Genomic DNA, 144,179 nt, shown 5'->3' with positions numbered 1-144,179 from the left:
GAAGTGATTTCTTTTCCGAAGAAAACATCGAAATATTTCACTAGAACTGACCGCTCCCGTCGGAACTGTTCTCAAGCTGGTGTTTATTAGTAAATCACAATAGAAGTATATCGCTGGGTGTATAATAACACGTACCTTCTTGAAATGAACAATATTTTATTGTTCTATTAACTGATTTCCTTCCATATACACTTATATTTTACAATGTGAATCAAAAACTCGCAATGGCGTCGATTTTTACTCTTAAAAAGAACAAAAGCTCTATCTCCTAAGAATAATTATGTGAGCGCTGACCGCCACAGAGTAATAAACAATATCTTTGTCTCTCTCTCTCTCTCTCTCTCTCTCTCGCACTGTCACAGCAAGTTACGCTGCATGATACATCATAATCTGAACAGTTTAAAAACTTAGACCTTTTAGAAATACGTGTTTTCCACATCCCCTCTACGTGCTTTATGTACCCTCCATTGCTAGTGCTGCCTCATGCCGTCTGCACGTTGATGCTGAACGGGTTAACTGAACGTAGGTAACGTAGACATATAGTTTTTTTCAGTGACTGTAAAATTTTACCATGAACGAAAAGAGTGAGCACTGTCGTAGGTTTGTGAGTAGTGGGTTAGGGTGCGGGAATTTGTTCAAAGTATTTTCACTGGGGGGAAGGCAGTGGGAAAGCCAGTGGGCATTCTAGCGAGATCCTCTCCTGCCATTGTAGAATCTGTAGTAGAAATAAGTTGATACAGGAGCAGGAGCGTAAGAATTGAGACCTTCAGGTGCAGTTACAACACGCAAAGGTGGAACTAAATAGGTTAAGGAGGGTGAAGGGTGCTGGGGAGTGGGAACTGACAGATGACAAGAAGGCAACTAGGAGGAGGAGGTACTCAGACAGTTATAATTTGCGTAAATGCAATTGATTTGACCATCTGTCAGAGTTGAGTTGTTGGGAGAGGCCTCTAGTAGCTGTCGGTGTAGGGAACATGCTGCACTCCTCAGAAGTTACGAGGCCTACGTCAGTTGTAAAGTATAACAGAATGAAGAAGGTTCTGCTGGTAGGCAGTTCGCACGCTTGAGGTGTGGGCCAGCAGTTGCAGGAAATGTTGGGGAGTGAATACCAAGTCACCAGCACTGTGAAGCCTAGTGTAGGGTTGGCTCATGTGACTGACAGCAAAGGTGAGTTATGTAGGAGTTTTGTGAAGGAGGATCAGGTATAGTAGGTGGAGCAGGGAACAGTCTTGATAGGGATGGGGAATATGATGTAGGTGGTGATCTGGTAAAGATGGCTACTCAAACTTGTGGCACTAATGTGCATTTCGTGCAACTGTTTCAGCGTAATGATCGGCCTCATCTCAATGCGACTGTTAGGCATGTTACCGCAGGCCTGGAGAAGGCGCTGATGGCAGAGGGCATGGGTGACATTTCAGTGGTGCCGAGTCTGTCAGTAGATTGGGCTTCACTGGGCATGGACTGCACCTCAATAGTTATGGGAAGGGGAGGCTGGCTAAGCTTATAGGTGACAAAGTAGTGGGTGGTGGTGGGATCACTCATGGAAAAATTCCTGTAGCAGTTGGTGTTAGAACTGCACATCTTTTAGATTGAAGTCAGCAGCTTAAAGGAAGTTCCTCTAAGTGCTCACCTTCAGAGGACATCATGTTACAAGTAGAGAAGGAATTAGCATATTTCATTAAAATATAAGAGGTATTACAGACACAGTTAGTGAACTGCTTATAGATGTTGACTCTGAAATTGTTGGTATAACGGAGCGCGACTTAAATAATTTGACAATTCAGAGACTTCCTTTACCAGGATACAGACTATCTGGCTGTTTTTCAAGGAGTTCTTTGTGGGATTGGGGAGTGGCCATGAATGTAAAAAACATTATTCCGTTTGGGTCGATACATGTATCACGGCACTGCACTAAGCAGATATCTGAACGTTGTGCAGGGGCAGTTGAATTTAGTGAAACTAAACTTCTAATTGTTGTTGTTTATAGGTCCCCTAACACTGACTGCAGAGCATTTCTGCTCCAGCTAGAGAGGGTTCTTAATTCATTTTATAGGAAGTACCAGAAATTAGTTATATGTCGTGACTTCAATATAAATGTTGTGTATGATGGTGCAATAAAAAGAATCTTGGAAGATCTCCTAAATTCATATGATTTGATACAGACTGTGTTCCTCCCAACTAAGGTGCAGGGGAACAGTAGCACAGCCATAAACAATATTTTTCTTCATTCTTCATTACTAGATGGGCATTCTGTTAGTAAAAGGGAGACTGGCCTATGAGGCACAAATTTTAACACTATAAGGCTTTTATACTCAAACAAATGTCACATATAATTACAAACTATTTAGGAAAGTTAATCCAACAGGGTAGAGAGTTTTTAAACCTCATCAAGGAACAAGAGTGGCTGGATGTTTATAGCGCTGATAACATAGATGATAAATATGATGCTTTCCTTAACATATTTCTCATACTCTTTGAGAGATGCTTTCCACTAGAACGCTCTAAACGGGGTACTAGCAGTAAAAGGCAGTCCGGGTGGCTGACTAGTGGGTCAAGGATATCATGTAGAACAAAGTGGGAATTATATAAAAATGTTAGAAATAGTCAAAATCAAGCTACAGTAGCACATTACAAAAAGTACCGCAAAGTGCTTAAAAATGTTATTAGGAAATCAATGAGTATGTGGTATGCAAATAGAATAGCTAATTCACAGGATAAAACTAAAACCTTATGGTCAGTTGTGAAGGAAGTGTCTGGTCAGCAGCACAAGGTCGATGATTTAAAGTCAGTTCGCAGTTATGATGGAGTACCTAGCAGAATATTAAAGTACTGTGCTGCACATGTTTGCCCTGTATTTAGCCACATTTGTAATTTTTCCTTTAGGAATGGTTAGATACCTGAATTGTTAGGATACTCAGTGGTAAAGTCGCTTTATAAAAAGAGAGAAATGGATAATGTAGACAATTTTAGACTTATTTCTGTGCCATCAGTGTTCGCTAAAGTTATTGAACAGGCTGTGTTTATAAGGATAATTGATCATTTTATATCATGCTATTTGTTATCAAATGTACAGTTCAGCTTTAGAAGTCGTTTAACAACTGAAAATGCTATATTGTCTTTTCTCTGTGAGGTACTGGATGGGTTTAACAAAAGGTTTCGAACACAGGCATATTTTTTTAATTAACTAAGGCATTTGATTGCGTTGATCACAAAATATTGCACCAGAAGTTGGACCATAAAGGAATATGGGGAGAAGCTCACAGTTGTTCAAATGGCTCTGAGCACTATGGGACTCAACTGCTGAGGTCATTAGTCCCCGCTCACAGTTGTTGGTTCACCTCTTACTTCAGTAAGAGACAGCAAAAGGTCGTTATTCACAGTGTTGAGAATGGCTGTGATGTGGGGTCTGAGTGAGGTATGGTCAAGTAGGGATGCCCCAGGGATCAGTGTTGGGGCCACTCCTGTTCCTTATTTATATAAATGATATGCCCTCTATTATTATGGGTAACCCTAAAATATTTCTGTTTGCTGATGACACTAGCTTGGTAATAAAGGATGTTGTGTGCAACATTGGCTCTATTTCAAATACTGCACTTCATGACATAAGTTCATGGTTTGTAGAAAATAAACTAACGCTAAATCACAGTAAGACTCAGCTTTTACAGTTTCTAACAAACAATTGAACAGGACCTGACGTCTTAATTTCACGGAATGGGCATGTGATTAGTGAAACTGAACTGTTCAAATTTCTGGGTGTTCAGATAGATAGTAAACTGTCGTGGAAAGCCCACATTCAGGATCTTGTTCAAAGACTTATACTATTTGAAAGGTATCTGAAGTGAGTGATTAAAAGTGGTTTTACTTTATCACAACACAATAACTTAAATACATAAATTGTTACCTAACTTTAGCTGAGATGAGCAAGTAGGTGCGGAGCCGTACATCACTCAAATCTAACATCGCCTAGAAGTTAGGAAGACAAAACTCTAGTGGCTCGCCCACTATGAAGTAGAAACAATGTTGCTTGGTCGTCTACTCGGAATCAAATGGGCTGAATCTGGAGCGGCGCTCGTAGAGCTGCACAGCGCCGGCTAGAAGGCGCTGTCTTCGATGTCGGTGTCGTAGTGCCAACCTAAGAACTTTTACCTACGCCGTGGTATCGTAGCTATCGATACCACACTTTGTTTATTTTCATTCGCTTATGTCCTATGGTATTATATTTTGGGGTAACTCTTCCCATTCTAAAAGGATATTTTTGGCTCAGAAAGGGGCGGTTCGGGCAATAAGTGGTTTAATTTCCCAAACAACATCTACTGGAGACATGTTCCCGAGTCTGGGTATTTTGACATTAACATCTCCATATATATACTTCTTACTTATTTCGAAGAAAAAGGAGCTTTCATTCGGTTAATACTCGGCATAAATCAAATCTGCATTTTTATTGGACTTCCTTAATTCTTGTGCAGAAAGGCGTGCAGTATACTGCTGCATCCATTTTCAATAACTACCACTGGAATTCAAAAATCTTAGCAGTAATCCACGCGCTTGAAAATCGAAACGGAAGAGTTTCCTCATGGGTCATTCCTTCTATGCTGTCGAGGAGTTCCCTGAAAAATTTTGCTGATTTTGTTGTATTGTTGACTGCGTTTGCTTAAACGTATGGCTTGACTTTTGTCGTGTTTATAAACGTTTTATATTTATCTGGTATTACTTTTACGTTGTAATTCCATGACCTTGGAGATTTGCTCCTTAATTTGGCCCTACGGTCGTTGACGTGTAAATAAATAAATAAATAAATAAATAAATAACATTGGTGATCGTCACATTAATGTGACCAGACTGTGTGTGTGTGTCAGTGTGTGAGAAACAGCATGGTGTTGTCAGTTTTCTATCAATAAGGAACGTGCCTCCAATTGATATCCGTAGAAGAATAAAGCTTAAGTGCGGCGATGATTGCTTCGACACCAGTTACGTGCGACGTTGGATTGTTGGTGCTCGTAATGAGGGAAACGGTGGTGCTAATCTCAAAGTTTATGACAGACCTCAGGGTCGCTGACAACATAGAGCAACTGGGGACACTCACCAAAAACAGGTCGATGAACTAGCTGGAGAAAATCGTCAGATAACACAGTCGGAGCTCTCAGGTGTGTGTGGCATATTACGAGAGCGTGTACAGGCCATCACTTCAGAACTGCATTGGTGGGTGCCTCCAATGGTTACCCGTGGCATAAAACACACAAGATCGGACATATGTAAAAAGTTTGTTTTGCGTTTTTATTGTGAGGGTGACGTGTTCGTTAATAGCATTGGGATAGGTGATGATACTTGGGCTCACCATTAACCCCTAAAACAAGAGAGCATCAATGGAGTTCCACTGCAAAGGATCTTCGACGCCAAAAAAGATTAAACCCATGCCATCACCAGGCAAAGTCAAGCTCACAGTGTTGTTGGATATTCAAGGTGCTGCGCGTTTGGAATTCATACCTAAAGATACCACCATGAACTCTAAAAGGCACAGCGAGACCCTTAGAAAACTAAAAGCTAGAGTTCCAAGAATTCATCCACACCTGGAGAACACTCTCACCGAACGAGGTGGCGCAGTGGTTAGCCCACTGGACTCAAACACTAAACTCCTCCTCTTCCTCCTCGTCCTCCAGAACGTTCTCCTCCAGCATGACACTGCCATATCACACACAAGCACTGCGACACCTTGGGCTCACTGCCATCGACCCTCCTCTGTAAAGTCCGGACTAGACACAATCCGATTTTCATCTGCTTGCAACATCTTGCAGGACTTCACTTTGGTAGTGGTGAAGCGTTGCAAGCAGAGGTGAAGGTGTGTGGCTTCACCAAAACATCAAACGTTCGAGAAATTGATACCCTGTTGGGAGAAATTTATTCGTCGCCAAGGTGACTACGATGAGAAATAAATATGTAGACATAAAGAATGAAGATGTAAAACGTTAGCAAAGTTTGTTTTATTTCAAAAGCTTCAAGAGTATTCACTTTAAAAATTCAGAGGCTTTATTTTTCAGTACTTCATCGAACAATGTCGGCAGTAAACGGCGAAGTTCTTAGTTAGTCTCACTGAACTTTACTCCCCTCTCCAGTTTCTATTTTATTTTCTTGCAGCTTCCTCAATCTACCCATTAAATAACATCGGGAAGACGCTAGAAATCTGCGTCACTAACTTCCGAACTTCTGAATGCCTTTCACGTCCTTAGAGTCTTTTAACGGGATTCTGATTTTTATACAAGTTGCAAATAAGTTTTCACTCCCTTTATTTTACACTTTATATCTCCATAATTTCAAAGAGTGTATTCCAATCAACGTTCTCAAAAGCCTAATCTAATTCGACAGAAGCTATAAACGTTGCTTTGCCTTTCTTTAGTTTATCTTTTAATATAAGTCGTAGAAACAGTATTGCCTCGCGTGTTCCCACATTTCTCTGGAATCCGAACCGATCTTAAGTGAGGTCATTTTCAATCTATTTTCCCTGTCTTCTGTAAGTAATTTATCTTTGTTTTGTTGTGGTCTTCAGTCCTGAGATTGGTTTGATGCACCTCTCCATGCTACTCTATCCTGTGCAAGCTTCTTCATCTCCCAGTACCTACTGCAACCTACATCCTTCTGAATCTGCTTAGTGTATTCATCTCTTGGTCTCCCCCTAGGATTTTTACCCTCCACGATGCCCTCCAATACTAAATTGGTGATCCCTTGATGCCTCAGAACATGTCCTACCAACCGATCCCTTCTTCTGGTCAAGTTGTGCCTCAAACTCCTCTTCTCCCCAATCCTATTCAGTACCTCCTCATTAGTTATGTGATCTACCCATCTAGTCTTCAGCATTCTTCTGTAGCACCACATTTCGAAAGCTTCTATTCTCTTCTTGTCCAAACTATTTACCGTCCATGTTTCACTTCCATACATGGCTACACTCCATACAAATACTTTCAGGAATGACTTCCTGACACTTAAATCTATACTCGATGTTAACAAATTTCTCTTCTTCAGAAACGCTTTCCTTGCCATTGCCAGTCTACATTTTATATCCTCTCTACTTCGACCATCATCGGTTATTTTGCTCCCCAAATAGCAAAACTCCTTTACTACTTTAAGTGTCTCATTTCCTAATCTAATACCCTCAACATCACACGACTTAATTCGACTACATTCCATTATCCTCGTTTTCCTTTTGTTGGTGTTCATCTTATATCCTCCCTTCAAGACACCATCCATTCCGTTCAACTGCTCTTCCAAGTCCTTTGCTGTCTCTGACAGAATTACAATGTCATCGGCGAACCTCAAAGTTTTTATTTCTTCTCCATGGATTTGAATACTTACTCCGAAATTTTCTTTTGTTTCCTTTACTGCTTGCGCAATATACAGATTGAATAACATCGGGGAGAGGCTACAACCCTGTCTTACTCCCTTCCCAACCGCTGGTTCCCTTTCATGTCCCTCGACTCTTATAACTGCCATCTGGTTTCTGTACAAATTGTAAATAGCCTTTCGCTCCCTGTATTTTACCCCTGCCACCTTTAGAATTTGAAAGAGAGTATTCCAGTCAACATTGTCAAAAGCTTTCTCTAAGTCTACAAATGCTAGAAACGTAGGTTTGTCTTTCCTTAATCTTTCTTCTAAGATAAGTCGTAAGGTCAGTATTGCCTCACGTGTTCCAGTATTTCTACGGAATCCAAACTGATCTTCCCCGAGGTCGGCTTCTACTAGTTTTTCCATTCGTCTGTAAAGAATTCGCGTTAGTATTTTGCAGCTATGACTTATTAAACTGATAGTTCGGTAATTTTCACATCTGTCAACACCTGCTTTCTTTGGGATTGGAATTATTATATTCTTCTTGAAGTCTGAGGGTATTTCACCTGTCTCATACATCTTGCTCACCAGATGGTCGAGTTTTGTCAGGACTGGCTCTCCCAAGGCCGTCAGTAGTTCCAATGGAATGTTGTCTACTCCGGGGGCCTTGTTTCGACGCAGGTCTTTCAGTGCTCTGTCAAACTCTTCACGCAGTATCGTATCTCCCATTTCATCTTCATCTACATCCTCTTCCATTTCCATAATATTGTCCTCAAGTACATCGCCCTTGTATAGACCCTCTATATACTCCTTCCACCTTTCTGCTTTCCCTTCTTTGCTTAGACCTGGGTTTCCATCTGAGCTCTTGATGTTCATACAAGTAGTTCTCTTATCTCCAAAGGTCTCTTTAATTTTCCTGTAGGCAGTATCTATCTTACCCCTAGTGAGAAAAGCCTCTACATCCTTACATTTGTCCTCTAGCCATCCCTGCTTAGCCATTTTGCACTTCCTGTCGATCTCATTTTTGAGACGTTTGTATTCCTTTTTGCCTGCTTCATTTACTGCTTTTTTATATTTTCTCCTTTCATCAATTAAATTCAATATTTCTTCTGTTACCCAAGGATTTCTACTAGCCCTCGTCTTTTTACCTATTTGATCCTCTGCTGCCTTCACTACTTCATCCCTCAAAGCTACCCATTCTTCTTCTACTGTCCTTCTTTCCCCCATTCCTGTCAATTGTTCCCTTATGCTCTCCCTGAAACTCTGTACAACCTCTGGTTCTTTCAGTTTATCCAGGTCCCATCTCCTTAAATTCCCACCTTTTTGCAGTTTCTTCAGTTTTAATCTACAGCTCATAACCAATAGATTGTGGTCAGAGTCCACATCTGCCCCTGGAAATGTCTTACAATTTAAAACCTGGTTCTGTCTTACCATTATATAATCTATCTGATACCTTTTAGTATCTCCAGTGTTCTTCCATGAATACAACCTTCTTTCATGATTCTTAAACCAAGTGTTAGCTATGATTAAGTTGTGCTCTGGGCATCATGTTAACTAGCTTCTAAGCTATCTAACCATTCCTAAAGGAAAAATTACAAATGTGGCTAAATACAGGGCTAACATGTGCAGCACAGTACTATAATATTCTGCTAGGTACTCCATCATTACTGCGAACTGACTTCAAATCATCGACCTTGTGCTGCTGACCAGACACTTCCTTCACAACTGTCCATAAGGTTTTAATTTTATCCTGTGAATTAGCTATTCTATTTGCATACTACATACTCATTGATTTCCTAATAACATTTTTAAGCACATTGCGGTACTTTTTGTAATGTGCTACTGTAGCTTGATTTTGACTATTTCTAACATTTTTATATAATTCCCACTTTGTTCTACATGATATTTGATTGCGTTGATCACAAAATATTGCACCAGAAGTTGGACCATAAAGGAATATAGGGAGTAGCTCACAGTTGTTGGTTCACCTCTTACTTCGGTAAGAGACAGCAAAAGGTCGTTATTCACAGTGTTGAGAATGGCAGTGATGTGGGGTCTGAGTGAGGTATGGTCAAGTAGGGATGCCCCAGGGATCAGTGTTGGGGCCACTCCTGTTCCTTATTTATATAAATGATATGCCCTCTATTATTATGGGTAACCCTAAAATATTTCTGTTTGCTGATGACACTAGCTTGACTTAGTAAATTGCAACTATGTCTTTCTAAACTTGTAAATCGGTAATTTTCACACTTGTCAGCAACAGATTTCTTTGAAATTCGCATTATTATGTTGTTCTTACAGTCTGAGGATATTTTGCCCGCCTCGTGTCTTGCACACCAAGTGGAATAGTTTTTTCAGGGCTTGTCCACCAAAAGATGTCAATAATTCGATGCCATCTACTTCATGGCCCTTGATAGTTCTAAATACTCCCAATCTTATGAGGGTTTACCTAAATATTATTTATAACTTTACTGGACTTAGAATATGTATTTATTCTGACACACTAAATTTCACAGAAGCAGGCTTTGAAATTGGTATGTGATGCCTATAAACTTATACCGGTTATATATACATACACCTCGACATACCCTCTCCATAATTACTGCACAGTGGTTGTTAGAGGTATCATTAAGCCATTATCATTCATTCCAGTTCCTGTTCCACTATCAACAATGCTTTTCAGAACTTGCAGCTGTTGCCATTCTTTTGTCGCTTAACTAAACAGTGAAGCATAACTCCCTGTTGTTGTAGCATTTATGCAATATCAGTTTTAAAAGAATACGTGGGAACTGTTGGTTTCCTTGTCTTGTGCAAACTATTATTGCCAGAGGTATGTGCCAGTAGCCATACCCCAAAATTGACCAAAGGAGGACAGAGATAGTATTGCTGTTTGCCGCTATGTTGCCCCCCATGAACCATGGACCTTGCCTTTGGTGGGGAGGCTTGCGTGCCTCAGCGATACAGATGGCCGTACCGTAGGTGCAACCACATTGGAGGGGTATCTGTTGCGAGGCCAGACAAACGTGTGGTTCCTGTAGAGGGGCTGCAGCCTTTTCAGTAGTTGCAGGGGCAACAGTCTGGATGATTGACTGATCTGGCCTTGTAACAATAACCAAAACGGCCTAGCTGTGCTGGTACTGCGAACGGCTGAAAGCAAGGGGAAACTACAGCCGTAATTTTTCCCGAGAGCATGCAGCTTTACTGTATGGTTAAATGATGATGGCGTCCTCTTGGGTAAAATATTCCGGAGGTAAAATAGTCCCCCATTCGGATCTCCGGGCGGGTACTACTCAAGAGGACGTCGTTATCAGGAGAAAGAAAACTGGCGTTCTGCGGATCGGAGCGTGGAATGTCAGATCTCTTAATCGGGCAGGTAGGTTAGAAAACTTAAAAAGGGAAATGGATAGGTTAAAGTTAGATATAGTGGGAATTAGTGAAGTTCGGTGACACGAGGAACAAGACTTTTGGTCAGGTGAATACAGGGTTATAAATACAAAATCAAATACGGGTAATGCAGGAGTAGGTTTAATAACAGCAAAGTGAACGCATTATTGTGGCCAAGATAGACACGAAGCCCACACCTACTACAATAGTACAAGTTTATATGCCAACTAGCTCTGCAGATGATGAAGAAATGGAAGAAATGTATGATGAGATAAAAGAAATTATTCAGGTAGTAAAGGGAGACGAAAATTTAATAGTCATGGGTGACTGGAATTCGAGAGTAGGAAAAGGGAGAGAAGGAAACATAGCAGGTGAAAATGGATTGGGGGAAAGAAATGAAAGAGGAAGCCGTCTGGTAGAATTTTGCACAGAGCATAACTTAATCATAGCTAACACTAGGTTCAAGAATCATAAAAGAAGGTTGTACACATGGAAGAATCCTGGAAATACTAGAAGGTATCGGATTGTTGTGGTCTTCAGTCCTGAGTCTGGTTTGATGCAGCTCTCCATGCTACTCTATCCTGTGCAAACTTCTTCATCTCCCAGTACTTACTGCAAACTACATCCTTCTGTATCTGTTTGGTGTATTCACCTCTTGGTCTCCCTCTACGATTTTTATCCTCCACGCTACCCTCCAATACCAAATTGGTGATTCCTTGATGCCTCAGAACATGTCCTACTAACCGATCCCTTCTTCTAGTCAAGTTGTGCCACAAACTTCTCTTCTCCCCAATCCTATTCAGTACTTCCTCATTAGTTATGTGATCTACCCATCTAATCTTCAGCATTCTTCTGTAGCACCACATTTCGAAAGCTTCTATTCTCTTCTTGTCCAAACTATTTATCGTCCATGTTTCACTTCCATACATGGCTACACTCCATACAAATACTTTCAGAAATGACTTCCTGACACTTAAATCTACACTCGATGTAGACAAATTTCTCTTCTTCAGAAACGCTTTCCTTGCCATTGACAGACTACATTTTATATCCTCTCTACTTCGACCATCATCAGTTATTTTGCTCCCCAAATAGCAAAACTCCTTTACTACTTTAAGTGTCTCATTTCCTAATCTAATTCCTTCAGCATCACCCACTTAATTCGACTACATTCCATTATCCTCGTTTTGCTTTTGTTGATGTTCATCTTATATCCTCCTTTCAAGACACCATCCATTCCGTCCAACTGCTCTTCCAAGTCCTTTGCTGTCTCTGACAGAATTACAATGTCATCGGCGAACCTCAAAGTTTTTATTTCTTCTCCATGGATTTTAATACCTACTCCGAATTTTTCTTTTGTTTCCTTTACTGCTTGCGCAATATACAGATTGAATAACATCGGGGAGAGGCTACAACTCTGTCTCACTCCCTTCCCAACCACTGCTTCCCTTTCATGTCCCTCGACTCTTATAACTGCCATCTGGTTTCTGTACAAATTGTAAATAGCCTTTCGCTAACTGTATTTTACCCCTGCCACCTTTAGAATTTGAAAGAGAGTATTCCAGTCAACATTGTCAAAAGCTTTCTCTAAGTCTACAAATGCTAGAAACGTAGGTTTGTCTTTCCTTAATCTTTCTTCTAAGATAAGTCGTAAGGTCAGTATTGCCTCACGTGTTCCAGTATTTCTACGGAATCCAAACTGATCTTCCCCGAGGTCGGCTTCTACTAGTTTTTCCATTCGTCTGTAAAGAATTCGTGTTAGTATTTTGCAGCTGTGGCTTATTAAACTGATAGTTCGGTAATTTTCACATCTGTCAACACCTGCTTTCTTTGGGATTGGAATTATTATATTCTTCTTGAAGTCTGAGGGTATTTCGCCTGTTTCATACATCTTGCTCACCAGATGGTAGAGTTTTGTCAGGACTGGCTCTGCCAAGGCCGTCAGTAGTTCCAATGATGTTGTCTACTCCGGAGGCCTTGTTTCGACTCAGGTCTTTCAGTGCTCTGTCAAACTCTTCATGCAGTAACGTACCTCCCATTTCATCTTCATCTACATCCTCTTCCATTTCCATAAAATTGTCCTCAAGTACATCGCCCTTGTATAGACCCTCTATATACTCCTTCCACCTTTCTGATTTCCCTTCTTTGCTTAGAACTGGGATTCCATCTGAGCTCTTGATGTTCATGCAAGTAGTTCTCTTATCTCCAAATGTCTCTTTAATTTTCCTGTAGGCGGTATCTATCTTACCCCTAGTGAGATAAGCCTCTACCTCCTTACATTTGTCCTCTAGCCATCCCTGCTTAGCCATTTTGCACTTCCTGTCGATCTCATTTTTGAGACGTTTGTATTCCTTTTTGCCTGCTTCATTTACTGCATTTTTATATTTTCTCCTTTCATCAATTCAATATTTCTTCTGTTACCCAAGGATTTCTATTAGCCCTCGTCTTTTTACCTACTTGATCCTCTGCTGCCCTCACTACTTCATCCCTCAAAGCTACCCATTCTTCTTCTAACGTATTTCTGTCCCCCATTCCTGTCAATTTTTCCCTTATGCTCTCCCTGAAACTCTGTACAACCTGTGTTCTTTCAGTTTATCCAGGTCCCATCTCCTTAAATTCCCACCTTTTTGCAGTTTCTTCAGTTTTAATCTACTGGTCATTACCAATGGATTGTGGTCAGAGTCCACATCTGCCCCTGGAAATGTCTTACAATTTAAAACCTGGTCCCTAAATCTCTGTCTTACCATTATATAATCTATCTGATACCTTTTAGTATCTCCAGGGTTCTTCCATGAATACAACCTTCTTTCACGATTTTTAAACCAAGTGTTAGCTATGATTAAGTTGTGCTCTGTGCAAAATTCTACCAGGCGGCTACCTCTTTCATTTCTTAGCCCCAATCCATATTCACCTACTACGTTTCCTTCTCTCCCTTTTCCTACTACCGAATTCCAGTCACCCATGACTATTAAATTTTCATCACCCTTCACTATCTGAATAATTTCTTTTATTTCATCACACATTTCTTCAATTTCTTCGTCATCTGCAGAGCTAGTTGGCATACAAACTTGTACTACTGTAATAGGTGTGGGCTTCGCATCTATGTTGGCCACAATAATGCGTTCACTATGCTGTTTGTGGTAGCTTACTCGCATTCCTATTTTCCTATTCATTATTAAACATACTCCTGCATGACCCCTATTTGATTTTGTGTTTATAACCCTGTAGTCACCTGACCAGAAGTCTTGTTCCTCCTGCCACCGAACTTCACTAACTCCCACTATATCTAACTTTAACCTATCCATTTCCCTTTTTAAATTTTCTAACCTACCTGCCCGATTAAGGGATCTGACATCCCACGCTCCGATCCGTAGAACGCCGGTTTTCTTTCTCCTGATAACGACATCCTCTTGAATAGTCCCCGCACGGAGATCCGAATGGGGGACTATTTTACCTCCGGAATATTTTACCCAAGAGGACGCCATCATCATTTAATCATACTGTAAAGCTGCATGCCCTCGGGAAAAATTACGGCCGTAGTTTCCCCTTGCTTTCAGCCGTTCGCAGTACCAGCACAGCAAGGCTATTTTGGTTATTGTTACAAGGCCAGATCAGTCAATCATCCAGACTGTTGCCCTTGTAACTACTGAAAAGGCTGCTGCCCCTCTTCAGGAACCACACGTTGACGGATTGATTATATAATGGTAAGACAGAACCAGGGATTAAATTGTAAGACATTTCCAGGGGCTGATGTGGGCTCTGACCACAGTCTATTGGTTATGAGCTGTAGATTAAAACTGAAGTAACTGCAAAAAGTTGGGAATTTAAGGAGATGGGATCTGGACATACTGATTAAACCAGAGGTTGTACAGAGTTTCAGGGAGAGCATAAGGGAACAATTGACAGGAATGGGGGAAAGAAGGACAGTAGAAGAAGAATGGGTAGCTTTGAGGGATGAAGTAGTGAAGGCAACAGAGGATCAAGTAGGTAAAAAGACGAGGGCTAGTAGAAATCGTTGGGTAACAGAAGATATATTGAATTAAATTGATGAAAGGAGAAAATACAGAAATGCAGTAAATAAAACAAGCAAAAAGGAATACAAACGTCTCAAAAATGAGATCGACAGGAGGTGCAAAATGGCTAAGCAGGGATGGCTAGAGGACAAATGTAATGAGGTAGAGGCTTATCTCACTAGGGGTAAGATAGATACTGCCTACAGGAAAATTAAAGAGACCTTTGGAGATAAGAGAACCACTTGCATGAACATAAAGAGCTCAGATGGAATCCCAGTTCTAAGCAAAGAAGGGAAAGCAGAAAGGTGGAAGGAGTATATATAGGGTCTATACAAGGGCGATGTACTTGAGGACAATACTATGGAAATGGAAGAGGATATAAATGAAGATGAAATGGGAGATTCGTTACTGCGTGAAGAGTTTGACAGAGCACTGAAAGACCTGAGTCGAAACAAGGCCCCCGTAGTAGACAACATTCCATTGGAACTACTGACGGCCTTGGCAAAGCCAGTCCTGACAAAACTCGACCATCTGGTGAGCAAGATGTATGAGACAGGTGAAATACCCTCAGACTTCAAGAAGAATATAATAATTCCAATCCCAAAGAAAGCAGGTGTTGACAGATGTGAAAATTACCGAACTATCAGTTTAATAAGTCATAGCTGCAAAATACTAAATGGCTCTGAGCACTATGCGACTTAACTTCTGAGGTCATCAGTCGCGTAGAACTTAGAACTAATTAAACCTAACTAACCTAAGGACATCACACACATCCATGCCCGAGGCAGGATTCGAACCTGCGACCGTAGCGGTCGCTCGGCTCCAGACTGTAGTGCAAAATACTAACGCGAATTCTTAACAGACGAATGGAAAAACTAGTAGAAGCCAACCTTGTGGAAGATCAGTTTGGATTCCGTAGAAATATTTGAACACGTGAGGCAATACTGACCTTACGACTTATCTTAGAAGAAAGATTAAGGAAAGACAAACCTACGTTTCTAGCATACTCTCTTTCAAATTCTAAAGGTGGCAGGGGTAAAATACAGGGAGCGAAAGGCTATTTACAATTTATACAGAGAGCAGATGGCAGTTATAAGAGTCGAGGGACATGAAAGGGAAGCAGCGGTTGGGAAGGGAGTGAGACAGGGTTGTAGGCTCTCCCAGATGTTATTCAATCTGTATATTGAGCAAGCAGTAAAGGAAACAAAAGAAAAATTCGGAGTAGGTATTAAAATCCATGGAGAAGAAATAAAAACTTTGAGGTTCGCCGATGACATAGTAAGTCTGTCAGAGACAGCAAAGGACTTGGAAGTGCAGTTGAATGGAATGGACAGTGTCTTGAGAGGAGGATATAAGATGAACATCAACGAAAGCAAAACGAGGATAATGGAATGGTCTCGCGGTTCTAGGCGCGCAGTCCGGAACCGTACGACTGCTACGGTCGCAGGTTCGAATCCTGCCTCGGGCATGGATGTGTGTGATGTCCTTAGGTTAGTTAGGTTTAAGTAGTTCTAAGTTCTAGGGGACTGATGACCACTGCAGTTGAGTCCCATAGTGCTCAGAGCCATTTGAACCATTTGATAATGGAATGTAGTCGAATTAAGTCTGGTGATGCTGAGGGAATTAGATTAGAAAATGAGACACTTAAAGTAGCAACGGAGTTTTGCTATTTGGGGAGCAAAATAACCGATGATGGTCGAAGTAGAGAGGATATAAAATGTAGTCTGGCAATGGCAAGAAAAGCGTTTCTGAAGAAGAGAAATTTGTTAACATCGAGTATAGATTTAAGTGTCAGGAAGTCGTTTCTGAAAGTATTTGTGTGGAGTGTAGCCATGTATGGAAGTGAAACATGGACGATAAATAGTTTGGACAAGAAGAGAATAGAAGCTTTCGAAATGTGGTACTGCAGAAGAATGTTGAAGATTAGATGGGCAGATCACATAACTAATGAGGAGGTACTGAATAGAATTGGGGAGAAGAGGAGATGTGGCACAACTTGACAAGAAGAGCGGACCGGTTGGTAGGACATGTTATGAGGCATCAAGGGATCACAAATTTAGCATTGGAGGGCTGTGTGGAGGGTAAAAATCATAGAGGGAGACCAAGAGATGAATACACTAAGCAGATTCAGAAGGACGCAGGTTGCAGTAAGTACTGGGAGATGAAGAAGCTTGCACAGGATAGAGTAGCATGGAGAGCTGCATCAAACCAATCTCAGGTCTGAAGACCACAACAACAACAACGCTATGTTGACTATTTTGTGCTCTCCCTACAATACTCGCTGACGCCGGACCAGGAGAAAATCTAGTGTATTCAAAATATTCGGAGTAAGCACCAACAGCCAAGGCTATGTTTAATTGGTAGCAGCTTTCCACACCCTTACACCAATGGTCACATGTCCTAGAGGGATATTGCCATGGCCTTACTGTTTCTGATGTCACAAATTGTCTGGAAACACTGCCAGTTAGACTAACGTCTGGCGCCACAGCTTGGGATAAGAAGACGACTGTTTCTTACAGGGTATTTAAGTGATTTCAATAGTGATACATATGTAGCAACACACATTGGTTAACAGAATGTGAAGGGTGTGGGTTGGTGCAAATGGCTCTGAGCACTATGCGACTTAACTTCTGAGGTCATCAGTCGCCTAGAACTTAGAACTAATTAAACCTAACTAACCTAAGAACATCGCACACATCCATGCCCGAGGCAGGATTCGAACCTGCGACCATAGCGGTTGCTCGGTTCCAGAGTATAGCGCCTAGAACCGCACGGCTAAAGTGTGTGGGGAAGAGAGCAAAACAGTCTGTACTCCAATGCCAAGGGCTTTGAACACACAAATCTAAGGTGATTCTGAAAGATAATGATCATTAGTAAAGCGATTCTTGGAAGGAGAAGCACAGTTTTGTTTACAATTCTTGTGCCGGCGTAAGCTGTCGCCAGCACTCCGATCAGCAAAGAGGCTGGAAGAAGATCTATAGTAGTCGAAAGTAGGCACCGGAGCAAGCTCGGCTATCAGGCCAACGACAGACTCGCTAGTAAGTAGGTCGCCGCCGCGGACCAGGTGGCCCAGTAAGGCAGACATCCAGTGAGTCAACAAATAGAGTCATCAGTCGCAGCCCAGTGGGAGTCGCAGTCGCAGTTAGTTGACCCGTAGCTCAGAGTCAGACAGCACATAGCGACCTCAGTAGTGTGCATAGCGGGACTTCCTACTTAACAGCAGTGGGGCTAACGGGGACTATTATGGCGAGCTTGTACTACAACACCTGGACTATCTTGAGTTAAGCAGCTTCCTCTTTAAGTTAATAAAGAACCATGTTAACACATGCGTGCAGCTCTGTTACGGAAAGTGGATACCGGCCACCAAACAACATCCTCTTCTCGCTTCCCATGGTACAAGCCTACACTGACAACGAGATGGCACAAAAAACTGGCAATAAATATAATTCAGTGCCGCGCGGAATTAGCCGAGCGGTCTGAAGCGCTGCAGTCATGGGCTATGCGGCTGGTCCCGGCGGAGGTTCGAGTCCTCTCTCGGGCATGGGTGTGTGTGTTTGTCCTTAGGATGATTTAGATTAAGTAGTGTGTAAGCTTAGGGACTGATGACCTTAGCAGTTACGTCCCGTAAGATTTCACACATATTTGAACATTTTTATAATTCAGTGCAGATTTTATTTCCTTCACTTGCGTTTTAGCTTTCAGGGATTTCTCACTGCCAACTTCTTGTTGTCTTCTTGCATGTATTCCTGGAGGGGAGTCGCAGAACTAATCAGATTTCTCTTTTCCGAGACTTTGCTTGCTTTTTGATATAAGATATTTGTGTAAACAATGGCTACCCCACCCCTCCACCCCCTGCCCAGCGCCACAGCTGCAGACGGCCATTGTGACGGATCTAACACAAGCTTGCTGATGACACTACAACTACTGTCTGCATAAGCCGGGTCGGACGCACAACAGACAAATCGACAAACCCACTACGTGCCGCCGACCACCATACCACCGTTCCGACAATTTAACGAAACCGAAGAGGAATGTGCCGAATTCCTGACACGGTTCCAAGCACATTGTGAAGTTCATCGAGTTCAAGGTACTGTTAAGCTACATTATTTTCTTTCTATTGCCCCGTCCCTAGTGTTCACGTTAATACAAAAAACTATTCCCAACTGCGACTCCCGACGCACACGGCTCTGAATGTTCAAACGTCTGTGGATTCCTAAGGAACCAAACTGCTGAGGTCATCGGTCCCTGGACTTACACACTACTTAAACTAACTTATGCAAAGAACAACACACACACCCATGCCCGAGGGAGGACTCGAACCTCCGGCGGGAGGGGCAGCGTAGTCCGTGACATAGCGCCTTAAACCGCGCGGCCACTCCGCAGCTTTGACAAAGTACTATGACCAGCAAGTTCAAGAAGCTGCAGCCAGGTATCAGTTCTTTCGCTTGCAGGACAAACCAGAACAGACGTACCGTCGGTGATACACAGACCTAACCGGCATGGCTATGAAGTGAAATCGAAGTGTACTTGCGGCAATTTTACAGTGAGTTAATGATTAAGGATGCTATAACATTCCATGTCCCAGATAGTAGAATACAGGAACATTTCCTAAAGTACTCTGATCCATCCCTTCCCCAATAGTTGCAAACCTTAGAGCAATATGATTCGGGTGCCACAGCGGCCGATAATTCTGACCATGCCCAGATTTGTAGGGTCGAGTCGGCCCTTGCTTGCGACCGCCCCAAGAAGCCACATAACGGGCCCGTACACAGCCGCGCTGACAGCCACGTGGACAGCTAAACAGACCTGTGAACTCCGTCAAGTCTTGCCCTAGATGTTTTGCTCGCCATAAAAGACAGGACTGCCCATCTCTTAACGTAAAGTGTTACACGTGTGGAAAAAAGAGGCCATATTCAAGCAGTTTGTTTGCAACGGCACAAAAACGCCAAGTATGCCAGCTCTCAGGAAAAACTGGCTCGTGCACATGCAGTGGACGCTGTGCTTTCTAAACCTATAACAGGTACTGACATAACCATGATTAAGGTTGTGCCTCCTTCTCGCCCTACCGCTGAGCAATGATGTTCGAACAAACTATTTGTCTCACTACTAATTGCTGGCTATCGTGTGAACTTTCAGTTAGACACAGGTGGCTCTGTAGCTTTGCTAAATCGTGCCACATACGAACAGTTAGGTTTACCACCCCTTTATAAATCTAGCAACTCCCTGCTTACAACGGACAGGAAATTCCCGTACTTGGGCAGTGCAGTTCGCTTGCTACTTAGAAATCTCCTTAGAAATCTGACACTAGGACAATGAATTTTACTGTGTTGAAATCAAGAGACAGTGAGAACATTTCCGTTTTAGATGCCTTTGACTTGCTTGACCTTAGCTTCCAAGACAATTTGCATTCCATATCAGCATTTGCACCGAAAGACTGTGTCGCTAACTTGCTTAAAGAATTTCGTAAAAAACTTTCAGAAGCAATGAATGGGAAAAGATAATAACTTTGCTGCGCTTGTTACACTAAAAGGCAAAGTTTTTCCAGGCGTACCCCGTTACAGTTGCTTTAAGAGACAAAGCAGCCATTGTATTGAAAGAATTGCAAGATGATACTGCAATTGCTCCCACTGAAACTAGTCAGTGAGCAAGTCTTCTCATTTTGTTGCCCGAACCTTCTGTTCACATTCGCATTTGTGTTGACTTCAAGTGTACAGTCAACCCACAGACAGTGGTTGACAACTTATCCGTTACCTCGTCCTGAGAAAATCACGGACAGGCTTGGAGCAGGGCGTTACTTTTATAACATCGATTTGCGTGATGCATACTTGCAAATTCCATTGGATGAAGAGTCACAGAGAGTGTTTGTTGTAAATACACACTTAGGACTGTTCAAGTATTTGCGCTTGCTCTTCGACAGTGCTTCCGCAAACGCCATTTTTCAACTTTACTTGGAACAGCTGGCTGCTAAAGTGCCATTTTTTTCAAACTGCCTTGACGATATTGTCTCATACGTACACGTGACTTTTTTTCAAACTAAACTACAGTAATTAGGTCATGTAATAAACAGTGAAGGTGTTCACCTTCTCCAGTCTCGGTGAGCTGCTTGTTTCTCTCAATGTGTCTGAATGCAGGATGCGCGCAGGTTCCAGTGATCCCTCGGCCATGGGTGTGTGTGTTGTCCACAGCATAAGTTAGTTTAAGTTAAATTAAGTAGTGTGTCGGCTTAGGGACCGATGACCTCAGCAGTTTGGTCCCGTAAGACCTTACCACAAACTTCCAAAGAACTGAACATCAGTCAGCAGTAGGCAAGATGACATACAACAGTCAGTTCATACCCAATGCCACTCAGCGGCCACATTGCATTGCTTGCATCACGGAAATGTACATTTTGTGTATACTAAAGACTGTCAAGACACATTTCAGAAACCCAAAAATGCTTTGCTTGGTGACAGACGTTTAGTGCATTTTCACCCTGCCAAGCCGGTAGTTTTGCAAGTCCATGCTTCTTCCTACGGCATCGGCGCTGTGCTTTCACACAGAGCTGGTGCACGAGACAAACCTATTGCTTCTGCCTCAGTGTAGTTAACTCAATCTCTGTGCAATTATTCTGAGTAGCTCTTACTATTGTGTATGGTGTGGCAAAATTGCATCACTATTTGTATGGTCGCAAGTTCCATTTAGTGACAGATCTCAAGCCATTGCAGTCCTTGTTTGATCTTTCAAATCCAGGTCCTACATGCACTGCTCAAAAATTTCATCGTCGGGCTTTGTTGCTTTTGCAGTGTCGGTATGAAATTGTGTACGGATCTACAGCAAAGCGTGGCAATGCAGAGGCCCTATCTCGCATTCTGATTGGTTCAGACACTGATATTGATTCATCTGCAGCATCTTGTTGCCAAATCGATACGCAGGCCAGGGAAGCAGAGCTACATCTCAAGATTTAATTGAATTATCTTCGCACGGCTTGGCCCCGTTCATTGAACAGTGTCCAGAACCCAGTTGTCCGCTGATACTTTGCATGTCGGCATAGTCTTTCAGTTCTACATCTACATCTACATCTACATTTATACTCCGCAAGCCACCCAACGGTGTGTGGCGGAGGGCACTTTACTTGCCACTGTCATTACCTCCCTTTCCTGTTCCAGTCGCGTATGGTTCGCGGGAAGAACGACTGTCTGAAAGCCTCCGTGCGCGCTCTAATCTCTCTAATTTTACATTCGTGATCTCCTCGGGAGGTATAAGTAGGGGGAAGCAATATATTCGATACCTCATCCAGAAACGCACCCTCTCGAAACCTGGCGAGCAAGCTACACCGCGATGCAGAGCGCCTCTCTTGCAGAGTCTGCCACTTGAGTTAATTAAACATCTCCGTAACGCTATCACGGTTACCAAATAACCCTGTGACGAAACGCGCCGCTCTTCTTTGGATCTTCTCTATCTCTTCCGCCAACCCGATCTGGTACGGATCCCACACTGATGAGCAATACTCAAGTATAGGTCGAACGAGTGTTTTGTAAGCCACCTCCTTTGTTGATGGACTACATTTTCTAAGCACTCTCCCAATGAATCTCAACCTGGTACCCGCCTTACCAACAATTAATTTTAAATGATCATTCCACTTCAAATCGTTCCGCACGCATACTCCCAGATATTTTACAGAAGTAACTGCTACCAGTGTTTGTTCCGCTATCATATAATCATACAATAAAGGAACCTTCTTTCTATATATTCGCAATACATTACATTTGTCTATGTTAAGGGTCAGTTGCCACTCCCTGCACCAAGTGCGTATCCGCTGCAGATCTTCCTGCATTTCGCTACAATTTTCTAATGCTGCAACTTCTCTGTATACTACAGCATCATCCGCGAAATGCCGCATGGAACTTCCGACACTATCTACTAGGTCATTTATATATATTGTGAAAAGCAATGGTCCCATAACACTCCCCTGTGGCACGCCAGAGGTTACTTTAACGTTTGTAGACGTCTCTCCATTGATAACAACATGCCGTGTTCTGTTTGCTAAAAACTCTTCAATCCAGCCACACAGCTGGTCTGATATTCCGTAGGCTCTTACTTTGTTTATCAGGCGACAGTGCGGAACTGTATCGAACGCCTTCCGGAAGTCAAGAAAAATAGCATCTACCTGGGAGCCTGCATCTAATATTTTCTGGGTCTCATGAACAAATAACGCGAGTTGGGTCTCACACGATCGCTGTTTCCGGAATCCATGTTGATTCCTACATAGTAGATTCTGGGTTTCCAAAAACGACATGATACTCGAGCAAAAAACATGTTCTAAAATTCTACAACAGATCGACGTCAGAGATATATGTCTATAGTTTTGCGCCTCTTCTCGACGACCCTTCTTGAAGATTGGGACTACCTGTTCTCTTTTCCAATCATTTGGAACCCTCCGTTCCTCTAGAGACTTGCGGTACACGGCTGTTAGAAGGGGGGCAAGTTCTTTCGCGTACTCTGTGTAGAATCGAATTGGTATCCCGTCAGGTCCAGTGGACTTTCCTCTGTTCAGTGATTCCAGTTGCTTTTCTATTCCTTGGACACTTATTTCGATGTCAGCCATTTTTCCGTTTGTGCGAGGATTTAGAGAAGGAACTGCAGTGCGGTCTTCCTCTGTGAAACAGCTTTGGAAAAAGGTGTTTAGTATTTCAGCTCTACGCGTGTCATCCTCTGTTTCAATGCCATCATCATCCCGGAGTGTCTGGATATGCTGTTTCGAGCCACTTACTGATTTAACGTAAGACCAGAACTTCCTAGGATTTTCTGTCAAGTCGGTACATAGAATTTTACTTTCGAATTCACTGAACGCTTCTCGCATAGCCCTCCTTACGCTAACTTTGACATCGTTTAGCTTCTGTTTGTCTGAGAAGTTTTGGCTGCGTTTACACTTGGAGTGAAGCTCTCTTTGCTTTCGCAGTAAAAGGGTGTGGCTCTAGTTCAGAATAACAGTGGACAATCGAGTGTTCTTATTCCCAAAGTGTTTCAGGTGAGTGTGCTGCGATTGCTCCACCAAGGATATTGGGGAATCGTTTGAACTTAACAGTTAGAGAGCCGGCACTGTACTTGTCATGAACAGGTGACGTCACAGTCTCGCGCATGCGCGGAGTACCAATCTGCTCCGACACAAACCTTCTCGGCTAGACCTAAGACTCATTCGCTATGGCAACGTGTACTCATAGACTTTACAGTATAATTTTGGAACACTCTTTGGCTCATAGTGGTAGACTCTTTTAGCAAGTTCCTATTTGTTGTGTCTATGGCTTTTATCACATCACATAGCACCAATCGAGCATTGTCCTCCATATTTTGCGTAGAAGCTTTGCCGGAGGTACTTGTGTCGGACAACAGACAACGGTTCACTTCACGTGATTTTGAAGAGTTTTGTGAACGAAATGGCATTAGTCACCTAACAAGTCCTCCGTTTCACCCACAGTCCAATAGAGAAGCAGAACGCTTCGTACGCACTTTCAAGCAACAGATGGCTAGGATTCGCAGCACCACACACGGGAATAGGAGCTGCAACTCTTTCTCGCCTCCTGTCACTCCTACCCACCAGACGGACCATCACCAGCGACAATTCTGCGTGACCGCCAGCATCGGACGCTACTGCACTTGCTACACCCACCACTGTGGCTCCGAGCACTATGGGACTCAACTTCCGAGGTCATTAGTCCCCTAGATCTAACTAACCTAAGGACATCACACACATCCGTGCGCGAGGCAGGATTCGAACCTGCGACCGTAGCGGTCTCGCGGTTCCAGACTGCAGCGGCTAGAACCGCACGGCCACTTCGGCCGGCCTCACCACAGTATCTGGCGGCGGCAATGGTCTGAAACTATCGCTTTGCGCCGCGAGATCTTGTTCTTTTCAGGATTAATGGCAACCGTGAGTGCTGGAAAAGAGTCGTAATCCAGGAACGCATTGGGTTTTCTATGTACTCGATTGCAGGTCCCGCCACCAGCGCCGCCACCAGAACGAAATTGGCGGATGTCATTTGCCCGTGATTCTGCTGCTCTTCTCCCCCCCCCCCCCCTCCCCACATTCACGGAACCGTGCAGCCTGCGCTACGGTCCACTGGTTCCACCAGCCCACCCCAGGAGGAGCGGATGCGCCCCCGCCGCCCCCTCTCGCAGACCTCGTGAACCTGGCTGGACCTGCCATCTCCGTCGTCGTCGTCGCCCCAGGACACGTCCTCCGGCTGGACATGTGGCCCGGCGGCAGTTTTCCGGAGGATGTTCCTGTCGCTTCAGAAGCCAGATGGCGGGGTAAGGTCGGGTGTACGCCGTCCTCCACGGCTGCGGCCCCCAGCTCAGTCTACGTACAGCGTCCGGCCTTGCTCCCCATTGTCGTTCGGAGCCTCACTGCACGACCCACGTTGCGCATTTCAGGTGGGAGAAACGTGCTGGCGTAAGCTGTCGCCACCATTCCGATCGGCAAAGAGGCTGTAAGAAGGTCGATTGTGGGCACTGGGAGAGGCGAGCCTCTCGGACGGAGGCCGACGACGGACTCGCAAACAACGCGCCGCCAGCGCACTCTCAGCCACCGGTATTTGGGTCGCCGCCGCCGACCGGAGGGCCCAGCCAGCCAGCCGGTCATACAGTGAGTCAGCGAGTCGAGTCATCAGTCGCGGCCCAGTGGGAGTCGCAGTTAGCTCAGCCTCTGGCTCAGAGTCAGACAGCACGTAGCGGCGAGGGTGGTGTACATAGCGGGACTTTGTACTTCACCACCTGTGAGGCTGACGTGGGCTGTTGTGGAGAGCTTTAGTTAAGTAGTTTCCTGTTTTAGTTAGTAACGAAAGCTATTAATACATGCATTTAGTCGTGTTATACAAATAGGATACTGGCCACCTAACAACATCCTCTCCTTGCTTCCTATAGTACAAGCCTTCAGTGACAACGAAACGACACAAAAATTCTGGTGATGAACAAGACGAAAAACGATGTCGATAAATAAAGTAGACGCATACAGATTTATTCTATGTAAACCACGTTACTATTTGAGCACTCGGAAAATAATTTTAGGCAGCGTGCTGGATGACATCGAATTTGTCCGTATTTATCTTAATTTCGCGAATGAATTAAAATACAATGTTCTCTGACCTTGAACGTACGCTCTCAGATGTTTAACACATAACCTTAGTGATGCACAACACCTCGCTTGCAGAACCTGCCACTGTGTATGGGTGACTATCTAAAAGTCGTTATCTTGGTTGCTAAAGGAATTTGCGTAAAAATGTGCTGTTCTTCGCTGGATCTACTCTAGCTGTCTGTTTCTGTTAATCCCACCTCTTGAAGATCAAAGACAGTTGACAGCTGTCCCTGAATCGGCCGAAGTAGGGTCCTACCGTTTACTATACCTACAACTGCTTTTACGCTCTCAGTACACTTTAGGTTGCCTCGAACGAATACTACTAGCATTTGTAATTGTTACTGTTTCTCAGAGACAGAGACTTAAACGTCTAATCGAAATACAAAGGATCTCTTCACAGTTTTTGTGGTTAACATGTAGCATTTGTTTATACTTCAAATAACTGGCTGTTTTGGAAACAAAGTCGGTCCTCTCAGCATAAGCTAGACTAATAAGAAAAAAATTGAAAGTTAAGACGGTAGTTTTAATGCTTCACATGTTCTACATACTCTGTCCTCACTTTAGTACAACGCGCAGAACGTTCGTACCACGATGTAATACTGTCTGAGAAGTCCTTCTTTGGGCTATTCTTCAACTCGCGCATAACAGAGCCTTGAATGTCGATTACGTCATGAAAGCGTTGACCATTTACGTGAATTTCTGTACTTCTTCGTTCGTCCGTAGGTTAGCATAGATTACGCCAAGTGTCGTGACCCGTGGTGACTTCCTAGAGAAATAATAGTCCACCGCGGGGCGGGCGTCCACGTGTCGTTGTTTTTGCTCAGGAAATGTCTTGAACACTTGATGTAGAAATATTGCTCCGCTGCAGTTTGTGACACAACAGTGTCGACACGCTATGGTCGCACGTACACTACTTAACTCTGCTTGATAACGACTGCTGGAATGCACATATGTTGTTTACATTTCTTAATTCAAGCCGCCAAACTAGCTACTGCGCTGGCGTCACTTGTTGTTGTTGTTGTGGTCTTCAGTCCTGAGACTGGTTTGATGCAGCTCTCCATGCTACTCTATCCTGTGCAAGCTTCTTCATCTCCCAGTACCAGGCGTCACTTATACAGCACAAATAACGTCAGTGTTGGAACTTATTGGACGGACGATGGATGTTGCGACTGTGCCCTATGTAGCAGCATCAGCCACTGTCTGCCTTGCGGAGCATCAGGTGTTACCAATCAGTTCATTAATAAAACCTACTCTGAGAAGTGCTGCACCGCTAGCACGACTGCGGACATGTGTAGGCTTAGATTCAAAAGCAGCAGGGAATTAAGGAATAAGTTTGTTGGATCTAAAACTATAACTTTAATGTGGAGTAGAAACAAAACAAAAATAAAATACTGTCTGTCCATTCAAAATGCCACATCTTGGAGTATTCAATTTCTGTTGGTCCGTTATGGACAGGGGACTTAGGCTGGCTAAGTAATTTTCAATGTCAACAAAATTCACCAATAACCGTGTAACTTAAGATATTATTTTATTTTGTTGTGAAGGCTATGAATTTCAGCATTTTATCGTGCACTCTTATGGGGCTTAAGTATGACATAACGAAATGGTGCAACTGATAGCCTTCACAATAAAATAAAGTAATATCTTAAGTTACACAGTTGTTGGTGAATTTTACTGACATTGACAATTCTTTGGGATTTGTATAATCAAAGTCTTTTGCTACGTGGGGCTGTTGATGAAAACATATCCCAGTATATCGATATTTTCTCGATTATATATCGATATACATCGGCGACACTTTTGGCGATGATATATCGATATACCGATATCAAAACGGCAATACCTAGAGCCGTTAGTTTTATTTTATATTACCCTTTTTTCACAATTTTCGGTAAATATTTGAAATTGTGTTCCAGTGTAAAGTAAAGTCAAGCGCCGGCACGCCAGACGGGAACGTCACAGCAGAGGGGGCTGTGAAGAAGACGTGTAGCCAATAGTACGCCGACTGACCCCTTCCTATGACGACAGCGCCCCCTAAGCGAACATAAGCGCTGCAGTTGAAGACTGGCCAGTTCTGCGACTTCTACAGCAGTGAGATCGAGAACAGCATAGAGACTAGTCACTTCGTTTCTACTGTGTAGCATTGTCTACACTGAAGAGATTCCTTATCTTGCCTGTCACCATTTGCTTGCGACACATCTGTATTTCACAAAGTAAGTATTATAATAATTTCCCTTTGCAATATATTTCATTAATACTATTTGCTTGAATTGTAGTCTAGCGATCAGAGAAAGAAGTTTTCCTAGGCACTCCGTATTTGACGAGTAGGCAGGGTACAACCAGACGTCTTACTACTTTTTGAGATTTCATCACTTTCAGTCTTTCTCTCTGACTGTGTGAAGCAAGTATAGATGACACCAAAGAAGAAGTCCGACTGTGGGGGGTGGTGGGTGGTGGAGTGAGTGGATTGGATTGGATTGTTTGGGGGAAGAGACCAAATAGCGAAGTCATCGGTCTCATCGGATTAGTGAAGGACGGGGAAGGAAGTCGGTCGTGCCCTTTCAAAGGAAACATCCCGGCATTTGTTGGTGTGAATGGGACAACAATATTCCCGACGTGAGGAAATAGCACACCAGTTGAGTTAAAAAACTACTTTTAACCCAGCTAGTGTGCTGCTTCTTCACATCGGCATTTTACAAAAACAGTTGTTGAAAATGATGAACAAAAATATAAACGACAAGACTGGTTTGGTTGGACGGAGACGTGTGAGAGGAAATGTTGACGTAGTCTGTGCTTGCAACAGCAACTACAACGTTTGACTACACCACGCAATTTTGACACTACATATGTTAGGTCGCTGCCGTTGGCAGAAATGAGAAAACTGGGAAGTCTATACGAAGTATTCTAGACAAATCTGATACGCGACGAAACCGAACAACGGACTCATCGACCACCTTTTATGGTGCCCCTTACACGCAGTTACCATTACTAGCAAAGAGGTTATCGCTAAGCGTGAACGTGCATCGTTTTCCTTTCAATTATTGCTCTAAAGCCGTCGGCACACGGACCGTGCTGTCGAACGTGAACGTTGAGCGTGCCAAGTTCAACGTGCTGCTGAACGCTCAGGAACGATGCGACATGTGCATACGGTACGTGGGCCCCAACGTGGTATACGCGATCGCAACGCGCTCCAGCGGCAGTCGAGGGATGTTTCTAGTTCGTAAATCACACTGTTTACTCAATGGGCGCGCATAAAATTCCCACGTTAGCTCTATTAAAACGCACGTTTCCTCCATCGTCCACGAAAAGGAAAGTACCACGTCCGATCAGTAAGGACAGAGACATATAAAAGTTCCATTACAAACAGTGCGCTACCAATTTGGAATACTTCTCCGCATAAGATAAACATTATTTTATCATTCCCACATTTTAGTAAAACCCCAAGGTCAGTCTTAGTTAATCACTGTTCCTACCCAGTAGCAGAATCTTTGCAACATGTGAATTACGAAGCGTAAAAGAAAAAGGAGCAAAATATCTTTATACAAGTAGAGCAAGCTGTCCTGTAGATTAATCCAATCGGACAAAGTATATACTTGTATTAAACTAATGATAAATTATCATAACCTAATAAAAACACGAATGTTAGGATATAAAATATAGTAGTGTCAAGACGCGAACCTCCGCCCACCAATCAAATCAGTAGAAGACTGTGACGCTACTCACTACGCTAAACTAACAACACACGAAATGTTAGAAATCAAAGTATGTTACCCGTTGCAGAAAACCTTATCGTAGATATGTTACTAATTGAAATTTAATTATAACAAATTGTACCAAGAACAATGCGTTTTGGGTGGATCTTCCGTGTGTCGCTGCCTTCAAGTAGTCTACTCTCATAATACGCAAGTTACAGTAAATCTTTTGCCATAATTATGATGTTTCTTGTTATTTTATTGGAACGAATCACACAGTTAACAACGGGTTTTCCAGTGATTCTGAATTTGCTGGTGCTCAGAAACGGCATATATACATATAATCTTGAAATGAATGCCAATATGGCGCCTCACAACTCTGTACTGAAGGGAGACGGCGTGCGTGTGACGTGGTGGTGTTGTGCCCTCTCATTGGTCAACGCTCCGACGCACGCTCAGAATATCTGACATGCAAGATACTGCTCTGCACGTTCGGAAAGACCCCCGAACGTGCTATTCCACGCTATGACGTCAGAAAGTCGGCACGCTCAACGCTCAACGTTCGGATGCACGGTCCGTTTGCCGACGGCTTAAGGGGAATAGGCAGACTGCTAGCTTCTTGATGTACAGGATATCTAATAATAAATCACTACTTACATATACAGCTCTGAAACCTGCTATATACTCACAATGTGCGGCCGATATTTTTGTAGGCCGGTACGTTGATATTTTATCCGCCCTTATGTCGATATTTTTTTCGTTGTATCGAAGCCGACAATGATATTTCCTTAAATACAGATATATCGGAATCCCCATACTTTTAGAAAACACCAGTTGTCTTACTACCACGTAAAGTTCAGTACCGTGTTGATACACCTGTGAAACTGTAACATGCTTCCTCAGGATGCGGTCCATAACCTGGTTGAGAGCGTTCTTCTAATCTGCCCCATTCTTCGATGGCGGGCCTGCAGAGGTCATTATGTGTGTGTGAAGGGTTCCTTCGACGAAGCGTTGCGTGTTTCAACTCATCGGTGCAGCACCAATTGGATTAATTCCGACAGATACTCCAGGACACTCCTTTCAGTTGTTTCCTGGTTCTTGGATGAAGGTGTTCACGATATTCTTGTGTACTGACGTCCTGAAAGACTAGCTGTTGATTGTAGGGTTGGACGATAGACTGTAGGATCCTGGAGGCATTGTACAAAACTCAGCATCGTCTATGACGGTGAGAGACGTAAGCTCTGTCCACGATAGTCGACCAAAACTTGATTCCCCCGTCTCCCTGCCTCTGAATCAGAGTCTTACAGGTACCTCATGTTGCCCTCATACTGTTTAGCGATTTTCATGAGATCCCTGTTTGTGGAGCAACTCATGATTTTTACAAATCGATGTCATCTGTTTTCGAAACACAATGCACGAAGCGGGTTACATAATTCATCAGCTTTGTGATGATGCTCTCTTCACTTTTATAGTGACTTTCTGGCATCGGTGTGGAATCCGGTGGATCTTTCCCGCCCTTCACAAAGTCTTTCGGCGCAAACCTGTCTACAGTACAGTGTAGAAATCTCTTGCAATTCGTTAAGATCATACAATCACCCATAGAAATGAATATGTGAAGTTGGCTGCTCAAATAATAAGTACTATCTGTCTTCTCATACTAAGCAGAAATATTTGCCTTTCCGTAGATTTCATTTAAGTAGCTGTAATATAATATTCCTATGGTTACCCATTCCTCTGGATACAAACTGAATTGATAAGTAAAACTTTGATGACCTTCCGGGTATTTAAGATTCTGGTCTTTGGAATTGGTTTCCTTACTAATCAAGATAACATTCAGATAGGATATTTACTACTGATAACACGAATCTCTGTCCATGTAATTTGTTCTAATCACTTGAGCATCCAAAACTATTGCTAGCAATCTTACACGTCCCCACATTACCAAAGTATAATCAGAAAAGTTACGTGTGATGTTTTTCAAATTTTTGATGAAGGCCTCTGTCAGTATTGCTTCTGAGGCGATGAATGTATAAAAGTATTAGTGTACCAGTTTCCTAAATAGTCTGATAGAGGTTTCCCTTTGTGATTAATGTTACTAAAACGCTCCTTTTTGCGAGTACACCAAGTATTTCACTGTCGGGCAGCTGGACGTGAGAGGAGTGTTCCTCTGATACAAAAATAATAATGATCAATGAAAATAATAATGATCAGTGAAAGTAATAATGATCAATGAATCCTCGTAAAGTTAAGGTAATTTCAAAATGTGTGCCTTAACTCTAGTGATAAACAAAGTGCTGGTAGTATTTCACCAATGAACACTTAGAATATTAACATTGGTACCCGATCGCATGGAGTATTTGCTACCTTTAGGAATGGTATTAAAGTTTATTAGGGATTCTGTTATAATAATTATTATTCCACGTAGCTTCATAAGGTGTCTCATGTCTCTTAATTTGACTCCACTTCAGGGACTTAAGCTTTCCTTTGCAGCGTGCCGTTCATGGTGAATCTTTACAGAAATGAGAAGTGTAGGCTAGAGTGAAAGCAGACTGAAATATTGGGTGGTCCGTTCGGATTTCCATCCAGCTATCTAACGTTTCTAGGAACGCACATCTATCACTAGACCACCAGCACTGACAGCCCTTCCCTTGCAATATCCCATCTTGTTAAATGATAGTTTGAATGACATTTGAATTCTGATTTCACACAGAAAGCCTGACATGTTTGTCAGTTTAGTTCGGACGCGTTACACACGTTTCAGTTTTCTAAAACAGATTTTATTTTTATTACCTTATCTTTTGACTATCCTCTCAAAGCCCTATGTGAGTGCATTTTCTTATACAACTTTTAAAATTAGATTTTGTTTATGAGAACGTGTATAGAGTCTCTTTCGCTAAGAGGATTAAGTTGCTGTCGACTACACTGTAATAATCCATTTTGTTCATATTTTTCTTGCAGCTTGAACGGAGCATTACTAAAGAAATGTAATGACTTTTAAACAAAAAACAGTTTGACAGCTAATCACTGTGTGGTACCTCATGTGAAGAGCTTAAAATAAAACAAATATTAAAAGAATATATTTCTGATTAATGGGATTTCATGACATTACGAAGATTTTATTCTTTTTTTGACCCTTTCTCTGTTGATTTCCTTGAGTCTGATAGATTTTCTCGATAAAGAATTGAATTTCTTTTCCTAATATGCGACAGTTAGTGCGATGGATCAAATTACGTAAAATGTTGTGCGAAATTTTAAAGATTTTGCAGAGGTAAAAACGTGTAAGTTTTGCGTATGGTTGATTTAAGCTTACACATTGCAGTGCAGAAAACGCACGTCCACACGACCACAGCGCCGGCTGAATGGCGAAGCAGGGCGTGTATGCACACCCACAGCAGCCAAAGGTGGCGCAGTGCTTAGCACACTGGACTCACATTCGGGAGGACGACGTCTCAAACCAGCGTGATTTACATTTTCCGTGATTTCCCCTAAATCGCTACAGGCAGATGCAGGGATGGTTTCCTTGCAAGGGCCCGGCCGACTTCCTTCCCCATCATTCCCTAGGGTGATGGGACCGATGACCTCGCTGTTTGCTTCCCTCCTCCAAATCAACCAACCACCCAACAATTCCGTGCCTCTTGCAACTCTTCATTTTCGCTTTGTTTTCTGTACGATCAAAAATTTACGTTCTAAACGATTTTATTGTAGATACCAACAAAACATTCATTAGCTATAGGTCATCAAGAACCTGCTGTTCGAATTATTGCCACTTTGGTACCTTGCACTTAGTCTTTGTGAGGAATCAAAAGGAAACTGTATTATCTGGTCGTCACAGTAGTCTCTTTCTTTTGTTGACATATTGGCGCAGTGGCCGGATACACATAAGGTGTATTAAATATGTACTTTGTGTTATTGTTGTATGTTGATTGTATGTGTCCTTTGGAACCGTATCTCACAGTGCACTGTTGCTGATGCATGCTCGAAATTCAGATTTGAGAGGCAAAGATTCTGTTTACAGTGTGCTGACAATGCTAGGAATGGAAAAGATGACACTGACAGCAGCTGGCCATGAAATGAGTCGAAAGCGGTGTAAAAACTTAATAAACTGTTCAAAACAATGGTATCGCTGTTTACTGGTTTTACATGGGATTGAGTCAGTCGTGGTTAACTATTTTTGAGGTAGAGTCAACTGGCTGAACTGCGTATTTTCAGTAAAAGTGATGCGCGAACAGCCATTGGGAGCTATATTGGTGCTAACCGCAGCGGTGTATTAGCACTTGCGTTGCATAGTGAATTAGATTCTTCTTCGTACTTGGTTGATTTGAAATAGTCGAAGGACATTTACTGCACGGTTCCGTTTGTGAACTCTTAGTAAATGGTGGACGTGGAGAACAGTTAAGTAACGACGGAGATCTGGCTATTTGTTAGTGAGAGGAGCGGATAAAATATTTTATTGGAAGCCAGAGTTCTAGCAAAGATGATGAATCAACGGTGCACGTGGGCGCACTTTATGATTCCCATAACTTAAGAAGGTCTTTTTTAATAGGAAGATAGATTATAATGAGGAAATTTATTGAGTTTCATAAATTCTTTAGATACTTACAAACATTTGCTGTGAGATTTACGGCAGTACCGAATGTGTAGTGCGTGTAGCCTTATTCACTATACGGAAAGAACTCAGTTTAAATTGTGGTTACTATAAGGGTGTACAACAGGTGTGTTAAATAAAAACAGAAGCGTATACATTGATGTGCTAGCTTTTACTATAGCGTTAGCATCGATTCCAAACTTGCAAATTTACACGTACGAACGAAATGGGCTAGAATACTGGTATATCTGATAATTGTCGATTCAGATGCGTGGACTGAGATAATAGTCTGTATGGCTTTAATAAATTAATAAGTAAAATCACCTTTAGCTGGAACTGAGAAATCTTATACGAATAATTTGGGCAATGGCACACATTTGTAATGTTGTCGTGTGCAACAATTATTAGTCCATTGTGTCACAATGTAGCATTTGAGATATAGAATGAGATTTTCAATCTGCAGCGGAGTGTGCGCTGATATGAAACTTCCTGGCAGATTAAAACCGTGTGCCATACCGAGACTCGAACTCGGGACCTTTGCCTTTCGCGGGCAAGTGCTCTACCATCTGAGCTACCGAAGCACGACTCACGCCCGGTACTCACAGCTTTACTTCTGCCAGTATCTCGTCTCCTACCTTCCACACTTTACAGAAGCTCTCCTGCGAATCTTGCAGAACTAGCACTCCTGAAAGAAAGGATATTGCGGAGACATGGCTTAGCCACAGCCTGGGGGATGTTTCCAGAATGAGATTTTCACTCTGCAGCGGAGTGTGCGCTGATATGAAACTTCCTGGCAGATTAAAACTGTGTGCCATACCGAGACTCGAACTCGGGACCTTTGCCTTTCGCGGGCAAGTGCTCTACCATGTACCAGGAAGTTTCATATCAGCGCACACTCCGCTGCAGAGTGAAAATCTCATTCTGGAAACATCCCCCAGGCTGTGGCTAAGCCATGTCTCCGCAATATCCTTTCTTTCAGGAGTGCTAGTTCTGCAAGATTCGCAAGAGAGCTTCTGTAAAGTTTGGAAGGTAGGAGACGAGATACTGGCAGAAGTAAAGCTGTGAGTACCGGGCGTGAGTCGTGCTTCGGTAGCTCAGATGGTAGAGCACTTGCTCGCGAAAGGCAAAGGTCCCGAGTTCGAGTCTCGGTCGGGCACACAGTTTTAATCTGCCAGGAAGTTTCATTTGAGATATAGTTTGCTACTTAAGTTATAGATGATATTTGTTGTAAGAAGCTTATACTGGTAAAAGGTTTGGTACATTAACAACTGTTTAAAGTTAACAGCTGCCCGAATTCCGCTCCAACTAAAACAGTATATGAAGTGGCTTAGCGACTCAGACCTGCTCCTTGTTACGACACATGAAGTGTAAGTAGAGCATGAGTACGTTTGTCGGATATGATTGTCACTTCTGCATATCAGTAATTACCAGCGACAGTTTACTAGACAAAAGCATAACAGTTGTTCCGTCCCAGTACACCGTGCAGTTTCCAATGCTGATACCGCATGTAAAAAACCGTACTACTTAACCAGTGGTACTGAAAGAAGTTACGGGGTTAAATTCATATTCACTACCAGACATCACTTTCACACTTGACGGTTTGGTAGAGTTCTCTTCACCTGAAATGCTGTTCATTCATAGGCTTTTTGTCGAGTATGATCATGTTATTTAGTAACACACATGATTTTAAATCGTGTTGCCAGATGACCTATTGTATCAGCTACACATGTATCTGTACATAGAAGTAAAAGGAAATGTGATAAATGCAACATATCCAAAACATGGTGATATTTGCCATCGTGGATTTTTCTTGATCCCACAGTCTCTACTTGAAAATGGCCCAAGGCTGAAATTGTAAGATATTACAGAAAATAAACACTTATAAAATAAATAATAGTGACCGACTGCCTGCATATCACTAGACAGAGGTGACTGACAATGAACACTCATGAACTGTTACCTCAAAAACTGCTACTGTATCCCTAAAATAGGTCAGTACTACACTAAGCAGCACGTGTGTAAAATTATGAGTATTTTACAGTTGTCGGCAAAAACTGTAAAACGTGATGTGAACCGAAAGGTTACTGCTACAGTATATGGAAACATATCAGCCAAATTCAGTTCCGTTAAAATATAATGACAGATCATTTAGCGACAGAAATTTTATATGAGGTTGAAACAAATAATATTTTGCATTATTGCTTGCTATCAAGGATGTAGGATCTCATTGCTATTCTTAAATAGCTGGATAAAAATGTAATTGTAAGAAGGTTCCGTTTGAAAGTGTGAACTAAAATATATTTGGATTTATTGTTATTGTCTTAAGATAACTGATTTGGTTTTAACGATGTTTACTATCATGTATCTTGACGTGAAGTCTGCCACATTAAGTTTCGTTCCGATGCAAATAGTCACTGATACTTTTGAAATAACGGCTGCTACCAGGGATGTATGAAAGCTTCCTCAGCTGGGAAGTATCTTCTGCAGCAGGTGACTGTTGCAGGATCTATAGATCATGAAATATTCTGCTGTCCACAGATAGCTGCTAAGATGTCAATGAGTCTTTGCGATAATGACCAAGTTGGTTTAAAAATAGTGTTAATTCCCACTGTTGCTCAGATACATCATGTTGTTGTGTAAACTTTAGTGATAAAACCTTTTAAAACTGTTCATAAGGGAACCTGGAATGGGATGAACTGGACTAATATATAGACGCAGTTTTAAGCATACCAATGGACACCAACGTACAATACGCTGATTGGCCTGGACGTTGTGTTCTTGTGCCTAATAGCCGGTATGTCCACTTTTGGCACGGACAGCAGCGGCGACGCGTCACTGCATGGAAGCCGTGAGGCCTTGGTAGGTTGCTGGAGGGAGTTGGCACCATACCTACGCACACGAGTCACCTAGTTACCGTAAATTTCGGGAAGGGTGGCGACGAGCTCTGACGCCATGTTAAATCACATCCGAGATGTGTTCGATCGGATTCAGATCTCACGAGTTGGAAGGCGAGCACATCAATTGGAACTGGTCATTGCTTTCCTCGTATCACTCCTTCACACTCATAGCCTTGTTGAAAAATGCTACTGCTGTCGGGAAGCACGATTGTCATGAAAGGGTGCAGTGGTCTGCGACCAGAGTACGATACTGCTGGGCCGTCGTGGTGCCTCGCACGAGCTCCATGGACCCACGTACGCCCACGTAAACGTTCCGCAGAGCATAATGGAGCGGCCGCCAGCTTGTCGCCGTCCCGCAGTACAGCCGTCAAGGGGCTGTTGCCCTGGAAGACGACGGATTCGCGCACTCCCATCCGCGTGATGAAGTAGGTATCTGGAGTCATCAGACCGTGCAACAGTCTGCCACTGCACCAACGGCCAGTGCAGTGCCGACGGCCACGCATCCTTTTCGTTCACAGTTGCCGGTGTCGTGGTGCTAACATTGGCACGTGCATGGGCCGTCGGCAGCGGAGACCCATCGTTAGGGTTGTTCGGTGCACTGAGTGTCGAGACTCACTTGCACTGTGCGCAGCATTAAAGCCTGATGTCAGTTCCGACACAGTTCGCCGTATGTCCCGTTTTACCAGTCTGTCCAGCCCACGATGTCCGACGCCTGTAACGAGAGGTGGGCGCCCAACCCCAGGAACCTGGACACGGTTTCATCTTGGTTTCGCCATGTAGTGAAACCACTCGTCACATTACTCCTTGAACGCCCGACAACTCTTGCAGTTTCCCAAATGCTCGCAGCGAGCCTCTGGGCCATCAAAATCTGCCTACGGTCAAACTCAGACAGATAGCACGCCTTCCCCTTTCTGCACACAGACAGCACGCTTACTGATACTAGATGCACCGTGCGTGTGTCTAACTAGCAGCCATTCCTCACCAGGTGACGCTGCTATCGCCTGTACGGCTTTAGGCTTTATACCGACAATAGGTCAGTGTCATAATGTTCTGTCTGATGAATGTGTAAGGTGGCAGAACAAATGGTCAGATTCGCACCTTACATAAGACCTTTACAAATCGCAATGAGAAGGTGAAGATGACGCCTAACGTATATCGACAGTTATGAGAATATTTGCCTATCAATAAGTAATGGAAAAAGGGATGACAGTAAATCGACAGTAATTAACACACCATTCCTATACAATGCATGTCTTTCAGCAGAAGGTGGTACAGGGAACGCGACTCGAGTCGCTTTCAGTTATGAAAAGCCACCTCCACAACGGCGTAGCGAAGCCGCGCTGCGGGAGGTACGCCGGCGACCACCTAGGACGGGTGGCAGGAAAGAGGACAGCGACCCCACGCCAGGTAATCCAAGCTGGAGGGCCGCCTGTAGTGAGGGAATAGGTACAAGAGCAGAGAAGAAGCTTTACAAAACTACGTTTCGAAATTCCAATGGGATACGAACAAAAGCAAGTGACGCATTTTCGTCCAGCAAGTGCGACACACGGAAGGTCAATTACTTTAAGCGTCTAGAATGGGCGCAAAACGTCCGATTGTCGGAAACTCACTAGGAAGGATAAAACTACTGAAGTTTCGAGGCAGTTTGATAGAAGAGACATTGCGATTGGTAGAGTGTGCTTCTACAAAATGAGAGGAACGTTCCTATTGGTCGAAAAAAGCCGTGACGTAAAAAAGGAACCCAAGTGGAGGGAGGCAGTTCTGCCACGAGTAGGACAAGAGAGAAATTTTGTAGGGGACTCTTCTCTGAACTGGCGTCAACTGCAGAACGGAGCGCTTAACGCTCCGTACGATGCAGAGAAGAAGTTGGTGTGGACACTGCGATCACAGTGGCTGCACTCCAGCTAAAATTAGCTGTAGCAACGTTTAGCTCCAACTGTGGAGAAACGAACCAGCCAACTTAGTTAATTGTTCTTGCGAGAACTGAGAGGACACTATAACATGCATGCTGCTCCACTCTGAGCGTGTATATCGCCACATAATAAGACTAGGGCTGAGTACGTGTTTTCTCGCATAAGGAAAAACATAGGGAAAGTTCAGCAAAGGCCAGATTAGTTTTGTAGGAATTTCAGTGGGAGAGAGCGGCCTTGCAGACAGCAGCACGTCGCAGCTTCGGGTAAATGCCACGTGCAGTGGCGTAAACGTTGTTGGTTCACCAGCTTGCGTCCACTGTAACCTCGAGCAGCCTTGGGTCACTTGACTAACCATCCACCGTAGACTTGATTGTCATACTAAATAGTACCGAACTACATCATAACGTATCTGTAGGAGCAATTTTCTAATGAAACATCCAATTAAACTTTCATATTATTGTGCTTAGGATTAATGTAAAGAAATTTCCAATTAAACTTTCATAATATTGTGCTTAAGATTAATGTTCTTTCAGAGATTTAATATTTAACATTGTTGTGTATAAACTTATTTCACTTTCTGATGTTGGCAAGATGCGTTATCCATTGCGCTGTTTTTATGTTGGAGAGTTGAAAACTGTGTGAAAAGTTGTAATGTGGTGAGAAATATTGCGACATTAAACTTGTCATTTCATCTCACACAGTTGTTCTCAATTCACGAATAAGCAAGCAAAAACAAAAGAACCCCTGCAACCTTAGAAGTGTAATTTGAGAGCAGTGACAGTGTTCACAGTCCGTTTTCTCAAATGTTTAAATCAACAAACAGTCACTTGTTATAGACATGGTCCGCACTATTTCTGTAACTCAGTCTCCTTTCTTTCTAGTTAAAAGAAATCCATCATTCATTTCGTACACACTCTCAGTACGATGTATACTCGCGTTTTGGTCTTGAAAAGTTTTGTCTCCTTCTTCGATTGTCTAATGAATTTTTCTGTCTCTGAATTTGTCTCTTCTGTCTTCCTTCTCTTCCGGCTTCCCTTCTGCGTTGATAATTTCAAGAAGTCATCGTCTGGTCTAAAATTTTGGTATTTCTCTGCAAAATCACTGGAATGATAAGTCGTTGATCAGTTCTTCGTTTTTCCCGTCTCTGCACGCTCAACGGCTTCCACTGCATCCGTCCTCGACTTCTCTCTCTACATTACACCTTCCAACTGTTACTGCAAAGCAAATTCCCTCTTTTCCACAAAATTGTGTCTACATTCCACTGACAGAACAACATCTCCTTTCCGTCCAACTGTACAATGCCATGCCGCAGCCTCAGCTGTTCACTGATCATTATTTCGATTCTCATTCCAAATTTCTCCGTCCATTGTGTACCAAGAAAAAATCTTCTTTTCGGAAAGCAGTACTGATTTTTCCGTTAATAATCCGCCATATCCCTTCGATCCATGTTTACGTCTCAGAATCCTATCATCAACTTTCCATTGTCACTTCTCAGTGCTCTCCTAATGAAACTTCGCACAGTTTACATTTTTCCAAGTCCAAGCATTCTCTTTTGCATATCATATACAATCGAAGTAACATAGAACATAAGAAGAAGTTGAAACATTTCCTACTATCATCCTCATAACGTTCTCTACAAAATTAATGTACAAGTCCAATCCTCTCATCTGTCAAATAGCAAAGTTAGCGTCTCCTGTCTTGCTCCTGAGATGCCTTCCTCTTCATCTATCTCTATTAGCCGCGCAATCTTCTATTCCTTTATATTTCCTTAATTCTGTTTCATCATGTCTCTATTCTTCTCCTCCTTTCACCATCAGTCTCCCTCATACACCCTGCCGCTAGCACTCATATCTAAACTCTGTCTATTCAATAATGTCTAATTATAACAGTACTTATGATCTACGAATATAAACTGTATATGTATGTATTTTTCCAGCTGTCCCTTTGTAATTGTTTGTTTCACTTTTTGTACTGGATGTAGTTTAACATGCCTACTAAAACATATGAATGTAAAATAAGTAGAATGCCTGGTTACATGTGAGAGACGGCCTGATGGCCCTAATCTTGCGAGGTTAAATAAATAAATAAATAAATAAATATTTACAGAATACACTTAATTCGTTCACATTTACTTTAGAAACAAAGGCCCATGAGGTACAAATTATCTTGAACAGTGGATAGATATATCGTTTATCATTGAAAACTCGCTGTGTTGGTTTGTGATGAAGAAAATCTCGCTCGAGAGAGATGATTAGAGAGCTAAGTGACATGTTGAGTTGGTCATGGCTCCTTGGAAACATTCCAGAACTTCATATTGATTGCAGTGACTCCTTTTAAATCAGAATTACAGGATGTGAATTCGCAGGTGACTTCATTTCATCCACGGAAGTCACGGAGCGGCTGCGATTTTTTTTTTTTTTTTCTGACAGGGAGAACGTTCGTTTTGATGGTGCCAACAAAACATTTCCAGCGCAGAGCCGAGGGGTACAACGGCACGGACACCTGTCGCCCTTGACCTACTTCGGTATTGACGAGGTCGCAACCCGGCCGTGTTATATGAAACGAAGTCGCCGTGGCAACGGGGCCCGGCGCGGCGCGGCGCCGGCCGTTAAGCCTTTTGTGTGGCTGACGGCCAGTCACGCACGGGTCGGCGACCACGCGGGCTGCCCGTCCAGCGCGGCTTCTGCACGGCGTAGCCTCGCAGGCAGAGACACGGGGAAGCGCTCTCTGCAGGCAGCTGGCGCACTCGCAGTGAGTCTACTGGGCACTTCCACTGTGTATTCTGCACGAGTCCCCAACTAACGGATGGAGTAGAAGTGTTTCTAACAGGTCCCTCAGGTGTCAAATGAAACAGACCAGAAACTAAGTGTCCACTAAGATTTGTTCTTTTGCACTGTCAGACTGGTATAAGGTGTCGTCAATATCGTCTGCAGGGCACTGTCTGAACCGAGACCTTCCTGTTCTGCAGTGGAGCATCAACTTGTTGTAGTCACAAACGCGAAACCGTGCGGATACGTTAGGGGGCAGCAGGAGACTGTTCATTCACATGACTTGGCTTATTTTTTATTCTTACGTCCATCCGGGAGGAGGTACACTTCTGTCAATTTTTGTGCTTACTGCTGTATACTAACGTATTCTAATTTTTTTGTGTAAACTTAAGCACATTTGCATTTTGTAAGCCTAGTGTCACCATAGTAACACAGAAGTACTTAGATTGCACGTGGTGACTGCTTCGGTTAGGGTTATATTCTTCGTGGTTACGAAAACAACGATGGTGTGGAACACAGCTCGCTCTGTACCTGTCCGGCGACCAGTCTTACATCGTGTTGCTTCACTTTCTGGAGACGTTCGATGCAGCTCCACACTGCCACCTAATAAGCAAAATACGAGCGTACGGAATATCAGATTAATTGTGCCGTTGGATTTTAGAGTTTGTGTCAAAAACTCTGCATATTATGAACGGAGTGTTCAGACGTAAAATTAGCTTTGGATGTGTCCGGGGGAGTGTTACAGGGCCATTACTTTTAGCAATGTGTATAAATGACCTACTAGACAACGTTGGAAGATTCGTGAGGCTTTTCGAGATTGGTATTACATGCAGAGAACCTAAAACCGACTCATTATTTTTGAAAAACTCGTGTGTATTTGCAATTATTATTTGTTCTGCTGAAGGACGTACGGAAACATGTGACGTTGCATCTATGGCAACAATATAATTATGGTTGAGAACAAAAACAAATTAATTACTCTTCCTACAAATTATAAAGAAATCAATTCCCAAGTATCTGACTACAAGTTTTAAAAATTCCCTAACAACTCCTGACAACCGTTCTGCACTACCCCTGCGCACAACAGACAAATTACCTCGTCTTGCCACTGCAGCTTCGTGAACAGGAACATGCTGAACTATTTCAAAAGCAATACTGCAATCCATGCAAAGTTCAGTGCGTGGTCAAAATAACTGCTATAACTACTCCCATATTTTGTTTCCAGAGAAATTGAATGAGCAGGAGGGATTTGGTCGACCAGCCTTAAAACGTCGTAAAAGAATGAAAGAAACCAATAAAGACTTTACTTTACTGTACTCGCAATATAGATTATTTAAACGCTTACAATGCTTACAGATTCAACTATTCCACAATGTCTATAATCAATAAACACGTCTCTGGGCACAACAAAGATACGAATATATGTATGGATTCCCATATCCCAGAAAATCCCTCCAGTGCGCAAGCGAGCAACAACTACTTGCAGCAAAAAGGTATATTACTAAAAATCTTCAGTTGATACCCAAGTCTCCCCCGGCGTTACCAGCACGAGCACAGCAGGCTGCGACTTGTCATGTCGCGCCGCTTCTCTTCACTTCAGGCTGCGTCCAACCACTGCCAACTCCTCTCAACAACTGTTCGCTCGTTGCTACTCGCGATAATAATATCTCAGAGTTTGTGTATGCACACCACAGCAGAATCATTGGTCCACTTTGCAAAGAAGTTTTAACATACAACTTTCATGATCCCCGCTCACCATTTTTAAGAATTTTGTGGGATGATCCTCGTCTAATATGTTTGAAAGGAGCAAATGCATAATTCTTATATAACAAAATTGAGAAAAAAAATCAGATGTTTTACAAAATTGGTCGAATACGTAAATTAAGCATAAGATTACAAAAGTCATGTACATAATAGGAAACTGATTAGCTGTACAATGCAGTCAGTAATAAATTATAAACAAGCATCCTCTTGTGCATCTAAGCACGCATCTCCACCTGACACCGATAGTTATTTGTTTGACAGGATAACAAAATGCTACTTATAATTCACCAAAAGTGTAAAAAAGTTTTTCAGTTGTGTAGCTTTTCGACTGAACTGCAAAGGCAAGCAGTCGTATCTGCATAACTTGGGCGGTAGTTCATTTGACACGATAAGAAAATGTTATTTACAGTTCTTCAAGATAGTAAAATTCATCTGAGAATAGTAAACTGGGTAAAGAAACACATATTTTTGGCTCAGCTGACCCAGGGAGACCCCACACTTTGTCCACTGACAACCACAGCGAAATATTAATATATTCGTTTGACGACACACAACTTTGTTGTGTAAGCAGACTCAGAGACTCAGTACATATATTATATCCTCTGACAACCAAACCAAAATATTTTAGTGTGGCAATCCTTTTCATATTCATGTAAAGATACTGTACAGAATCAGTAGTAATACTATAAGGCATTACTATACCATGTTATGTACCAAACAATTCATGAAGATCATAAAAGCACTGGTGTTGTATACCTTTGAGAAAACAGGTTCTCATAACTGACACAGAAGATCAGAAGTGTCGTATTTGACACAATAACAGGAACGAATCATAGTGATTAAATGAATAACAGTACGTTATATACACTTGAATATAAAAGTCAACATTATGTGAATAGGAACATAAAATCAGTGCTCAGTTAATGACACAAAACATGAATGACCACAGATAATTACATAAGTTTGACAGGATTCTTGAAGTACAGTTGTAAACATGAAGTTGAGGACGACCACACAGTGGCAAACTTGTTCTATATAAATTCATTTTCTGGTGCTACAGTACACAACATACAGTAAAGTACAAGTTTTTATCCAGAACATGCGAAATGTGTGACATATAGCATCACTGAATGACATACAGATTTGACCAAAGACATCAGTGGTGTCATATTTAAACAATACTACAATTAATCATGGATCCCAGCGTTGATATATACATAGTAATTACAATTGATTTAAATTTTCACAGTCAGAATTACGGGTCACCAAAAAAGGTATTAGTTCATGCTATCCAATTTCTATATTACATACATAAGAAATATATGTGTGTGAGCATACATGCAACTCCTTCATATAGGTTATAAGGGATTTGAGCTCAAGGTATCACCCTCAGTTCAGATTTCATAAACACTTTCTCTTACTAATTTAACCATTCAGTAGGGGGAAGTGATAATTACAAGTAAATCCTTATTATTACAGCACAGTTATTTCATTTTTCAAAAATCATAGTAATGTTCGTACGATGATTATCGAATATAAAACTGCAAGTAGCATCACAAGATCAGTATCGTCAGATGTTAAATGTCAACTTGTCTGCGTGTATAGAGTCAGGATTGTATAGAGTTATAATCTTATGGAATCAGAATCGTATGGTGTCATTATCTTATAGAGTCACAATGGAGCCATAGTCTTCTGGAGTCAGAATCGTATGGAGTCATAATCTTATGGAGTCAGAATCGTATGGCCATTAATCACAACAGCAAAATAAACACAACATTCAAAAGACATATCTTATAAAGCAACTCATGATGACATAATTTACTCTAAGATGCAACAGAAAAATGATGTATCCTCAAACTGTACAGTAGTAACTGAAAGAAATGATTTATTAACGGAAAATGAAGCAAATAACTGCTCTTGAGCTTCAGTATTGATAGTAATAAGAGAGAAAAAAATCTTCGTCTTACAGTCATTAACATGATAGAATCAGCACTGTATCACTGCTGTAGCAGAACCAAAACAAAAAGTCCGAAATCAAGTTGTTTAAATAGAAAGACACTAAAGTATTGAAGTAACTTATTTTACAAAATTACGTGCAATAGCCATGAAAGGTAGCTGACCAGCTTGCATCAAGGCGTAAAAATACAACAAACTGAAAAGAAAAAATTCCAAAATGCGTAACATATTTTTATATACAAATCACAGATCAATGTTTTTAACTCGACGGACCACTGCAACATGTGTATTGTTAGAATGTAACTCGTTCGCTAAGGTGGCGCAGTGGTTAGCACACTGGACTCACATTCGGGAGGACGACGGTTCAATCCCGTCTCCGGCCATCCTGATTTAGGTTTTCCGTGATTTCCCTAAATCGTTTCAGGCAAATGCCGGGATGGTTCCTTTGAAAGGGCACGTCCGATTTCCTTCCCAATCCTCCCCTAATCCGAGCTTGCGCTCCGTCTCTAATGGCCTCGTTGTCGACGGGACGTTAAACACTAACCACCACCACCACTCGTTCGCTACGTACGTTATCCTCCGATATGGAAATATTGTTTACTTCATACAAATGCACAGAGTTCTGTGTTCTTCTTTATTACTTCTGCAATAGGGGAAATTCACTTACGACCATGTCGTGCACAACAGAAATACCTTTCTCAATTCAGACCCACTCATACACAGTATCTCATATAAAATGAAGTCAGCAGTTACACCAGTATAATTCATGACCTACTTCACAAAATATGTACCTACAGAAAAAGTCACCTCATGTAATAACCTCAAAAATAACACAGGGCTCTGTCTGGTAGAAGTAAAGCAAAATGAGCATCATAAACTACCACGTGGCACAAGAAACTTCATTGTATGTGCAAATTGCCTTATTATCTTAGATTTTCAAAGCTAAGTCTACTCTTCTATACCAAGATCTCAAAAGAGACGTTCCAAACTAATGAGATAAGATAATAGTATTGCATTTCAATCAGATACTTCACCAGTAAACTCAGAATAATACCAGTGGACCATAAATTGTTCACAGATGGTTTACCATTCCATATTGTTATAGCGCAAATATAGATGCAGAAAAATTGCCTACTTTCACTGTGTTATCACCTTGTCAGACTATGCTAAGCAAATTCAAAGTCCTTTTCCAGAGACAACACAAATCATAGATAGCCGCTATTTATAAGAATTCCCTATTAAGCTGTTTGACAGAAAGAGATACATTAACAGATATACAGATTAGTCAAAGAGTATGAGACGGTGCTGAAAGCTACAGTAAGAAAATGTACAGCTACAGCTGGGGCATCTATGCTCGCCACTGCACATGTTTCCCAAAGTACAGTGAACCCCCTAGGGTACTCTTCTTTGTACAGTATCCAAATAAGAGTGTTAGGACATCTACGTCTGGATAAAATGTTGTTACGTACAAGGTGAAATGTTTTATCGCAGTATTTGATTTGTTTTGCCATTTCTCCTTTATGTCTTTACAGACTGGATCCTTCTCCTGTTCATGAGCAATATCACATAACGAAGATGAAAAAAAGTTTTCAAAGGCCATTTTTTTTCCATTTATAACAACTAAAATTATTTTCTTTGCATTCTTCCTCATTACTCTGGTCTAAACCAACAGCTGCACGCGAAAGTGCATGAGGAATAATGCTTTCTGAACCTGGAATGTATATCACAGTGAAACTGAATTCCTGAAGGCACAAAGTCCAACGCCTTAAACGATCATGATTTAGTTTAGCTGTCATCAGAAACTGGAGTGCCCGACGATCGTTATGTACCCTAGTGTATTCATCTTGTAGAAAGTAACGAAATTTATCAAATGCCCGAACTTCGAGCTCAGTGACAGAATAGTTCCGTTCGTCTTTTGTTATGACTGGACTGACAGAAGCTATACTTTTCTGTATAAGAATTCTATTTTTACACCAAGACCGGATTTTTAACTGTCTGTGGAAAGGCAAAAATCAAGAGACAAAGTGTGACAAATCAAGAGTGTGATAATACGGGTGCATTAAGCAATACAGTTTACAGAGCATCATATTCGTTCTAGACGACGTCATCCCAGTCCCAAAGTGTATTTTTAACTGTGAGTTGACCTGTGAGGTGTAGATAAGTTCTTTAAGCAGATGAAACTTGTATAAAAATTGACGAGACCTAAGAGTCCTCTAAGTTCTCCTTTGTTTATAGGTACATGCATTTCGTAAATTGCATTCAGTTTTTCTGGATCTCTTGATATACCTGTTGTAGAAACAATGTCGTCAAGAAATTTAATTTGGTTTTACCAAATTATGATTTTTTTCCAAAGTGACTGTAATGCCATGCTCAAGGAGTGTCGGTAATAGTTCGCTCAGTACCTGGTTGTTCTGTCCACGAATTTTCCGCAACCAAAATGTCGTTAACATATGTGCTGATCCTGTCTTTTAAATGATTAGGTAAGATAATATTCAGACCTCGTATAAATGCAGAAGATGATACATTGAAACCAGACAGTACTTTCCAAAACTGGTAGTAATTTCTAAAATGGGGAAAGGACGTATATTCCCTACATTCAGGATGTAATTCGATTTGCCAAAAGCACGATCGTAAATCAAGGGAAGACATTACGTTCCTACCATGAAATTTCTGTAATAATTCGTTCAGTGTTTGTGGTCGACCTGTTTCTTCTTGTAATATAGTGTTGATCAGTCTGTAATCGACAAATGGCTCTGAGCACTATGGGACTCAACTGCTGAGGTCATTAGTCCCCTAGAACTTAGAACTAGTTAAACCTAACTAACCTAAGGACATCACAAACATCCATGCCCGAGGCAGGATTCGAACCTGCGACCGTAGCGGTCTTGCGGTTCCAGACCGCAGCGCCTTTAACCGCACGGCCACTTCGGCCGGCCTGTAATCGACAACAAGTGTAACAGAATCGTCGTTCTTTTAACAACAGGTTATTGTATGAACTCATAGCGTGCTCAGTTATTCCCTAATCTAGCATCGACTACATTTCCTGCTAACCTTTTCTCTATATGTTAACAGAATAACATAAGGCGGTATAAAAAATTTATTATGTTCTTTAATCTTGCAATTCATAAAGAAAATTTCATATAGTTCCTGTATTGTGAGAAAAAATTCAGAATGTCACTGTAAAATTTCTAATAATTCATGTGCGTTTGCCACAGAATCTACTTCATTTCTGAATACTTTCCTTTTAACTAACTGTTGTGTGGTAATAGATTGTTCAGCTTCACAACGAAATGTTGTTATGTCAGTCATGCAATCGTCAGACAAATGCAATGAGTGTTGAGCATCGAGCCGATAGGGAAAATACAAACAGTTCATGTCTTCATCTTCCTTTGTCAACCATCCTTGAAATTTAAGAGTTACGGGTACCATATTTTCTTCTAACGTTACTTCAGCATCGCAAAAAATTTGACATCGCTTTATATTCATGCAGAAACTCTACACCCAAAATTGCTTATTTTGACAAAAGAGAAACTAAAAATTTTCAGAAAACTTGTGGCCCTGACACATGAAAACTAACGAAGTTTGATTACGTATATCTACAGTCTTTCCTTGAATCACACCCTTCAGATTAGTTCTTAATAGAGGCAAAGTTGGACAAACAGATGACTGAGCACGTTTACTAAACACTAGCTCACTAACCATATCAACTAGGCTACTAGAATCAAATGCAGGAGGAAGCGAAACGTTTCCTATTGAAATTTTTACGATAGAATGGACAAGTGTATTTTCACGCTCGTCATTTTCTCCTAACAAAGTGTCTCTAATGTCATAAAAACCGACAAAATTAATATGGTTCGTGTGCACACTGTCGGAACTGCAAACGGTTCGTTTGCAGGCGTGGCTGCTGGTCCTTCTTGCGTCAGATCGTTTTGCCTGAAGTTGTTGCATGGGTTGGGAGGTCTGATTTCTACAGTTGCACCACACACAGATTCTGAAGTCCTACAATCACGTATATTTTGGTTTGATATGTCAGCATAATTACTTCATCTTCCGTAACTGTTATTAAAATTAGTGTTCCGTGGGCTCGTTGCCCTGATTTCTACAACCTGAGCACCATGTTCGGAATTAAAATTTGTGCGATAACGCCAGTTTCAATTTACTCTGTCATTGCCATTACGTTTGACATTGTCCTTACTGCCATAACGTATACGTTCATACGATCCACGAATTGTATTCCTGTACCTGCAATTCCGACGGTCACGAGAGTCGTTTGTGGTGCACCTGTAATCTGTACGGTAGGGTCTAGGTGTCACATTGTGCCTATTTTCGTCGCGTTTCTCATCGTATCTTTCACGCAAATTGCATCTACGTGTTCGGTTGCACTGCTGATGGAATTTTTCCGGTATTCTTTATTATTGGCCGGCCGTTGTGGCCGAGCGGTTCTAGGCGCTTCAGTCCGGAACCGCGCGACCGCTACGGTCGCAGGTTCGAATCCTGCCTCGGGCATGGATGTGTGATGTCCTTAGGTTAGTTAGGTTTAAGTAGTTCTAAGTTCTAGGGGACTGATGACTGCAGATGTTAAGTCCCATAGTGTTCAGAGCCATTTGAACCATTTTTGATTATTATTGTCTCTTTTGTGTTTTGTCATTATTGTCAAATCCAAGCTCTTGGAAAAGAGCTCGAAAAGCTTCCAAGTCATCCTTACAGCGTCTGCCAAAACTATGTGGCGGAATCTGATAGGTAATTTAGTCAGACAAATGCGGATTAACTCCGACGGCCTGTACGGATTAGCTAAATGTCTGTTTATGCACATAAAAATACTGCGCAGGAGTTGAGAAATTCGATTGTTCGTAATTTTGCATCATGATATGTTTTGTTTCCCGCGATCTAGATTTCTTTCAGACCAGTTAGCTTCCAAGAATGCATGATAAAAATCACCGTACGTATGACATTCACGTGCAGTCGATCTCATTCTTTTTGCAGGTTCTCCTTCGAGATAACTGCTGATGAATTCAAGTTTGTGGCCAACTGGCCATGCTGGGTGGTAAACAATAGTCAAATCACTCCATAGGGTGTATTCCATTGCTAGCATTGCGAAAAATCTGTGAGAAAATGTTTGTAATCAAGCTGTGAGGACGGGGCGTGAGTCGTGCTTGGGTAGCTCAGTTGGTAGAGCACTTGCCCGCGAAAGGCAAAGGTCCCGAGTTCGAGTCTCGGTCCAGCACACAGTTTTAATCTGCCAGGAAGTTTCAAAAACATCAGTTTTCTGAACTGATGACACTTTTCTCATTCCGTAACTCGCATTCCAGTCAGTGTGACGTGCAAACATATCACGTCCACGAGAGAAGTGATTAGCATTTCAAAAGTAGTGCGTGCGCTGTGATTTCCAATGTGATAATCACTGAACCTACGTGTATCGTTATCACGACCGATATTTTCTTCGGTATTGGTTAAGCTGTTACTGTATCTTTCTTACGTCACGTTTATTTTGCTGATTAATCGTCGTCTGACTTTCTTTGAAACGTTGCAGATATTGAAGTTCTTCGGTACAAGCAAACGGCTCCGACTGAGTATGCTGTGACCTTTCGTCTGAATCGTTGTTCTTTGCGTCACTCTCACGGGTAATTCTTCGACACGCTTTGCAAAAGTCATCAACTGATTTTGCGTCTTTGAAACTTCAGTGTTAATCTGTAATTGTAATGACTTCATCTTTTGTACTAATTCCTCTATTTGCAATTATTGTTGTATCGTCTGTTGTCTCAACTCCTCAACATCAACAGACCATACACGGTTAAGTCTGGACTCAAGATTACTAATATCAGACTCGAGTTAATCGCATACCTGAGTTTTTAACTGTTCTGATTTCTTCGAATTTACGATTTAAATTGTCACTAATCTCATCTCGAAACAAATTGAAGTTCTATTCCTGTTTCCTACTAGATTCCTTGATCTTGTCATTTATCTCGTCACGAAAAAATTTGAACTTCTCTTCCTGTACTTGAAATTTTGTTCCTGGTTGCTACTAGAGTCTTAGACTTCACTACGAAATTCGTAGTTAAATTTGTTAATCTCATTATTAAATTCTCTAATTTCTTTACTGGATTTTCTAAACCATTTATTATTGGATTTTCTCATGTCATCAAGTTGAGGTAGTATTAATTATGTAGCATGATTATTGAAAGAGGGTACGATAATATTATTTTGCTCTGTAGAAGTAGAAGCAATACCTGAATCTGTCATAACAAAATCGGAATGTGTTACCGTGTTTTGACTGCATGAATTCAGTGTTGTTCCCTGCAGTTCGTCACCCATCACCGGCAAATAATTAATATAAATTCTGATTATTGACAATATTGTTCGTATGTTCCCTGAGGTCATCATGCCAGGAAGAAGTTTCTACATTGTGCCCCAAAATTTCCAACACTTCATTTGAAGCTACCTCTACAGCCGTGTCCATTGCTGCCTACGCTCTAGTATTCTTTGTCGTTGTAGCAATAAAGAAAATACAAAATGCAAAACAACTACCTTACACAAAACCGTTAACTTCACTGTTATAAAGTAAATCCTGAACTAGGAACATTGCTGAAATCGTTTTGAATTAATGTGAAGCAGTGCGCAAGCAACAAAAATGCTATGCAGCAACTACTGTCTAATTAGTATTGCATAAAATGAAAATGTAGCAGCAACAAGAAGCATCTCTAACTGTGAAATCGTACAACGAATCGAAATCCTGTCAGGGTTGCCAGGTGAAACTCATTCTTAATTGTTTTTAAGAACTTGTATATGTTTGTAATTATTCTTTGTTATGCTGAAAGACGTACAGAAATATGTGATGTTACATCTCTGACAATAATACAATTATGATTGAGAACAAAAAGTAACAGAAATTAATTACTCTTCCTCAAGTATCTGACTGCGATTTTTAAAATATTTTCTAACTGCTACCAACCGTTGTGCAATTCTCCTGAACGCAACGATCAACCTCCTTCATCTTGCCGCTGCAGCTACATGATCAGCAAAATGCTAGAAATATTTCAACAGCAATACTGCAGTCCATGCAGAGTGCAATGCATGGTCATAATAACTGCAACAACAACGTCGATATTTTTTTATAGGGAAATTAAATGATCGGGTGAAGTGTGATCAACTAGCTTCAAACAGTGTAAGGAAGTTAAAGAAATGAGTAAAGACTTTAATTCATTATATTCGCAAAATAGATTATTCAAACTCTGGCAAACTTTATAGAGACTGTAATTATTCCACAATGTCTATACACAAGTCTGCTCCGGCGTCACCAGCACGACGATGGCAGCCTGCGACTGCTCATGTCGCGCGGCTTCTTTTCATCGCAGGCTCCGTCCGACCACTTCCGTCTCCTCTCAACAGCTGTTCGCTCGCCACTACTCACGATGGTCATACTGAAACTCAGAGTGCACACCACAGCAGAATCGTTGGTAAACCTTTCAAAGGCGTATTAACGTCCATCTTGCAAACTCGCAGTGTCAGCAAATTATATCGAACGTAGGAAATCTGCAGAGGATCGAGGAGTTGTGCAAGGATTGGCAGTTTTGTCTCAACATAAAGAAATATTACATAGTGCACACAAATTGGCTGGAAGTCCCATTACTCTGTGATTACACGATAGCAGAACAATTACTGGAAGCAGTCCCACCCATAAAATATCCAGTAGTATCCGTACGGAGTGATTCAAGATGGAATGACCACATAAAACCAATAGGACGTAATGTAGGTGCCGAATTGAGATTCACTGAAGAATCCTCAGGAAGTGTGGTCCAAAAACGAGGTAGATTAAAAAACCATCGTTCGACCAAAAGTTATATATTGACTGTCAGTCTGGGATCCGTACTGGATAAGAATGGCAGAGGAAACAGAAAAGGGCCAAAGAAGAGCTGTGCGTTTCGCTCCGGGTTCAAATAAGGAAGCATGGAAGCGTCACGGAGTTGGCAACTTCAGTGGCAGACGATGCAAGAGAGGCCTCCTGAACCACGGCGTGACTCGCAGTTGAAGTTCCGAGCGAGTGCGATTCTAGAAGTGTGGACCACTATATTGTTACCTCCTGTGTACATAACAAGAAAAGAACCGGAACATAAAGGCAGTGCGATTCGAGCTGGCACGAAGATTTGCAAACAGTCCCTCTTGCCGATTCTCTACTCGATCAGAAAAGGGGCAACTGGCAGTGGCAAGGAAAGTGCACTCCGCTACACACCGTAAGGTGGCTTGTGGAGTATGGATGTAGATGTAGATGTACATGGGTATGCAGGAGCTTAGAATTTGAAATGTAACAGAAGTTTAAAAATATTGTCTGTGGGGAGCGCTTCGTTCTGAACAGAAAACATCGATGCAGTCATTTTTAAATTTATTTTTAGTCAGAAACCTTTTCAGAAACCCTCGTCTGTTGTCAGCGACAGATTCCAGTTTTTTCTCACCTTTCGTACCAGGTTACACTTTGCTGTATATGTAGAAGATGCAAATTATTTTTCAACTGCCATTCTGAACAGATAATTACATTGTGAAACTGGCGCTATAGACTATAACTTCGGGCAGGGGTCGATCATACGAGGCCCGCCCACGGCGTTTCCAACACCACCAACCACTCGGCAGTCGACAAGAGGGGACAGTCAACGGAAGAGTTACTTAACTGTAATAACCATGAAATTTCATCGTGTGACGCAGAAGTGGTAGGGGAGACGGGAATGAAGAACAAGGACAGTGCGGTATCAGGCGCTGCGCCAGCCGTCGGCTTGAAATGACGTGACAGGGAGTTAGCAGCGCACCTCGACACCAGCCACATTCCAGTTGAGCGAGGGATCGCGCAAAACCCTCCGGAGGTAACTGGCGAAATATGCGCGATAGTGTGGGCGTCGTTCAGCCACCGAGCGTTCATTCTGTAGGAGGGACCAAAGACCGAGCCGCCATTTGTCCCCGTCTCCATCCTTTGACACTGACTATCGCACGAGTGTTGGCTGTGGGGAAAGACAGGTCCTTTGGGAGAATGAAAGCGTGCGGTTCGACCACGGATGGAGGGGCGCGGAGGAAAGAGGCGTCCATTTGCCGCCAGAGTCCAGACTTTACGAACACCGGCGCAGCTCAGCGATGGGCGTCATCGTCCACTGAGTGCCAGGTGGAGCATAAAGGAGCGTCCCTTAAATCAATCACATGTAAACGCTGGTTAGTGACGAACTTTTCAAAGGTGACGTCATACAGTGTCGCTCGGACTGATATCGGGGGTGACAGCTGATGGAGACAGCGCCGCACCGTCGTCCACCTCGTTAACGGATACCTGGTCTCAGCGTCGTTGCAAGGAGGTAGCCACGCAGTAATTGAAGGTACAAACCCTTTCGAGGTGTGGGGGGGGGGGGGGGGAAGAGGGGAGTGCGTACATACATAGCTAAGGTCCACAAAAAAGACAGAAGACCACCGCAGGACACCCGAGGTTGGTGAGTCTAACTAAGCCACCCGACTTTCCGGGGAAGGCCGAGTGTACCATTTCACGTTAAAAATGTTACAGCCGTCAGGAGGTAGCCCAAGGCTTCGAGCACGACTCACGACCACAGCTAAACATCCGTATGTCGTCCACCATGGTTCTATCATCTGTGCTCGTACATCCATTATGTATATTCCCGTACAGGAGAGACATGTCACTTGAAAATCACTTGCCCAGTGTAGGCAGGTAAATACGATAATGCAGTGCCTGTGTTATTCCGAACTGCAGTGTAATGTCCGAAGGAACTTTGCATCGTTATTCGCAATAACAAAGGTAGCGCGATATCGTATATTATAAATACGTCCACCAAAGTTTGTAAGAGCGACGTGAAGGTTTCAGCTACTCTAGCCAGACTACTACCACTCACGTTGTTTCTTTACACAGAATGCTACTAAACCAGATTTTTGTTTTTACGACATTACTGATACGCCCTTACTGTAACGGCATAATGGCCTTAGGAGCCACCCTATGTGCAATGCATAACAGAACACCACTGGTGGCTTGAAATGCCTTCCGTTTATATTGCTGTTGTTGTAGGAATCCCTCGAACTTCTCGTTCTCAAGTTGTTGTGGACATTACATATTACGGATTACTTCATTTACAATACAGGCTGTTTCAAAACGAACATACCGGATTTAAGGAGTTGTAGCATTCATTACGTTCATCTTACAGTGGTAGATATAACATCAAATTGAAAAGCAACTCAAACAGTTTTGTTTGTATACCTGTGCGTAATAGGAAGAGTATGGAATGACAAAGAGTGACAGAGACACGTGTTGAACGAGTGCGAGTCTTTCACGCTTAGCCCCAAGAAATATTCCCGCAGGAAGTTTATGGGCCTTTCTTTTTCGGTGAATCAAATGGAACTGATGTTTCTCATCTTGATGTGCTGCAGCTATGGCCCAAGCGTCAATGGGAAGGAACTGAACAACACATCTTCATTTGGGAGCAAGATGGTGCGCCGCCTCACTCGCAGAACTCAGTACGCGGTTAAACGACGTTGTGTCCACCGGCCGCTGTGGCCGAGCGGTTCTAGGAGCTTCAGTCCGGAACAACGCGACTGCTACGGTCGTAGGTTCGAATCCTGCCTCGGGCATGGATGTGTGTGACGTCCTTAGGTTAATTAGGTTTAAGTAGTTGTAAGTCTAGGGGACTGATGACCTCAGATGTTAAGTCCCATAGTGCTCAGAGCCATTTTATTGACGTTGTATCCGACCGGTGGATCGGGCGCAAGGGGCCGGTTGATACAGCATTTTATGCATGACCTCCACGTTCGCACACGATCTGACGCGATCTTGTGCTTGTGCCTCCGATACCAGCTGATCTATCCGGCTGTGGAAACAGTGTTATTACAACAGTTACTTCCGACATACTGATCAAGGTTTCGGAAGAACTAGCCTATCGACTCAATGTGTAATCGGTGTTCACACTGAATAATTACAGGAAAAACTGTGTGTGTTTCTCTTTCATTTGGTTGGTTCAAATGGCTCTGAACACTATGGGACTTAACATCTGAGGTCATCAGTCCCCTACAACTTAGAACTACTTAAACCTAACTAACCTATGGACATCACACACATCCATGCCCGAGGCAGGATTCGAACCTGCGACCGTAGCAGTCGCGCGGTTCCGGACTTTGCGCCTAGAACCGATCGGCAACCGCGCCCGGCCTTTCATTTGGTGTATTATCTATAATTGTAAGGTGAATGTAATATATGCTACAAAGCCTTAAAATCCGTACATTCATTTTTAAACACCCTGTATTTCTGAAACAGAAATCGAGGACGATTTTGACGCTGCAGACTGAAATTCGTTTACAATGATAGTTTTCAGTTACAGTTATTCACTCTTCAATCAACATTCAGAAAATGCTGATGTGTCGTGTTTTACTTTACTCTATGTGTTCTGTGGCAGGGTTCCTCAAATTTTTCCGTTAGCGTTTTTGTTTTCGACCATACGCAGCTAGAAGCGACCCCCACTCGGTGTTATACATGTTGTTAGTATAAGCAACGTATTCAAACAATCAATTTACTTGTCTCCATCCCGAAGACCCTCTTTCTTGAAACCCTGAGCGATTAAATTCGTCCGCAGAACATTTCACAAAAAGTTACTTTAGCTAAATACTTAGTTAATACTTTATGATAAAAACAGCAAATTAAAATACCAACAACTGAAATGAAGAGTAAGGGGTGGGTAGCAAAATTAAAAAAAGAATATGCTATTAAATAATTTGTAATATACTATTTGACCACAACTAATGATAGTTCATTGATAGGTGGGACAAGGTAAATTTGATTTTAATGCGATGGATGTGGCTGCCTGTTCTCTCACGGACGAATGATCGTCCCTATAGGTATCACGTGACTTTGTGTCTGAAGACGTGAGCAAGGCTTTCATTCAAAGGCTTCCGTTTTCGAAAGTGACAACTAAGTGACTGGAAACGTCAGAACGGTCGCTCCTAATTCCAGCACTAAGAGAGTTCTGTCGTAACGTCAAACCAAAAAGTGTCCAACATTTCCCTGCGAATTCATGTTTGGCTTGAGTAACAGTAACATTCCGTAAACGTTCCCTGAGACGGTAGCGGGAGATGTTTAACATGTTGCATTACTTTGGAAAAATGATTCTGAATCCAATGTAAGATTCTGGTACCACATACTTCAGGAAATTATTTTCCATACATAACAAAGGTACATGAAAACATTTCATACTACTCATTTAGTTTAGTTTCGTTTTATGAGCAAGGACGTTGTATTTCTGCTTAGAGACGTTCATGTTCATACCCCGAAGAGACGTACATTCTTGTTGTGTTCTCGAAATAATTCCGATAGATAACATAATTTTAATAGTAAATTTACTTTACGAAAGAAACGACATTTTCAGATTTATTTTGGAAGAAAATTTTTTTTGTGCTACTTTTAATTCTAATAGCCGTTGCAGGGCTCATGTTGTTGACAGCCGTCGCACTTCCTTATGCAGAAAAGTGTGGCAGAATGGCATTCTATTTCGTCACTTAAATTTGAAAAGAAAAGCCACAAATCTAAGTCCACGGTTTTTAGTATGACTGATAACCAACTCCGTTTAGAACTAAAACATCCAGATCTGCAGAAATTTTATCAGCCACTGACGCTCATCAGTGTCACCTACAATGTGAAAAACAAAGGACCATTGCTTCGAGATACATCTTCAGCATGAAATCCAGCTATTCCTCCTGTCATTGCTGCTACTCCCGTGGCGCACACTACGAGGTATTTAGTTTCCAGCCCCTATCAGTCAATATTTACATCGTTTTTTAAATACCTTTACCTGTAACGGGCATCATTTGTGGCCCAGAAACAGCGAATCTTGCTGCGCACTCTCTGTATAATACAGTCTGACACGTGTCAACAGCTAAGGAAAGTGATTGCTAATATCCAAAATACGTCTACTTTCTGTATAATTTGATTTCGATTTTTTTTCCATTCGTCTGTTAGATGAAGACCTCGGTTAAGGTCATACGTTCTTACTGAAGCTGGTAGCTTGATATTTTCGCCTACAGTAGAAAGTCTTCAAAGTTTAACACTGAATGTTTATGAAAAATTCTGAACGTGTCTTGTCATTAAAATTACCCCGAAATTATTCTCCATAGTCCGCTGAAACTATCGTCCGAATCAGATATTAATAATTTGGATGTAGCGGCACTTCTGCGCGCCAACAAGGGGCTATGCTAGAAAGATTCTGAAAGATTTACGTTTAGAAACTGATAACTAACACTACATAATTAACTACCGTGGTGTCTTGAGCCTTCAATTACAGACTCAGCTCCTGCAGGGCAAATGTTCTTACCATCTGTATGTAGCCTTCAGTGCATCGATAATCTGACAATTCAGGAGCTGGAATGGCGGAAATACTGAATTTTGGTGATGCAGTTTCTGAAAATGTATGTTGGGGGAAGCAGATCTCGTTGCCTTACCCATAATCGTGTGAATTCTAAAGAAGACAGTAGCTAAGGTGCTGTACAATTAAATGCTGCTGCCCACAAAAATAAACCATTGTGGAAAAGTGAGATATGTTTCCATGAAGCAACTCTGACATGATTGTGAACAGGTGAGGAACACATTGCCGGAAGAATATACAAAGACAAGTATGTAGAGTAATGAATTTATGGACACCGAAAGTGCTGAATAAGCATTATAATGATCCCAATGGTAGTACAGAATTAGTTACCATCGTGGGCGAGTAGAATGCATCTGAGGCGTGATGTTCAACATCCCAAATTTACAGGGTGAGAGTGACTGAACTCAATAAAATCAAATCGTCATAACTTCTGAACGGTTTGCGTTATGAAGTTCGAACTGCACAGTTGGCCGGGGGGCATGATGGGAACCAGCATGCGCATGCGTACGTGAAGCTCACTTTCATTTGGAACGGTTCGTCAATTAGCAAAATTGGCGCATTTGGAGGTTCGCGATCGAGAAGTCTCTTCACCCTCAACATGTAGCTGTGTGGTGTGCAATGTCCAGTCACAGAACAATCTGTGCAATATTCTTGATGGCACTGTAATTACCGAACGGTACTTGATGGTTTTGGTAGATGATTTCATCCTCATTATGCAGAGTGCCCGCGATTTCGATAAGAAGTGGTTCATGCAAGACGGAGCTCGACCCCGTCGCAGCATGAGAATGATGTCCTGGAGGAGCACTTTGGGGACTGCATTCTGGGTCTGGGGCACCCAGAGGCCACTGGCAAGATTCTCGATTGGCCGCCACATTCTCTGGATCTGAACACATGCAACTCCTTTTAGTGGGGCTATATGAAAGACAAAGTGTACAGCAATAACCCGAAAACCATTGCTGAAGCGAAAACAGCCATTCGCGAGATCATCGACAGCATCGATGCTCCGACACTCCAGCGGGTCACGCAGGATTTCGCTATTCGTTTGACCCACACCATCGCCAGTGATGGCAGGCATATCGAATATGTCATAAACTAAAGCCTAATATCTGTAGTGACGTTTACATGTTGAATAAAGTGTTTTCACTCCCAAGTTCAATAATTGTCACCCTGTGTGTCGTCGCACAAACGTTTATAATACTAACACATAGTTCATCACAGTGATTTTAAGAGACAGAGAGACGAATAAGTCCAATAAGTCACACATTCACGTGTGGACACAAAAAAACTGGATTCTGGGTTCCTCTAGCAGAGGCGAAATGAAATGGAGCACAAAGAACACTAGATCCCCCTATAAATCAAATGCAAAATGCGATATGGGCAGTTAGTTCGATTTAGCGTAGCTTCGAAAGCACTTGAAGTCTTAGCAACGTCAATGATACGCGAACGGACAAAGCAAGCAGCATCATACTGAACCATAATACTGAGTGCTTCCACCTCGAGACAAGCGTCTGCAGTGAACACATTCGACGAACATGCGGCAGCCAGAGTCCGGAGCAGAGGCCAAAGCAAACCAGAGTACGGACTTTATTCCACAACATGCCGTCCCTTAATTGAATTTTAGCGGCCACTCACCTGACTACCTGCCAAAGGTCAAAGTTTCGCCAACGACGAAGAAAGTTCTTCGAGAAAGAAAGTTCTTCATATAAAGTCCTTACGATATTCTGTGTAATATTTCTAACACGGTTTCAGTTTTCTCGCCTTTGTGGTATTGAGGTTTCAGTAATATTGGTGCGCTGATGTTGGAAATGACCGGCCATGAAGAAAATAATTAATGTTGTTCCCGTTCTTTGGTTGACAGGCTCTTGTGTGTACCGTTGTCGACTAAGGAAATTAATTATCCTCACCAATGAACATTTCATACTGAAACATTTGCATATATGAATTTCACATAACGTCTAGGATTCTAAGGTCGTAGTCAACATTGGCACTCTAAGCCGCCGCTCCCGTAAGTAAAATTTAACCAAATTTTTGGGTTTATATAGAAACTAGACGAATTACTATCACTGCTTCCAATGCGTTAATCAAATCTGGTGATAAAATTTCGTCCTTCATGCTCACTATAGAAATTGTTGCAATGGGCACAGGTGATTTTCTATGCTCCACGAGCAGCATATTCTGCGATTTATCATGTGCTTGAACGCAGTTTCGTTATAAAATTATTATTTGTACGAAACCCACTTGGTTCAAGAATCATGAAAGATGGCTGTATACATGGAAGAGGCCATGGAGATACTGGAAGGTTTCAGATAGATTATATAATGGTAAGACAGAGATTTAGGAACCAGGTTTTAAATTGTAAGACATTTCCAGGGGATGATGTGGACACTGACCACAATCTATTTGTTATGAACTGTAGATTAAAACTGAAGAAACTCCAAAAAGGTGGGAATTTCACGTGATGGGACCTGGATAAACTGAAAGAACCAAAGGTTGTACAGAGTTTTAGGGAGAGTATTAGGGAACGATTGACAGGAATGGGGGAGAAAAATACAGTAGAAGAAGAATGGGTAGTTTTGAGGGATGAAATAGTGAAGGCAGCACAGGATCAAGTAGGTAAAAAGACGAGGACTAGTAAGAATGTAGAAATCCTTGGGTAACAGAAGATATATTGAATATAATTGATGAAAGGAGGAAATATAAAAATGCAGTAAATGAAGCAGGCAAAAAGGAATACAAACGTCTCAAAAATGAGATCGACAGAAAGCGCAACATGGCTAAGCAGGGATGGCTGGAGGACAAATATAAAGATGCTGAGAAATATCTCACAAGGGGTAAGGCCTACAGGAAAATTAAAGATACGTTTGGAGAAAAGAGAACCACTTGTATGAATATCAATAGAAACCCAGTTCTCAGCAAAGAAGGGAAAGCAGAAATTTGGAAGGAGTATATAGAGGGTCTATACAAAGGCGATGTACTAGAGGACAACATTATGGAAATGGAAGAGGATGTAGATGAATATGAAATGGGAGATATGATAATGCGTGAAGAGTTTGACAGAGCACTGAAAGACATAAGTCGAAACAAGGCCCTGGGAGTAGACAACATTCCATTAGAAGTACTGCCTTGGGAGAGCCAACCTTGACAAAACTCTAACATCTGGTGAGCAAGATGTATGAGACAGCCGAAATATCCTCAGACTTCAAGAAGAGTATAATAATTCCAATCCCAAAGGAACTAGGTATTGACAAATGTGAAAATTACCCGACTATCAGTTTCGTAAGTCACTGTCTCAAAATACTAACATGAATTCTTTACAAACGAATGGAAAAACTGGTAGAATCAGACCTCGGGGAAGATCAGTTTGGATTTCGTAGAAACGGTGGAACATGTTAGGCAGTACTGACCATACGACTTATCTAAGAAGATAGATTAAGGAAAGGCAAACCTAAGTTTCTAGCATTTGTAGACTTAGAGAAAGCTTTTGACAATGTTGACTCGAATACTCTCTTTTAAATTCCGAAGGTGGCAGGTGTAAGATACAGGGAGTGAAAGGCTATTTACAATTTGTACAGAAACCAGATGGCAGTTATAAGAGTCGAGGCGTATGAAGGGAGGCAGTGATTGGGAAGGGAGTGAGACAGGGTTGTAGTCTATCCAAGATGTTATTCAATCTGCATCTTGACGAAGGAATAAAGGAAACGAAAGAAAAATTCGGATTTGGAATTAAAATCCATGGAGAAGAGATAAAAACTTTCAGGTTCGACGACATTGTAATTCATTCAGAGGCAGCAAAGGACCTGGAAGAGCAGCTGAACGGAATGGACAGTGTCTTGAAAGGAGGATATAAGATGAACATCAACAGAAGCAAAACGAGGATAATGGAATGTAGTCGAATTAAGTCGGGTGATGCTGAGGGAATTATATTAGGTAATGAGACTCTTAAAGTAGTAAATGAGTTTTGCTATTTGAGGAGCAAAATAACTGATGATGGTCGAAGTAGAGATGATATAAAATGTAGACTGGCTATGCAATGAAAGTGTTTCCGAAGAACAGGAATTTGTTAACATCGATTATAGATTTAAGAGTCAGGTAATCTGTACTGTAAGTATTTGTACGGAGTGTAGCCACCTATGGAAGTGAAACATGGACGATAAATAGTTAGGACAAGAAGAGAATAGAAGCTTTCGAAATGTGGTGCTACAGTAGAATGCTGAAGATTAGATGGGTAAGTGACATAACTAATGAGGAGATACTGGATAGATTTGGGGAGAAGAGAAATCTGTGTCACATCTTGACTAGAAGAAGGGACCGGTTGGTAGGACATGTTCTGAGGCATCAAGGGGTCACCACTTCAGTGTTGGACGGCAGCGTGGAGGGTAAAAATCGTAGAGGGAGACCAAGAGATGAATACACCCAGCAGATTCAGAAGGATGTAGCTTGCAGTAGGTACTGGGAGGCGAAGCAGCTTGCACAGGATAGAGTAGCATGGAGAGCTGCATCAAATCAGTCTCTGGACTGAAGATCATAACAACAACAACACGAAAGCCAGTTGTATGTATCTGGATTTGAATAGTGCATCTTATTTGATATTCGTCCAAGGGAAATTGTAAGTGTTTAGGTTGTTCTATGTTTTATTAAGGTTTTTCTAGTAAAATTTATGTCATTATGTATTGTGATCGGTTTCGGTATATTTTTAAACAACACTGTTCCGGTATGTTGTTGATGTTGTTGTGGTCTTCAGTCCTGAGACTGGTTTGATGCAGCTCTCCATGCTACTCTATCCTGTGCAAGCTTCTTCATCTCCCAGTACCTACTGCAACCTACATCCTTCTGAATCTGCTTAGTGTATTCATCTCTTGGTCTCCCTCTACGATTTGTACCCTCCACGCTGCCCTCCAATGCTAAATTTGCGATCCCTTGATGCCTCAAAACATGTCCTACCAACCGATCCCTTCTTCTAGTCAAGTTGTGCCACAAACTTCTCTTCTCCCCAATTCTATTCAATGCCTCCTCATTAGTTACGTGATCTACCCACCTTCAGCATTCTTCTGTAGCACCACATTTCGAAAGCTTCTATTCTCTTCTTGTCCAAACTGGTTATCGTCCATGTTTCACTTCCATACATGGCTACACTCCATACAAATACTTTCAGAAACGCCTTCCTGACACTCAAATCTATACTCGATGTTAACAAATTTCTCTTCTTCAGAAACGATTTCCTTGCCATTGCCAGTCTACATTTTATATCCTCTCTACTTCGACCACCATCAGTTATTTTACTCCCTAAATAGCAAAACTCCTTTACTACTTTAAGTGTCTCATTTCCTAATCTAATCCCCTTAGCATCACCCGATTTAATTTGACTACATTACATTATCCACGTTTTGCTTTTGTTGATGTTCATCTTATATCCTCCTTTCAAGACACTGTCCATTCCGTTCAACTGCTCTTCCAAGTCCTTTGCTGTCTCTGACAGAATTACAATGTCATCGGCGAACCTCAAAGTTTTTACTTCTTCTCCATGAATTTTAATACCCACTCCGAATTTTTCTTTTGTTTCCTTCACTGCTTGCTCAATATACAGATTGAATAAAATCGGGGAGAGACTACAACCCTGTCTCACTCCTTTCCCAACCACTGCTTCCCTTTCGTGCCCCTCGACTCTTATAACTGCCATCTGGTTTCTGTACAAATTGTAAATAGCCTTTCGCTCCCTGTATTTTACCCCTGTCAACTTCAGAATTTGAAAGAGAGTATTCCAGTTAACGTTGTCAATAGCTTTCTCTAAGTCTACAAATGCTAGAAACGTAGGTTTGCCTTTTCTTAATCTTTCTTCTAAGATAAGTCGTAAGGTTAGTATTGCCTCACGTGTTCCAACATTTCTACGGAATCCAAACTGATCTTCCCCGAGGTCCGCTTCTACCACTTTTTCCATTCGTCTGTAAAGATTTCGCGTTAGTGTTTTGCAGCTGTGACTTATTAAACTGATAGTTCGGTAATTTTCACATCTGTCAACACCTGCTTTCTTTGGGATTGTAATTATTATATTCTTCTTGAAGTCTGTGGGTATTTCGCCTGTCTCATACATCTTGCTCACCAGATGGTAGAGTTTTGTCATGACTGGCTCTCCCAAGGCCATCAGTAGTTCAAATGGAATGTTGTCTACTCCCGGGGCCTTGTTTCGACTCAGGTCTTTCAGTGTTCTGTCAAACTCTTCACGCAGTATCTTATCTCCCATTTCATCTTCATCTACATCCTCTTCCATTTCCATAATATTGTCTTCAAGTACATCGCCCTTGTATAAAGCCTCTATATACTCCTTCCACCTTTCTGCCTTCCCTTCTTTGCTTAGAACTGGGTTGCCATCTGAGCTCTTGATATTCATACAAGTGGTTCTCTTTTCTCCAAACGTATCTTTAATTTTCCTGTAGGCAATATCTATCTTACCCCTAGTGAGACAAGCCTCTACATCCTTACATTTGTCCTCTAGCCATCCCTGCTTAGCCATTTTGCACTTCCTGTCGATCTCATTTTTGAGACGTTTGTATTCCTTTTTGCCTGCTTCATTTACTGCATTTTTATATTTTCTCCTTTCATCAATTAAATTCAATATTTCTTCTGTTACCCAAGGATTTCTATTAGCCCTCGTCTTTTTACCTACTTGATCCTCTGCTGCCTTCACTACTTCATCCATCAGAGCTACCCATTCTTCTTCTACTGTATTTCTTTCCCCCATTCCTGTCAGTTGTTCCCTTATGCTCTCCCTGAAACTCTCTACAACCTCTGGTTCTTTCAGTTTATCCAGGTCCCATCTCCTTAAATTCCCACCTTTTAGCAGTTTCTTCAGTTTCAATCTGCAGTTCATAACCAATAGATTGTGGTCAGAATCCACATCTGCCCCTGGAAATGTCTTACAATTTAAAACCTGGTTCCTAAATCTCTGTCTTGCCATTATATAATCTATCTGATACCTTTTAGTATCTCCGGGATTCTTCCAGGCATACAACCTTCTTTTATGATTCTTGGACCAAGTGTTAGCTATGATTAAGTTATGCTCTGTGCAAAATTCTACAAGGCGGCTTCCTCTTTCATTTCTTCCCCCCAATCCATATTCACCTACTATGTTACCTTCTCTCCCTTTTCCTACTGACGAATTCCAGTCACTCATGACTATTAAATTTTCGTCTCCCTTCACTACCTGAATAATTTCTTTTATCTCGTCATACATTTCATCAATTTCTTCATCATCTGCAGAGCTAGTTGGCATATAAACTTGTACTACTGTAGTAGGCATGGGCTTTGTGTCTATCTTGGCCACAATAATGCGTTCACTATGCTGTTTGTAGTAGCTAACCCGCACTCCTATTTTTTTATTCATTATTAAACATACTCCTGCATTACCCCTATTTGGTTTTGTATTTATAACCCTGTAATCACCTGACCAAAAGTCTTGTTCCTCCTGCCACCGAACTTCACTAATTCCCACTATATCTAACTTTAACCTGTCCATTTCCCTTTTTAAATTTTCTAACCTACCTGCCCGATTAAGGGATCTGACATTCCACGCTCCGATCCGTAGAACGCCAGTTTTCTTTCTCCTGATATCTGCATCTAAATTATTGCTGTATGCTGTGCAACAGAGCGTTTCCGTTGTTTGCGAATAGCTGGTTGTTTTAAACGCAAACTGATTATTCCATTAACCATACAGTGGAAGAAGGCGTGCTTTTGTGTTTTACAAAGGAAAGAGTAGGCATTTATTATGTTATCTGTGTTCGTAAGTTTCCTGTATATGTCAAATATGTGGCGGTTGTTGTCTTTGCTAATTTCAGGTTTTCTTAGTTTGTTGAATTATCTATTTCCAATTCCACAGTATATCTAATATTGGGATGGAGGTTGTTAAAAGTGCCTGATACCCTATTATTGATGTCTGTATAGTTTCCATCAGTCTTCATTAATGTGTCATCTACATGTCTATAACAGTAGTTGAATTCACTGAGAATTGTCCATTGTGAACTGAAAAATGTTTCTTGTGCTGTGTTGTGAAATATATCTACAATTGTACCAGCTACATAGTTTCCCATAGCTACTCCATTTGTTTGGGTGTAAATTATTCTATTGAATTCGAAATAATTTTTTGTTAAAGAGGTCTTAAAGAAATCTATTATTTCATAAGTTACTGTGATAGAAGTTTCTCTTTGTTGTAAAGTATTTTCTTTTAGAATTTGTATTGTTACCTTTACTGGAATGTTAGTATATAGATTTTTAATGTCAAAAGAGATAATTATGCCATTAAATTTTATTCCTTTTACCAAAGTACGAAAGTTTCTTTTGGTATGTTTCTTATTGTAGTATGTTCAATTTTTTACTTATCAAGTATGTTGGCGTTTTGAGACAATTCACAACTGGGCACATCGGAGACGATATTTTATGTCTCTTTGCTTGAGCACATAACATTGGCGAGTGTGGGTTCATATTAATACAGGATTTACGCCATAAGTAGTTCATCACTATTTTTGATAGTTTTCTTTAGTTGTGCTGCATATTTGTTGCTAAGTTATGTTGTAGATCTGTGATGTTGTTAGTCTTTGTCCGATTTTACTGCTATTGCATCGTTTGCTTGTAATTATTGATCTATGTGTTAGAAAAACAGTGTGTTATGACTTTTGGTTTTTTATGTACTTTGGCTTTATTTAACTCCTTTTCCACAATTTTTGATATATTAACTACTAGTTCATTTTGCTTTCTAATTGACACTCTTGTCATGTCAGTTGCTATATTTTTAGTGGTTGTTAGATGTTTTGTGTAATTGTTGTGTAATCTAGGTTCTAAATTACATATCAAGCCTTTGGTAAGTTAATTTAGATTTGTCGTTGTGAAGTTAATATTTGTGATATTTTTAATCCTTGTATGAAATTGGAATGGAGAGCGATAATCTTTCACCGTTTGCTTATGTAGTGTTGGGTTCGCTTTAAATGGTTCAAATGGCTCTGAGCACTATGGGACTTAATATCTGAGGTCATCAGTCCCCTAGAACTTAGAACTACTTAAACCTAACCAACCTATGGACATCACACACATCCATGCCCGAGGCAGGATTCGAACCTGCGACCGTAGCAGTTGCGCGGTTCCGGACTGCAGCGCCTAGAACCGCGTGGCCACCGCGGTCGGTGGTTCGCTTTAGCTTATGAAACTTAATAATATAAAAATCTCTAATTTGTCTACTAGATAGCCAGATGTATACATTTAGATAAGTAGTCATACTTATATTATTACTTAAATGTAAATGAGCTACGTTTACCTTCTGGTTTAACAAATCGTTCCTCAAAACCAACTCTTACAAACCCCAGGCAATAACTGTAGGATGAACCACCCACACCTTCCACCTCCTTGACTTCTACCTTCCCGTTTAGGACCACCCTACCCAGTTAACTAAAACACTAAAATATCTTCGACTGATAAGATGGAAAACATCATCTACTGATATAATTGCATAGGCTTCCGCGGCCAGAGTCAGACGACATAGAAGTTTTCTGGGTGTGGTACCGCGTCATAATGTGTAAACCAACGCTGCTGGAGAAAAAAAACCAACGTTTCACCACGGCTGCAGCGGCCTTCTTCTAAGCCGCATTATGATGCGGTACAACACCCAGAAAACTTTAATGTCGTCATCTACTGATCATGCGCCAAAAAGCGAACAATACACTAAAACGGGTAACAGGCCAAACTTGGGACCTGCGCCCTCCTCTGTCCTACACACCTACAAAACCTTTATTCGATCCATCCTTTCCTACGCCAATGTTGCATGGATATGTTCCCTTCAAAGTTCTATAAGTCCCTCCATATCTTTGAACATCATGCACTCCACCTCGCTTTCTGGATCCGTTTATCTTCCCCCACATGGATACTTTACCACTTCGTCAAATTCCCACTTCTCCTCAGTCACATTCAACACGTACACCATCCACAATCTTGACTCCAACAACTCTTCAATTTTCCCTCTAATTTACAGTCGAAGTACGCAGCCATGCCTCTGTTTGTATGTCCCACCAAGCCTACACCTGCATATCCTCCACATCCTCTGCCAAAGAAACTACACCCGTTTCCCCCTCCTAGACCAGGAACTCCGTCCCGACGTTTACCCTTCCTACCAACCTTAAAATCACCCTACCCAATCTACCATATCAGAAAGCCATTCCCCTCCCATCCTCACATTCCTCTACCCCTTTCCCCCTTCCCTTTTCTCTCCGATATCTCCTTTCGCCTTTAAATTATAGCCTCACCAGTATCCCTCCCTCCACCTCTCTGCTTGGCTCCCAGCGGCCAATCCTACCACAACAATCCGAGGCAGCAGTTCTTCATCTTTATTCCATCACCCTCCTACCTTCCTCAGCCACCAACCTTTCCCCCCTCAACAAAATACTAGCTGTCCCAGGGCAGATTATTCCCGTTTTAGTGACAGAGAAGAGCTTCGTGGTAAGATGAGCATTTTTTACATCGCATTTTATGTGAACTACTGTTATCTTTCATTTTACAGTTTACTATTACTGCCTTAAATTAAACATGAAGAAAGCCATGTTTCCTCCACATGTAAATACTTCGGCTACTTTCAACCTCATTTTTTTTGGGGGGGGGGAGGAGGAGGGGGGGGGGAGGCAAGGAGGAGATAAATAATAATAAGAAAACAAAAACACTACATCAGCGAAGAGCCGATGGAGCGCGCTGTGGTCGCTCATACCACGTTGAGGCACACGTAGCGCATGCACGAGGCCGGCCTTTTTTGTGCTTTCAGCAACTCAGTAGATATCATATCTTCACGTTGCACATGGAATGCTGCGGCCCAAGTGACGATGAATTTACGCCAGCAGTTTAAAGTCAGCCGAAGTAGGGGCAACAGAGCCACAAACCGCCACAATAGACGAGTTTTTAAGTTTCATTACTACTAACTGCTGTTACTGTTTACAGTAAAATATGAAAAACTGTGAATTGTTACAGTTCTTTACGTTTTAATCCACAAAAAATGCTAGCACGATTGCCAAAAGCGATAGATAACTTTAAAAAAATCCTTATAACAGTTTGTTCAGATCATTACGCGGACCCCACAAATGTCCACCCTCCCCCCAACCCCCAATTTGTGAAGCCTCGTTCAGTCTCATTGCATCAGATCCCGATTTACGAAGTCTATGATATTGCCCTGGAGTAACTGTTGTGGTCAAGGGGCGTCGAAATCGAATATATATGGGTTTTTGCTCGAACGAAAGATCACACACTTCTTTGGAACACTGGAAACAAGAAAGAGCGTAATAATAATGAAAATTATGACGAACACTATTTAATTCTACGCAAGTTCTTCAAGCTGAAAATTACATTGTTTTAATATGGCTATAGAAAAACCTATAGACACATTAACTACTTGTGACAGAGCGATAACAAAATCTAGAAGTTAAATTCAGCATTGGAATGATTCTTCAGTGGGTAAACTCTCTGTAATCCAGCATAATAAATTTTAAGTAGATATATTACAGAAAAATACCACAGCGATGTCAGATACCTTAAAAACGATCTGTCTGCTGGTTTCTCGTCTGATATAACCGTGTAGTAACATTTCCGTCTCTACTTATCACAGCAAACATCGTCGATAATCTGTTTTCTAGATTCCGGTATTTATTTGACCTCACACTTTTTATTCACTGCTCACCTTTCATGGTTTCGAATCAACAATTCCTAGGTGCTGCAATAGAAAATCAACTCAACCTTCCTAGGTGCTGCAATAGAAAATCAACTAAACCCTATCCAACTTTCTGGTGAGAGATGGCTATATATTATTTTATTATAATACCTGTTCACCTAATTGTTAACACCCTCCTTTAACTCCGTACGCCAAACAATTGGTTTACTCGCAGTTGTCCCTATGCTTCTGTACCACAATCTTTCGAAACTTCCTTCTGACTTAAGTACTAATATTTGATAAAAGTGTAGAAGAAAGATTTCTTCTACCTCGAGAATTTACCTTTAATATCTCCCTTCAACCTTCGTTAGATTTCTTCCTCATTAACGTAACTCGTCCGCTTCCTCGAGAACTGAGATTTCGATTTTTGATGTTGTTCGACTTTGTCGAAGCGTACTATGTACTGCTCCTGTATTTTGTGCTAAATGTAGTGTGCAGAGAGAGATAATAGTTCGTGACAACAATATTTTACAATTATTTAAAATCTACCTTACTGTCAGCCAGAAGGGTATCTCGTTCATGAATCTTGGTAGTTGTGTCTCTTCCGCTTGTATTTCTAATGTTCTACAATTTTGTATTACATTCTTCGCTGAAGCAACCTTGGCGATAACTTGCAACCCAAGTTATATTCAAAATAAGTTGCTTGCTGATCTTTCACTTGTGTTACACATAGTATTTTTGCACGTATAATATATTACTGCTCTGATCGTTCAGGATTTTATTACACAACCCCATACATAAGTCGTCGAAGGCTTGGCATATTCAGATATTGTACTCTGTCCAGTCATCCTTCCATTACTACCATCAATTGAGAGCTACTTGTCCACTATCTTGTATGTAAACTGGCACTTGATAACCATCATCCATTTTTTCCTTTTGTTTGTACAATATTATAACAGCCTACAAGCCTAAGATATCAATAAGTTCGTATCTTTGCTTCGGAATTGATCGCTATTGGCTTCTGAATTAATGTATTGGTAACACTTTGTTTGGACTTCCTGCGTAGTACTAATAACCTTCTGGTCCTCCCAATTTCCCATGATTTTACTTGCTTCTAAGGCGTATATTTCACTGTTGCTAATCTACCTAAACTCTCGCTATTTTTTGTTTAGATTTGCTGGATCACCTTTATCACTCGTACCACGTTTCTCCTATTGCGCTACTTCCTTCTGTCGTTGCAGTGTGTGTATTGTCATCAACGCAGTGCCTGAATATGACGGTTTTTTAGAACTCTCAGGAGAAACTTCTGTAGGTGGCTGATGCGGCTGGTCCCGGCGGAAGTTAGAGTCCTCCCTCGGGCATGGGTGTGTGTGTTTGTCCTTAGGATAATTTAGGTTAGGTAGTGTGTGAGCTTAGGGACTGATGACCTTAGCAGTTAAGTCCCGTAACATTTCACACAGATTTGAATATTTTTGTAACTGGCTGAACAACAGTTTTCTTTTTATATGTTGTATCTGTGTCTTTCGGGTGACATTATCTAGACTAAAGAAGGACAAAAGCACTAATGCTGCGTCTCAAAACATGTACGATGAGTGCAGTTACTACGAGTATGTGCTGTTCATGTGCTACCTATCTGTGCTGTTGAGGTGGAGCTGCAGAAATCCGCGTTACCGGTACCCACACACGAGGGACGTTCATGGTGTGCAACACATGGACACCAGTTGTGGTGATATGAAACAAGCCGTGGTGGACCTCTTCAGCTCAGAAATCGCAACTAGAGTTTTGTGGCCACCGTAGAAGACGACATGAGGTTTGTGCGTCAGCTTCTGCAAATTTAAAAACTGCTACACATTTCTATATAGTATAGCATTGTTACGTTTACATCTTATGTGATGGGGAATTTCCTCTTCTTGTAGGAACTATTTTTAAGAATTTAGAGAACTAGCATTAACAGTAATAAGAAATGCTAATTGCCACTGAATAGAACGCGTTCTTTAAAGAAGTTTATCTTTTATCTTCATTGTTATTCTGATTTTCTCTTTATTATTTGTAAGTTGTAGCCTTCTACAACCTGACAGAACTCATTGGCATAGGCGATAACATAATAATCTCTACCCAACAGAAGGATTTTACATGTAAGGAATAATTAATATTGAAGAGACGTTTAGTCATCTCAGCCAGTAACGCTCAGAACAGAAATATAAGTCCGGGAATCACACCACCTTACCACACCCGTTGCTGTCCCTAGGAATTCCCTGGTCCTCGTTGTGATTTAAACATCCAGCCACCTGTTTGATCAGATACCAGCCAACATGCTGCCCTCCCCGCTAGCCAGGTGTCTGTGCTGTGTTGGTGTCACCGGTGCCGACTGACTGGCACAGCTGCTGTGTTCCAGGGGTGGACAACTGGGACTCTTCTGCCTGGTCTGCCTGCTCATCCTGCTCATCGTGCTGCTCCGCTTCTCTAAAAGGCTCCGGCAACAACGTGAGTTCAAGCAGTAGTGTTAGTTCTCTCCGCGGTATGAAGCATTTCGATTTTCATACATTCTGTGCGCTCGTCTCAAAATGTGAAATCACACGTAAAGCAGAAATAAACAGTAACACAGCAAAAATCATAAAACAAGAAATATTAGACACTTTTCGAATTAACTTTAATATTGGTTTGCGGACTCTGTGCAAATTTTTCTACTCTATCTTTAAAAATAAGCGATAGGCACGTAGAGAAAAATTATATACATTTTTATATTGGCAATGTGTGAAAGAAGGCGCCAGTCAAAAGCGTAAAGGAAACAGTGAACGGAAAGTTAGGGTCAAATGTATATGGCATCAATACGAACAGCACAAAGTAGTACAGTGGGCGTCCACTGTAATTCTACTACACAGATTAAATTCGAGTGAGGCCTTGTCCCACGTTAATGCATATCTTGACTAGTTACACATACCTAAGGTTTTCCATTCTTGCTGGTATGTATGGAACATGATGAATAAATGAATGAATAAATAACTGATTTGTAATTAAAGTAGCGTCAACCTCAAGGTCATTTCAGACGAAGGGCGAGCTCGTGTTGGATCACGATGGGGAAATAAACGTAGGGTGGCACTTTGGAACGAACTGTAACGAGACTCTGGATGCACGGAGAGGAAGAGGCCGTTCGTCCTGAACTGGAGTCAGTTCTCGTTCTGTGAAAGCAAAGGACAAAGTGAAGGGCTTAACATGTAGGAGACTATTAGATGCGAAATAATCCAAAGGTAATAGGAGGTGAATGGGGTGTCTTACAACACTCTTCATTATATCGAGACAGTACTCGGTTCCGCCGGAACTAATCTCTGAAAAGCAGGCGTGTGCAGAATTTCCCGTCTGGGTTTCCTGCGTTATACAGACCAATCGAACTGTGAATCGCCAATGCCTTGGTATCAGTGGTATAGTTATCTTTTCAGTTAAGCAGAGACACAACGGTAATGTATTCTCCATCTTGAACTATTTACAGTTATTTCAAAGTAATGCCCCAGACTTCTGAGACGTGACGGTCAAAGAACCTTCCGAAATTCTCTTTGTCAAATTATATACTTCCATTTGCAATCTTTCGTGATTCTAATTGCTTACTTGGAGTTTTACAAATCTTGTGCGAAACTACCGATGTTTAATCACTATTCCACTGAGAAGATATTATAGAGAAATTCAGTATGTTCTCGAACCTTTCACATTCATGACTTACACGAAAGTGTCTTAAAAGCCACAACTGTTCTTGAGTGTCTTCTAAATTCGTGTGTTAATGAACGGATCTGTTATCGAATAACACTTGATCCTTATTACGTTTCTGTATCCAGAACACAGACGACAGGGTGTTTTATGTGTCAGTCTGCAGTGTTTTCTTACACTTAAATGTTTTATTTTCCTTGGTGTTTCTTTGACAAATTTCTGGGTTTTTATACATCATAAAAGTAAAGTGTCTCCGTTCTGCACTTTATCTGACTGCTTAATCATGTAAGAGAGATCGTAATGACGTTATAATCTTGTCAGGAAAAATAAACAGAACTAACAAAATAAATTTCCTTGTTAAATCTCGCCTCTTATTTAAGATTAAAACATTTATTTTGTTTAAGTGACTTTTCTATCTGTGCCATAGTTTTATTTAAACGTCTTTCTTCATTTCTACATTATCTGCATAGCTCTCTGTCAAGAAGTAGTAGTTCATGTAATGGCCAACAGTTAGTCTCGTAATTTGGGACGATCTTATTCTCCCTTCTTCGCCTGCTGAATCATCTATACTTTTCACTAACAGACGTTTATTCAGATAATTATGAACTAAAGCACAATTTGGATAGTGTAGAGCTCTTAATGAACTATTCGAACTGTGTATAATTGGTATTATCCAGTGATAGGATTACGATACGTCAAATTAAAGATCAGCCGTCCAAAACTGCTACAGGAGCAGAAGGAAAGAATGTGGGCTTGTTGGAGGACGATAAATCCATTACTATAAAGACGTCCCACCAGATAAATAAATAAATATCGTAATTCTGGTGATCCTATTAAGTTAAATGAATGGGCGTTTTCTCTTATTTCAATATTATTATTGTTGTATTTTTATACTTCGTTCGCAAACAGCGACATCAGGGGTTCATCTCTCAGAAATGCAGACTAGCTAGACTGCTATGTTAAACTGTCAGAAATGATTTCGGAGTTTACTAAAGCTTACGTCGAGGTCGCACCTTGTATTTGTTCAATAAAGGCTGCACAACGCACTCCAGTATGTACCCGTCTTGAGATACAAACTGAGACAAGAGCGCGTTAAACAGGCTCTTTTGCAGAGCATGCGGTGCGTGTCATTTAACGAGCGCTAACGGCCAGCCTAAACATCTCACAATATATCCTAAACGGCGTCTTCGTCTTATACCTAACTTTGCTGTACCTTGACAGAAGTCTATCAGGAATTAAATAGCTTAAAGGGGTCATTCAGCAACACGAGTGCCACGTGAGATCTAACGTCGGCTCATACGGCTTTACAGCATTCAGGCCCTGTCAGTACGCAGTGGACTCACTGTCAACATATCAGTCTTCATGGTGTAAAAATAGCACCCCATCTTCCATTTACATCCATGTTAAATTGATGTCAATTTGATCTTGTCTTTTGAATTTAGTGTCAGTTCCAGTATATCAAGAAATTTCAAACATATTACTTACTGTTCATTGAGAACTTTAATTTTACCTACATTTTCAAATGTGGTTAGAAGAACTACGGAAGAGAGGTAATTCACATGTACTTCTCGGTATTACTCCGAATAAAAGAATAAAAAGAAATAGAGACAGGAATGAACGCAACTCGAATTTTGGACAGGAAAAATAGTCTAGTTTGGAAAAACAACACAAGCTTTATTGATGCGTTTCGCTTTTTTGTGACATCTTCAGAATTCGTGTAGGAACTGCGGGTAAAGCATTAGTCGTAAGCGATGTAAATTTTGGTATGTACCTTCAGCGAACGCATGCAGCTATGCTTAGACAGAGCCCCACTGCCGTAAATATTGATGTACAAATTGTAGTGGCCGTGAATACGTCGGCCACCGCGCGTACGCGCTCTAGGCGAGACCGGCGGGCAGCACGCTGCCGATGCAGCCGAGAGAAGCTCCACTGGCCTCAAAAGGCGAGACGCGACACTAACGCTTCTGAAAAGACACTGAAGAGCCAAAGAAACTGGTACACTTGCCCAATGTCGCAGGAGTCCCGCAACAAGACGTGACACGGACTCCACTAATGTCTAAAGTAGTGCTGGAGGGAACTGACACCATGAATCCTGCATGGCTGACTGGCTGACTATAAATCCCTAAGCCTACGAGGGGGTGGAGACCTCTTCTGAACAGGACGTTGCAAGGCATCCCAGGTATGGTCAATAATGTCCAAGTCTTGGAAGTTTAGTGGCCAGTGTAAGTGTTTCAGCTCAGAAGAATGGTTCTAGAGCCACTCTGTACCAATTCTGGACGTCTGGGGTGTCGCATTGTCCTACTGGAATTGCCCAAGTCCGATGGAATGCAAAACGGACATGAATGGATGTAGGTGACCAGACAGGATGCTTATGTACATGCCACCTTTCAGAGTCCTATCTAGACGTATCAGGGTCACGTATCACTCCAACTGCACACACCCCACAACATTACAGAATCTCCACCACGTTGAACGGTCCCCTGCTGACAAAGGGGTGCATGGATTCATGAGGTTGTATCCTTACCCGTACACGTCCATCCACTCGATAGAATTTTAAACGAGACTCGTCTGACCAGGAGACATGTTTTCAGTTATGAATATTCCAATGTCATAGTCGACGGGCCCAGGCGATATGTAAAGCTTTGCGTCGTGCAATCATCAAGGGTACACGAGTGGTGCTTCGGCTCCGAAAGCCCATATTGATGATGTTTCGTTGAATGGTTCGCACGCTGACACTTGCTGATGACCCAGCATTGAAATCTGCACCAATTTGCGGAAGGGTTGCTCTTCTGTCACGTTGAACGATTCTCTTCAGACGTACTTGATCCCTTTGTCTGTGGGATCTTTTTTCGGCCGCAGCGATTTCGAAGATTTGATGTTTTACGGATTCCTAATATTCACAGTACACTGGCGAAATTGTCGTAAGGGAAAAGTTCCACTTCATCGCTGCCTCGGAGATGATTTCCCCCCATCGCTCGTGCGCCGACTATAGCACCACGTTCAAACTCACTTAAATCTTAATAACTTGCTACTGTAGCAGCAGTAACCAATCTAACAAGTGCGTCAGACCCTTGTTGCCTTATATAGGCACTACCGACCAGCCGGCCGCGGTGGTCTAGCGGTTCTGGCGCTGCAGTCCGGAACCGAGGGACTGCTGCGGTCGCAGGTTCGAATCCTGCCTCGGGCATGGGTGTGTGTGATGTCCTTAGGTTAGTTAGGTTTAAGTAGTTCTAAGTTCTAGGAGACTTATGACCTAAGATGTTGAGTCCCATAGTGCTCAGAGCCATTTGAACCATTTGAACTACCGACCGCAGCGCCGTATTGTACATGTTTACATATCTTTCTATTTGAATACGCGTCCCTATACCTATTTTTTGCCCCTTCAATGTATATCAGTTTCATACAACATAAAATAGTGCAGAAAAAGTATTGCCCTGTCCTGCAGTACATAGATCTTTAATCCGATCTGTCGTCATCTGAGCGCTGTGTAAGCAAGTAATGTTTCTACGACTGTGCACCGGGTGGAAGGACACCGTTATAGAAAGAACAGATGCTTCTATAGGTGCCTACATATTCAACGCCATGTGCTTCAGGACAAACGCCAAACAAAGTTAGAGCCGTGCTTCCGTAGTCGTGTCGCTATGCAGGCGACAGTACTCACTTTACTGCGCTGTGCTGTGACATAGCGTGAACTCAGCTTATCCGCTGAATCATAAACGCGGCGACCGTGTTAGGCTACCTCCGCTTTTATAAATGGTTGTTTCCAGAAGTATTTTCTTGCACGATAACACGCGAAATCACAGGTGGCTTTGTTCCGGGCAACAAGAGATGGCAGCAGACTGCTCTAGGTCTTCGACCACCACCCTCAGCGGCTGCTATCTAGAATGCACCGCCATATCCTCGTGAGATCAGCGGGTAGTACCAGTGAAAGCGAGCCGCGGCTTCAGATTGACGTTTTGTGAGCAAAGGCTCTGTAGACACGTGTGTCATATCCGTCATGGGCGACCCTCCCCTCCAACAGGTGAGACGCGACACGCCGAAGTGAGACACGGTTCGCAGTGCCTTCAGCACAGGAGAGCCAGCTGCTTCACGTCGGTAAGAGGGTTTCCTACTCGACGAAAGAATTATTATAAAATAGGCAGTGGGTGTCGTACTGTGCTACAACCGGCGACCTCCATCGAAACATTTCGTCGTCGTGTCCTGTCATTGGAAGGTCTGCTACTCTACTCGTTGTGAAAGAACAGACGAATTGTTTCTGAAAATATTTATATCAATACGAATTTGTCAAAATATTTTATGTGAAAAATACGAAAAGTTCAAACAAATACAGAACCAGGTAAGCAGATTGAGTTTCAACTGCCTTTGTCGTTTCGTCTACAACATTTCTTTTTCTTTTCCTAAGCGGTGCACGTCTACTTGCAGTCAGTTGCCCTCTTAAAGGACGTTCAGCTATCTGAGCGTAATAAACGTCCGCTCCTCAGTCAGCGTCTGACACCTTTTAGTCACATATTCATCGACCTTTGTCTTTCCACAACTTCTGCTGTCTCACTCAGAGTGTAAGACGACCTTACAGATTTACTCTGTGCACACTTCTCGTAATAAACAATACTGACCGTTTCAGAACAAGATATTTTAAGTCACACGTAAATTAACTACTGTACCTTCAGCTGTGTATGTATGAAATGAAGGTATTAAATTAAATGATGTAATATCATCGAGATTGATGGTTGTGTTGTCAGTGATTTACAATGCAATCGTCAAAGACAGCATACTATGGCAACTAAGTACCAGCTAGCACAATAATTAGACATGACTGTGATAGCTTTTTAATACATAATACTTTCAAAGTATTTCGTAAAGCGAAAATACGGCCCCACAGAATGAATTTTATTGCAAAATATCATTAATGAATTTCAATTATACTAGCCAATATTATCATATCATATCAATGCAACAGTTAATTCTTTCAACTACTTTTATGGTATTTCATTACAGAGATAATGTTTCATGAAGAGAGAAATAGTCATTAAAGCTCTGAAATTATTCACAACTATTTAGTTGAAACACAATACCGTTCAGCAGAGGTCGAGAAATGCACTATGAAGGTTTACACGCTTGTGTGTGATGTTGCAAGTACGCGTTATTGAAGTAATTTTACTGGGTAGATGGTGACAGCCTCGACGTGGCCTACCCCCCCCCCCCCCCCCCCCAGTATCGTGCCGCACAACGATCGCATTGCGAGAAGAAAATCGAAATGCTCAGAACGAGCTGCGACACGAGAAGCAAATGTCACCACCAAACGGCGGCCGGACGTAGTAATACCTCCCGGCCCTCACAGGCGAAGTTACGCAAGAGAGCGAGACAAATGCCTCAGTTTCCCCCCCGGAGCCAAGTGCGTGGACGAATACGTATATGCCAAGTTAATATAGAAGAATACACGAGGACAAAAGGAGACATCCTCACAAAGCTACTAACAGAAGAAAAAATTGATGTGCTGACCTTGCAGGAAACACATCTATCAGAAGAAAATATCTCGAGACTTCTAATACCAGGCTATGAAATTGTGGGCTATAAAGCCCATAATAAACACGGTATTGCAACACTGATCAAGAAAGAACTGGTTGATAATATTGAGGAAACTATGCACCACGATTTTGCCGTGGGAATCAAACTAAACGATATGACTGTGTATAACGTGTACAAGCCACCTTCAGAAAAATGGGAACAACCTGTTTTACCTAACCCACAACACCCTGCAGTCATAATTGGCGATTTTAACTCCCACCACCCCAGATGGGGCTATCAGTCTTGCGACAAAGAAGGACTCATGCTGGCAGACTGGGCAGATATAAATAATTATACATTAATATACGATGCAAAAGATACCCCCACCTTCTGTTCAGGAGCGTGGGGCACAACATCAACGCCCGATCTTTGTTTTGTCTCATCTGGAGAAACTGGAATAGCACTTCCGTCTAAGAGAACTGTACTGAGCCGTATTCCTCGGAGCCAACACAGACCAGTTATTATAGACCTTGGGATCCAAATACCAGTAATAAAGAGCCCCCCTATAGCCCGCTGGAACCTCAGGAAGGCTAACTGGGTTAAGTTTAAAGATACCATTGAAAATAATGTAAACAGAATTCCCCCAATTCCAGAAAATTACGACAGATTTACGAAGTTAATTATTAAAGCGGCACATAACTCAATACCAAGAGGAGCGCGGAAAGAATACATCCCATGCTGGACAAAGGAGTGCGAACAACTACTCGATGAATATAACAAAACAGAGAATCCAGAACTAGGAGAACAGCTCATAAGAGCTATGGACGAGGAACGCAAACAGAGATGGCAAAAGCGGATGGAACAAATGGACTTTACGCACTCCTCACAGGAGAGCTGGAGTCTACTGAGGAAACTTGGCGGAGCACAATTCAAGGGACGGAACATCAATAATAAAATGACCCCTAACAAGATATGCTCTTCTATACTACAAACATCCAGAATCCATGCCTCCGCCTCGAAGAAAAAAGAACTGCACCAACTGATGAACGAAGAGCTAGATGCAAGCGAGGAGGAAGCAGGTTTAGCGAACTGGGTAACACAAGAAGAGATAAATATAGCACTAAAGAAAATGTCACCTGGTAAAGCAGCTGGCTGTGACGGCCTTCTTCCAGAATTCTTGAAGAACTTCGGGCCAAAGGGAAGAGCATGGCTGTCTTCTCTTTTCTCTAATATCATAGATACCAGCCGGTTACCAAAGCAATGGAAAAACGCACAAGTCATAGCCATCCAGAAACCAGGGAAAACAGGAGAGAATGCTAAAGATTATAGACCGATATCTTTATTGTGCACCACTTACAAGCTGTTTGAACGAGTCATCCTAGGCAGAATAGAAAGTAAAATAGAAGCTGCTCTTCCCCCAGAGCAAGGCGGTTTTCGAAAAGGAAGAGATTGTTGCGACCAAGTTCTCGCCCTAACCACTTTCATTGAAAGAGGTTACCAAAACAAAAAGAAAACGGGCATGGTATTATTAGATCTCACCTCAGCATACGACACCGTATGGACAAAAGGGATACTGTATAAACTGTCAAAAGTCGTGAAATGCAAGAAGATCATAGATCTAGTCAGAAATATGTTGATAAACAGGAGATTCAAGGTATCTCTGAATGGGAAAACAAGCAGCTACAGGACACTACAAAATGGCCTCCCCCAAGGGTCTGTGCTGGCTCCATGCCTTTTCAATTTATACATAGCGGACATCCCAAACCTGGAATCTCGTTCTTTTATGTATGCAGATGACATCGCTATCGCGGCTCACGCCAACACTTTCGAAGAACTGGAAGAAATTTTAAACAGGGATCTGGAACGACTACAACAATATTATGACAACTGGCACCTCAAAGTAAATCCGACTAAATGCGTGGCATCAACAATGCACTTGTGTAACAAAGATGCAAATCGTGAGCTAAAAGTGCAAATAAAAGGTAAATAGTTGAAAAACGATAGAACGCCAAAATACCTGGGTGTTAAGCTAGATCGCACTCTCACATATAAGAGCCACCTGTACGAAGTCGCCCAAAAAATGAAAACAAGAAACAACATCATAATGAAATTGGCAGGAACAACCTGGGGATGTTCCACTGAAACTCTACGCACATCAGCACTGGCACTTCTGTATAGTGTAGCGGAATATTGCGCACCCGTCTGGGCCCGCAGTAGGCATATCAGATATATCGATGTGCAACTTAACGAGACAATGAGGCTCATAACAGGAACAGTAAGACCCACCCCGAAACCTTGGCTGCCCGTCCTTGCCAATATCGAACCACCCTCGATTAGACGTGAAAGAGCAATCCAGAGGTACAAAGAAAAGTTCAGGGACCTACCTCCTCCCCCTGACAGATTGATGTCAAGAAATCCCTTCTGGAAAGAACTCAAACAACAGATTGATATCGATAACCTGTGGAAACAGCAATGGCAGGAAAGTAAAGTGAATAACAGTTTCCTTATTGAGGACCCATCTCAACGAGTTCCAGGCTTCCAACTCCAACGTAGTGTGGGTAACTCTAAATCGTCTGCGGACAGGTGTTGGTCGGTGCGGATATTTGTTGAAAAAGTGGGGTTTCTCCCAGGACCCCAATTGTGAGTGCGGAGAGAGTCAAACCATGCAGCATATAGTTGAGTGCGACGTACACGGACTTAAGGGAGGAAATCTGATGGACATACATGTGATAAGTGACCAAGCACTTTTGTGGCTGGAAACCCTGAAAATTTTATTGTAAATCATTGTTAATGTTAATAAATTTTTATGTTGATGTTTGTAAGTGTATCACGCTTTGCCTGTAGCTGAACGAGAAATAACAACTGTCGGACTGGCGTATTCCACTCATCTCGCAATGAGCCCAGTGAAATTTTGTGGCGAAAACTTCACGGTATTTGACACCGGCCTCCTTTCTCTTAGCATGTTTCCACTGTATTTTCTGGAATCTACGTTTCTTTCACAAGATGCCGCTATTGCACACCACTGCTGATCACGTATACACTAGAATCGCTGCCACTGAACGTTCGTCTTTTTGCTCCGCAATAAATAATACCTTCGACCTATTTCGAGCAGCTCTCTCTACTATGTTAACAAAATATTTCCTTTCATACCACACTTTTTACAATTTCCATATTGTTAAAATATTTACTAAAACAACTCAAAATGATTCACTGAAAAATAATAAAGCAAATTTTGAGAAAAAGGACAGTGAAATATTTTGTGAAATAATTTGTATGAAAATTAAGTAAAACAGACAAAGGCAACATTTGACGCACCTTCGAATGATGCTGTAAATCCTGGAGAGCAACTGAAATACCGATTGAGAGTTTAAATTCAGTGTTTAACTTTGAATATTAAAGAGAACTTGAGAATAATTGTCTGGTGGATCACGTAGGCCGTGCAGTTTGCTTTTGTGTGGGCTTCAGATACGATTGCTACAAGGAGTCAAGCGGCAAAATACAGTTTCTTGTGAGCTGAGATACCACTGCTATGTAAAGCCAAGGAGTTGAATAAAACATTTTACCAACGGAGACGTTGTTCCTATGCAGCTGAAACGCTCGTGCCTTACTCACGTAAGGAGAGCGCTAAGTGAATTCCGGCAACCGTTTGCAACCGCTATCGGATCGATTTTATTTAATTTTTTTCGATTAAAGATTTCCTACTGATAAACGTTAGTGGGTACGAACAATGTTTTCAACACCAATGGGAAGAGATGCCCTACTTCTTCACCACACGCATCCCTTTTTCTGTTATTTGTACAGTTCTCTAATGAAACATTTTTTAGTGTTTTAACAATGACTGAAGTATTCTCACATCTATTGTTACAGATTAAAGATACATGCGATAGCCACACTGTGGCATGGAGTATTGTGGACAATATCCACCAAACAAATATTTCTCAGATACCGACAATTTTCAGCTCAAACACCATAAACAAAGAACTGTAGTAACCACAGCGCTCGGGCGTTCGTGGCGTTGGAAGATCACATACAATAATTAGAGTTAGCAGTTGGACTGGAACTGCTCTGTGATTTACGTTACAAATTTTGTTCTATTTCTTATATTCCCTGTTTTTTATCAGGAAAAATGAGTGTTTAAGAACAATGATACCAACAGCAGTTTTCTGATATTTGAAGGATTCGAAAAATTTTTCGAACTGAAAAACTGTTGCAACTCATTTTGTACCTTTGGGTATTGATGACAGAAATCTATCAGAACCACGCAATAACAGACTGCATGGGTTACATAGCCCACCAGACCAATATCGTCTAGTGCGCTAGTAATTTTAAGATTCTAACACTGAGATATAAATTCTGAGTTGGCACCTCATCCGCAATATATGATTTCAAACATCATTCAAAGGCGCCTCAAATGTTTCTCTAATATTTCTTTTTAGACAAATCATTTCGAAAAATTTTGTCCTTATTTTCGGATTTTTTAATTCAATTTTTTAATACAAATACGTGTAACACGTTTTATGCGAAAAATAAATAGATCTTGAAAAGGTAAATTTTCGACACTTCTTTTACATAGGTTTTTTCCAAAACTGCACCTTACATGTGTCAATTTAATACCCTATCTGTCCACTCCAGACACTTCATTTGGCTACGAAAATTTGGACAAGAATCCCACTGCGTAATTCCAGGGGAGTCTTGATTTCGTTCCGTTCAAACATTTGACCAAAAAAAAAAATTAAAATTCTGCATACAATACAGAAGACAACGTACAGAATTTCTACACACCATTAAAAGGTGGCCCTGGTTGTTAGTTTCATGGCATACACTGAGATATCTTAAAATAAATGATATAATCAATTGAGAGAGAAGAGAAACAACAATCATTTGTGTGAGTGTTGTGAATTCATCCAGTCATTACAAGGGATCGAACTTGACTACAGCTCACTGAGAATGCGAGTCCTAAACAATGGTACTGCTTTGCCAGTACTAATCTCACAGTTCTCTGAAAAAGCCAGAGTCCATATCATTCTGTTCATCTGGGTTGCGCAGTTTATAAAATCTGGTATCATTCACTTCACGTATTCTCACCTGGTAACGCTGTAAGACACCGATGAGTTTCTGCTTGCCACAGACCCACGAATGTTTACTCCCACTTCTTCACCACCCTTGCCCGCAGCTCGTGGTCGTGCGGTAGCGTTCTCGCTTCCCACGCCCGGGTTCCCGGGTTCGATTCCCGGCGGGGTCAGGGATTTTCTCTGCCTCGTGATGGCTGAGTGTTGTGTGATGTCCTTACGTTAGTTAGGTTTAAGTAGTTCTAAGTTCTAGGGGACTGATGACCATAGATGTTAAGTCCCATAGTGCTCAGAGCCATTTTCTTTACCACCCTCCCCAAGTTGCTAACCTATAGTGACTGCACATTGTTTGTGGCGACATTTTAAGAGAAACATAAACATGAAAACATACTTCATTTGCTTCTTATTGCAGGCCTCATAGTGCAGTTGAATAGGAGGAAGTCCATCAGTTTGACGTCATGCAATGAAATCAAAATTTTTATAAAAGGGTACGAAGCGGACGTCATTGATCTTTCAACTTGCTACTTTCAACTACTTTTCAGGGTCATCCGACTACCCACAGACAGGTAGTTGGAGGAGGGGGCGGAGTGGGTAGCTGGGTGACCTTGAAAACCAGTTGATACTAGGTGTTTGGAAGCGCAGTGACCCTAGTTTCGTACCTATATGAAACGTCTCTTTCTTTTCTTTTTGTTTGCTTTCTATTCTCTCTATAATTAATCAGATATTCTGGGTATTATGCAGTGGTCGAATGGATTTCGTATTAAAACCCTACGTTTCGCCCCCATACGTGGAAGACATTTTCAGAGGAGATCGTAGCTTGTCTGAGTGTCTCATGCACACACTGGCTCGTTACTGACTGCAGCAAACTTGCGTTTATCCTCGCTCCGGCACAGCGGCGTGACGTCAAATGCTTTGAATAGCCGAGCGCAGTTGGTCGTTGTCGGCTGCCGACCTCCGCTGTCGCTATCAGCCCATGGTGGCAGACTAGTACACATTTTCTTCAGCACTATGATCCAAATGTCATTCAATTCGAAGCCCTCCTCTTTCCTACTGTAATCCCTGGGGTACTTAGCAACCTCTACGGCCTCCCTGTGCAGCCTTTCATGGTATCCACTTATGGCTGTCAGTACTTGACTCCTATCAAAATAAACTGATGGTCTCATGGCTGCAGAGCATATTGCACAACTGTTGATCTGTCAATATCGCCCCATCTACAGTTGCCGAAGTGCCTTTCTACTCGTTTTTTGACTGTTATTTTTGTAGCACCCATTTCCACCTCCGCACAACTACAAGGAATCCCTAATTTCCTGATCTTTCCAGCGGTTTTCGAGCTTTCTTGACTAATTATAGGGGATCCTATATCTTTTACGTGGATATGTAAATTCCCTCGCTGTTCCATTTTTCAAAAGTTTTCCTGTGCGGTCAGTAATTACCTTAATGAAACGCAGGATCACTTTCGATTTCACAGTCACTTGTGTATCGCTATGGTTTTTACGTAGCGGTCGTAATGCTGTTTCAGCGGACGAATAACCATTCTTGAGCAATTGAATGGCGAGGTGTTTCACTTCAGCGTCGAGCAGCTGTGGTTCGCAGATTTTCCTTGCTCTATCTTCGAACTCATTTGTGATGTCTCTCTTTTGTCGTGGGTGGTGGTTCGAATCCCAGTCTTTGTGCGTGGGTCATCTTCTTTCTTGAAAACTAGCACAACAAGAAAATATAATCATTCGCCTACCTCCTCCTCCATCGTAAATGGAATTTTCGGATTAATCCTGTTGAGATGCTTGCGAAAACGACCAAACAAACGATTGAATCATCGACGTAGCGGAACCAAATATTCAGTTTCTTTTTTTAATTTAATTTAATTTTTATTTTTTTAGCTGTTTCCAATGCCTGCTCCTCGGATATTTCCGTAAAGAAATTCGTTATTAACAGGCTTACGGGGCTTCCATAGCCACTTCTTTCGTACGCTCATAGAACTCATCGTTCCATTTGAATAAGGGTTCGTGAAGCAAAATTAAAACAGTTCTGCAATAACGGGAGGAAAAAGTCCGATTTAACTGTTAGAACATCTCATTGAGTGTAGCGATAGTAAACAGCGATACCATATCAAAACCAACTAATGTGCCTCCGGCTAGACCACTATGCCGTTTAATTTACTGATAAAATTTGCCGAATTCGTGATGTAGAGGTTTGTTCGGCCCACTTATGGTTGTAACCAAATTTTCAAGAACTTGGCAGTCGAATAGGTGGGCGAAACAACGGCATTCGCTATGTTCTTTGTGCACCTACGCGACTCATTATGTCTTAGCCGAACCGCTGCTGAATTGAAGAGATTTTTCTCAGCGCTCTGTTCGATAGAAGATTTGTTTATCAACCGCTTAAAAGGGTAAGAACTTCGTGAGTGGATGTTAGCTAAGTTTCCTAAACATCTGCGGATCTAGTAGGTCGTTAAACTTACTGTCACATTCAAAACAACCGTCTCATTTCCGTTGTCAGCGAGCGCAATTAAAAAACTATCATGCGCATTCAGGCGTTTTATGGTGCTCCTCTCAATCACAGTTACATTTTGGAGGCTTTGCGTGAGCCAGTACTGTTACAGTTTCTATACTGGTTTCTTCAGCCGTCGGACATGTCCGAAAGAACAGGTACCATCTTCATATTGATAAGGCTAAACCGGCCAATGATCTTCTTCAGTGCGGATGCACTCACATTGCTCAAACTCTTATGGGAATCGGTAGATTTACTTCCGCGAGTAATGAGTATAGTGGGCAGGGGCACTACAAATGTAGTGTTTGGACAGTAAGCTGGAGATGTGGGTCTCACGGGGAGCGTGCCAGAGATAAGTCCCTGCAGCCGCACTCTCCTCGGTGTCGTAGATTGCTCAGTGGGATAGAGTGTTTTCCATGTAAGCAGAAGATTCTGTGTTCGAGTCCCGCCGGCCGCGGTGGTCTCGTGGTTCTAGGCGCGAAGTCCGGAACCGTGCGACTGCTACGGTCGCAGGTTCGAATCCTGCCTCGGGCATGGATGTGTGTGATGTCCTTAGGTTAGTTAGGTTTAAGTAGTTCTAAGTTCTAGGGGACTGATAACCACAGCAGTTGAGTCCCATAGTGCTCAGAGCCATTTGAACCATTTTGTTCGAGTCCCGGTCAGGGTATACATTTTCAACTCTCCCCGTTGATATTTATGAACTTCTGTATGCAGCTAATGGTCTGGATTTCACTGTAATTTCAAAAATGTTTGTGGCCGAAGCCACATTTTTCGTTGTTTTCGATCATTCGTTCTGTTGCTTCTGAAATGCGAATTCATTCTCTATGGTGTACACCAGATGTCACTACAAATTCCTGCGCTACTTTCCCGATAACGTGTGATAAACATCTGCACAGTGATGCACAGTCATGGGACAGTTCGGATTCACAGTCGTGGCTCGTGACTCGCTTTGTGTTTACCTGTGGTGGACACGTAACGGCCGCACGACACACTGGAAATTCTGTGGTATTCACAGGTGCCGTTTTATCTGAAAGCGTTCTTTCGGTACACTCTTATTGCCTCATTCATTTTCTGCTATGGCTGTCCTCCCTCAGTCTTTTCGTGGAACGACTTTCACGCGTTCTTGCTTCCGTTTCACGCCTGATTCTCCCGTACTTCCGCTACTTCTCCATGCTGCTGCTCCAGCTGACTTATACTCTCAGAATTTTGCGGTATTTGTTCCTGCGTTTCTATTTCACTTTTCTTCCCGTGCTTCTGTACTGTAGGTAGCGCCTTCTTCCTTCGGCAAACTGCTTGTTTGGCTTGTGTCGCGCGTTTTTTCGCGACTAGTGCTTCCTTCCTCGCTCCTAGCGCTTCAGTACGAGCTACCCTTGCGTCTTCCTTCGCGCCAGTTGCTATATGTTTTGATTCAGTTACCATCTGCCAAATTTTCCTTTTTTGGTCCTAGATATCACCTATATCTCTTCTTTAGTCTCTCTCGAACTTCCGTTTTCCCTCTTCTGGTTCTTTTTTAAAAAAATTACTTTCTTTACTGTCTGTCATTTTTCTTCCACTTGTTTTAAAAATTCGAAAATTGTATTGATTTGCGCACTGTTTCCTTTTGCCAATCCTGATGTAGATTCTCCTGAACTCACTTCACTATGTTGCTCTGTTGACGAACCCGATCTCTCATTATTTCTTGCCGTCGCCTTTTTGATGTGAACTGCTGTTTGTACATGGTCTGAACCTGTTCTCCCTTCACCCTCACTTTCATCACATGCGTTGGCAGTTCCTCGCACTCTGGTACTAGCTTCTCGGCCTCGCGTCGCCCAGTCTTGAGTATACGGCCTCTGCTATTTTCTTTATCATTCTGAATATATTCCTCCTTCCCGCCAATGCTTTCTCTCTTCTATGGGTTCGATACCTTTTGTTCCAGACAATCTCTCCTCCTGTCCATTCTCGCGTAGGTGTACCTCGATTCAGTATATGGTTTGTGCTATCAGACTCTTTGCCTCAGACCAGTTGGCTTACTGTGCCTCCTGCTGGTGCACCTGTTAGAGAAAATGGTACCCCACTGCATACAAGTAAGCCTCGCAGATGACGTGCCGGAATACTAAAATTATAAAGTGTGTAGATGATATACCCGCAGGCCAGTTTAATGCAACAAAATGCGATACATAACAAAATAGAGATCCACTTTCCTAAATTCCTCTTATAGTTACTGCCGGAATTTTTCTTCACACTTGTTGGTTCACACATATAATTTTTTGACTCTCGCTCAGCTTCCCTGCGACCACTGATGGTGTCTCCTATGCAAGTGATTTTTGCCGGTATAAAATAGTTTTCTTTCCTTGCAACAAAATATCACAACAAGAAAATTATGACAATACTTTCTTTAACTATGCACAACTACAATCTTATCTTATTATCCTCATTACTTTCTTCTCCTCATAGACATCCATGCACTACTCTCGCATTGCCAGGCAGTGTGTCCTACTGTTGGTATGTGCTGCAAACGTCCTGTTTTGCGTGGCTACATGGTGCACTATGACGAGTCTAGTTGCACTGTGCGCATTTCGTAGGAACTAGATCATTGACTTCCTTTGAACTGGCTCAGATCTGGTTGGATATTTTTACAAGCGAAAATGACGCGAAATATCGGGCTTTGATCCATAATCGCTCCAGTAAAATGACACACTTGCAAAAAACATGGTCTCCAAAAGAAGGATGCTGCTACCAGCACTGTAAACAATGCAACACAAACCACAGAGCAACACACACTAAATTATTCACCTAAGGAAAGAAATACGTGGGTTAGTAAATTCGCACTAGCCATTACAGTTATCACGAAACTAAAGGTTCATAATCCTGTCGTATGAAATTGAATGGTAATTAATTGGAAAATTATCAATCAGAAAATTAAATTTAATAAGCAAAACTCAATCCTGACAGAATGACTTCTATGCAAGATTCATTCAACAACAATGGCCCCTTTTTGTAGCAAAAGTACCGAAATATTCTAGCCCTCGGCAGGGTCGCCAACTTATACGAAGTGCCTCCCGGCTGGGTAAGCTCTGGGTCTCTCTATGAACCTCTGTCACTCAATAACTTTTATGACACAGAGTCACCACGTCAGTGACACAATTAAAAAAATGAAACACAGCAGATTATAATGCTAATCATTATAAAATGTGGATGTGTGTAATGATACTGTAGACGATACATTCTATCTGCCCTTCACTTCAAGTAACTGCAGGCATCTAGCTACGACTAAATTCAACACTACACCACTGTCTACCATCTCTCATAGTCTCATTGACCAGAGAGTGTATGATCACTAGAAAAGTTGATTAAATGAAGAGCAATAAAGACGGGTCGACACGACCTGCCATCTTTTAGTGGTTTTATTTTTTTGCATTTTCCGATTCTGAACGCACCATTAGCTCTCCATATCCCATTCAGCCATAATTTCACACCACTCATTTTTGCTTGGAATGGAACCATAGCCAAAGAAAAATTAGCCATTTCTATCAAGGGCCAATCAATTGTATCCACCACAGCACACTGTCAGAGAGCTATCTCTGGTTACCGTCACTTGGCCAACCACAAAGTAATACAAAGCACATGCACAGAGCCAGAAGATTGGCGGACGTGCCACGAAAGTGCACGTGACCAGTCAGCGGCGGTCGAGTGTGTCACGACATTTCAGTAATCACTAACAGTGGAGACGACCCCTGTATGATGAAAACATCTGGTGTGGATGTTATCGGTAGTATTATCGCCCAAGTCAGTGTACTGCCGAGGTAGCCACAGTGGTAGCGGCGTGCTTCAGGTAGAGTCTGTGGTTTGTTGACGTGTCCGGGCCGGCTGAAGCTGGCTGGCATTGAAGAGCGGTGCAGCGTGCTTAACGTCAGCTGTTGGTGCGCGGCTCCGTGGTACCGAGGTGCGAGCATTCTTATGTCTGAAAATACTTGGCCACATCTGTAGAGCACCTGTGAACATCGTGGTACGTGTCGTACTAATACGTGTTTTTGGATGCTGAATAAATTGAATTTCTCTCTTGCAGTGGCAGGTGTTTAAATCAGCTTTACTGAACTGATAATGTAGGTTGCTGTGGGTAACGAGTTGGAACTGCAGACTGAATGACAGTGCATACCTGAGCTTCATATACCATTCGCACTCAAGAGCTTTTGTTTGAAATATTTTATAATCAACTCAGATTCTGTAAGGGACTGCTGTGGACAGCGACTGTAGACTATGTTTCATTCGAGTTACAATCCAACGAACTCGAGGCAGTACATGTCACCATACGATGTTACTGGTGTTTGGGCGTGCCTATACATCAATAAGAGCGTATCGTGACACTTACTAGCTCAAATGCAATGATAAAGATTATTTACAGCCGGAATATGGATATGCAAGCGTAGTTAAATCTAATGGGTGCTGTATTTCTAGAGGAGGCCGAAATGCACGCGTTTATATACACGCAGACTGGCGTGAGGTCTGGAACAGGACAATGTCTTTAGAATTGCAATAAAGTACGAAAATCTTGTAATACTTAACTTTAATCCACATTCGTAGAACATCGCTATTGATGATACATGCTTCACAATATTAATTATCAAAGCTATGGCGCCTTGCTAGGTCGTAGCCAATGACTTAGCCGAAGGCTATGCTAACTATCGTCTCGGCAAATGAGAGCGTATTTGTCAGTGTGGCTTCGCTAGCAAAGTCTGCTGTACAACTGGGGCGAGTGCTAGTACGTCTCTCTACACCTGCCGTGTGGTGGCGCTCGGTCTGCGATCACTGACAGTGGCGACACGCGGGTCCGACGTATACTAGCGGACCGCGGCCGATTTAAAGCTACCACCTAGCAAGTGTGGTGTCTGGCGGTGACACCACAATGGGATTGCGACTGAGTGCTGTGTGCATCTCCTTCCTTATTTTGTAATCATCGTCTGGTCACTGTTAGAGCCGTTGTTGGATTTATCTTCTAGTCACTGTCTGCTGACTTTAAGTGCTGTTATATAGTCTTTTCGTAATCATTATCTGGCCACTTGTAGACTGAGTACGTCACCTTTGGCAGTGAGGAAGATCCGAGGATAATTCTGTTTTTAGAACAAATGTAGAGGCAGTGAAATTAAGGTTGTCTTTTGCTACAGCATGTACTTTCGTACCGGTGGATGAAACTGTCAAAAAATGTATTCGGCAAGTGCACAGAGCTTAAAAGGTATGACGATAATGTACTGAATTACGTTATTAAGAAAGTGAATATTGTTGAGTCTCGAAACAGTAATTTTTATTCAAATTAATTAATTAATGTTTTTCTTGGTTTAAGTTTTTGTTATCGCAGATAACATATCATCTAAAAAATTCTTATTTTCTAGAGACAGATAGTACCGTGAGGAACTGTACTTTTAACAGTAGACACATGGACAGGCAGTTAGTGCTTCTTGGAAAATGAAAATGTGTGCTGTATTTGGTGGACAAATCCACCACCGCTTCCTTATTAAGCAATTCTCTACGGCGATTGAATAAAAGAAAACCAGTCAATGAAGTGCTAAGTGAGCGCCTGCTCAGTGTACGTTGTGTGGACCTGTGTCTCTGTTGTGTCCCCAGTGGCGGTGGGATACGTGCCGGCGGTGGTGTGGCCGGCGGGCGTGTGGCTGGTGCGCCGCCCCCCGGCCGCCGCCCACCACCCGGCGCAGCTGCAGCTGGTGGCCGTCCACCCCCACCTCCGCCCCCAGCCCGCGCCGCCGCCGCCGCCGGGCTGGCGGATACCGCAACCGCAGCCGCAGCAGCCGCCGCCCTGGCCGGACCCGCCGCCGCCTTACGAGCACCCGCCGCCGCCCCCGCCGCCCCCGCCACCTCCGCCGCCTTCGGAGACCACACCGCGTCCCTCAGCGCCGCCCATATCGCCACGCAGGGCGTAACATTGTGGTGACCTGGACCTGGCTGTCGACTGCAAGTCCACTGTGACGAAACACCTTGAGATGTCTGTCTGCGATACTAGGACTATGGTTTCCTTGCACCTGATTCGTGCACCTTAGATTAAAATACAGAGAATACATACAGCATTTTATATATATCCCGAAAATTGTTTCCTTGTTTGGCTCTCCAATCTAGTACGAACTTACACTCAACTACCACAGGTGCGTCGCTGAAGAGAGACCTCTACGTCCCCATTAAGAACCACCGAGGCCTACATGAGTCTGTCACGTGAGTGGGGTGTTGCGAGACGTGCTGGCAGCAGGTGTGGCAGCCGACCGCAGAATGTTTCGGACGCCAGCTGTGAGAGAATTTGGTTGCGACCAAAACCGTGGGTACCCGAAACGTCGCTTACTGTATCTCCAAATTAATGCATGCACTGCCTTTTACACGTGTCATGATGTCAACTGCACCGTTAAGCTGATTTTACGCGAGTTGTCAGCTGTGGTTCCATGTGCTACCCCTCTCGTATATCCGACGCTTTGCTTCAGCCTCTATAAATCAACTGATTTAAGCCAGAAGTAATTTCCTGAAAATGAAATACGTTAGTACCACGAGACTCTAAATGATTGCCTCCAGACTACGTCTAAGAGTAATATTATCTCATGTTAATGAAGTGATGATCAAAGAAGAAGACACCTAATGTTTTATTATACCTTTCTGATCAATCCATTAGTATGATGGGCCTACAAGCTTCACTGAAGAATACAACATTCAACTAAGAAACAAATTCAATTCGCATAAGTAAAATGCCTGACAAAAGAAGTGAACAACCACAACACACGGATGAATGTCAATACTAACTTCCTACAGGTACACAGCAACTATGGTATGTAACTGAACAGAGTTGTAATTCTCTGTGATAGGTAGAATGGGTCAGAGAGGGCATTAGGGTTGTTACCTGGCCAGGCAGGATCTATAAGAGCGTCAATATCGTCAGTTGTTGGGTTATAACTGAAGTACATGAAAAAGATACATACTCGCCTGAGGCAGCGCCATTAGGATTTCACAGACCCTGAAAGGAGTTACACAGTGGCTCTCCATTTCGCCAGTTGGTCGAATCGTGGGTTATCCAGATGTTTTCGGCGTTCAGACAGTGCTGGTGGTCAGACGTTGCACTGCATGGGATCTCGAGGGCTGGCCTACTCGTCGGGACGGTTGCAGGGTCACCACGTTGTGCACCGAGCCTGTGGTAACCCAAACGTATCTGCACCTGCCACCCGAGACCGAGTAGTGGACTGCCTGGGAGGTTCTGCGCCGTCCCGCGCCGTTGTTCGGCGATCGGCAGCGGCCGCAGTAGGCAACACCCTCCAGTGCGTCGGCTGACGTTACGACCGCAACACGATAGGCTGGTCTGGGGTGCTGCGTGACGGGAAAGCACGGGGACTGATGGCGAACGGAGCCGCACTGTGTTCAACGATGAGCCGCGGCTGCGAACCGCCCCTGGTGACCGTCGTGGGTGAGTACAGCAGCGCCCTGGGCAGAGGTGCCGTTCTTCTGACGCTTTTCAGAAGCACAGCGTTGTTACACCGTCACGGTGATGCGAGACACCGCGAATTTTGGTTCAACCTGCACTCTGTTTACGTACGTGTATTGATCTTAAATCTGCATACCGTGCATTGTTTGTCTTGGTACTTTACATCTGAAATTGATACAGTGACAGTCTTCTACAAACATTTTTCTAAGGCAAGAAATTCGAATAAATTTAAACTGGCCAATTAAATATCTGGAAATACAGTTTACTGTGACGTCAGGTGAAGGCTGGCAGTGGTTGACGACACTCTGAATTATTCCCGAGTGTTACCTCACATGCGACAGTCCCATAGCGTCGTTTTTCAACAGAACAGTGCTCGTCCATGTATGACACATACCTCTGTAAGCTTCCTGCTTGAGGTTGTGTAACTGACGTAGCACTGACACAACACGTGTGGCACCAGTTCAGAGAATACTACAGCTGTGAGTCAGCTTGCCCCAGGTGAGGAGAGAACGGCCTTATGACACCCATTCCAACCACACCAATGCATGCATCTAGGTCAGTGAGGGTGTAACGTCGTGCTGATAAGTTATTTGTTCATTTGACTCGATTCTGTATTCACTGACATCAAACACCTTCTCAACCTGTGAACTTCTGTTTCATTTCCTCCACTCCTTCTGCGATTCACTTCTTTTTGTCAAGCAGTGTATACGATGTGTGCTAATGGCGTCATTACTGCTGTACTTACTGCGCCAGTAAGCTAGAAATCAATAACATAACTTACCGATATGCTGCACCATTACTGCCTAACTGCAGTCGTCCTTGGCCTAGCACACTGTGAACGATCCCTCGATCTCGTAAAAGGAATGTTGTGCTGGCCAGTGTCCATCCTAGTTCTGCGAAGGTCCTTCAAACTGCGATAGCAGCGCATGCAGATTCACACTGAATTTGTCCGTTTGAATAGTTCTATTTCTCGCTGGGACCGTTTCGTCTTCGCCCATAAGTTTTCGTAGGAGTTGAAGCTAATAATGTCACATTTGTATATTTTCATCATTTAAATTCAGTGTCTCTACGTTATTCACTTATTTCTACTCGGCCTTCTCATTTTGTCTAGACCCACCGCTGCTTTCACTATGTGAGGTCTCAAGCCTATCGAGTCGTTACTGTTGTTTTGCTTTTACCCGTTTCAGTCAGTCGCTACCTAACGATTGTTTGTAATTCTTAACAATATCTGACCTTCAATTTATCTAGGTAATTAAAGAGGATTACTGTTAATGAATTAAAAGATCCATGCAGTCAAACACCAAATGAAAAAGCTACTGCTTATATTTCTGATCTAGACAGCCATAAAAATGCGAAGGAACTGCTAATCAGAACTCAGGGAGAAGCTGTAGTCTAATTCACAATCGATTTATTGATCTTAAACAAGACAAGACAACAAAATTATTAAAGAATCATCATACAAAAAATTTTTATTTAACAAAAGCCTTACTAAATGGGATCTATGGTGGACAAAATGATCTGCTGGGGATCGACACACGACACTAACCAGAACACTACTCGCTCTATCTCACTTCACACACGTGAATCCAGGTTATGGCATCAAACTACGCCACCACCAAGCATATATAGTCTACCATACAAAAAGAAAGGAAATATATGTTTCGAAACAACAGGGTGTTGAGAAATATATATTAGAACCCTACGAAGCAGCAGCGAATACTTTACCATCCTGCTGGTCAAGGCGGCTCACCACGATGCGTTCGGCGACCGAAGTCACGGACGGCGGCAATCTGTCATTAAATGCGAGTTCCCGAAAAATGCGGGTACGCGGTCTCGCGTTCTGTTAATTCATAATGCAAGTACTTCCCTAAGAGCCTCTGAAACCCCGACGAATTCCAGTGTGCGGGTGGACCTGTTTGTTGGTCTGCCAAACCAATTTGACTCCGTGCCACGACTGTGCATGTCAGAACACGTCAAATGTCTAGACGGCCGACTCAAGACAAATAAGTACACGCACGCGTCGTTCGTTGTGACCGTGATGATATAAGCAGTACCTCTGACGGTTCAGAAGGTGACTGGCACAGGCTCTAAGTAGCACCCTAGCAAAGGACACAAGTCTCACCGTTCACCGTTTAGATAGAGACCTGCAGTTCTTTGCTAGCGAAGTGCCAGTACAAGAGACTTGTACAAGAGTGAGGATCTCCCTTTCCCTGTATTGCCCCTTCAGCTCGATTCCAAAAGCACATTTCTCTTTTTTGACTTCCCCCAATTTCTCAGAAGTCAATCACGAGCTGGAGCCTGGCATTCTAAGCTCGGTGAACGGTCTTTGCACTGCAAACCGATTTGACCAATCAGAGACTTAAACTTAATTGGCAGAAAACGGAAAAAAATTCAGCTTCGCGGCCTCTTTCCCACATGTTTGCTGTGTCTTTTGCTAACGCAGTACAGGGTAGAAGCACAGCCCTCCATAAACAGCTTGTTATCTCCCCTGTTGCGTCCATTTCAAAGTTTGCAGGGAACGGCCATAAAATCGCATTCACAAAACATGTTTTGAAACAGAGTCTGCACGTCTGGGCGCCAGTTTGCAGAACGTTTACATTTCTTTTGGCGGCCTGCTCGCTAACAAGGCCTACACTGCGCTGTCGGCGACTTTTCGGCACTAGGCCGTATACCTGGACGTCTGGCGCCAAAGCTTAATGTGTTTCTGCACAATGCGCCCGCGGCACGGCCCATCTGGAAATGTCCCCTCACTGTTCTCCAGAAAAAACGCGCTTTGTCGCCCCACCAACGCCGTGCTTTTACTGCAGTCATTTAAGTCGGCACCCTGTTCCTTTGGACGCAGGTAAAGCTTACCGTATTCCTTTCCCTTGAGCATGCAAACAAGACCATAAACTGCTGCCCACCATTTCACCACAATGTATGAAGTCAAATCGTCATAGATCGTATTCCCTACACCGAATCAGAAGTGAGAGTGCCCTGCAATCTCTCAACCATCTCAGTAATTTCTTACCCTTTTGCTATTTCTTCAGTTTTAAACTGCACTTCATTAGCTATAAAATAGTCACAGATCACATTTCTCCATGAATATGTTTAGCAGTTTAAAACCTTATTGCAAAATCTCTGTTTTACTGTTACAGAATCAGTCTGGAACCTCATGGTGTCTCCAGCTCTGTTTCACATATATAACCGTCCACTATGATTCGTAAACGAAGTATTGACAATGATGAAACTATGCTGTCTACAAAGTTGTACCAGGCGGCTACCTATTTTATTAAATACCACCAGCCCATTCACTACTATGTTTGGCCTTCTCTCCCTTTTCCTGTTGTGGGACGTCGTAGAACATACCGGTTTATCTATAGTATAATGAACCTCCCCTAGGTGGCTGCTCTATACATAGCCTATTAAGTAGCATCAGTGTAGGAGGTGCGTTCCAAGCAGGAAGCTCTCATCAAGTTTCTTTTAGAGGAAAACCATAGCGTCGCAGATATTCGAAGGTGCCTGTAAAATGTCTTTGGAGCCCTTACACTCAACAGAAGCATGGCAAGTCATTGTTCGAGCTGTCTGTCACCATCGCAACGAGGTTGCGCAAACCTGTCAAATGTCCCGCATGATGGCTGGCCACACATAGCTGTGGCTCCTACAACGTTGAAACGTGTGGACACTCTCACTGGAGGTGATCGAAGTATCACAATCGGACACCTTGCTGCTCAACTGCATGTCTCTGTTGGTGGTCGCTGACATACGCCTCCATGAGATGGGGTGTGCCTATCGGGATCCTCGCTGCCTAGCAGGAGACATAAAGAGAAACATAGGACGGTCTGTGCACAATTGATTGTGCGTTAGGTGGCAGACTGTGGCAATTTTTAGTAGAACATCGTCACAGGCGATGACACATGGGTCCGTCACTTTGAACTGGCAACAAAACGTCAATCAATGAAGTGGCACACCCCCCCCGCCACCCCTTCTAAGAAAACGTTCAAAGCCGCACCTCTGCCGGTAAAGTCGTGGCTACGGTCTTCTGGGACTCTGAAAGGGTTATTCTGTTTGATGTTCACCTTCATGGTGCAACGATCAACTCGAAACTGTATTGTGCTTTCTACAGGAAACTGAAGAAACGACTTCCGCACGTTCCTCGCCACAAAAATGCGAACGAAGTTGTCCTTCAGCATGACAATGAAACGCCTCACACAAGCCTGCACACCCGAGAGGAGCTCACAAAATTTCTGTGAATTGTTAATTCACATCCATCCTACAGCCTGGATCTTGCATATTCCGACTCCGATCTTTATGGACCAATGAATTCTGTGGGAACAATTAGGTCGATGATGGCGAGGTTACTGATGCAGCAAGATGTTGGCTCAGATGTTGACCGGTAGATTGGTACCATGTGGGCCTACGTGCCCTCCCAGTAAGGTGGCGTAAGGTCGTTGAACTGAACGGAGATTATGTTAAAAAAATAGGGTTTGTAGCCAAAATAGTGGGCGTAAACTCCTCTGGTGTATGTAACATATAACACGTGGAAGTGTGATTGCCTAAAGTTGTCTCCACAGTGGAATTCTCGCTCCTACAAATGATTAAAACGACCTTGTCATTAACAATCTACTCCTCGGGATTTCCATAATACGAAGTGTTGTGGTTTTACTTCAGCTTAGTTTAACACATCAAACCTAGTATTCCTACTGAGATGTTACCAGAACGAATCACAACTTGGATACCGTAAAAGATTTACTGTAAAAAAAAAAGAAAAAAAAGGGAAGAAAAAGACACCATTTAGAGTGCAAAACATTATATAAATATGAAGTACACAAAGATTCTATCTTAACTTTAATTTCGAGTTTTTAGACCGCTTCCCCCCCCCCCCCCCCCCCCTTTTCTTTGATGAACACAGAGGCGGCTGGTACTGATTAGCGGTGGGAAACAAATGATCTGCAGCCTAAATGACAGTTTCGGGAAAATAGGCAAACAAATGGAATCACAATGTGAGTGTTTACCTATCCGCCGAAATGCGAATATCGTCTATTGAAGTACAGACAGGAGTTATACTGCATCATTGATCTGCTTGTTTCGGCATTGGCCACTGAGCAGATGATGTATATGGCGTACCTCCAATTCTCTGCCTACACAGTGGACACAATATGCCATCCGCAAACTGCTAGGGCTAAAATTACCTCGGAGAAGATAGAACATGAGACAAGGTTTGGCTTTGCTCTCTAGGCAGGGACAGAAACTCGACTCAGGTACCAATCTGTAAAGAAGCGCTTCAGTGTGTGTCAGACTTCATAGAGAGGTAAAGAATGCGTCCGTAATCGAAGTATCAACTCTGTTCACAAAGAAACGACTTCATGTGGCGAAATAAACACCACCTAAAATCTAACCACCCGATTCTCCGCTGTGAGTCTTGCAAATGTAGTCTCTAGGTTGATCCCCACAGGGGAGTGTGTCAACGCTTCGTACGCCTACTTCCCGCTGTTGCAACAACATTACCTCCCATTACATGCGTCATGAATCTGCCCACCAGCCGGCCGGGGTGGCCGAGCGGTTCTAGGCGCTACAGTGTGGAACCGCGCAACCGCTACGGTCGCAGGTTCGAATCCTGCCTCGGGCATGGGTGTGTGTGATGTCCTTAGGTTAGTTAGGTTTAAGTAGTGCTGAGTTCTAGGGGACTGATGACCTCAGAAGTTGAGTCCCATAGTGCTAAGTGTAGTGGACTGTTAAGGCAGCCAGTCCACAGTGAAGTAGCCGAAAGGGCACGCGTCAACTCACGCCGTCTGGCGTTAAGTCTGGAACAGGATTCGTAATGAATGTGATAAAGAAAAGAACGTAGCTACTAGAACACTTAACTTTTATATTGTCCTTTGGTATACAGCATTCTGGATGATACAAGTGAGACTCTATCTTGAGGTAAATGCAACGTTACAAATGGTTAATGGCGCCTTGCTAGGTCGTAGCCATTAACTTAGCTGAAGGCTATTCTAACTGTCTCTCGGCAAATGAGAGAAAGGCTTCGTCAGTGTAGTCGCTAGCAACGTCGTCGTACAACTGGGGCGAGTGCTAGCCTTGTGGTGGCGCTCGGTCTGCGATCACTGCCAGTGGCGACACGCGGGTCCGACATGTAGTAATGGACCGCGGCCGATTTAAGCTACCACCTAGCAAGTGTGGTGTCTGGCGGTGACACCACATTCCTCCCCCGCAAATCGGCGAACGGTCGTGTGATAAGGCTTCCGCCCGCCGTGGGGAGGACCCCATGTTGACGTATGCGATGAGGTGGGGAGCCTAACAACAGGCGAGGCCGTGCCACCCGCACCCGGCCATTCGGTCCGAGGGGAGCTAGGAAGCGCCTGAAAACCTAGTCCAGGGTGCACGTCAACATGCGGTGTATGCGCCTGTAGTGAGACAGGAGGGGCCGAAGGGTCGACCTCCATGGCGTCGGGGGATCCGACGCGTGATGACGACATCTGGGCTGGAGCGGGCAAGAGTTCCATGGCGGAGGACAGCTGGTCACGGGAAGCGAGCGGCGGCGCGTGACCCAGGGAGGCGCTGGGCGGCTGCAGCGAAGTGTCCACTGCGGGCGGCGCCGGCGGGAGGACCGGCGGCGGCGGCGGCGGCGGCGGCGGCGGCGGCGGCGGCGGCGCGACGCCATGAGGCAAAATGGAAGCCATCGTCGGCAACACCTGGGGATGAGGCGAGCCAGTAGATGCGTCCCCAGGGCGCTGACCGGACGGCACCGTCGCTGAAAGCAGACGGGGAGCGGCAGAACCCGGGCGACGACAGAGGCGCAGCTGATTGAGATGCCGACGCACCTCACCAGAGGCCCCCAAAACCAAATACATCGCGCGGCCGAGGCAGCGAAGAATGCGCCCTGCGAGCCAACGCCGTGAACCTCGATAGGTGCGATAAAAGACAACGTCGCCAGGAGCAAAAGCAGGAGTCTGCTGCTGCACAGGAACCTGATGCGGCGGATGCAGCAAAGACATCAAGGTTCGATGAGGACGACCATGGAGCAACTCAGCCGGCGAGCGACCATCGCGGGGCTGAGAGCGATACAATGACAAAAAGAGCAATAACGCGTCCTCCCGAGAATGCGATTCTTTCAACTTCAACATCTGTGACTTGAAAGTCCGGACCAATCGTTCAGCGGCACCGTTTGACTGAGGCGAAAACGGCGCGGATGTCAGATGTTGAATACCATTGGCCTTGCAGAATGACTGAAATTCTGCGGAAATGAATTGTGGGCCATTGTCGGAAACAATAGTCTGCGGAAGACCTTCAATGCAAAAAATAGCAGATAACGCTTGGATGGTGGCAGATGACGCCGTGAAAGACATCCGGACAACAAATGGAAAATTACTGAAGGAATCGACAACAACCAACCATCGAGCATTCCAGAATGGACCAGCAAAATCGACGTGCAAGCGTTGCCAAGGGAAGTGGCTTTCGGCCATGCAAAGAATTTCCGCGGCGGTGCGGATTGTTGTTCGGCACACGCCATGCAAGAAGAGCACATATTCGTAATCGCAGCATCGATTCCGAACCAAGTACAGTGCTGACGAGCAAGTTGTTTCGTGCGCACTATACCCCAATGTCCTTGGTGGAGAGGCTTTAAGACAGAGGGCTGTAACGATCGTGGGACCACGATCCTAGACTGATCATTATCAGAACGCAGCAACAATATACCACGTCGTACAAAAAGTCTCTCCTTGTGAGCAAAAAATCGGCGAACCAACGGATCCGCGATCCGTGACTTCGACAAGGGCCATTGCGTAGCAACAAAACGCAAAACAGTAGCAAGGACAGGGTCAGCAGCTGTGGCTGTAGCTACACGACGAAAATCAATCGGAAACGATTCGACCACGTCATCGGTTTCCGAATCAATGAACATGCAAGCAAGTTCGGAAGAATCGAATGCTTTATCCTCAGCAACAGGCAAACGGGACAACGCATCAGCGATTCCGTGCTTAGCAGTGGACCGATACAATATATCGTAGCGGTTGGGACCTCAGAACGCAATGCGTGGGGAACATTGTGCGCTCTGAAAAATTTCGGTTGCGCGTTCACTTTGAGTTCCAAATGTGCTGCATAGTTCTTAGCGCAACCAAGGCCCGGTGCAAAAATGGCTGCAAATTTTTCACATAGACGAGAAACACTGTCTGAAGGCACAGTCTCTTTCACTGATAGGACCTGATTTACTATAGACATGTTAAACAATTGAAATAAATCTAAACCAAACAAGTTCACTGCCGAAGAAGAATGAAGAACGTAAAACGACACAAGTTTTGTTTGTCCCTTGTATGTGGCAAGAAGAGTGCACTGTCCTAACACATGGATTTTCTGTCCTGTATAACTATTTAACTTAACATTTGCGGCACGCAACGGAGGTGCGCCCAGTTCTTTGAACGTGGCGTGATTGAGCAAGGAAACTGCAGCTCCGGTATCGAGCTGGAACGGCATCACTTGTCCGGCAAAGTCCAAATCTACAAAAAGTTTATTGTCCTGCTGACGACAAGAGCGACTGTTTTGTGCAACTTGAACAGACACTGGAACAGAATCACGCGCGACGTGACGGGTCTTCCGTCGACGTCGACGCACACTTTTTGTGGGACGAACACAGTCACTGTTAGCGAGAGGAACACTGGACGGGGTGGAATTAACTACATGAATGTCCATGGGCGAAGGTTCCCGAGCCTGTGTGTCCTTGATTCGATTCCGGCGCGAAGGAAAGGGCCTGGAATGGTTTGGAGTGTCTGATCTGAGCTTTTTCTGGAAAACACTTTGAACATGTCCTTTCTTATGACAGTAAAAGCAAAGAGCTTGGCATGACGGGCAATTGTCACGCGAATGTCTAGTTGCACACCGCGGGCATGATTTCAATGCAGTTGCTTGCTTGCGCGGGACACGTGGCAGCGCGGACGTGCGCGAGGGCAGGTTAGCGTTCCGTGCAGTGGGCCCGGCGGGCCGGTTAATGTGACACACGGCTGGCGAAGTTGCAAATGATTCCTGAGCAAAGTCAAGTGTGTCTTGCCTATCCAATATGTCTATCACTTGTTGAAGGGAGGGATTAACTAGTTTCAAAATCTGTTCCCTTATGCGAACATCAGAAACGTTCTGTGCTATTGCATCACGCACCATAGTATCTGAATAAGGGAGTCCACAGTCACATTCAAATGCACACTCCCTAGTAAGTCCTTGCAAAGTTGCAACCCACTCCCTATTAGTCTGACCGGCCGTACGTTTTGTACGAAAGAACGTATACCGTTTTGCAACGACATTGACTGTTTCCTTGAAATAGGCATCTAAAGCTGACAAAATTTCTTCATAGGACAGAGTTGCTACGTCGCGTCGGGGAAACAATTTCACTATCACACGGTAGGTGGACACACCTACACACGAAAGCAAAAACGGCTGCCGCTCATTACCTTGAATTCTTTAGGCGGCGAGATGAAATCCAAATTGTCGGGACCATTCTGTCCAAGACTCAACGGCTGCATCAAAACTACGGAAGGACGGTGCAACGGCGTGTTGCGGCTGCGGTAGCGATGAAGCGGCGGCTGCCGCATTGTGTTGCAGCGCACGTTGACCCTGGACGAGCTGTCCCAGGGCATCCAATAACGCCTGCGTCTGCTGATTCTGCAAGCGATAAAATTCGGACAGTACATCTGGAGAATGTGGCGAAGCCATGACACAAGCAAATGTAAGCAATGAGAAAGAACAAGATCCTGATTAATCCGCGTCACCAATGTAGTGGACTGTTAAGGCAGCCAGTCCACAGTGAAGTAGCCGAAAGTGCACGCGTCAACTCACGCCGTCTGGCGTTAAGTCTGGAACAGGATTCGTAATGAATGTGATAAAGAAAAGAACGTAGCTACTAGAACACTTAACTTTTATATTGTCCTTTGGTATACAGCATTCTGGATGATACAAGTGAGACTCTATCTTGAGGTACATGCAACGTTACAAATGGTTAATGGCGCCTTGCTAGGTCGTAGCCATTAACTTAGCTGAAGGCTATTCTAACTGTCTCTCGGCAAATGAGAGAAAGGCTTCGTCAGTGTAGTCGCTAGCAACGTCGTCGTACAACTGGGGCGAGTGCTAGTCAGTCTCTCGAGACCTGCCTTGTGGTGGCACTCGGTCTGCGATCACTGCCAGTGGCGACACGCGGGTCCGACATGTACTAATGGACCGCGGCCGATTTAAGCTACCACCTAGCAATTGTGATGTCTGGCGGTGGCACCACACTAAGAGTCATTTGAACCATTTTGAGCCATTCTGCCCGCCAATCGCTTGAAGATCATACTCCTTTCTGAGGATTTTCTCGAAGTTTCCATTGCCCCTTCTACATCGTTAGGACTCCACCAATCAAATCTGCGTCTTTGCTTCTCGGTCGGGAGTGTAACCTGGTGCTTTGAGTGAGAAGACCCTCAGAGGTCAGCTCGCGCATCGTTCGTGACCCCAGGCATTCCTTTACACTAAAAGGATATATTTTCGCCTTGTTCGGCCTCTGACACTCTTCGGCCAGCTTCGATACTCTGAAATTTTTTTGACCGCGCAGAATGCAGTCACTTACCCACACTCTCCGTGCTATGGGGTTCCTGAAGCCTCCAGCGTTGTAAACCGCCCCCTCTTCGCTCTGCTTTCCCTCAGCGCAATAAATGTTTGCTGCTGCAGAACACAACAACTCTCTTCCCAGCCCCTCCTTAGCTGACACTGACAGTGACTTCAGAGGAACGCGTTGCCATGTGGCCCTTTCTGTCAGCGTTCAGCTCTAATTAACTCCCAAGCCATGCATTACTACAGAGATTGTTAATACGTTGTACTAGCCAGTATCAGCCAATAAAATGATTAATAATCTAACTGTGCATTGTAAGCAGTGATCTAATATACATGTAAATCGAAATGAATTTTCAGAATATTAAATATATGAAAACAAGATCTCAAAATGGTTCAAATGGCTCTGAGCACTATGGGACTTAACATCTGTGGTCATCAGTCCCCTAGAACTTAGAACTAGTTAAACCTAACTAACCTAAGGACATCACACACATCCATGCCCGAGGCAGGATTCGAACCTGCGACCGTAGCGGTCACGCGGTTCCAGACTGAAGCGCCTAGAACCGCACGGTCACACCGGCCGGCAAACAAGATCTCACATGGGAAAAATATGATGTATTGAAATCCTGAATAGAACCAACTTATTTCAGAAAAAAAAGTGTTGCATTACTTACTCAACGCCCCTCTCGTTTTGCTGCATTATACACTGTTTCAATCCTTCCATCATCTGCAGAACTAGTATGCATTACTGTGGTGAGTGTTAGCATTGTTTCTGCATTGGTTACGAAAATGCGTTCAGTGTAGTAGCTAACCTGCGTTCTCATTTTCTTGTTCGTTTTTAAACCCACTCGTGCATTACTCCAATTGAATTTTATGAGATAAGCCTATACTGACATGACCATGATAGTTTGTTCTTAATGGCAGTCCACTTCACTAAATCCCATGATATCCAAGTTCATAACTCTGTACCCTACCTACATGAGTAAGGTATCTAGCATTACATGTACTGACCTGTGGGACGTTAGGTTTGTGTTTGCTGACGTCAGCATCGTTCTGAGTACTTCACAGTTGGAGATCCGAGTGAGTGATTGTTTCACCTCTGGAATATTTTACCCAAAAAGATGCTACCACCATTCAGCCATGCATGTGCGTTGCATCTCCTTGAGAAATACGACTGTAGTCTATCCTTGCTTTCAGCCGTTCGCAGTACCAGCACAGCAAGGCCACTTCGGCTAAAGCTACGAGGCCAGCCAGATCTGACATCTAACCCCACAACTGGTAAAGAGCACAAAATGTACGATTGTCTGACATCTGCACAGTGTCATATAGTATGGAATGATATGGTACGGAAATTATGGAACTATATAGTACGGTAAGTTAGAGGCACACAAGCCACCTCACCTCGGTCAAATCCATGGTTCTGTGGATCTAACCATTGGACCTACATGCCAATGACGGAGCATCATTCTCTATGGAAAATACTGATTCACTGAGAAAAATTACAGTCCACCACCTCAACAAATATTACCTAGTAGAGTCGATGGTGACCATGGGGCTTCCCCCTGACGGCCACGTGTGTGCTGTGTAGTCCACCCTCACACAGCCGGCACTGAACCGTGTCAGTCGCCCCAGGAAACGCTGCAGTATGTGTCAGCTGCGCCTCCTTTAAAGGAGGATACTGCCTAGACATTGTTTTCAAGTTAATTATCCCTGGCTGGTGTTGTCACACGCCATCGTCCACTCCCAATTCCTTTCCACCTCAGGAACAAAGATGCGGTCATGAATAGGCTGTCAGTGATGATGCATGTTTAGTAAATAAAGAGGCTGTACGCAAGACGAGGTGATTCATGACGACATGCGGTGACAGAGAAAACTCGACGCTTTGGAACGTCACTTAGTGCAGCAGAATACTGCCACCGAATACGAGGATAAAAGTTAACCAGTTTAATCTGTAGGCTCTCTACCTGCGCCCGTACAGCGCTCAGGTCACTACGCAACAGTATAGGCGCGTGACTGCTTTCAACCGGAATGTTAGTGCAAGCATTGGAGCCGTTATTTTCCTGCGAGGGCGTTGCGAGTGCAAATACCGTTGGCTACGTTTTTTACTGTTCACGTGGATGTATAAAAGTATTTAATAAAACAGAAAATTAACATTACTTCGTTTGGCAATTTCTGAGCTATGTTATAACAAAGTTATAATATACAGTAAATTATATATTATCCTAGTATGTATCGTTCCGTGTCATTTATCCCAGAGATCAGAAACGAACTCATTGTTGTCGCTTTAAACTCGCCACTGAGTCTTATGGCGTTATACCGAGCGAGGTGGCGCAGTGGTTAGACACTGGACTCGCATTCGGGAGGACGACGGTTCAATCCCGCGTCCGGCCATCCTGATTTAGGTTTTCCGTGATTTCCCTAAATCGCTCCAGGCAAATGCCGGGATGGTTCCTTTCAAAGGGCACGGCCGACTTCCTTCCCCGTCCTTCCCTAATCTGATGAGACCGATGACCTCGCTGTCTGGTCTCCTTCCCCGAAACAACCAACCAACCAACCATCTTATGGCGTTATATCCGAATTCGCCGTCTCCGTACGCTCGAAGACTCAACTCGTGAGTCTCCGCCACTGACAACTCGAAAACCGCGAGCTCGCCGCTGCAGTCTAGTCGGGCAGGGGCGAACGCTGCCGGCGCAGAACGGAGAGCGGGTTCTCGAGTTCGCAGGTCTAGCCGAGGACTGTCGGCAGTGCCAGGCTACACGACGGGAGTGACTGTTTTTACACACCAATATCACGACTGACTGGTTAGCAGTGAACATCCCTCTGTTCATAAGAAGCTTTTACTCGGTGCGATTGGACTATCGGATAACGCGAAGCTGTTATGTTCCAATCTTCAGTGTTTCCAAACTGCTCTCATTTTTTCTCCTTGATTTCTTTTTCATTCATTGGTTCTGCCTCTGGTCTGATGCTGACTTCGTTCTCTGGTAGTACTTCTCATTTACTAATTTTTTTTTTATATACAGGGTTGTCAGAAGATGTGTGACACGCTTGTAGGGATGTTACAGGGCAGGTTGTACTGAGACATAAATGTTACGAAAGAAATTCGATACGTTGCTCCGTTTCCGAGTTATTTAGCGTAGAACTTAGCCAATCGGGGCGTCGCGCGCTCGCATTCAAGCGGCCTGCCAGAGCCGGTGTTGACCAACGAGCGCTTTGTCTCGTCAGCTCAAACTTGAATTTACGCGCGCGACGATCTGATTGGCTAACTTCAATGCTAAATAACTCGGAAACGGCGCAAGGTATCGAATTTCTTTCTTAACGTTTATGTCTCAGTACAACCTGCCCTGTATCGTCCCTACAAGCATTTCACACATTTTCTGACCACCCTGTATATATGACTTTCTCTTGAAAATGTTTTGGTGTACATATACAACTCTTTTCTTAATCCTTTTTGAACTTAAGGTTCCAGAGTATGGTTTTTAGTTGTGTTCTTAAGTTTATATACGACTGTAGTGACTAGAACCGCTCGCCGCTTTCGTCCTCCTCACACCCGCGAGTCTGCTGTGGGAACGAAGTCAACACAGCACTGACCTACCAGCAGCGCCTTCCTGTATAAGCTACACAACCCTCAGCATTACGCTCTTAACTCACTCCATTTCTGATCTCTCATTTAATCTCTTATAGTTAATTCACTACGCAAACCAGCGTTTTCATGAACATAATCCCAGTGTCTTAAATAAATGTACATGTGAGGAGGTGTATTTCATTCGATTTCATGGCGTAGAATACATATGTGTTTTGAATATTTTTGTGACAAATGTATCATGACGCATTGTCGAGATATAGAGAGGAAGGGATTTCCTGGCCGAAAATACCATGCCATATAGGTTGAGAGGGCCCATGTCAATGTTTTAAAGCGCACGGGAATCGGTGACTTCTTGGGTATAGCCTCTCTGACCAGAACTAGTCAGCTTTTGATAATCTTCACTCTTCTCTTAGACTGTGATGGAATTATTTATTAGTGTCATACCGTTTTTTATCTTCTTACTGACTAACTAGGAACGCATAAAAATATCAGTTTCTCTTCTTCATTGTTATTTCTAGTTTTCCAAATGTTCAAGGACCCAACTGCTGAGGTCATCGGTCCCTAGACTTACACACTACTTAAACTAACTTATGCTAAGAGCAACACACGCATTCATGCCCGAGGGAGGACTCGAACATCCGGCGTGAGGGGCCGCGCAATCCGTGACACGGTGGCTCTAACCGCACGGCCACTTAGCGCGGCTTTCGGTTTTCCAATACTTCTTTTATCTTCATTTTGTCTGTCCCTCTCTTCTGTGAATGTTGTCTCGATTTGCTATTTCTCATGGCCTCTAAATTTAGTATTTTACTCTTAAAAAGCTTTCTTTCTGATGTTTCTGATTCCTTGGTGTTTCCTCTAGTTCTTTTCTTATTTCTGTAATTCATGCTATTGTTGATTTCTTTTCCGGAAATACACGAATGTTTGTTACATTGTCCTATTGTTATTCATTTGGTAGAGGTATCCAAAGATGATGAAAATTAATGTCTGCTTTGCCATCGCTTCTGATATTTTGCGTGCAGCGCGGATAACCACGTAGTCTGAGGCGCCATGTCACGGATTGCGCGGCCCCTCCCGCCGGAGGTTCGAGTCCTCCCTCTGGCATGGGTCTGTGTGTTGGTCTTTGCATTAGTTTGTTTAAGTTAGTTTAAGTAGTGTGTAAGTCTAGGGACCGATGACCTCAGCAGTTTCGTCCCTTAGGAGTTCACACACAATTTTGATATCTTGTGTATGTTTTGACAGACCTGCTCATTACATCCCATTTTTCAATCATCTGTGTTTTGTATCGTACACATTAGTTTTCTAATAATCCATCTTCCAAATGTCTCTCTTCGTTCCTGATTATATTTTATCATTAAGTTGGTTGGTTGGTTTGGGGAAGGAGACCAGACAGCGAGGTCATCGGTCTCATCGGATTAGGGAAGGATGGGGAAGGAAGTCGGCCGTGTCCTTTGAAAGGAACCATCCCGGCATTTGCCTGGAGCGATTTAGGGAAATCACGGAAAACCTAAATCAGGATGGCCGGACGCGGGATTGAACCGTCGTCCTCCCGAATGCGAGTCCAGTGTCTAACCACTGCGCCACTCGCTCGGTATCATTAAGTAGTCACAGGCATATGAGCATAGTGATTTACCATTGTGATACAGTTTTTTAGTTTTGTATTTAAAGATGTGCGTTCCTTGTTGTAGATATGCTCTTTCCATTTTATTAACTCTTATAGATATTCCCAGTTTTTCTAATCCATTCTGATGTATAATTTCTCGAAGATGTTTAGATTTACTAAATCGCTCTATTTCGCATATTTCTGTTCTCATGTATTTTCTTGCTTTTTGTGTTGGCAAGGAATTTTGTTTCTTCAGCTGAAGTTCTGAGACCTGTTCGCTATTGATCTCAGAATGTTTATTTCAATGAATGCTTCTGTCACATCTTTGGGAAGTATTGCACAATTGTATGCAAAAGCCAGGTAGATTAATTTCCTTCACAGATTTATTGTTCGGTTTTTGATGTTTAGCTCCAAACATTAATTCTTAATAATTTTTTTCTAAAATACAGTTAAACAGTACAGAGACACGTCTTCCTCTTGTATAATGACAGTTCTAATTTAAAATGGCTGCGATACTTTCGTATAAACTTCGCTTTGGATAATGTATTTGTTGGAGTTCCACGAATAATGTTTCCTAAATTTGCCTTAACATCAAATCCATTTATGAATTCAGCTATTGTCTCTCTGTCTACAGAACGCTTTCTCGAAAATTGCTAATTCCTTACCATCACTCAGCTTTTTTTTGTAGAAGTCAGAGGCATCTGATTTCAGTGGGCTAACAGCAAAAGTTTCCACAAATTTTATCGTTCTTGTCACTAAACGTGAGACTCCTTGATTTACAGTCTAAAATTTGCCACACCCACTGTGGAAAATAACTGCATATCAGTGGAACGTACCACGGCGTGCTTAAAGACAAATAACCTCATAGGTCGCGCAACCACAGTTAAAGAACTTGTATATAGTGTGACTGACAATCACACAATTTAAAGTGTCTTATTGGCCGTCACATCATGTACAAAGCTTAACTTTATTAACATTCTACATCATTATTCTTGTTGATACGACAACTGGAAAAAGAGAGAGAGAGAGAGGGAGATTTACATTCGTGCATCTCATAAACCGTTTCTCTCGAAAATTTCTGTCCTTCATACCTTATCTATGTTACCACAGATGACGTGTCACTGATATTATTTGTATTAAGATTTCAGTACACGCGAGGTGCCTATTTGCGTCCACCGCCTTGAGTGGAATGCACAAGTTCTAATAAATGTTCACCAGCCTGCAGTCTTCTATAGTTGTTCATGTAATTACTGTGTATTTTCTGCTGCCTTTCATAGACGAACATATACGGCCTTTTCAAAATATCCATTCTCCTCTTGAATAGAGTATTCGCTGTTATTAGCTGAAATTTATTATAGAACTCAATTAGTCTTTCTCCGTCTCATTCCTTGACCCAAGCCTTTATTTTTCTGTAACCTTTCCTTATACTACTTCCCCTACAAGTGCATTCTAGTCCCCTATGACTACTAGACGTTCATCTCCCCTACGTACTGTATTACCCTTTCAATATCCTCAAATACTGTCTCCATCTCTTCATCTTCAGCTTGCCACGGCGGGGTGTATACCTAAACCATCGTTGTCGATGTTGGTTTGCTGCCGATTCTAATGTGAACAACCCTGTAACTGAACTGTTCACTGTAACACACTCTTTGTCCTACTTTTCTGTTCGTAACGAATCCTACTCCTGCTGCTTTTGACATCGTCCTATACTCCTCTGACCAGAAGTCCTTGTCTTATTTCCATTGCACTTCACTAACTCCTACTATATCTACACTGAGCCTTTCCATTACACTTTTCAGACTTTTTAGTTTCCCTACCACGTTCAAGCTTCTGACATTCCACACCCTGACTCGTAGAACGTTACCTAGTTGTTGGTTAATCATATTCTTTTTCACATTCCCTTTAGCAGTCCCCTCCTGGAGATCCGAATACGAGACTATTCCGGAAACTTTTGCCAGTGCAGAGACCATCATGGTACTTTTTCAATTACAGGTCACCTGTCCTGTGAATACACGTTGTGTGAATTTGATGCAATAGCTTCCAGTGCCTTCTGCATCCTCATGCCGTTGACCATTACTGAACCTTCCGCCTGTAGGGGCAATTTCCCACCTCAAGGACAAGAGAGTGCCCTGAACCTCTGTCCGCTCCACCACCCTCTTTGACTAGGCCGTTGGCAGAATGAGGGTGACTTCTTATGACCGAAGTCTTCGGCCGCCAATGCTAATTATTAATCATAATTTAAATGGTGGCGGTTTTAGAACTCGGGACAGAAGATGTTTTGATTATCAAACAAAGACGCTACCCCTAGACAACAAGTGTCAATGTTTATTGATATCTTGACGCCATTGAACTTCAGTACGGGAACTTCTAGTATCTTACTGCTATCATTTTGTGGTATAATGACGTTTTCACCATCAAAACTTCTGTCCACAATTACTTCTGCTCACGTTATGTTTTGTGTGCTGCAAGACTAGTCTAGATTCAAGAATGCTTGAACAAATTCTTTATATTTTTTACACGTGTTACTGACCCCTGTTCCCCATGATTTTGCCTCTTCTAACCTGCTGGCCACGAATTCGATTTTTTGTTGGTCAGTCATGTTTTCAGGAATGATGCCTTCAAATTGTCAGATGAAGGCTACTGGCTGTATAGTTCCTTTTCTTCTTCTTCTTCGGGGATGGATCGTTTAGGACCACGCGTAATCAACATTTGTTGGCCTTCCTTTTCGCCCAGTATTCCTTCATAGGCAACGAATGGGCTAGTTTTCGTTGCGCAGACCACGTATGTCGGTTAGTTTTCTCTCTTCTTCCTCAAAACCCTGTGTGTGTGGTTTTTCTGATTTCATTTCTGTCATGTAGGTTTGGAGACCCTAATTCTCTCAGGTCTTTTCCCGTATGTTTTTGGCAGTTCGGTCTTGTAGTTTTGTTCTTTAAAAATGTGTGGATTTTGTTCGTTTGTCTGTTTGAGTCCATTCTTTCTAAATGTCCCATCAATTGGATTCTACTCATGCGCATTGTGTCTGTTATTTTGGAGATATTTTTATATATTTCTGCATTGGGTTTTGGATAATGCACACCTTCTTTAGTTCTCGGTCCTAGGATTTTCCTCATTATTTTATGTTCTTTCACATCTAATTTCCCTTTTAGTGTTCTGTGTTGAATATTTAATGTCTCAGATGCGTAGAGAGCTTCGGGTTTAATTACTATTGTGTAGTGTCGTATTTTGCAGTTTCACGAGAGACCCTTTTTGTTTTTCTCTTCCTCGTGATGACTGGGTGTTGTGTGATGTCCTTAAGTTAGTTAGGTTTAAGTAGTTCTACGATCTAGGGGACTGATGACCATAGCTCTTAAGTCCCATAGTGCTCAGAGCCATTTGAACTCTTTTTGTTGTAAACGTCTCCATTTTCTGGACTCTTAGTCCGACAGATTTCTTTTCATTACAATTTTCTGCAATCCATTCACCTAAATGTTTAAATTCTGTAATTCGAGAGATGTAGTTATTACCAGTTTTGAAATCAGAAGGTGCATCTTTGATGTCAGTCATAAATTTTGTTTTTTCAAGTGAAATTTCTAATCCTATTTTTGCAGCCTGCTCTTGTAATAATTCTAGCTGTTTCTGTGTATCAGTAATGTCTTGGGCGATCAGTGCCATGTCGTCAGCAAATGCTAAAAAGTCTAATTCTATGCCCTTACGTTTTGGTCCCAGTCTTTGCGCTGGTGCACCTGCTTTTCTCCATTCTCGAACAATTTTTACTAGAGAACAGTTGAAAAGCAGTGGGGACAGTCCATCCCCTTGTCGTACTCCTGTGTCTATTTCAAATTCTGTACTCAAATCTCCCATAAATTTTACTTTCGATTTGGTCTCAGTGAGTGTTTCTTTTATGACGTTTGTTGTCTTTTGATCTAGTCCAAATTCTGCTAACACTTCAAAAAGGGATTCTCGGTCTGTACTGTCATATGCTTTTTTGAAGTCGACAAACGTGATGACATAACTTTTGTTTGAAGTACTATGCAAATATTTCATTGAGTTTTTCAAGTTAAGGATTTGTTCTACGCATGATCGACCTTTTCTGAATCCACCTTGGTATTCGCCTAGTTTTGAAACCAGCTGAGGTTCTGCTCGGTTTAGTAGGGCTTTAGATAGAATTTTGTATGTTATTGACAACATAGAGATTCCACGATATGTTGCGGTCTGTTTTACTTCCTTTTTTGTACAGAGGATGTATGACTGCTGTCTCCCAATCTGTGGGGATTTCTTCAGTTTTCCAGATGTCATCTGTAATTTATTTAAGTTTTGCAATAAGATTTTCTCTCGCATTTTTCCATAATTCTGCGATGATTTGGTCTTCTCCTGACACTTTGTTATTTTCAGTGACTGAACTATCTCTTTAATCTCCTGTAAACTTGGTGGCTTTGAGTCTGGGTTTCGTTGTGTATGACGGAACTCAGGTTAGGTTAGTGTTTTTTAACGTCCCGTCGACAACGAGGTCATTAGAGACGGAGCACAAGCTCCGTGTTAGGGAAAGATGGGGAAGGAAATCGGCCGTGCCCTTTCAAAGGAACCATCCCGGCATTTGCCTGAAACGATTTAGGGAAATCACGGAAAACCTAAATCAGGATGGCTGGAGACGGGATTGAACCGTCGTCCTCCCGAATGCGAGTCCAGACGCAACTCAAATTTTTCTGCAGGCTTTCCAGTAATTTAGAAAAGTATTTTGCAAAAATTTCATAGTTCTCGGGGTTGTTATGGGCAATTTCCCAATGTCCATTTTTGAATTGGAGTGATGGAGGAGAGTACTTTGTTAATATTTGTTTGAATACTCGGTAGAAATTTCGGGAATTGTTTTTCTTGGAATCATCTTCTTTGTCTTGCATATTTTTGACTTCGTGTTTTTACGGACTGTTCGTATTGCTTTTGTGACTGTTTTCCTGGTATCTTTGAGATCTTCCAGGGTCTTTTGATTTTTGTTGCACAACCAATTTTTCCACGCCTGTTGTCTGAGCTTTATCAGTTGGTCACACTCATCTGTCCACCATGGGTGTTTACGTGTCCTTGTTTGCGGTGTTACAGTTTCAGCTGCATTTAAAAGTCCTGCTTGCAGTTGTTGGCAATTTTGTGGTTTTAAATTTTGTGTTTGTTTTGTAAATCGTTCATTACCATTTATCTTTTGTACATCATATTTACAGTGTGGAGATTTCTTAGTGAATTTTCTTTTTTCTGGAATGACATCTTGGGAGAATTTTGTTGGGTAATGGTCGGAATCTAGATCTAGTCCGTTATGGACTTTACGTTTCATGATTTCTACTGTTTTTTCGAGGGATCCAAGTTCTTGTTTTCGAGGCTCTTTTGTTTAAAAATGTCGATTTGAGAAGCAGGTCGTGATTTTTGCAGAGTTCAATAAGTCGCATGCCATTATGGTTCTGACCATTTACCTACCCAATGTCGATATTTCTTTTCTTTACCAATTTGTGCATTTCATTGGTTCCAGAATTCTTCTACTTTTTCTACTTCGTTTTTGTTAGTGACGTCCGTTGATTAGAGTGTTCATCTTATTAGCTGATTTTATTGTCATCGTGGAGTGCCGACCCGAGTAATATTTTAAAGTCGTGACAGAATCAAGTATTGATGTATCTATTATAAGTCCTGTTCCAAATTGTGGACAATTTGCCATTGCTCGTTTTCCAGGTTTTCTTTTGTATATCCTTTATCCTCCTGAATCAAAAGCATTTTCATCTGTATATTGTGATTACTGAAATGTGATAATTTTGATTTTACGTTCTCTGGATTTGTCCAAGATGTTTTCCCAATTTTAAGAGATAATTTACATTAAATGTCATTAGCCAAATTATTTATTTTGGTTTGATTTTGTTATTACGGGGTTTTGAGGCACTCCGATTTACCTCCACCGACTCTTCTGTGGTCTCCCCAGAATCCGAAGAGACCACTTGCGGTTTTTCAACCGTGGGATTTGACCCACTGGGGTAATTTGTCTTTGAAGGTGTTGTATCCATGTTGTTTTATTTGGACTGGGTTTCTGATTGAAATTAAGATCTCAGTCTTGTTAAGCTCAAGAGGTCCACTTCTGAGTTTTATAGATCAGCCGCCACTAACATATGGAAGAGACGCTGTAGGGGTGCCGGCACTAACCTGTGGAACCGTCGTGCCCTTTGTCCAAATACCCTTGGACAATAGCTTTTATAGTATCCCAAAAAGCAAGGTTGCCTCTTCCACCAGTTGCACCGTGCCGTTGATTTCATCTCCGTCTTCACTGCCGGTGAGGTCTTCACCGTATACCTGGCAAGGGGCCCTCACGAGGTTCTATCGCCCGGGCCAGGTGAACCAAGATTTTTTTAAGAGGTGTTACTCCTCCCCCTCCTCCTTTTTCAACCGGGATTTACTACACAAAATGGTGGAATTTATCAGCATTAGCGTAATTTGCTATGTAGTTTATAGTGACAACTACTTTCTTTCTTGTTCACACTAAATTTCTACTTTTTCTTTAACTTTATTTTCTATTTTGTCCTGCATCTCAGGAAGTACTTTCTGCTCTATTTCTCTCAGCTTGCCCTGAATCGCCTGTGAAGTATTACAGCTGAGTCTTCCCCGGACATTTTTGATACTCTGTCAATTACTCGTGATGGCTTTGCTTTGCCCTTGTCTTAAATTACTACTATCATTAATTGTTTGCATTACCCCTTTCTGACTCTTAAAATCCTTAAGAAACTTTTAGGTTTCATGGTCAGTCTTTCGATTCATTTCTGTCTTACAAACTTGCACATTTTTTCCCCATTCTTTTGTTTCATAGTCTATTTCCTTACTACATTCCTCATTCGGGTGATGCTGAGGGAATTAGATTAGGAAATGAGACACTTAAAGTAGTAAAGGAGTTTTGCTATTTGGGGAGCAAAATAACTGATGAAGGTCGAAGTAGAGAGGATGTAAAATGTAGACTGGCAATGGCAAGGAAAGCGTTTCTGAAGAAGAGAAATTTGTTAACATCGAGTATAGATTTAAGTGTCAGGAAGTCGTTTCTGAAAGTATTTGTATGGAGTGTTGCCATGTATGGAAGTGAAACATGGACGATAAATAGTTTGGACAAGAAGAGAATAGAAGCTTTCGAAATGTGGTGCTACAGAAGAATGCTGAAGATTAGGTGCGTAGATCACGTAACTAATGAGGAGGTATTGAATAGGATTGGGGAGAAGAGAAGTTTGTGGCACAACTTGACTACAAGAAGGGATCGGTTGGTAGGACATGTCCTGAGGCACCAAGGGATCATAAATTTAGCATTGTAGGGAAGTGTGGAGGGTAAAAATCGTAGAGGGAGACCAAGAGATGAATACACTAAGCAGATTCAGAAGGATGTAGGCCGCAGTAGGTACTGGGAGATGAAGAAGCTTGCACAGGATAGAGTAGCATGGAGAGCTGCATCAAACCAGTCTCAGGACTGAAGATCACAACAACAACAATTCCTGACTTTTAGCTTAATCATTTGTACCGTTAATTTGAACCATTCCTACATTGACTTCTATTAACACCTTATCTATTTTATTTTGAGTTTTTCATAATTCTTCCTTGTATTCTTATTGCACTTTTCTTAATTCCTTCTTATATTCTTTTTCTTCTTGCAAAATTAATTTTAGCATAGACCTTATATCCTGAACACCCTGAATTGTCAAAGTGTCAGCTATGCTGTACGGTGGCTTACTTCCTTTACCCCAGACTTTTTACCTATACTAATGTACCCGTCAAAGATCTTAGATTGCTGTATGCAAGCGCAACATTTACACCACTTTTCTTCCTCGTCGTTCTACAGCTAATTCTCGCAGCTGTTGGCCGCACCGCTGGCTGCAACTCCGCTGTCGTGCTGTGCTGAAGCTGACACATCAGACGCGCCCAGTGCTACCAACTGCGCCGGCCGCTGCCTGCTGCCGCCGCCCCTGTTTGTTGTCTGTGGCTGCCTCACCCTGCTCTGCACGCTGCGCCATCTCGCAGCATGAAGGATCTCGAAGTGATGACTAATAACGTAATCCCATGGACCGCGCACACAACATTAACGTTTCTTCTCATATCACTGCGAGCGGTTCTAGGCGCCATAATCTGGAACCGCGAACCGCTACGGTCGCAGGTTCGAATCCTGCCTCGGGGATGGATGTGTGTGATGTCCTTAGGTTAGTTAGGTTTAAGTAGTTCTAAGTTCTAGGCGACTGATGACCTCAGAAGTTAAGTCGCATAGTGCTCAGAGTCATTCATATCACTGTAGCACTTCCTATTCCTCAATCACCGATACTACTCTCATTCTAACGGAAAATTTGATTTTGTTGCATCGGATATTATAATTCAACTAAAGTGCACAAACAGTTCAAACACATTTCAAAGCTTACTTGTCACAGTCCTCACGCAGTTCTCTGGTCATTCACAGTCCACTGGTACAGCAGTCCTTACGCAGTTCGCTGGTGCTGGTCAGTTACAGATCACACAGTTCTCGCTGATAAAATCTAGCGTCATAATTCCGAGGTACTTCGACTTCAAAGATCTTCCTCACAAGGGATGCGATGTGCAGCAATTTGAAAAAGAGGGAGAGACAGAGAGAAAGAAAAAGAGAGAGAATGCTGACGAATGTTCCCGCGTTGTCTTTAACGATGAATCAGTATTCTGTTGTACTCAGAACGATCATCGTCAGCAACTAAGGCTGCCACCTGGCCAGAGGTCCCGTTTTTCCAATGTTTTGTTTTTTTTTTTTTTTTTTTGAAGAGGCGCAGCAGAGTTACTCCTGGCGTCGCTGTGTGGTGAGCCACCGCGTATGACCTGAGGCCGCAGCCGGTAGCGCTTCAGCGAGTACTGGCGGTGACGGCAGGGACGTACTGCGGCCTCATGTGTTACCTCTCACACGACGGTGTGCTGGTGGAATTTTATTTTATTTTTGAGTAACACAGTGTTTGTCCACACATGAGACTGTCAGCGTGATGCTGGGGTTACTCCCCTGCCCGGCGATCTTCCCAGGTCTATTCCTGACATATCGTATGTGGGAGCAGCTCGGGAGTGTACCCGTCTGACTACCAGTATTCAGGATGTCAAGGGCCATTTGCAACAGTCGTGCTGCAGCTTCAGTCAGGAGAGAATACTACGGCCTTACGGCCGGCTTTGCAAACTAACCGGTTCACTGATCCAGGCCAGAGGGGATACAGTCATGGTGATCAGTGACACCATACACCAAGATTTCTGTACATTTGATCCGGTATTGTAATCGCTGACATAACATCACGTACACCTGTGAAGTGTTATTTCGGTTCCTCCTCATCTTCTGCACGCTCCACCCTTTTTGACTTGCTGTGTATATTTGGGCACTCTCTCTAACATACTAAAGTTCAAAGAAGGGTTCCTCCTGGTGCTACAAGCTAAGCTCTTCAGTGTGTGGATAAGCTCTCAGAAAAAATTGAGACGGTTTCTAGACATTAATTTCTAGGCAACACACAGTCATACTGAGCCGTGCTGCAGCCCGCGTTGGTGCTGTTTGTAGGTCTCCTCCCTCTCTTGGAGGCCAGACGGTAACGTTTAGTCGGAGTGGTTGCGGTTGTTTGTCTTCTTCTCGTGTTGACTGGCGCCACTCGGTTTCGCAAGCATGTCCTGTCCGCTAGGGGCAGCACCGGCGGTTATCGATAAGTAGTAACGGTTGCCCTATCTTTGATGCGACATCGTTGTTTTCCCGGGCCGTGTGAGTGTACGAGTTCGGTTGGGGACTCAGCACGAGCCAGGTCCGCGCAGTGCCAGAACACGCCGGGACTGCTGGCGGCACGCGTGGACTGCCGGATGGAGGGGCTGTGGTCACGAGGGTGCACGACCTCGTCGTCAACCGGACCCAGCAACCTTTAAGATGAGTCCATTTCGATCCAAGCAGAGAAACCTCCACCACTGTGATATCTCACGATTCTCCAGTGACTTGGGTTCGTGTTGCTGCTTGTATTGTCGCCGAGGCGAAGAGCACCGAGTGGAGTGCTTGGGGAAGACGGATCTGATTAGGTTTCCTCGACTCATTACTAGTTACTCCGTACAACTTGTTACAACTTGTCAAGTTCAACCAGCGGTAATTTTTCTTGCCTGGTGGCCGCTAACGCCACGGTTACCTGCCCTGGGGGTTACTGCATGTAACGGCAGTGTACGTTTCCTCGCCTTGCCGCTGCTGGCCGGTAAGGCGTGTAGATTTGACAGCTATCTTGATTGTAGGCCGCTTGATGATTGTTCTACTCGGCTGGTAGTGACTCATTTCTTGTTCCGGGCGCCCTGAACAGTATTTTGGGGACGTAGTGCAGACCGCCGATTCCGGCTTTGGCGGATTCTCCCATCGTTGCATTTGATTTATTAGACGTCAGTTAGCTTCAGCAAGATTATCACCAGTAATTCGTTACACTGCCACCAGTATGAGCTACCATCTTGTGCAGTGAATGCAACTCTGGGCTGCCTATCTCACCGCTCGCGAAAGTGTTTGTTGCCGGAACTTCTCAGAGGTCGATTGATGGAGCACCGTGTGTGGCCTCTTGGTTCTTGTAAGACATGTGTGTTCTAAAAGGAGGTCTGATGGCCAGCAGTTCAGTGTAACGCTCTTTCAGCCCAGGCCTTTTGCGTGTGTAACCTGCCTCAGTACCCTTTAAGGAACTTAACGTACCGGTCCTTGTGTTTTATTATTGTATTATTTATTACAATAACTTGTAATGCCTACATTAAAAGTTATATATGTCTACTTAATAGTTCTGGTCGCCTTCTGGAATAAATCTAGCAGTGTAGTGTTCTGTGGATGTTAAGGGTTGTGTTACAAAGTTTACCATCATCTTATTTCACCCGTTTGGTGATCAGTTGCTTGTTTTTTATTTAATCTTTGCTACTATTTTTGCTGTTTTACAGCAGGTTTCTAAATCTTTTATATCATTGCCGTTCCTGGCGTGTAAGTCCTTCAGCCGTTATTGTAGTCATTTGCCTTCAAATTCTAATTTGGTATCTGTATTTTAGCAGTATGCCTTAAAACCTTATTTACTGCAATTCCTGGCGTCTCATGCCTTCTGCTATGTTTGTGGCGACTTACTTTTAATATTTAAATACCTGTAAGTTGTAACTCCCAACGAGTCCTTACACAATTCTAAATTTATTGCCATTCTTGGCGTGTAAGTCCTACAGCTGTGATTGCGGTCACTTGCATTAAAATTCTAATTTGGTATTTATATTCACGCATTAAGCCTTTAAAACCTTGTTTACTGCCATTCCTGGCGTCTGATGCCTTCTGCTGTGTTTATGGCGACTTGCCTTTAATATTTCAATACCTGTAATTTTGTAAGTTGCAGCGAGCTGTAAACAATTTTTAATTTATTTCCATTTCGGGAGTGAAAGGCTTTCTGCCCAGATCGCAGTGGCTTGCTTTTAAAACATTATCTGCTGTATCTGTATTTCATGGTAAGTTGCTAAATTGTAACTCACTGAAAACACTATTATATACACAGTTGGTTATTCCCTCATTGATAACGTGTGGCATTTATATTCATTGTTGAGTCTGGAATTACTGGTTTAAAATAAATTGTGTGTAATTGTAAAAGGCAACCAATAGTAACTGATTACCGCTCCATCCACAATCGTAACCGAATCCTGCCTTCCCTTGACTACCTGGTTGCACATATGTCGCGTGTTTCTGATCCTGATAACGAAATGTCGTAGTATGTCTACCTTGCCATTTGGATGAGATATCTCGATCTACTCTAACTGGGACATCTTTTCCCCATTGACTTGATTTCTTAGACAGTGTGTCCCATTTATCTTGTCCACCTCAAATATCTTCTGGAGTAGAAGCAAAGTAAATACACTCCTGGAAATTGAAATAAGAACACCGTGAATTCATTGTCCCAGGAAGGGGAAACTTTATTGACACATTCCTGGGGTCAGATACATCACATGATCACACTGACAGAACCATAGGCACATAGACACAGGCAACAGAGCATGCACAATGTCGGCACTAGTACAGTGTATATCCACCTTTCGCAGCAATGCAGGCTGCTATTCTCCCATGGAGACGATCGTAGAGATGCTGGATGTAGTCCTGTGGAACGGCTTGCCATGCCATTTCCACCTGGCGCCTCAGTTGGACCAGCGTTCGTGCTGGACGTGCAGACCGCGTGAGACGACGCTTCATCCAGTCCCAAACATGCTCAATGGGGGACAGATCCGGAGATCTTGCTGGCCAGGGTAGTTGACTTACACCTTCTAGAGCACGTTGGGTGGCACGGGATACATGCGGACGTGCATTGTCCTGTTGGAACAGCAAGTTCCCTTGCCGGTCTAGGAATGGTAGAACGATGGGTTCGATGACGGTTTGGATGTACCGTGCACTATTCAGTGTCCCCTCGACGATCGCCAGTGGTGTACGGCCAGTGTAGGAGATCGCTCCCCACACCATGATGCCGGGTGTTGGCCCTGTGTGCCTCGGTCGTATGCAGTCCTGATTGTGGCGCTCACCTGCACGGCGCCAAACACGCATACGACCATCATTGGCACCAAGGCAGAAGCGACTCTCATCGCTGAAGACGACACGTCTCCATTCGTCCCTCCATTCACGCCTGTCGCGACACCACTGGAGGCGGGCTGCACGATGTTGGGGCGTGAGCGGAAGACGGCCTAACTGTGTGCGGAACCGTAGCCCAGCTTCATGGAGACAGTTGCGAATGGTCCTCGCCGATACCCAAGGAGCAACAGTGTCCCTAATTTGCTGGGAAGTGGCGGTGCGGTCCCCTACGGCACTGCGTAGGATCCTACGGTCTTGGCGTGCATCCGTGCGTCGCTGCGGTCCGGTCCCAGGTCGACGGGCACGTGCACCTTCCGCCGACCACTGGCGACAACATCGATGTACTGTGGAGACCTCACGCCCCACGTGTTGAGCAATTCGGCGGTACGTCCACCCGGCCTCCCGCATGCCCACTATATGCCTTCGCTCAAAGTCCGTCAACTGCACATACGGTTCACGTCCACGCTGTCGCGGCATGCTACCAGCGTTAAAGACTGCGATGGAGCTCCGTATGCCACGGCAAACTGGCTGACACTGACGGCGGCGGTGCACAAATGCTGCGCAGCTAGCGCCATTCGACGGCCAACACCGCGGTTCCTGGTGTGTCCGCTGTGCCGTGCGTGTGATCATTGCTTGTACAGCCCTCTCGCAGTGTCCGGAGCAAGTATGGTGGGTCTGACACACCGGTGTCAATGTGTTCTTTTTGCCATTTCCAGGAGTGTAATTTATTGAGCAAAGGATAGAACGGTTCAAGTACCAAGAGGATATTAATCATCAGTATAGTTTTTCCTATACGTCAGGTAAAACTCCCAGGCCGACAGGCCATGGTCGATATATAAGCCTTACCCCGAACATTTCGTCTCCGGCTGCAGCAGATGTCGTCAGAGGTGAAGCGTCGAATCAGAGGAGAAGCGTCGAACTCCTATCGAAACTCAGGCGAGAGCCGAATGTACAGGAAGTATATGGAAACTGAACATCAGAATTGGGGATCACGAAATAGACGAAGTTAATAAATTCTGCTACCTACTCAGCAAAAGAACCCATGATGGACGGAACAAGGAGTCATAAAAGGTAGACTAGCAATGGCAAAAAGAGCGTCTGTGGGAAAGAGGATTCTACTAGTATCTAACATGGGTTTTAACGAGGAAGAAATTTCTAAGAATATAAATTTCGACCGTAGTATTGGATGGTAGTGAAATATTGACTGTGGGAAAACAGGTAGAGAAGAGAATCGAAGCATTTGCAATGTAGTGCTACAGAAGAATGTTGAAAATTAGGTGGACTGTTAAGGTAAACAATGAAGATGTTCTCCACAGAATCGACAGGGAAAGGAATACATGCAAAACACTTTCAAGAAAAAGGGACGGGATGATAGGACATCTATTAAGACACCATGGAATAGCAGGGAGCTGAGGATGGTAAGAACTGTATAGGAAGATGGAGACTGCTATGCATCCAGCAAATAATTGAATCGAGGACGTAGGTTTCAAGTGCTACTCTGAGATAAAGAGATTGGCAGAGGAGAGGAATTCGTGGAGGGCCGCTTAAAACCAGTCAGATGAGGAAATTTCTTCCCCCTACTTATACCTCCCGAGGAGATCATGAATGTAAAATTAGAGAGATTAGAGCGCGCACGGAGGCTTTCAGACAGTCGTTCTTCCCGCGAACCATACGCGACTGGAACAGGAAAGGGAGGTAATGACAGTGGCACGTAAAGTGCTCTCCGCCACACACCGTTGGGTGGCTTGCGGAGTATAAATGTAGATGTAGGTGAGTGGTGACTAGAAAGAAAAACGGTAGAGGTGCAACAGCCCATCAAGGGACACACTAGCTACCAAACTATTTGGGCCATCACTATCGATTGAAAGTGATCAATCATCATACTGCCGATGCAAAGTCGACATTCATATTTTGCTAGTTGCGCCTTCTTCTCTTATGTTAAAATTATTGTTGTGTTTACAAATGTCATTAGCTTTTCTATACATACGAGGTTGGTAGTGGCGTTTTTTCGGTATGATGCCTGTCTCACTGCATTTTATTTCACGTTTACCCCATTCATACACATATTCCTCTACGGGCGATTTCCCAGACGCCAATTCTTCTTATGTTCAATTAAACGGATGCTAACGCTTCTTTCCGTGGTAACAATACGTACAAGGAATTCTATATACCACCGGGCTAGCTAAAACATGTCGCATATCTTTTGGAGTTCTTAAATATTCTTTTATCTTCCTGGTGGATCTTAAAATAGTTTCAAGTTTCCCAATGCAATCTGTGATCGTACTAACAAACGGAAGGAAAATTCTCCCTTTGGATGGCAATTGGTCCTCGTTGATTCTGATTCTCTCACTAGGATGAAGAGCTCGATCAATCTCCTTGTCTCGTAACGGTTCACAAATTTTCTTACCGTTATCCACCACGAATTTTATAACACCGCCTTATTTTCTGGTGTGGTTGTTACAATTTTCATTCTGTATTCAAAAACAGATTTGCTTAAGTGGTGTGGTGGCTAGCATACCTTAAAAACTGTTGATACGAGGACAGGTCTACCACGTATGTGATTGGTTCGCAGATTGGGCCTCGGCTTTTACCAAGTTGTAACTACAAATGGCGGAGGTAAGTGCCAGAGCGTACTTTATGCGAAAGGGATAATGTCTCACTATGGGTTATGCTGCATTTGCGAAAAGAAAGAACTTGCGCTGACAAGCCGAAACTTCTACAAAGCAATAGAAAATGCCATCGCCGTCGGATACGGCATTAAATATGAAGGGGTGCAGGTGGTCCGCATTCACGTAACGCTCAGCTCTCACGCTACCTTCAGTTACTTAGGTCCCACGAAAGATTGCTTCCCACGCCACAATACTGTCACCATCAGCCAGCAATCGTAGCACGGAGAACGATTCAGATAGCTGTTCCTCTGGATGACGACGTGGCCGGAGACGATCAGCGAACTTATGTAACAGGAAAAGTGATCCACCAGACAATGCACTCACTTTCATTGATCGGCGGTCAAGTCCAGATGATCCCGTGCCCATCGAAACCGGAAGTGGCGACGTCGTTTGGTCAACGTGGGAGCACGTGGGGATCGTCCGCTGAGAAACCCGTGTCCAGTGACACGCACTGAGCACTTTGCCAACACCAGCGTTTTACTTTTCCGCCTATTCGTGATTTCACCGACCCCCACCACATTCCAAAGAATCTCACGATAATAGCACATAAAACAACTGACCAGCATTGCCATTACCCGATCCCAGGCACAGGGAAATAACAACCTACCTTTTGCCAAAGCCGCTACAATGAGTCCCCGTTTGCTCTGCTATGATTTTGTAGTTTCCTTACGACGTCACGCACTCGCAGCGTCAAAGGACGTCACCGTAACCGAGCTAGCAGTTCAGCGACGAAAACGTCAACAGTGTCCTCTCAAGAAAATTAGCCTTGACGTACGTGGTCGGGGCCTACCAGCCTGCTTGAAGGAACAGAAAACAGAAAACAATAGCGACTTGACCCTAAATCTACAGTGCTATAAGAGCGGTAAGTAACATATCCTTAAATTTATGGTTGGCCTTTTTACTTGAAATCGATGGTGCCCAAAACAACAAACATTTAGAATTTTATTTGTCTATTTATTCAACCTGATCTCATTAGGGCCAACAGGCCTTCACCTACATCGGACGAGGATTTCACGCATACATTAAGTTTTTCACATCACAGCTACCTAAAAAATGATGATTTTAATGCGACAAATAGCGTTAAAATGATTTGAGTGAATGAAGTCTCAATGTGAGTAGATAACACTCACTACGAACGCATAAAGATAATACTGGAAGTACCTTGACCACTGCACTAATAGTGATAGTAGCAATAATAATAATAATAATAATGGTAATGACAATAATAACAAAGCTTTCAGAAAACTATCACGAGCAACAGCTCACAATTTATAGTTTCCATTTCAGGCGACTGACAGGAATAACATTGACAGACACATTCAGTATTAAGCGTTGTTCAGAAAATTTCCTTTACGCAAAAAAAAGACAGGAAGACAAACTTAATGACCAGTTCTAGTTCAGTGTCTTTTAAGATAGAAGTGTTTCCACCAAAAGGTACACATGCAAAACAATGTCTTTAGTGAACTAGTGTAGTTATTGATTTTGATCACATTCTTAAATATGTGAAATCTGAGTAAGCATATTGTAACTTTATGTCAGTTTATTTACATCTTCATAATGTGCTTCATTTTGCTTAAATTACGGTATTGTTAATTTGGTTTTCCCGGTCAGCACCAGCATGTGGAGACAGGAGATTCGCAGAATATAATTCTCACTTATACAGCCAAGTAAAGCTATTGACACTTTGGCCCAGATTTTGAGTCCACCAGAAGAAATGAAAGGACGTTTATCAGTCAGTAACCCAAGAGAGCATTCTCTAATAGTCCATCTTCAACAACTGAAAGCGTTTTATAGCAGACACTGTTTAACATTTTTCGCTAGCTGTGGGCGATCTCTTTGGGTAACAGCCACCAATCTATTGCTACTGTAGCGATTGAAATGCCTATGTGAACAAACTCATGTTGTAATTATAACCACAATATACAAATTCGTAGAATTTAAAAACAACACCTTGCACCTAGAACTGCTTTTCTTGTAAGACTCAATTTATATATGAAAGCCGTTTCGATCCAATGATTTTTATTTATTTATTTTGGCTCATGGAAGATCTGGTCAGTTCTTTGTTAGAGGTATCTTCAGCGGCCTATAACGCTTGAGTTAAACATGAGTATCCAAATAGTTACGTGACACTAAGTGTGCCTAGTAAACAGGCGTTATCACGACGCGTCGCGTTGTAGAAACACCATTATCAGCAACGATAATCCATGGTTCCTGTATGTGTAGTTGAGTAATCTACGTGATCAGAAATAGTCAAAAGATTTCTATTATTTTCTAACTTCCATTAGCACGATCCATTTGCTGCTGTTCTCTGAACAGTCGTCTCATGATGATCTGTAGGTGGATGCTATTTTAAGTACAGTCTTACATATGAAACATAGTGAAAGGCGTTTTGTTGGTGATTGATAATTGATTAGAAATCACAGAAACACCTGGTATTTCCGTTGTTGCGGAAATGAAGTATGCCTTTTATAATGGGAGCCGCACTTACTATCGAAAATAATCTCACTACAGTCTGTAGCGTATTCTCGCGACTAGATAGTAGCATATGGCTCCCGCTGATTGTAATTCCTGCACGTTTATTTACCGCGAACCACTTCTTTAGTGTACTTCATGCATTCGTCCACCTTCGTTGTCCAATTCTGGTCCACATTCAACACAAGAGGCTCTCCTACGTATCCTTTATGTAAATACTCAAAAGTATTGTGTACGGTATTTTGTCAGCCCATAATTTTAAATAATCGAAATAAGAAGCGTTTCTCTTACAAAACAAAATCTTAATTGAAAAAAAAAGTTTAGTTTTGGTGAATAATATATTCCTCTTAGAAAATATAACAACATAATCACCCCAAACAATTATTTGGAGATGTTAAATCCAAAAGCTTTCTTTCTGAATGTTCTGCACCACGTATTAGGTCCAAGAATGGCATATTAAGTATGTTCTTCCAAGATTTGCTGCAGTTAACGATTAACTAGCTATATTTACATCACGATTAGTTTCCTGGAATGATGTTACAATCTTTCCTTAAACTATATGATGAAATTCTATGAAAAGTTAATTTCACTCTGGAAGTAGAACAAAACAAGTCAATAAATTTTCTGGACTTCACAATTAGTGACAGTAACAACTACCACAGATCTGAAATATACATGAACCCACCACAACAGACATTATCCTAAACGAACTCTTATCATCCAAACCCGCATAATTATACATTTTCACATCAATGATTAATAGAATTACAAATTTTCCACTTGACTCTGACACGGTACAAAAGGAAATGAAAACATAGCTACACATTGCATAACAGAGTACGATTAACCTAACAATGGTGTGCAAACTATACAAACACCAGTTCACAAAGTTGAAAACACACGACACACGCAAAGAAATAACGCTAAAAAGAGAGGAAGGTATCACAAAGAATCCTACCTACGTCACAGCACCATATATTTTCCAAACTTGAAAAAACCAATCTATTTATTAAAAAAGGAAGCTAAACTAAGAATTCTTACTAATAATAATTTGAAAACAAAAATACCATCATAGAAAGCTAAAATCCCCATTTTACCAAATCCAGGAATTTACGGGGTCTCATATGACAATTTTAGTGTATTTTACAACACACAAACATAAATTTTAGAGTAAGGTTGAAGGAGCACACCCAGCAGTGTGAGGCTGTTAGTCCACATTTTACATGCACCTACGAAACCAAATTACAATGCAGCAAAAATAGGAAAGAGAGTACAAATTCTATGTAAAGTACCCAAAGGATATGCAACGAGTGTGCTGGAGGAACTTGAAATGTACACCCAAACAGACGTGTACCCAAACGTAATTCTTAATGAACAAACATAATGAAAACATAAATATGTAGAACACTTTATTTATGTCTGAAAAGAAGAAAGGACAAGTTCCATCATTTAACGACAAGTAAAAAACAATAGAAGACTCAACAGAAACAGCTTTGTATGAGAAACAAAAAAATTACACACTGTTGGTACTAATTATCGCTAATTTTTCGCGAATGAAAGTGATTGTAAACATATAAGCATCACTGCAAAAATCTTTCAAACATATGTAAATGCTATTATAAACAATATTACAAACAGATATAAGTATTGTTATAAACGTGATCACTTGCAGAAATTACCAGTAGCACAAAAACTGAGAAATAATCAAAAAGACGCTCAAGGATGCGACCTACATACATAAAAGGCAATGTTCTGACTAGCTGACTTACTGATTCATCATCGTCCAGCCCAAACCGCTAAGGCCAGACACCTCAAATGTGGAAGTGGTGTTTACGTTGTGCTGTAGGCATCTTTTTAGTAAAGGGTTGTGTGAAATTCCACCACTGCAATGATGAAGTAGGGGTTCAAAGTTTTTTGAAAATATGTCGCTATTGAGACAATTTTGAAGCTAAAATTACTAAAACATTACTAAAACTGGTATTTGGCTTCCCAGTCAGAAATAAAAAAATACGTGCTTCAGCATATGCGGAAATTCATCCATTAAACGGTAAAATAGGGGGTTAAATTTTTTTTCAAAATAAATCGTTAATGAAGGACTAATAAAGAAGTTATAAAGCTACATTTATGGAAATTGCTATTTGACTTCTCGCTTAGAAATATAGGAATACGTCTTTCAGTATGTATTTTTTTTAACCCGACTCCCAAGCTAAATCGAAGAATATTTATATTTGACTTCTAAAGAAATATGCGACAAGTGATGAAAGATTCTGTGGAAATACCGCTAGAAGAACTCAAAAGACAGGCCTAACAAACGTCTCTGTCTCTAGCTAGCAAAACCGCAGTTTGGTCAGAAGTACATTCGGAAAAGACTATGGTTGTATGGAGTTTGGACTATGTTGCAGTTTGTGAACAACATGAAAATTCGATTAAAGGACGGAACAAAAGCTGTGCAGACAGTACAGTCTACGAGAGCGCAACAGCGTGCGCTAATCTAAAATTGTAACACACGTTGTAACATCTGAGAGGTAAAGCAAACAACTACTTAACGTATAAATAAGTAAACCATATACTTTCATATTACATTACACTGAAACATAAACTACACAAACGTTGACACAGACACAATCCATATACTCTTGTAAGATAAATTACTGTGGCATACATTACACAACAAACAACTGGTAACATGTTGTTGTTGTTGTTGTGGTCTTCAGTCCTGAGACTGGTTTGATGCAGCTCTCCATGCTACTCTATCCTCTGCAAGCTTCTTCATCTCCCAGTACCTACTGCTACCTACATCCTTCTGAATCTGCTTAGTGTATTCATCTCTTGGTCTCCCTCTACGATTTTTACCCTCCACGCTGTCCTCCAGTGCTAAATTTGTGATCCCTTGATGCCTCAAAACATGTCCTACCAACCGATCCCTTCTTCTAGTCAAGTTGTGCCACAAACTTCTCTTCTCCCCAATCCTATTCAGTACCTCCTCATTAGTTACGTGATCTACCCACCTTATCTTCAGCATTCTTTTGTAGCACCACATTTCGAAAGCTTCTATTCTCTTCTTGTCCAAACTGGTTATCGTCCATGTTTCACATCCATACATGGCTACACTCCATACAAATACTTTCAGAAACGACTTCCTGACACTTAAATCTATACTCGATGTTAACAAATTTCTCTTCTTCAGAAACGATTTCCTTGCCATTGCCAGTCTACATTTTATATCCTCTCTACATCGACCATCATCAGTTATTTTGCTCCCCAAATAGCAAAACTCCTTTACTACTTTAAGTGTCTCATTTCCTAATCTAATCCCCTCAGCATCACCCGATTTAATTTGACTACATTCCATTATCCTCGTTTTGCTTTTTTTGATGTTCATCTTATATCCTCCTTTCAAGACACTGTCCATTCCGTTCAACTGCTGTTCCAAGTCTTTTGCTGTCTCTGACAGAATTACAATGTCATCGGCGAACCTCAAAGTTTTTACTTCTTCTCCATGAATTTTAATACCTACTCCGAATTTTTCTTTTGTTTCCTTTACTGCTTGCTCAATATACAGATTGAATAACATCGGGGAGAGGCTACAACCCTATCTCACTCCTTTCCCAACCACTGCTTCTCTTTCATGCCCCTCGACTCTTATAACTGCCATCTGGTTTCTGTACAAATTGTAAATAGTTTTTCGCTCCCTGTATTTTACCCCTGCCAGCTTCAGAATTTGAAAGAGGGTATTCCAGTTAACGTTGTCAAAAGCTTTCTCTAAGTCCACAAATGCTAGAAACGTAGGTTTGCCTTTTCTTAATCTTTCTTCTAAGATAAGTCGTAAGGTTAGTATTGCCTCACGTGTTCCAGTATTTCTACGGAATCCAAACTGATCTTCCCCGAGGTCCGCTTCTACCAGTTTTTCCATTCGTCTGTAAATAATTCGCGTTAGTATTTTGCAGCTGTGACTTATTAAACTGATAGTTCGGTAATTTTCACATCTGTCAACACCTGCTTTCTTTGGGATTGTAATTATTATATTCTTCTTGAAGTCTGTGGGTATTTCGCCTGTCTCATACATCTTGCTCACCAGGTGGTAGAGTTTTGTCATGACTGGCTCTCCCAAGGCCATCAGTAGTTCAAATGGAATGTTGTCTACTCCTGGGGCCTTGTTTCGACTCAGGTCTTTCAGTGCTCTGTCAAACTCTTCACGCAGTATCTTATCTCCCATTTCATCTTCATTTACATCCTCTTCCATTTCCATAATATTGTCCTCAAGTACATCGCCCTTGTATAAAACCTCTATATACTCCTTCCACCTTTCTGCCTTCCCTTCTTTGCTTAGAACTGGGTTGCCATCTGAGCTCTTGATATTCATACAAGTGGTTCTCTTCTCTCCAAAGGTCTCTTTAATTTTCCTGTAGGCAGTATCTATCTTACCCCTAGTGAGACAAGCCTCTACATCCTTACATTTGTCCTCTAGCCATGCCTGCTTAGCCATTTTGCACCTCCTGTCGATCTCATTTTTGAGACGTTTGTATTCCTTTCTACCTGCTTCATTTACTGCATTTTTATATTTTCTCCTTTCATCAATTAAATTCAATATTTCTTTTGTTACCCAAGGATTTCCATTAGCCCTCGTCTTTTTACCTACTTGATCGTCTGCTGCCTTCACTACTTCATCCCTCAGAGCTACCCATTCTTCTTCTACTGTATTTCTTTCCCCCATTCCTGTCAATTGTTCCCTTATGCTCTCCCTGAAACTCTCTACAACCTCTGGTTCTTTCAGTTTATCCAGGTCCCATCTCCTTAAATTCCCACCTTTTAGCAGTTTCTTCAGTTTCAATCTGCAGTTATAACCAATAGATTGTGGTCAGAATCCACATCTGCCCCTGGAAATGTCTTACAATTTAAATCCTGGTTCCTAAATCTCTGTCTTATCATTGTATAATCTATCTGATACCTTTTAGTATCTCCAGGATTCTTCCAGGTATACAACCTTCTTTTATGATTCTTGAACCAAGTGTTAGCTATGATTAAGTTATGCTCTGTGCAAAATTCTACAAGGCGGCTTCCTCTTTCATTTCTTCCCCCCAATCCATATTCACCTACTATGTTTCCTTCTCTCCCTTTTCCTACTGACGAATTCCAGTCACCCATGACTATTAAATTTTCGTAACATAAAGTTAAGCAATACACTTTTATCATATAACATTACAAAAACAGTGTAAAATCATTGCTGGATCACTTGAAGATGGAAAACAATTGCCCAAACTATATCGTCATGATCTAAATTTAACGAGTTAATAAAGTTTTATTGGCAGCAAAATCTTAGAAGAATATATAGAAATATATGTAAATGGACAGATTCGTCGGCAGACATAAATTTTAAGATATCCAACAGAATAAAGAGCAATGCACTCCGACTGGAAAGTATGAAATTATTTCTTTGCACATGTCGAATTTGACTGCGGAATAATCTGATACTGTACGAGTTCGATAATCCGGTTACGCACATACGTTCTGTAAACGGCAGCCCCGTGTGATAATACGAGCTGCAGTGGAAGCAGCAAAGAATTTCCTGTTTTTTATCTATATCACTCAAAACATAATTAAAATTTACGTTAAATTGACTTCCAAACTAATATAATAATTAACATTTCGTAAATATATTTATGTTGATTAAAATCAGAGACATAAATGCGTTCACCTGTTTCAGGAGTATTACACAATGGATCTTATCATTCAGATTCAATGAAATATGCGGAACTACGTGTCCATTATAATGAAAAGGACAGCTAAATGAATGTGCGCTAGTAGAAAACTGTAGCTTAACGGATTAGCATTGTTCACTACAGAATGTAGAAATCGTGGCGAAAACATCTCACAATTGTCTGATGTGAAATGTTAGTCCTCTTTAACGCGTCTGTTTAAGAACTCAGCAACTAACTGCAAAAATATTCATGTCGTGTCGTGCTGTACTGTGCTAAAGAAGGGAAATTTGGAACCATCAGATTCAAGTTGGAAGAGCACCACAAAGTCATACATACGAAAAATAGGTATTGCACGGTAAATATCACTAGCAGAAAAACTGAATATATATCAGCAAGAATCACAAGTGTCTAGGCGTCGAATTACACATCACGTCTTTGCAAATACTGTGTCAATGCAATAAATGCCACAAGAACGCCATGTTATCGGCGTCAAATTACCGTCCTCCTATTTGACAGTATAACCGTCAAATTACGTGAGAGTACAGTATTATCGGAAAGTCTGTTACAAAAACTAACAGAAATTCTGGTCGTAAAGCCTGTCAGTGGTACCAAAGATAGAAAAGGAAAAGCAGAAATACTGTCCATTCTAAAATATATCTTTACAAAGGAAAATCCGCGAGTATTGCCGAAATTCAGTTCTCGCACTAGTGGAAAGATAAGTGAAATATATATATTAGTTTCAGTAGCATTGAGACGCCACAGATGTTGGTAAAAGTGGTCAAAACTTCAGGGCCCGATGGAATCCCTGTCAGATTGTACACCGAATTTATGACTCAGCTCGCCTCTCCTGTGAATCCCTCGAACAAAAACTGTGCCCAATGGTTGCAAGAAAGCCACACCCGTCTGCAAGAAGAATGGCAGATATGATTCACAAAGCTACAGTCCACTGTCTTAGTCATATATTTGTTGTAGTATCTTAGAACACATTCCCATCTCAAAGGTAATGAGGAAATTTCGGACAGATGGTGAAGAATTTCAGTCGTTTTACTGTTAATGTTTGGCTCCGTTAACTAAAGAGTTCGCCGACTGCTGTCCTACGCCAGCGCGCACTCAGCCTTATAAGAAGAGGCTGCAGTCCACAGGCATATCGAACCAGTTGTCAGTGGGAGCTGGAGTGATTCGTAGGAGGCTAAGGGAAGTGTGTGTGTGTATTACTTGAGGACTGGCGGTAGCGAAGATTAGTCTGTGGCAGACGTCTGCACAAAGGACTGCTCACGGTAGAAAACTTTAAGGGTGCACAATGTGTTACGAGCTTTTCCGGTTATGCCGGAGGGCCTTTAATTAAAACCTCGGTGTAACTGAAGTAACAAAGGCGCACAGTTACAGTTTGTGGAAGAAAGGGAGTCGAGCGAATGGGCATGAAAATAAGGTATTGACAGCAGAACTAAAGCCTGTGGTGGAATAAGGAGGCGCCGAAGAACACACAGTGGTATAATAGAAAGCCAAAGACCAGTGCTGTGGAGAGTTAAGCGGATAAATAATGTTGATGATTTTTGCGCAAGGCCATGTATCATAGTAGCCCAGATAACAGCGTTTAGAACTCGCTGCCCGTCCCTGAATTGATTATTCTTTTGTGTGTCCAATGTTGTTCTTTTATAATTCCGATAAAAGCCACACAAGTATTACGACTCGATTCACTGTTTTAAGGCACTAATAAGCCGTTTAATCATCACTTATATAAGATGTAAGATTTTTTCGTGTTCGGGGGAATGTTATTCGCATCAATCGACCTTGTGATTACATTGACCCTTCTCGCTACACATAGCAGAGATGCTTTTTCTCTCTCTGTTCGATGCTCATTTTAAGACATGTCTGGAACAATCCTGGGTATTGCGACTTTATTTGTGTCTCGTATTATTCGAGTCTGTTTACCTTTTGCCGAAAATGTGGCAAGAGTGCTCAGAGCACTGCCAGCAATATTTCGTTTAAAATAAGCTCTTCTCTGGGCACAATCGTGTTGGTGTTGTTCTCTTAATTCAACACGAGTCACTTATATCAAACTGCCTGAAGGTGTTTTGCATTTGTGAATGTTACGTTGGAGGACAAAAAGGTAACGTTTCTAGTTATTTGTAATAGGCTAATACTTTACTACACTAATCAAATTATCGCTGTTCCCTATAAGAGAGTCATTCGTACTATCCGTTTCGTTTCCTGTTATTGGTCTTATACCATTTTGTCTGAGGACTAATCTTGTTATCATTACCACGCAATGAAGGAATTCACCTCCAAAACGAAACTTGCATTTCTCTATTATCAGGCAGTCAGTTTCTAATAGCACCCTAACACTTACAAGTATCACTACTAAAAAGCTATGCTCATACTCCTGCAACGGAATGCAGAGCCTTAGCGAGACTTGTCCTCACATTGGTTTGGTCTTATGACCAGCATCACTGAAACACACAGACAATAATTACATGAAAAGTCCGAAATATTCTCTCGTAGTTCCAACAGCTTAAGCAATCTTTCCGAAACACATTCGCCAACCAACAGAATCTGGTAAGTCGTCGATATAAATCCCCTGCATATCAATATTGATAAAAGGCATAAAGATATGTGACATTGTCGACTCTACTGCACACAATAAAACATTGTTTACGTCACAGTAAGGCTAATACTATCTCGTGTCAAGTTCGATAACCGGTGACCGGTCCCAGATTCGTGTCTTTCCGAGTAAGTCTCGTCCAAAACTGCTTTCGCTGGGCTCTGGTGCTCCCCAAGCTCGTCATTCTTCCCAAGTTCCCTGACCTTTCAGAATTCCCACTCTCCTGATGTGGTCAGTGGTGACGGGAATAATTGTTACGGTGATTATTGTCGTTACAGTGGAGACCATACAGCGCTAACATTCCGTCTCGATGAAGATTCCATCTATAGCGCTGGTTCTAAAGCTCTATTATTTTTTCCTTAACCATTTCAACATTTGCTCCGTTCTTCTTATGATGTCTCAGGGCTGTCAGCCACTAGTTAAAACTTGCTCTGGTATGTATTTGTAATGAGTTAAAACTAAATTCTGCGTCACCATTTGTGCAACACATTTTTATTCAGAAAGGCATTTTCAAACTCTCTGACACTGTTGAATCAGTCTGCTAAGTATGCTTCCCATGTATGTGCCGTGTTTTGTATGTAATTCTCCCAAACGGCTATATTTGGCCGTGATGTAGACAAAACGTTCCCAAAATGATTAATAACCACCACAGGGTGGTTCTCTTCTATGAATGGGACTGAACAACTGAATTTGCCAGCAGTTCTTCCACTTCACCAATACTACACCTGGAACTGTCAATCAAAATTCATAACATGTGTTTTTTAGAACAGAAGCAACTTCGTGGCATAACAACCAATACTACACCTGGAACTGTGAATTAAAATTCATAACATGTGTTTTTTTAGAACAGAAGCAACTTCGTGGCATAACAACTCTTCAAATGACTCCAGCAAAAAAGTTTCACAATCATAAAAAGCCTTTTGAATTCGTTGTACAGTGGTTTACATAGTTGTATATTGTTGCTGGACGCCGTTGGCCAATTGACCTAAACTATCTTTATCTGAAATCGTTCCCGGTAGCCCCCGACACCATGACCGAGTGAGGTTGGCACACGAGACACGCATTCGAGGCGACCACAGTTTAAACTCGCGTCTGGCCATCCCGACCTAGGTTTTCCGTGATTTCTCTAAATCGCTTCAGGCAAATGCCGGGATCGTTCCTCTGAAAGAGAACGGCCGCCTTCCTTCCACATCCTTCCCTAATCCTGTGGGACCGACGACCTCGCTGTTTCGCCTCCTCCGCCAATGAACCAACCAACTGCGTCTCTCCAAGATATTGAAAAGTAGAGACGAGTGTCCAGCTCGCCGCCATACTCGCCGACAACGCTCACCTGGGAAAGTGCAGGACCGCCAGTCATCAGCAGTCCGTGTTTCCTGGTAACGCCACGACTCAACACAGCTGTATATATATATATATATATATATATATATATATATATATATATATATATAAATATGTGTGTGTGTGCAAAAAAGGACGTAGATGGCTTCCTAAACCGTCGATTTCAGATAATTAACAACAACATTTTGAGTTCTATCCACTGGGAACTCCTAATCCTACTATTGAGATTCCCTATTATTCAACTTTATTCCACTAACGACAGTGAGGAATTACATTGAATACCTTGTGGAAGTCAAGGAACACGTCTACAAACCTGGACGCCATTGTTTACTGCGCTTGGCTCTCAGGGACGAACAGAACGAGCTGAATTTCGCACGATTTCTGTTTATTCCTTCGATGAATGAGGGGGGCCTTCCAGGCTCGAGAGTGAATTAATCATCCCTTTAATCATATTAAATCATATATAATTCGATCCCGTTTTATGAAATCCTTAAAAATACGTCCAGGATTAAGAAACATGATAAAATTCAATTAAACACGGCAAAGAGTGTATGAAAGCAGTGTTTTCTTAACGCTATGCATTTAATATATGAAGCAGACTTTTCTCGCCTGTTGTAATCTAATGCTTCGGCAAGGGATTTTCTGCCAATCTATGAACGATGAGTTGTACGTGCTAGACTTTTGCAACAACAACAGTAACGAACTTCCTGCTCGCTGTTGAAGTTGACCTTATAATGAACTGCTACGTCGTAAAGAAAAATTAATTAATCAACTTGACCTTTACTTTGACACAGATAAGACAGGTACTGCATTTAAACTTTCTTTTGATTTTCTGCCTAGATGCGTACATTTAAAAAATTTTACATGTCTAATATAAAAATCTGTGAAACAATTTGACTATAGGTGCATATGTTTTCTTCGTAGATTCTGAAGGAGAGAATGCGTGAGTTGGCGGTCGGAGGTTTCCATTTCTCCGGTTCGCAGAGAACGCCAGGCAAAGTCGGAGCAAACTGCTACAACTCGCGATGAAGACTCCGTCTCTCGTGGGACAGTCGCAATAAGATTTTCTGGGAACACTTTCACTTGAACAACAGTGGCAGTATGATGTCTTCTGGCCAACAGACAGTTTGCTCAGGGAACGTCTTTAACACACATGTTGACGGCGAAGTATTGCGCGTCGTTCGGATAATGATAGTAGCAGATTCGACCAGTATTGTTAATTTTCGAAGAAATCACTCTGCACTGGATTGCTAAACACACTAATCATTTTATGAAGGTCCAGGGATCCAACATCGAATAAAATTTGTTATTCTTGATAATTGCAATTGCAAGTTGTATCTCCTCTGCACTTCAAATTACGTCTATATGCAAACTTATCTGACCCCAAAGAAACACAGTGTGCAATCGGCATTCGTTATCTCCAACAAATGCAAGAAGTCTAGATGCTCTCTTTTCACAGCAAAGAGCGTTGCCGTCCCAATTACGGTAGCGCATCATTGCTGGTACTCGCAGTCTGAATATTACAATAATACTACAATTCATCTTGCATACAGAATCTGAAGAAAGTAGCGATGAATCTTCGGATGCAAATGATGTAGGCTAACGAACGATAGCCTGGCCTCGTACTACAGCAGAGCCTGTAAGTTCAAATAATGTAGCAAGTACGCTCCAGCTTGTAGACACAAATGATGTACCAAGCACAACCCAACCTTGAAAATACAAATACTGTAGAAAGATCAGCGTAGTCTACAAAACTTTTTATCGGACGCGATAGAATTTAGTGGAGCAAAACACCGGGTCTTTCTAGAAGAACACTTACTCATAATATAATGAAAGTAAAGTTTCTCTGGGTTCTGTTAGGCGAACAAATACAGAACTGCCAAAAGATGCTTGGTGTTACTTAATCACAAATAATATCGTACACATCTGGAAGGACGACGATTAGCGGCTAATTCAGAGGGCGCTGCAGATTTCTACAATTTATTCCATAAGCCAGGAACATATGGAATAGAGACATTCTGTCTCTGTAACTCTGTGACATCATACACTGCATGTAGTACTCAGGAAAAATTCAGATCATCCTCGTCAAGCTAATGTGGCAGCTCATGTGGTAATGACTCTGGCTTAGAGGAAGCTCAAGAAATGTCGCGTTGGACAACTACTTTACTAGTGTCTCCTTGTTTCAAGATTATTGAAGGATAAAATTACAGCAGTTGGTAATCTTCGCCATAAAAATCCACAAATTCCAACTGAAATGAAACCATGTAAGACACGAGAGTTTCTACCTTCAACATTTGGATCGAGAGCTGATTTGACTACTGTGAGTTACGTACCAAATAAGAATAAGAGTGTGGTGCTACTAAGTTCCTTGCAGCACGACGACACAGTTGATGAGACTCACAGAAAGAACTAACCAGAAATGAATTTATTTCATGTTGTTGTTGTTGTTGTGGTCTTCAGTCCTGAGACTGGTTTGATGCAGCTCTCCATGCTACTCTATCCTGTGCAAGCTTCTTCATCTCCCAGTACCTACTGCAACCTACATCCTTCTGAATCTGCTTAGTGTATTGATCTCTTGGTCTCCCTCTACGATTTTTACCCTCCACGCTGCCCTCCAATGCTAAATTTGTGATCCCTTGATGGACAATATAAAATGAAATGAGGATTCATTAGACCAGATGGTACGTACTCACACTTGCAAAACGCAAGGAAGGGAATGGCCGCTCGTTTTATGGGCTAATGTATGTTGCAGCTGAAAGCGGTTTCTGTTTATTCACAGATGAAAATCCAGAACACTACAATAGAAAATAATGTAAAAGAATGATTTTCTTCAAAAACTTGGCACGAAGTCATATTCGTCCACATACGAAGTCCACAGCCAAACTCCAAATTTGCGAAGAAATGAGCGTCAAAAGGGGTCAGGAAATGAAGTCACCCCCCAAAGAGAAATGCCAAGAAGAGGAGCTTTTCTTTTTCCGCGTGAATTGGAAAGGAAAATTGCTCAGTGTTTTTCTAAATTTTCTAACAATGTATGCAATGAACATAGTGTGCTTATTTGTGAAGACTGTTTCCAGTAATGTGTAGCTCTTTGTGACAGGCAGTCTAATCTTTATTTGGATAAAGAACTGCGTAGCTTAATTTTTGTTGTGTCTGTGTAATGTGAAACATAGGCATCTTCTTTCTTTGATTTGCAATGTAACTCACCAATGTGCACTTCCTTGTTGATATAAATACTAACATAAGTTGCTATATGCCAAAATAATAAAATTAGTAAAGATTAAAATGAACTTATTCCACTGAAATTAATATCAAAACCTTTTCTTTAATGTTTTCCTAATTTAAACTAACTATAGGTATGTTTTATATGACTGTGTTCACTCGTTTATAAAAGTAAGTTTTCGTAATAAACGAAACAAGACTGAAAAATAACGATATTTCTAGAATCTTAGTGGGGCTTCTAAGGCCCCCAAGTGCCTTAACGTCAATGCGTTCACCGCAATCCTCCCGGACGTCTGGAAATGTTAAATATTCAAAAATTAGTGTTTACTGAATTTTTACCTTAGCATGACATCGTATTTACAACTAAATATGCGGTGTGCATTCATGGGTATATAAAAATATAAAAATTTTGCACTCTATCTCAACGTAAACTTACACTGCCTATTCCTTGTTCTCTCAGGTTGTGAAGGTAGCCTCACTGCCTGACATACATGGGATAGGCAAGAAACAGAATGTTACCACGCCTAATTAGGTGTAGGAAAATCCCTCCCATTAGTCTGGGACTCGAAAAATTCAGGTTCAAAAATGGCTCAAATGGCTCTGAGCACTATGGGACTTATCATCTGAGGTCATCAGTCCCTAGAACTTAGAACTACTTAAAACTAACTAACACAAGGACATCACACATATCCATGCCCGAGGCAGGATTCGAACCTGCGACCACGGCGGTCGCGCGGTTCCAGACTGAAGCGCCTAGAACCGCTCTGCCACACTGGCCGGCAAAATTCAGGTCTTGTATCGTTTTAAAGGGAATCTTCTACCATTCTTCTTCCAAAATAATCAGATAACGATCATGGAGGTAAATAAGAATCAAGCACCCTTCTCTTCGAAGCAGACCGCAAAGATGCAACAATTCTGGGATCTGAAGTGGCCAGGGTAGATGCGACAGTTTATCATCGAACTATTGAAGTTACAAATCCAGTCCTAGCAGACGTGACCTGTCTGGAAAGGGGCCATTTTGTCTCGGAACACAGCATCGCCATTGAGGAACAATCACTGTAGGACCAGATCAGTCTTAATAGTCACACAATCCTTAACAGTAAGGCGACCTTCCGGATGTGGCTGCCGAAATCGTCATCGACCTACCTCCCACCCCATTTCCTTATGAACCACTCCTGGAAACTCGGCCAGAAGTTGGAAACCGTGTGCACCACGTCTCATCCTACGGAGTAACATTCACTGTACGCGGTGTAAAGCTTCGACAGTGTGCCTCCTGCAGCAGCAAACACACCAGCTCTCTTGGTGAGGGCGGTACTCTGAAGACGAACACTAACAATTTGCCCACGTTCGAATTCACTTAGCACGGCCACGATTTACTCACAAGTATTCGGCACACTCTTCGGACATCGCACACATGCCGTTTGTGGTAAAATACACAGTGCATCCTGCCGACTTACCTAGAGTCTGAATTTATGTTCAAGCATGTATTTCTAGCGGTGTAACTGCCTTACGCTGACGCCATGTACCCCACCGAGCAAAATTCACTGGCCAAGTAGCAACAATCAGCACTTCCAACCAGGGGCGGTGGCAAGGGGAAGGGGGGGGGGGTCTATGGGGGCTATAGCCCCCCCCCCCCCCCCCCCTTAATGGACTACCATTTTATACTGGATAAAATGACTTCAGAAATCAGAGAATATATTACTTCAGCAGATTCAATCATTTTTTTAATAATTATGTAGCAATATGGGTTGCAATGTATTTCAAACACATTTTAACAAAAGAATAAGAGTGCCAAACAGCTTACTATCTAAACCAATAAATATCATTTAACTTAAAATGGGCGTCTTATTTTTTATTAATGTACACTGGATGTATATTAATGTACCACTTAAAATAATCATGAAAGCTAAATATGCCAGGTGTGCCTACCAACACTTAAATTACTAACCCCAGACAAAAACTTCAAAATCGCCGGACATCTGGGTCAAATCGTATTATTTTCCCGGGCACATACATTCTGTAGACGCGTTGTAGTGGTGGCAACGCCAGCTGGTGCGCGCCACCTACCGACCAGTAGATATAAACTACACACGAGAGTTACAGGAATTTGTGAAAGCGCGTTATAGGGACGTTCATGTTGAAACATAGTACGTGTTTGGAGTAAGGAATATGAACGTAAATTAAGACTGTTTTAACGCAGCTCAATGAGTAGAAGGCAAATGATATTTAAATTATTCAGTTGTCTGGCGAGCGGGGCAACGTCGCAGTGTATACGATCGCCGATTGTTGGCGGCTTCTCAATAAATAAGGAAGGAAAACACAGGGTGTTCCAAAACGAACTTTACAACTTTGATCATGGATATTTTAGAAACGTGTTAATAGGTGATGGTTCATTTATATATACATAAATTTAAAGGGCATCTTCTGATATTAAATTTTAAAAACCAACCAAAAATTGATATGATAACCGAAAAGTCCGAAACAGAAAGTAAATAAAATAACTCAAACCCGGAAACTGAGTGTAAAATTCATATAATGGCTGCAACCGAGTGAAGAAACCGACTGCACGAAAAAACAATCGACTGACCAATCGATTGTTAAAAACAGTCAGTTGTCCTTCCAACTCTTCCACGCGCTGTCAGCGAGCTTAAGACCAAAAACTCTCGTAAATAATGTGAAGCTTGGGCTATAGAACTGGAACCGTCAAAGGCATGTCCATCTAGAGACTACAATTTCGACAACACAAAACAACTGGTAAGAGTCATATCTTCTTAATTTTAAATAACACTTCCTTCATGTTACTGAGATTTTTTTACTAGCAGTTATTAGTTTAATTATGTAGGTTAGCGCTATTATGTTTAATCGATAACAAATGATAAGAATACGACTGCTTGAAAACATAAAAGTGAGGTCAATTTTTAAAGACGCCATTCGTCTATAGGGAGGTAAAATATTTTCTGCACAAACCAGCATTATTTAATTATTTTGTACTGAAAAATTACACTTTATTGTTGTATTTTTTTTTACTAAAGCTGGCTATACGTATTTCTGGTATTAATAATATCAACAGAATTTGTAAGATATGAAATGGGGCTTGTTTATTCTATGACTGAGGACACAACTGTGTATGCTGTAATGACATTTGTTTAATGTTGCAAACTTTTCAGAGATATACACGCTTTTACACAGTTTACAATGTGACAATGTTAAGACAGTTGTGAAAATGTCGCAACTTGTCCTCTGAAATTTAACTAATCC

The 144,179-nt window shown here is 42.4% G+C and overlaps 1 long non-coding RNA gene across 1 annotated transcript; it reads left to right on the top strand.

The window, feature by feature from the left end:
- The first annotated feature begins 41,534 nt into the window (after nucleotides 1-41,534).
- LOC126234824 (uncharacterized) lies at nucleotides 41,535-92,909 on the top strand. Its single transcript, XR_007544783.1, has 4 exons — nucleotides 41,535-41,659; nucleotides 72,087-72,250; nucleotides 72,836-72,924; nucleotides 92,799-92,909. It is a non-coding gene; the product is annotated as an uncharacterized LOC126234824 (long non-coding RNA).
- Nucleotides 92,910-144,179: the final 51,270 nt, after the last annotated feature.

Source organism: Schistocerca nitens, chromosome 2 (genome assembly GCF_023898315.1).
Source record: "Schistocerca nitens isolate TAMUIC-IGC-003100 chromosome 2, iqSchNite1.1, whole genome shotgun sequence".
Taxonomy (NCBI): Eukaryota; Metazoa; Arthropoda; class Insecta; order Orthoptera; family Acrididae; genus Schistocerca; species Schistocerca nitens.
The sequence above is the reverse complement of the archived record's forward strand: the minus strand, read 5'-3'. Positions and strand labels throughout refer to the sequence as shown.